The following is a 142,824-nucleotide window of genomic DNA, read 5'->3' on the forward strand; positions in this document are numbered from 1 at the left end:
TCCTGCCTCACCTGCCACTCCTCCATCACCTGCAGCTCCTACCATACCCAAAGCTCCTAGAACACCTGCAACTCCCATGTCACCTGCAGCTCCCTCCTCATCTGATGCTCTTGCCTCATCTGCAACTCCTACTTCACCTGCTTCTTCTGCCTCACCTGCAGCTCTTCTCTCATCTTCTGCTCCTCCCTCACCTACAGCTGCTGCCACTTCTTGCCCCTGAGACTGTGCAGTGAAATTGGGTCTGTCCTGTAACTCATCATCAGAGCCCTGGGGCAGGAAGACCACAGTCCAGGGTCCCCCCTTGCCTGGCATTTGTCGGGGAATCAAACTTCTGTTTAAGCTGTCAGGGAATTCGACCAAGGCTACCCTGGCCCCGAGCTCCTTCCTCAAGACCTTGCCCAGCACTCGGTACCTGCCCAGGGGCCACAGGGCAGCCTGCACGGCTTCCTGGAATTCACGTTCGTCGCAGTCATCAGGGATGCCCAGGATGAGCAGTGAGCACTGCGCGTTCACGCCCATCCACTGGCACCAGTCCTGCAGCATCGCCAGCGCCATAGCAGCAGACCTGGTCGGGGGGAGCATGATCCAACAGGGTGTGAGCTGAGGGTGGCAGTCTCTGCTGCAGCCTGTGAGGACGAGGGGAGAAAGGGATGTTGGTGCCAGACAGCCCTACCCCAGGGACAGCTGGAGACCTACCACCACCCTCCCCAGCAATAGCCTAAAGCATCTTTCCTTCCCAGTGTCGCAGCCAGAATTCCCTGTTCTGGTCCTGCAATGCAGAGACTGAGTCCCTGAGTGTAACCCTCCTGTTGTAGTGAAAACCCCTTTCACTTTGGCGGACCTCCGCTGATCCGACCTTAACAGTGGAAGCCCCTCCCATTACCATCTGCAACCCTGCAGCTAGAAGCCCTCGGCTCCTCTCTTTCCCAGCGCGGGACCTAGAGTTTCCAATCCTCGGTCCCTGACACTCGCTACCTGATGCCATCCTCTCGCGATTCCCACACCCCGAGCCAAGAGACCCCTCCCCACACACCCCCAAGCCTCTTCCTCTTTCAGTGTCTCCTGCTCCTCTGCAGTCAGCACCAGCTCCACAGCCGCAGCCGGGAGCTCTCCCTACTCAGACTCCTGCAGCCGGGAGGCTGCACCACCTCCGGTGTCTGCACGCATCATACTGTGTCCCCTTCCTTCGTCTACTGCCTACCGCGGCAATCTAGCCTCTTCCCAGGGTATTCGCGTCACTCTCGAGCCCCTTCTGAGCAAGGTCCCTGGCTGCCTGCTCACTTCGATTCTGCCGCCTTCAGGTTGCAGAGCTGTTTCTGGAGGCCGTCTCAAAGTCCTGGAGCAGGAGGTCCAAGAACTCCTCAGCCGACCTCCCAGGGCTGCGCAGTCTGCCTGTAGCGGGGAGAGGGGGAAGAGGGGGGTCTCCCAGACCCTCTGTCCTAAGGCCACGTGGGATTCTCACTTCTCCCAGAAGCCCCAGGTGGATGAGGGAGAAAGATCTCAGTGCCTCTGTGCAGGGCAAATGGCTGGACAGACTGAGATGTCAGTATTGCCAGTGGTGACAGCATCTGCAGTGGTAAGAGCTTGACGTGGCAAGGCCTGGAGCCTCCAGGATCAACAGGCATATCCATTGGCCCTCCACCAACAAGATGGCCTAATGGAAGTGCAGGGATGGGGGAGGGGTGGCTGGAAAAGAGAAAACTCATGGTGTCGGGCTGGGGCTGGAAGCTCAGAGTTAGTGGACAGCCAAGTTCTGGGGCTCCAGACTAGGTCCCCAGTGTCACTCTGCATTTACAAGTCCACCTCATTATTCTAGGCCCCTCTTCAACAGGTAGAAGCTGACTCTTCCTGACTCAAGAGCCTCATCTCAGCTCCTCATACTGCAAAGCCAGCCTTCATCACCTAGGAAGCCATTGCATTGGAGAGAGTATGGGCTTCAAGTCAGTCAAAACTGGGCTCATTTTCCTTTTTTTCTTTTTCCTTTTGGCAGTGCTGGGGATCAAACCCAGGGTCTAAGGCATGCTAGGCAAGCACTCCATCACTGAAATGTACCCCCAGCCCTGAAAGCTGGATTCACTTTGTAGCTAAATTGTGATTTTGCACAAATTACTGAAGACCTGTGCCCCTCCTCTATAAATATGCAATAATAACCCCCTTCTTGCAAGGTTGTCATAGAGCTTTACCTTCCACTGGGCATAGGAAATGACCATAGGGCACAGAAGTAGAAAGGGGTGATGAGACCAGCAATGGTGAGGATATTGAAAGCTGGTTGTTGCAGCTGCTTCTGAAGGCAGCATTTCCCTAGGGGCAACCACAACATCTGCAGAATCAAAGTGAGCAGAAAACCAGTGCTTTCAAATCTGAACTCTGAAGGAAAAAGTGATAGGAGGAGCAACACTGGAATTACTTTCCTAAGGAAACAAGGATTGGCTGAGGTGACAAAGTGTGAGTCTGTTTTGCAGACATTGTTCAAGAATGGACTTTGGGGGCATTGCTGATCTCTGTCATGTCTGGGTCTGGCTATCCATCTGGCCACTAGCCTTGAGAGTGGACCCCAGCACACCCTGAGTACCTACCTCCCATGGCCAGAAACCTGAGCAGTGGGGTAGCTGCTGCAGAGGCAGAACACATCTGATGTTCCAGGCACAGTGTAGGTGAAGAACTTGCTCTTGAATGCCTGTGTTAGATTGACTCTTTAATGTTCCTGATTCTGCACTTTCTCTGTATTAACACCCTTTATATTATGAATTCAGTGCTGCTTCCATTACAAGATAGAGTCTATTTCCCCATCTCAGGAATCTGGACTGGTCCAGAAACTGCTTTGGAAAATATAATTTCAGAAGCGATGAATTCCAATACTGTCATCATGGGTCATATTTTCCCATTACTTCACATTTTTGGATTTGTATTGTATGCCACACATTGTGTTTAAAAGAACTACATAGATTGGGGTTTTTTGTATGGGTTTTTTCCCCAGTGAGGGTATATACTTTCTATGGTCAGGCATTATCATTTACCTGAGGTATATAAATTCAATCCAATCGGGATTTGAGCAGGAGCATGACTTGAATTTGATTTAGTTAGCATCAGGTTCCAAGTGCCTTGAAGTTGGAACCTGTCCTATGTACATTATAGGCTGCTGTGTTGGGGGCTGTGCCATGTTGATCATATCGGCAGCGAGGAGGTTAATTGACATAAGCACACCCAGGTGATTTTATCGTCCACGCACACAATGTATGTGCATGTGTTCTCAAGCACTCCTAATTGTGCTTGCTCGGACATCTAGCTTCTTGCTAATCTTTGCGTAAGAGGCGTGGCCCTGCTCTCCGCATCCTGGAGGTGATATAAGCGTAAGCAGAACGAGACACGTGGAAGCAGAAAGACACGCGCGGCAGCAGCCAGAGAGAAGAAGACACACACACGCAGCAGCTAGAGGGGAAAACACACAGGAGGCATTAGCAGAAAAGCTAGCAGAACAGCAGCTAGCAGAAAACGGCGGAAGGCAGATCGTGGAGCGGAAAACTGAGACGCATCACTGGGGCACCTTGGGTGGATGCGCCCTTAGTTCACAGGATGCAGGACACACCAGTGAGAAGCAGCAGAACTTAAGTGAGGTGTAGCAAGTCTCTCTTCCTCTAAGATCTAAGCAAAGCCTGTCCTTCTCTCAAAGTCTCTCTTAAGCAAAGTCTCTTTCTCTCTGATAAGCAGTCTCTCTCTCTCTCCTCTCAAAGCAAGTAAACCTCATTTCCTCTATCCTCTATAAACAAGCAAGAAAGCAGTGCACTAAAGAGAAAGATAGAAGTGCCTCAGTTTCCACTCCACCACCCATAAGACCCGTGCAAGTTGTTGCTACAAGCGGTGACAAATATCCACGGATTTTGGAACCGCAAACAGCCAGCGACATGCTGCCTTCAGATGCTAGCATCAAGTAGGACTTGAGTTTAAACACCACAAGTCAATCAATCAATCTCTCTCGCCTCCTTTCCTCTCCCTCTCTCACCTCCCTCAGTCTCGGTCATATTCTCTGTCCCCTTGCACTCATTGACCCATTAGGAGTATGCATAGATGGGGAGAACTACTACACATTTGGAGTTCCTACAGATTCCAATCTGTCCACTCAGGTCACACAATCATTAGCAGTCCTTATCCCAGCAATTTTTCCACCTATGTCTGGGCCAATCTTTTCTTTTCCAAGCCCATTATTGCCAGGGAGGAAAATGGCCACGGGTATGTGCTTGTCTCTCTCTCTCTGGAATTTAGTTACTTTAGAATTCATTAAATATAGAACTGTCAAATGTCCTTCAAAAATATATGACATTGTTATCATCTGATTTTTTTGTAGTTGTTACAGTGGGATCAGTGGTCTGTCATGACCTACATTCTAACCAGAAGTTAAAAAAAAAAAAAAGCCTTCTCCAGATCTGCAACAGAGGGACTTCTTCCCCTTGAGACATTTTAAATGATCACTCTCTCTTTTTGCTTCTCAGTGTGTTGGGTGTTGAACCCAGGTGTCACACATGCTAATTACATGCTCTATCACTGAGATAATGAGATACAACCTCAGCCCAATGGTATCTCTTTAAATGCTAGAACTATATAATGTAGCAGGAGCTGAGCACAGTTGCGCTTGCCTGTAATCCCAGCAGTTTGGGAGGTTGAGGCAGGAGGATCATGAGTTCAAAGTCAGCCTCAGCAACTTAGTGAGGCACTAAGCAACTCAGTGAGACCCTGTCTCTAAATAAAATACAAAATAGGACTGGGGATGTTGTTCAGTGGTTAAGTGCCCCTGAGTTCAATTTCTGGGACCACCCCCCCCAAAAAGGATAATAGAGTACCAAGGGTGAGAAAAGTAGGCAGTCTAGCTAAAGATTCAATAGGGGCTAGTAAGAAAAGATAACAAGATCCCATCCAATTAGCAGGCATACACCAATAGACACAGTTGTCACAAATAAAATAGGAGTCATTAGGGGCTATCCAGGATTCATTACCATAATTGTCTTGTGAATCTTCATCTTGGAATTCATATGATCCCTTTTGGTGGAGGTGTTGTCTTATCTAGTTGGGAAGAGGAAAGATTTGGCTATCGTTTGCGGTCCCTAGTGTACCAGGTAAAATTATACCTATGACAATCTGGGTCTACTATATGCAAATAACAGGCAAGTAATATGTACTCTTGCCTCCCATGGTATGTATTTGCATTGGTGGAAAGTACATATGAATGTAAATACTTTGGTCATGAAATGACCTTTGGTAATGTTATAGTGGAAGCTTAGATTGACCTTTTGAAAATTTAATATTAAGAACATTTCCTTCCTAATATCTCATCTAAAGAAAGCTAAGCATTATTTGAAATTTGGCACTTCCATGTGACTCATATAATACAAACCCTAATTATTCTATCCTTTTTCCTAGATGAAAAAACAAATTCTTTGTGATTTTTCAGGGACTCTGTGAAAAGCCTCAAAGATGATTTGATATGAAGATGATATCATTTAAAATTTAATTTTAGGAAGGAAAAATGTCAAAAGTTGTCAGAAGGTTTGAACACTTGGTTATGTAGGATCATGCATCAGTGAAAAGCACCACTTGATCACTTATGTAACTGAAGTTACAATAAAAAGATTTTTTTAAAGAATGTAGAAGATAACACGGTTATAGAAAAACATCTTAGCTTTTTAATAGCGAGAAACTTGGTTCCCTTAAGTAATTAAGGACATGATTGTTATGGACTGCATGTTTGTTTATGTTCCCATAAAACACATATTTTAAAACTCTGACCCTCAATGGGCTAGTATTAAGAGGTGGGTTTTGGGGGAAGCAATTAGATTTAGAGATCATAAGAGTGTGGCCAGCGTGATGGAATTAGTGTTCTTATAAAAAGAGAAAAACACTAGTTCTTGCTCTCCCAGCAATGTGAGGATACAAGGAAGTTGCCATCTTCAGATGAGGAAAACAGTCCTCAAGAAATACTATGTAGGTGGCCCAGTTCCTAGTTCGGAAATCTACCAGATTTCAAAACTGTCACAAATAAATTCTTCTTTAAGCCACCCAGTCCATGGTATTTTGTTATACCAGCCTGAACTGACTAAAACAATGATAAAGTCACAATAAGCAGAAAATTATTCCAATAAAAATCTGTGTATTCTAACATAGATTACTCAATTAAAAAATTTTTACAACCGCCTATTAAAAGCATATCAATAATCCATGATTATTTTAACAGAGAAAAACAAATTCTAGTTTTTCATTTGATACTAAACTGTTTTTTCTTTTCAAAAAAACATAAACACAAACCCTTAAGATTTTACCCAGCTTTGACCATGAGTAACAAAATTCCTTTTTTATGAAATTTCTGTGACTTTCTGTGTCTAATCATCTTTTTCCTACATTTTCCTCATCTCAGTTTTGAACAACAATTCATTTTGGTTTAGGAAAAAATTATTCATTTCCTTAATAAAGTTGTTTCTTTTGCCATTATTTCTCCAAGAAGTTTTTATTTACATACACTGATTATGATTTTTAATCATTAGTAACTTTTGTTTAACAGAGAAAATTAGGGAGTAGATAATTGCAAACCATCTGCTATATTTTATGGCAGACTAGCAAGGATTATGAACATACAACTCACAATGGTTTATAGATATAAATTTTTTTACAATATAATCTCTAAGTGTGCCCAAAAAAGAACAAGTTTATTAAGAGACCTGTTGTTTTAGTCAGCTCTTTTGCTGCTGTGACAAAAAGATCTACAAGAGCAATTAGAGGATGAAAAGTTTATTTGGAGCTAATTTTGTTTCAGAGGTCTTAGTCCATAGTAGCTGGCTCAATTTCTCAGGACTTGTGGTGAGGCAGAACATGATGGTGGAAGAGTGTGGTGAAGGAAAGAGGCTCAGAACATGGCCACCAGGAAGTAGAAACAGAGAGACTCACTCACTAGGGATAAAATATATACCATATATACCCCATACACACACCCCCAATGAACCACCTCCTCCAGTCACACCCTACCTGCCTTCAGTTACCACCCTGTTAATCTCATCAGGGGATTAATTCACTGACTGGGTTAAGGCTCTCACAACCCAATCATTTCTCCTCTGAACCTTCTTGCACCGTTTAGTCACACATGAGCTTTTGGGGGACACCTCATATCCAAATCATAATACCTGTGTTAGTCAGCTTTTCATCACTTTCACCAAAATACTTAACATAAACAACTTAAAGGAGGAAATATTTATTTTGGCTCACAGTTTCATAAGATTCAGTCCAAAGTCCACTGACTTCAAGGTAGAAACATCATGGTGGCAGAGCAAAGTTGTTTACCACATGGCAAGCTGGAAGGAGAGAGAAAGAGGCTAGGGACAAGATACATCATTCCAGGACATGTCCCAAATGGCCTACTTCCTCCAACTAGTCCCCACCTACTACCACTCCAAACACCTCCCAATAATGCCATCAAATTTTAAACTCATCAGTGGATTGATCCATTGATGAGGTTAGAACCCTCCTGATCCCTACAACTCCCAAGGGCCCCATCTCTGAACATTGCTGCACTGGGGACAGAGCCTTCAAAACATGAACATTTGGTGGGATGTTCTAGACCCAAACTATAACAAGACTCAAATCTGTAAGAGACCTTCCTTGCACCATACAAAAAATAATAAGAAAAGAGTATATAAACCTAAATTTTTTGTTGGTGTTTCTCTGGCATTTTAACTCATTTATAAATAACCTATATACTTAATTAATAATCATTACTTAACCTAGCACAGCCTAAGGTTTAGTTGACCATTGGAACAATGTTGTAAGCACATTATAAACCATAACTATTATGGAAATGAAGATTGTCTGAATGACTAAGTTTGATTAAACCCAAGATTATTATTTTTGTAATCTTAAATATCTAGTAGATATAATGTTAGTTTATTTGACAAATAAACCTGTATGAACTTGAGTGGAACATATCCAGGTAAAATTAATATGTGGACTTGTATTATTCTTAATAATGATGACTCAGAAAATTAGCTGCTTTTATTAAAGGAAAAAAATTAACTATTCTTCTCTACCAAAGATCTACCTTAATTAGGTAAGTTGAATTTTTAAAACATTTGGGTTGGTTTCTAAATTCCTGTGAATTTTAGGAGTATTTAACTTATATAAGTGATTATTTACCTCTAGGTCAACTAGAATAGAGAGCTCCTTTAAAGGATTTTATGAATCAATTTGGTAATACCATCTAACACACACACACACACACGTGTACTTAAACATATGGAAAGATGCAGATAAAGATCAATAGGCTTTAAATTGAAAATTTTCAGCCATGAGTTGGCCATAAACCAAAGAATATGAAACTCACAGTGTAAGCCAGCTGGCTGTGATCCTGCCTCCCATGACTGTGAATTTGTACCAGGATTGTATTTCTGGGAGAGGAGCAAGTTGAGGTTTCCTGCTCCATATGAGGGCTACAGCATTCCACCAGCACTTGTGGAGGGGACTCTTGAGATTTTCTTTTGCCCTTATGTGCCAAGTTACAGAGGCTGTTGAGTAAATTTGGGGTGAGAGACCAGAAGAGGCACCAAGTGACATTGGGGTGTCTCCAAAGCCCGTCTTAGTGGATGCAGTACTCAAAGTGTTTCCAATGATGTTTTTCGGCCTCAGGTGGTTGCTTTTAGGGTCCCCTGCCCCTGCAGAAGCTGAAAAGGTGTCTAAAGCTCCAGTGACGATGGGCAGTTGAGGGCTGGAGTTGGAAGAGGCAGGTCTTCAGGGGTGATGGGAACAGGTGTTGGAGAAAGGCAGATGAAAGGATTCAAGGGAGGTGACAGGAAGGTCCCAGGTGGTGGAACAGAGGGAAAAGGGATATGGGGACAGGGTGATGAGAAGGGGGAAGATTAGATGAGCCAGTTTGGGGAGACCCCAGGTTCCCAAAGTGACCATCGAGTTCCAAGTGATTTGGGGGGAATTTTCCCATTTCTAGAAATATTCAACCAAATCCAAGCTTCAATCTTCAAGCTTATAAATGGTGGGAGAGAAAGGAGAGGAGGCACCTGACAGAATGAGAGTTACCTGGGGAGGTAACAGAGAGTTAAAGGACCAGGAAATAGTCACTCATTTAATTTCCTACACTTATCTAATCTGAGAGTCAAAGGAATACTGTATAATCCACCCAGAGTTCAAAGAGCCAAAAGAAACACAACTCAATTTCTGATTTGGAGTTCTGAGGGAACCCCTTTGTGCAATTTGCAGGTACAGGATATGTAGATAATGAAACTCCCATGCCATGCCCAAGGTAGGCAAGCCATGAAAAATGAAAAAGGCCTCTTTGAAGGTGCAAAGAAACTGTGTACCAGAAAGAATGCAACTCCTTACTACTGTGTTACAAAGAAGTGTCTGGTCACTGAAGATGAGGAGGTGTGGTTCACCACTGTGAATTCCAATTTGCCTCGCCAGGAAAGAACACAATGGGCATGAAAAGCTCGTATGAATAACCTAGAGAAGACCCCAATTCAAGGGGCCATCAACCCATCATTGGAGATAAGACACCATTAACTATCACATCTGAACAATCTGTTTTTTTTTTATAACCCCAGAAATGTGATTTGTTAATCTCATCATTCTATTTTTACTTTTTCGGGAATCTCCATAGTATTTTTCATGATTGGTGCAATAATTTATGTTTCCACAAATGCTGTGCAAGTGTTTCCTTTTCTCTACATCCTCTCTGTTATGTTTTGGATGTTAAATTTCCCCTGAAGGCCATGTGCTAAAGGCTATTGGTGCTGTTATGAACTAGTGGAAACATTAGGAATTAGGGCCTAGTTGGAGGAAATAGGTCACAGGGGTATGCCCTTGAAAAGTTTATTTTGTCCCTGGCTCCTACACCCATTTCCAGTCACCATGAGGCAAATACTGTGTTCCACCATATCCTACCCACCATGATGTTCTGCCTTGTCGAAGGCCCAAAGCAATGGGTCCAGTGACCATTGACTAAACCTGTGAAAATCTGATCCTCCTTTAAATCCTTCCTCCTTTAAGTTAATTTTCTTGGGTATTTTGTCACAGTGCTAAAAAGCTACAGAGAGGTGACATCATTGCTGTAACCGTACCTAACCATGTGCTTCAGAAGCCTTTGGAACTGGTTTGTGGGAGAAATTTGAAAAGGTTTTGAGATTCAGGCTAGAGGAGCCCTAGAATGTTGTAAGTGGGCCTTTTTCATGAATCTGGTGTGAGCTTAGAAAAACAGAAAACTTACAGGATTGCAGAAATAAAGACTGTGCTCTTGAGATTCCAGATGGAAATACTCTATTGGGAATTTGAGTAGAGATCATTCATGTTGCATTCTGGCAAATAACTTGTTTACATTTTATCCATGCCTGGAGACCTGTGTGTGAGGCTGAGTTCGAAGATGATTACTTAATTAATCTGGCAGCACATCATTCAGGTAGGTGACATGGATATTGCTGGCTCCTTTTAGCCGGATTTACTGTGATAATCTAGAGCAGAAATAAGAAGAAAATAATTTGGTAAACTTGTAGTTTGACCAGGATTGTGCTATGTTCAAAAATACAGCCACAGAAAGCATGGTTGCTGAAGAAATTAGTCATTAAAAATAAATCATCTGGGCTGAGGTTGTGGCTCAGTGGTAGAGCACTTGCCTAGCATGTGTGAGGCACTAGGTTCAATTATCAGCATCACATAAAAATAAATAGAATAAAGGTATTGTGTCTGTCTACAATTAAAAATATATATAAAAAATACATTTACTTTGTCCTGGATCAATATGAAATATACCTTGAGGGCACATCAGGAGTTGACCAGAATATACCACGGAATGTTCAAAGGCATAAAAGTATAAATCTGTTTGCAAGACTTTGCAATTCTTTTCATTGTGCTCGGTCATGCTGGCCTTCAGAGTCTGTTGCAGCCATGGTACTAGAATCTCCAGCTACCTCCATTGGCAACAGATATTCGCATTGTATGTGTGCTGCTAGTTTCACAGGCATGCAAAATGAAAGGATTATGGGATCACAGAAGCTTCCACTTGGATTTCAAAGGAAGGCCTGAGAGGCCAGAAAGAACATGGCAAAGTTTGAATCCCTGTGGGCAGCTTCAGAAAGGGCAATGTTTAAAATGGTGAGAGAGTGAAGCTAATGCTGCCATGGAGAACCCCAGGAAGCTACAGATGTGGAACATTTGCTGAGGAAAACTGCAGGCAACAAGCAAAGCCAGCTCAAGTGAGTGGCCATGTGGGCTGAAGCCAATAAGGCCAGAGGGGCAGGTCTGCCCAAACCCATTGGAACTCACATCATGCCACCCCAGATTCCAGACATGGTGCTACAGGATTTAATGTTTGCCCTTTTGGGTTTTGGGCTTGCTTTGGTCCAGGCTTCCTTTCTATCCCCCTACCCCTTCCTTTTGGAATGGGAATGTTTATCCTGTGCTTCTGCATCTTGGAAATATGTAATTTGATTTTTTTTAATTTTTATTTTTACAAGGACTCTTCAGTTAAGAATTTGCCCTCAGTCTCTGAGGCAACTTTGTACTTTGGTTTATGAGCAATGCTGAAAGTATTAAGAGTATGGAGACTCTTATTTTATTGATTATTTTCAGTTATACATGACAGTAGAATCCATTATGATATAATTATACAAGCATGAAATATATCTTATTCTAATTAGGACTCCATTCATGTGGATGTATATGATGATGGGATTCACTTAGATATTTTCACTTATGTACATAGGAAAATTATGTTATATTTATTCTTTTTAAATATATTTTCATTGTAAATGGACACAATACCTTTATTTTATTTATTTTTATGTGTGCTGAGAATTGAATCCAGTGCCTCATGCATGCTAGGCAAGCGCACTACCACTGTGCTACAACCCCAGCCCTACTGTTATATTTATTCTACTTTCTTTCCTATTCTTATCCTCCCTTCCTTCTCTTCATTTCCTTTTGTCTAATCTACTGAATTTCTCTTCTCCCTCCGCTTATTGTGGCTTAGCTTTTTGATCCACTTATCCTACTTTTCAGCATATACCCAAAGGGTCAGTGTCTTGCTGACCACATGTGGTTTTCCTTGGAAGCATCAGGGACGTTCCCTCTCCAATGACCCTCCTCTTAAGAGACTGTGCCCTGGTTGGCTTCGGGTTCTCTAGGGTTATCCCAGTCCCCCTGACTGGGAGGTTTCAGGGCCCTTAGAGAGGTGCCAGTATTCCCTGGATCCTGGATGATCTTACAGTTACGGGGGGAAATATTGGCTGCTTTTTCCTTGGCTCTTTTACTACCTTAACTTTGGTCTCCAAGTTTTGGTTTGAAACATCCAGCAGGTCAGTATCACCAGTCTTGAAGTTGGGGTATGGGGTTTTACCTTCATTATCTGTAATTTTATAGTTACCCTTCCAGTTAATTGGGGTCAGTATTAGTTCAACTACTCCTATCTGACCTGTAGGTGATGGTTAATTGTCTAAAATCAACTCAGGTTTTCCTATTAGAAGTAGTACTTCTGTAAAACACTAGTAGGCAAAAGTTATAAAGTTTACAAGAAAAATACAAAATGAGAGCAAAAGCTTTTGAGAGCAAAAGCATTCAGTTTGTATAATAGTTATGAACCAAAAAACATGATTTCTACAATCCCAAACCTTTAGTTATGTACTATATCCCCTGTTTATTTTGAGATCGCAGTAATCCTTTCAACAAAAAAATCTTTTGAACACAATTTTAAGTCCTTAATTTGGGGCTATTTTGGAACCATTCTAACATGAGAAGGGTGAGCAGTACAGCCTTATCTCAGGTGAGGTGGGGCTCTTGACAAACCTTAAGTAAAATGCTTTATTTCTGAAGTTGATCTGTGCCTCTTTCTTAAATATCATTTTACAAAGTTCTCACATAGTATTTCCTGAATATATCTGGATATCAGTTAACAGAATACAACATTACATCTAAAACATGTTTCAAACAGAAATGCTAAGAGAGCTCTTCACTTTAACTCTTCTTATTATTCTCCAAAAATACATTTAAATTCCCATCCCAGAGTAAACAGTGACACACACACACACACACACACACACACACACACACATATATATATATAATATCTTATTGATAAAAGGTTACCTTTGACCAATTACAGTATGTTAAATGACATAAGTAAATCCCCAATTAAATTTGCTGGTTTTATATAAATCTAAAAAAAATTAACACTACAGACAACTTCAGTTTGAAGAATGCCAGCTTGGTAAACTGCTCTCCAAAGCTTTCAGATCTCTCTAGTCAGATGTATTTAGGGTGTCTGATAAAGCTGGCTTAAATCATGTTTGAAAATTTTTTCTGGAAGAGAACAGATCCCCATTAATGCCTCTCTCATAAGGGGGTATGTTTTTTTTTCCTTCCTGGGGCAAGTTATATACTTCCTAAACAAAATCTTGGTTAAGATGACATTGACCACCTTTCTCAGGGTCCCTTTGCCCCAAAGGGTCTTACTCACTTTTAGTAGACCTCCAGCTGAGCAGGCTTTGTTTCCTTTACTTGGAAGGCACTTGCAACTGACATTGTTGCTCTTTGTGTGAGATGTCATCTGTGCTTTTTAATTTACACAACAGATTTTATTCCAGGAGAAGGATCAAACAATCTGTGTTATAGTTTGGATGTGAGTTGTTACCCAAAAGTTCATGTGTGATACAATGCAAGAAAGTTTAGAGGTGAAATGATTGAGGTATGAGATCCTTACCCCAATCAGTGAATTAATCCCCTGGTAGGAATTTACTGAGTGGTAACTGTAGGTAGGTAGAGTGTTGTGGAAGAGGTGTCATTATTGGGGATGTGCCTTTGGGGTATATATTTGGTGAGCTTAGCTTAATCTCTCTCTCTCTCTCTCTCTCTCTCTCTCTCTCTCTCTCTCTCTCTCTCTCTCTCTCTCTCTCTCCTTTCTGATCATCATGTGAGCTGCTTTCCTCTGCCACACTCTTCTGCCATGATGCCCTGCCTCACCTTGAGCCCTGAGGAATGGAGCCAACTGTCTATGTACTGAGATCTCTGAAAACATGAGCCCCCAAATAAACTTTTCCTCCCCTAAAGTTGTGCTTGTCAAGTCTTTAGTCATGGCAGTGAAAAAACTGACTAAAACTATCTGACATATACAAAAAAATTGTTTCTTAATTTTTCCTCCCCTCCCGAGGTTGCATTTAATGGGTTGAAGCACAGGATATTATTGAGCCTCACCTTTCTTCCTTATCATTATAATAATGTCATTCACTTTAAGTGAGTTCCCCATTGTTGATTGTACCCAGAGGCTCCTTTTGGGTCTTTTTCTTATAATAGGTATGTTGATATTCAATGTAGGAGGCCCTTTCCATCCTTTTCTTTAGGCTTCCTTGAAGATCCCTTTGCATAGGCTGCCAACAAAACAGATCGGCTTTTGTGTCTGTTCCTCCCAGGCATTATATACCATAAAGGCACTATCAACAAACTGGTTATGAGGGGTTTATATCAGTTTGTCACCTCTGTCCACTGGAGATGTTTATATGTCCAGAGCACTCTGCCCAATGATGGTCACATTGACCATGCAGAGACCATTAGGGACCTCTCTATACAGAAATCAGCATGGCTAAGACAAAGATGCCTGCATAGACAGGGTCTCCAGGAAGCCCTTGTATTTTAACTCTGTGGGCAACAGGCAGGACTCCTAGAAGTGTCCCCTGTCCAAATGGGGCATCCTGTCAGATCTTAAAAGTCCCCAGGTTATAATCTAACAGTGTAGTCTTTTGTGACTGGTAGTTTTTATCCCCTGAATAAGATAGGATAGTTAATTATCAGGACCTCAGGTTTATGGGCCCTAATTGAGGTTTTCTTTTTTTTTTTTCAAATGTAAAGTCCACCCCATGGGGTTAAACATTCTAGTCCACTCCTTTGTTCCAGAACACAGGGAAAATGGAAGTGGGATGGACCCAAATGGAGGCTACAGAAAAACTCAGACTCAAGGACTAATAGGGCATGGTCAGTTAGAGAGTCATGGGCCATGCCAATAACCTTGTACCCTCCCAGTGCCTGTGCAACACAGTTTCCAATCATTAATCCAACACTTTTCTTAATATCTGTTCAGTATGGACTCTGATCAATACCTTTATCCAGAAACCATAAGTCCCCAGACTAGTACTCCCAAGTAGTAAAAAAAAAAAAAAAAAAAAAAAAAAAACCTGTTAGGTTGCCCTGAACTTACAGGAGTTCCATCTGTTCTTACTCAAACAAATTTTACTCCTTTTCGATAAGAAGAAACATTTTACTCTTTTTACAGTTTAATCAAAACACAGCTGAAACTTTCTGTAAGGGAATTTCCACGAAATCACATCGGACACGGAAAATCACATAAGGGAATTTATTAAGTAAACAGTGTCTCCCTGCAGGGTAAGAGAGAAAATGAGAGGAAAAGAGAAAGGAAAGAGAAAGGGCGTGCGCTAGAGAGAGTGGAAAGCCAGGAGGATAGAGAAAGTGAGGAGGAGAGAGAGAAGGATGGGAAAGGTGGCGGGGAAGCTACAGTAAAGCAGTCGAATTCTGCCGGGCTAACGGGACCAGTATCGGAGAAGGACACTTGCACGCGGACTGATGAACCAATGGCTATTATAGCCAGGATGTTCACAGACTGACAAGCGGCTGGGAGGGGGGAAATTACTGCACCTGCAAGGGCGGGGGAGCAGCTTTATACATTACACTTTCTGTGCACATATAGAATTATACCTGTTAGAATTTTGACTCTTATTAACCTTGCTTTTAGTTTAAGATCCAGAAACAAGCCATCTTAAACCTTTTACTTTTATTTGTCAACTTATGAAAACACATTTGATAGACTCCAACATATATTACCTTATGAAATTCAAGCCAAGAGTACTTGAATTTATACTTAGCTGATGTTTTAGTATTTTAACTTTGCAAGTTAATCAGACATCTTCTGTAACAAACACTTTTATAAATGTTTATCCCATTTATGTTAAATCTAATTTACCCACTTTTGTTTACTTTGTGGGGGTACCAGGGATTGTACCTAAGGGTGCTTAACCACCCAGCCATATCCCCAGTCCTTTTCTAAAATTTTAAATTTTGAGACAGGGTCTCACCAAGTTGCTTAAGACCTCATTAAGTTACTGAGGATGACCCCAAACTTGTGATTATCCTGCCTCAGCCTACTGAGCTGCTGGGATTACAGGCCTATGCCACTGTGCCTGGCTTAATTTACCCATTTTTATCTTTGGTTACCCATGAGAACCAAAGTAGCAGATAAGTCTAATTAACATTTTAAATCAGTTATTCTTACTAAAGAAAAATCTTCAGAAGCAATGGATAGTGCACTTTAAACACTTCAAAAAAAAAAAACAAAAAACAATGCTCTGATTGTTTGGTCACCTAGAAAAACATGTGGGTTCATTTGTAACTTCAAGTGCATACTTACTCTCGCCAATTTAGACTGACTGTTTTTGTTAAAGTTTTATTTAAGTCATGCCCCACAGGTAAAGGGACCCAGACTGGGAGGGGCATCTTCTGTGAGGAACAGGATCGGGTGGAGTGAGGAAAGTCATTTGCTTAGAGAATTAGCATATCCTCAGGGGCGAGCCACTCCATACAGGGCCACTTATTCCTCAGCTGTGTGAAACAGTCTCTCATGACTGCCAGTTCCTGAGAGTCAGACCTCTGTATCCCATGGCTCAACCAAACCTGATTCTGCTAAAATGGATGGCTTCCCACAGATATCAACCTTGTTAGGGTCCTATCCCTTCATTAACAATCCATTTTTGATTTTAGGCCCATTGTCAGCCTCAGGGATTGCAGGTTTTCTACCCCACTCCAAGGTCACTGCAACAAGGCAGTGGCACATGTCTCCTCTATGGAGGGAGTCTCCACAACCCCTTGGCAATGTATGGAGCCCTGTATCTGTTACCAAAATTGTTAGAAATACTGGGGTGCTTCAAGGAATCAAACACAACTCAGAAGGAAATCTGCAAGGCAAACTTTACTTCTGCAGAAGGGTGGGCTACCAAAGAAAATCCAGGAAGCAAGCACACTTGGAAGAACAGTCAGCCATTTTTATCTCTAACCCAGCAGCTGCCCCTTACTCTGACAGGAAGAGCTCAGGGTTACAATCTATGTGATTGGCTAATTTTGAAATAGGGGTTGGCAAAGGGAAGGGATATAGTTAAAATGGCTATGATTGGATCTTACATCCCAATTAAAGTTAAGTGCTATATTCTGAAAATGGACCATCAAACTTTCTATTTCTCACAGAAGGGTGGGGAGGAAGGATGTTTTAATAGGCAGAACATGAGGACTATGAGATAGATCTACAAGCAGCCCAAGGCTTAGGCAAGAAAGTGTTTTTTTCAAATGGAAGGTATAAACATGCCTAAAAAGAACTTGGTGTGAAGATATGAGATGAGCAGAAGTAGATGAAAAAATGTTTTACTTATAGTCAGCCTCTTCTTAGAGGGGACCAGACCCAGTGTCTGTGCATAACTCCAGTGATGCCCAGGCCCAGCTTGTGGTCTAGTGCCCACACTGTAGCTGACCATCTACCAGCAGGTGGGGTTGACACTGTTGACACTGCCCGCTATCATGGATTATTCCCGACCTGGAGGTCACCATCCCTAGTGAGGCAGCTCCCTTCTTGGGACACTGCATTATCAAGTTCCTCTCAGGCATCAGGCTACTGAAGCCTAAGAGGTTTGAACAGTATAGTATAATTTCATTGTAGGATTTTTTAATTAGTAGTATTATTACCATTATTCCTACCTTTATTTTTAAAATTATTTTTCTCACTCTATTTTCCTCTTACTTTCTGTTTCCTTGGAGACTGATTCTCCCTTTTCTCATGCTAAAAACCAATTTCTTTTAATTCCACTTTCACTATTCCTATGACCTAGAACCACTATAGACTCACTTATTATCTCATTAACATTATATCCTACACCCCTCCCCATCCTCTTTGTCCACCATTAGAAATTGTGGTCATTATTACAAACCTATTGTTTATGCTGGAGATAATAATTGAACTCATCATCTCTGTTTACAAAGAAAATATTGTTAATACCTTAATAGGGAATATCTGGGTTAAGGATGCATATTGTTTGTATTGTATGCTACTAATATTGATCTCCCACTTTAAGGTGAGGTATTGGAAACCTGCAGGGATATTATAAGTTTATAGGCAGAAAACTGCAATACCTTGGATTCGCATGGTTAGAGGGGAAGATACATGAACAACATGAAAAACAAGGGAAGAATGTGTCCCAAACAAACCTAGTGCTATGTCAATAGAATCCAATGACAGCATGGTAGATGAAATGTCAGAAAGGGAGTATAGAGTGTACATAATTAAAGTGATCAGAGAGCAAAGGATGAGATAAGAGAGCAATTACAGGCAATGAATGATCACACTAATAAACAGTTAAAAGAGCAAATGCAGGATGTAAGAGATCATTTCAATAAAGAGAGATTCTGTAAAAACAAACAGAAATCCTTGAAATGAAGGAAACAATAAACCAAATTAAAAACTCAATACAAAGCATCACCAACAGACTAGATCACTTGGAAGACAGAACCTCAGACAATGAAGACAAAATATTTAATCTTGAAAACAATGTTGAGCAAACAGAAAAGATGGTAAGATATCATGATCAGAACTTCCAAGAAGTATGGGATATCATGAAAAGACCAAATTTAAGAATTATTGGGATTGAGGAAGGCCAAGAGATATAAACCAAAAGAATGAACAATCTATTCAATGAAATAATATCAGAAAATTCCCCAAATCTGAAGAATAGATTGGAAAATCAAGTTACAACAGGATTGTGGGACACGAAATGTACAAAATTACAACAGATCCATACCAAGTCACATTATAATGAAAATACCTAACATACAAAATAAAGATAGAATTTTAAAGGTTGCGAGAGAAAAGCATCAGATTTACATATAGGGGGAAACCAATACGAATATAAGAAGGTTTCTCAACCCATACCCTAAAAGCTGGAAGGGCCTGGAACAACATATTTCAAGCTCTGAAAAAAAAAATGGTTGCCAACCAAGAATCCTATACCCAGCAAAACTTATCTTCGGGTTTGAAGACAAAATAAAATCTTTCCATGATAAAAGTTAAAAGAATTTACAAATTGAAAACCTGCACTACAGAACATTCTCAGCAAAATATTCCATGAGGAGGAAATGAAAAACAATGATGCAAATCAGCAATGGGAGGAACTACCCTACAGGAAAAGCCAATTAAAGGTGAAACCAAGTCAAGTTAAAAACTAAAAATAAGCAGGAATTCCAGGAAATCAACCAAAAATAAGCAGGAATTCAGGAAATGACCAAGAATACAAGTTACATCTCAAATATAACTCTGAATGTTAGACTGACAGATTGGATTAAAAAAAGACCCAATAATATGCTGCCTTCAAGACACTCATCTCATAGAAAATGACACCTGCAGACTAAAGGTAAAAGGATGGGAAAAAACCTACCACGCACATGGACTCAGTAAAGAAGTGGGGATTTCCATCCTCATATCAGATAAAGCGGACTTCAAGCCAAAGTTAGTCAGAAAGGATAAAGAAGGACATTTCATACTGCTTAAGGGAAACATAAATCAGCAACACATAACAATCATAAATATTTATGCCCCAAACAATGGCTCATCCATGTACGTCAAACAAATCCTTCTCAATTCCAGGAACCAAACAGACCACAACACAATAATACTAGGTGACACTAATACACCTCTCTCACCATTGGACAGATCTTCCAAACAGAAACTGAACAAAGAAACCACAGAACTCAATAACACAATCAATAATTTAGACTTAACAGGCATATATAGAATATTCCATCCATCAACAAGCAAATACACTTTCTTCTCAGCAGCACATGGATCCTTCTCTAAAACAGACCATATGTTATGCCACAAAGCTACTCTTAGCAAATACAAAAAGATATACTATTACCTTGTATTCTGTCAGATCATAATGGAATGAAATTAGAAATCAATGATAAAATAAAAAACAGAAACTACTCCAACACCTGGAACTAAATAATATGTTATTGAATGATGCATGGATAGCAGAAGACATCATGGAGGAAATAAAAAATTCTTAAAGGTTAACGAGAACAATGATACAACATATCAAAATCTCTGGGATGCTATGAAAGCAGTACTAAGAGAAAATTCATTGCATAGAGTGCATTCAATAAAAGAAGAAAAGTCAACAAATAAATGGCTTAACATTACAGCTCAAAGCCCTAGAAAAAGAACAGATCAACAACAAAAGTAGTAGAAGACAGGAAATAATTAAAATCAGAGCTGAAATCAATGAAATTGAAATGATAGAAACAATTCAAAAAATTGACAAAACAAAAAGTTGGTTCTTTGAAAAAATAAACAAAATTGATAAAACCTTAGCCACACTAACAAAGAGGAGAGACAAAACTCAAATTACTAATTACTATAAATTCATGATGAAAAAGGAAATATCATGACAAACACTATTGAAACACAAAACATAATTAGAAGCTATTTTGAAAAATCTATACTCCAACAAAATAGAAAATCTCGAAGACATTGACAGGTTTCTAGAGATGTATGATCCACTCAAACTGAATCAGGAGGACATACGCAATTTAAATTGATCAACTTCAAGCAATGAAATTGAAGAAGTTATCAAAAGCCTACCAACAAAGAAAAGTCTAGGACCAGATGGATTCTCAGCCAAATTCTACAAGACCTTCAAAGAAGAACTCATTCCAATACTCCTCAAAGTATTCCATAAAATTGAAGAGGGGGGAACCCTTCCAAACTCATTCTATGAAGCTAATATCACCATGATACCAAAACCAGACAGAGAAACATCAAAGAAAGAAAACTTCAGACCAATATCCATAATGAACATAGATGCAAAAATTCTTAACAAAATTTTAGCAAATCACTTACAAAAACATATTTAAAAAGATAGTGCACCATGATCAAGTGGATTTCATCCCAGGGATGCAAGGTTGCTTCAATATCTGGAAATCAATAAATGTAATTCACCACATCAACAGACTTAAAGTTAAGAATCATATGATTATTTCAATAGATGCAGAACAAACATTTGATAAAACACAGCATCCCTTCATGCTCAAAACACTAGAAAAGATAGGGACAGTAGGAACATACCTCAACATTGTAAAGGCCATCTATGCTAAGCCCATGGCCAATATCATTCTAAATGCAGAGAAACTGAAAGCATTCCCCCTAAAAACTGGAACAAGACAAGAATGCCCTCTTTCACCCCTTCTATTCAACTTAAAACTCTAGCCAGAGCAATCAGACAGACCAAAGAAATTAAAGGGATATGAATAGGAAAGGAAGATGTCAAACTATCACTCTTTGCTGAGTGTTATGGTTCGGATGTGAGATGTCCCCCAAAAACTTGTGAGTGAGACAATGCAAGAAGGTTCAGAGGAGAAATGCTTGAGTTGTGAGAGCCTTAACCCAGTCAGTGAATTGATCCCCTGATGGGACTGACTGCGTGGTAACTGAAGGCAGGTAGGGTGTGGCTGGAGGAGGTGGGCATTGCAGATGAGCCTTTAAGGTATATATTTTGTACCTGATGAATGCATTCTCCCTCTGCTTACTGATCATCATGTGAGCTGCTCCACTCTCTCTCTCTTCATATATAGATAGATAGAGATATAATATGTGTGTAACACATATATTTATTTATTTATTTATTTTTACAATGCCTTTATTTTATTTATTTATTTGTTTGTTTGTTTGTTTTTATGTGATACTTAGGCTCAAACCCAATGCCTCACACAGAAGCAAATGCTCTACCCCTGAGCGACAACCCCAGCCCTCTGCCACACTCTTCCACCATGATGTTCTGTCTCAACCTTGAGCCCCAAGCAAGGGAGCTGACTGTCCATGGACTGAGACCTCTGAAACTGTGAGTCCCCAAATAAACTTTCCACCTCTAAAATTGTTCTAGTTGGGTCTTTTTGTAGCAGCAGTGAAAAAGCTCACTAATACACTGAGTATTCCAGAGGTGAGTGTGAGCTCTTTGAGTGGAATTGTGAAGGGTATTTATTTAATGAACTCTCCATGGTCTCTCTTCTTGAGCAGGGAATATTGTTCAGTGATCTTTGACTTAAAATTTTATCAAAAAATTCTAGAAAAGCCTGTTTTTTATTTTTATTCATGCGTTACAATTAAACCTAATCGTGGAATTCATTGAAGCCTTTTCTTTTTCTCCCAAATATAGCAGAACAAATTCATTTTTTTTTTCACCAAAATCCCACAACTTTTGACCCTGAAATGTAATCCCAGGCTTCAGAGCCTCTTAAAAACGTGTGGGAAGAGACCCACAGCATGGAGTTCCTGAGCTTTGGAAGACTCAGCTCAGTTCCAGACCTCCTGATTCAGAACCTGTATTTTTAGAGGGATTCGGGTTCAAGTTGCACTGTGTTACCTGTGTCCCATCCACAGCATTTTCCAGAACAGGTTTTGGACCCCTGAACAAATATCTGTCTTTCGTCTGCAAAAGAAATCCGTTTCGGAAACGGGCAGGAAGCAGTTTGTGTACGAGGCGGGTAATACTTGAACAATAATTGGTTGTGCAATCTTTTGACAGCTTTCTCTCGGGGCACCTTGAAAATTTCCATGCCCTTGTGAAATGCAGGAAGCAGCTGTATTTTTTTTTTTTTTTTTTTTTTTTTTTTTTTTTTTTTACCTCTTCCCTAGAACACAACCCAAATAAAAACTAAGCAGGGGACATGGCTTTTAATCAATAAGCATCCACTGGGCCAGTTCTTTGTGCCCAACCTGTCCTGTGCACTCAGCCTTGTATTTTGCACTCGACCCTATACTTTGCACATAGCCGTATACATTGCACCCGGCCCTGTACTTTGCACTCGGCCCTGTGGTGGCAGTTTGAATATAGAAATGAGAGTGACTGGTGGCTGTGATGCTACAGCTCCTGTCCAATGAGGGAGTGACATGTGCAGCAGTAGCCGCAATGGCTTCTGGGCCTGATGCGGCACGTGGCCGGCTGGGCAGTCTCTGTTAAGCCAATACGACAACTGGACCTGGACTTATTGCACAATGTAAGCGGTTCCCTGCTCATTTCGAATTTCCCGTCAACCCCAAGTACAGAATAGAAAGGGACGGGGGAGCAAAGTGAGAATCCTGCTTTGGGGGGATGGGGAGAAGTGAGGGTGACACTGCCAGGGCGCAGGTGCGAGAGGGCCGTGTGCAGCTCGGGGAGTGGGGGGTTGTCACCCTATATATGTTCTTGCCGCCGCACTCTCGTGCTCCATTCTGTACGGAGGCGGACACAGTGGCAGAGCTGTGGTGGCTACATCCAAGGGAACTCTCGTCTTCAGGTATGGTGCTGGGCCCAGGGTACAGACAGAAACCCAGATCACAGCGAATTCTCCCCAGTGACCCTTAGTGTTTTCCACAGTATCCCAGGTGCCAGTGGTCAGAAGTTTTTTCTGGAAGTTAGATCCCAGTATATCAGACCCAGAACTCCAAGGGTCTTCTAAAATTTCTAGCAATGCAACAAACCTAGAAAATAAAGGGGGACCTGTTGGACTTGGCTCCTTCCCCTCCTGACCTCTGTGCCCATTATCAGTGACTAGATGTATTCCTAATCTGGAATGGGGGATATGTGAGGTGGTGGGGGATTTATTTAAACGGTATGGATCATATGGGCGTTTTTTGTTATTTTGAGATGGGAATCTCTCACTATGTCGTCGCCTGGGTTCCAGTACTCCTCCTGCCTCAGCCTCGGCAATAGCTGGGATTCTCGGCAGGCGGCTACTGTGACTGGCTTTTTACCGGCTTTTAGATAATTGGGGGATGGGGAGCTGAAAAAGTCGGGGTGGGGATATTACAGGGACATTCTTAGAGGTGGGGCTTTGGAGGGGCGGGGCTTCGAAGGGGAGGGGCTCGTGAGGCGAGGTTTGGGAGGGGTGGGGCTTGGAGGGGAGGGACTTGGAATGGGCGGGGCTTACAGAAGGGTGGGGCTTTGGAGGGGAGGGGCTTGAAAGGGGGGGTTTGGTGTGGAGCAGGGCTTGATGAGTGGGGTTTGTAGTGAGGATAGGGAAGCCGCCTGCTAGGATCCCTTCGGCCCCAACAGAAGCTCAAACAGTTGAGCAGTTTCTCCTATCACTGCACAAGGGGCCTTGTGGACACTCGTGCAGCTCAGAATTAGCACACACTGTGCAGGGGCTTTCAGGACAGAAGCCTAGTAAAAATACCTCTACCTTGCCTTGACAGATCCATTGGAGCAGGATCCACCACCCGTGGCCTGGGAACTTCTAGCTCTGAGTGGACAGAGCTAGAAGGCTGACTGTCTAGTGCCAACCGTATCAGGCACCTGCACTCCAGTGGGGCGCTAGGCAGCAGGGTGAGCAGCTGCGAGGTGGGGTATGTTGGGAAGAACCTCTGTAACTCTGGCAAAGAGTGGGATAGTCTGCCTGCCAGGATTCACAGACTCTGCAGCATAGGTGAGAGTTGTCTTTCCTGTAGTGTAGCAGTAGAGGCACTTTCTGGGTTCCTTTTCTGCCTCTGATTCCAGCTTCCACACAATTTGAAACTATAAGCTTTGCTTTTTTTTCAGTGCTCACTCCTCGCTCCCTGCTCACCTCACACCCCATCTCCCTGTTCCTCTTTCACCCTCCATTGCTAGGAGGCTTCATTGGCTGGAGGTGAATGACATCACCTATTGCTCCTCAAGGGCTCTAACCTTTCCACACAACACTCCCTATGATAGAAACCCATGGTCCACGCTGTTCTGGGTATCCATGACAACACTGCAGCTTGTCACACACTCTCCACACCCACCACTCTCATTACCTTGTGCATAGCTCCCACCATCTTTCTCATATGTCACACATTTCCTGAGATAGGGGGAGCTCTGTATCCCTGCTTCCACCCTTCACCTCAGTGAGAAGGGTGTTCTCGTGACCAGGACCTGCACAATTCCAAGCAGGTAGCAGGACATTCCTGCCCTCTACTGCCAAAGAGGGCTGCTGCAGTGTCTCTAGACATCAGGCCCTACCTCCTGACGTTGGCGTTTTCACCACAGGCCCCTGAATCCCACGAAGCAGAGTCCCTGGACTTCCAAGGAGAAACCCACAGCAGGAAGGGGTGAGGTAGGTAGCTTTGTGTGGGGAGATCCTCTACAAAATGATTGCAGGACTCTGGGGAAGCAGGGACTAAGTGTCTGAGGGGAGATGGGGATAGAGAAGGAACTCTTGGTGGGGGTGGGGAGCAAGCATTAACAATGTTCTCACCCCATTTGAATTACAGGTTGTGGAAACCTGGGACACTTCTACCTTCCTACTTAGTATTGGCTCAAAATTCTTTGAGCACTTCTAGAACTGAGTGATTACTGCCCTCGTGTTAGATCAGTCCATAGAAAGAGGGAGCAATGGCTGTGACACTATTAGAAGATTGGTGCAAGGGGATGGACCTGGACCCCAGGAAAGCCCTGCTGATTGTGGGCATCCCTGTGGAGTGTAGTGAGGTTGAAATTAAGGAGACCTTGAAGGCAGGCTTACATCCCCTGTGTACATACAGGATGCTAGGCAGAATATTCAGGAGGGAAGACAATGCTAAGGCAGTCTTTGTTGAACTGGCTGACACTGTCAACTATGCTTCTATACCCAGTGAGATACCAGGAAAAGGGGGTGCCTGGGAAGTAGTGGTAAAACCTCGGAATCCAGATGATGAATTTATCAATAGGCTGAGTTACTTCCTGAAAGATGAAGGCCGGAGAATGGTAGATGTGGCCAAAACTCTGGGGTATAGCAGCCTTCCCATTGAGGGCATGGAGCCAGAGGACTTGGACCAAGTCAAACCACCAGTTTTACAGCCTCTGAGAGAAAGCATGTGGTACCGAAAGCTGAAAGTGTTTTCAGGGGGTGCTTTACCAGGCTCAGGTGAAGAGAGCTTTGAAGCTTGGCTAGAGCAGGTCACCGAGATGATGCAAATGTGGCAGGTGTCAGAGGTAGAGAAGAGGCGGCGCCTGCTAGAGAGCTTACGTGGCCCTGCATTGTCAATCATGCGGGTGCTCAGGGCCAATAATGACTCCATGACTGTGGAGCAGTGCCTGGATGCCCTAAGGCAGATCTTTGGGAATAAAGAGGACTGTAGAACCTCGCAGTTCAGGTTTCTTCAGACTTGTCAGAAGTCTGCAGAGAAGATCTCTGCTTTTTTGCTGCGCTTAGAGCCCCTGCTGCATAAAGCAGTGCAGCAGAGCCCGTTGTCAGTGCAAAGCACAGACATGATTCGCCTCAAACATATTCTAGCTCGGGCCTGCATGACCACTGCCCTGCGGGGCAAACTTGAGCTCTTAGATCAGCGAGGGTGCCCACCCACTTTTCTGGAATTAATGAAGCTCATTCGAGATGAAGAGGAGTGGGAGACCACTGTGGCAGTGATGAAAGAGAAGCAGAGGCAAGTAGGACGGGGCCGCAGACCCTCTGGCAGACAGGCAGTAGCAGAAGCAGGTGTCTCTGCAGTTCAGGTCACGGTGCACGCAGGGTCTTTCAGTGAAAACAGCACCCAGACTGCACAGGAAGGTGCATCCCCGTCACTGAAGCGCAGACGACTGCCCTGTGAACACTGCACCGGAGGCAAAGGCCATAGCCAGGCAGCATGTCCCAAGGCTGAGAACCAATCTCCCGCTAAGCAGAGGCCAACAATTGCTGCAGAAGGGTTGGGAAACGAGGAAGGGGCTGGGGGCGTGAGCCACCCCAAGCCCTAGGAAGCATAGGCTCAGGAGATCCCAGCACTCCTTTCCCTCGTAAGCAGCAGACAGATCTTAAAAAGGGGAAGGAACAGCCAAGGCAAAGAGCGAGAGATCCATGTGGGGCAGGACCCAGTTGGCAGGCTGAGGTCCAGCCTCCTGACCCTCTACCAGTGGGAAGGGGCTTCATCAAACAGGAGAAAAGCACATGCTGCTCAGGGAAGGCCCAGGGCACAGTCCCCAGGAAGTGCCAGAATACCAAGCAGGGAGCTGCCCCACCCTGCACATGGGAGTCCCAAGTCTCCTGCAGAGACCCCAGCGACGCAGAGTGTGAAGATGGTGAGACCGGGCACTCTGGCCTGGCTGTCTGCACTGCCATCTGGCCACCTCTAAGTTCCCACACTATGGACTCAGAGCTCACCATGCCCAGCAGACACCAGGACATACGGAGCATGGAGGAGCCTGCCCCAGGGCCATCCCTGTCAGAAGGAGCAGGAGCCCCTGAGCAAGAGCTGCAAGAGAGAGAAATAATGCTCCGCAGGGGAGGCCGCACAGTCCAGCCTGTCTTCAGGATCATCTACACTGCCCTAGGGGAGCCCCAGGAAGGCAGTACCCTTGAACCCCTGCGCCCCTAAAGGCCGGGTCTCTGGACCCAAGAGCCCTGGGTGCCCAGCACCAGCCCAGAGGCAGTTTCCTCCCCTGCAGCCTGACGGGGCTGTGTGGGCAAGGACACTAAAAACTGAGAAGACCCCCTCATGGGGACATTGGCACCCAGTAGGTCAGTGCCCCAGAGCTGTCTTGGGAGTGAGTGGGTGTGGAAGGCAGCTTTTGTTCCAAAGAGGAGCAGGTAGAGAGGAGTGGGAGGAGATGAGGGAGGACTTGGAGGGGGGCAGTTTGTTCTGTTTCGTTTGTGCAGGACCACTGGAGAACTGGAGAAAGCAAGCAGAGAGAACTGGGGCCTGGCATGGCAAATCGCTACTCAAGACCTGTCAACACCAGGGTCAAACCAAACCCTGCCAGACTAGGACTGCAGGCCCAGAGGCACCCCTGAGTGGCCCGGCCCAGCCTAGATGGGGGGCCTGAAGATGCCTGCCACCTGCACTGGACTGGGAGACATTGGGGGAAAGAGTTCATCTCAAGGGTGCCAGCTGCCTGGCTCCCCCAACAGGCGACACCCCACCCTGATTCACCGTCCCCAGGACAGGCAGCTCCCTGTCCCGGGAAGCCCACCCTTATCCGTAGGCCCCATAGTGACCCACGTGTCCAATGCCTGCCCCCACACTAGCCATCGTTCCTGTGCAAAGCCGTGAGGTGTGTGTGAAGCCCGGGCGGAGGTCCCTGCCCTCGCCGCCGGCCACCTCCAGGCCCGGGCTCGTGCCGTGAGCTTCTGGGCGAGCCAAGGCCCTGCTCGCTCCTGTCCAGTGTCGTGAGCTCAACCTCTGCTTTCTCGGTGTAGATCTAGGCCAGCTGCCTGCCGCTTGTTCTCGTGGAGATGTGTGTGTGTGTTCTTATCTGAGCAGTTCCTCCCAGGAGGCCCTGAGCCCAGTCCCCAGGAGACGGAGACCCGGCCGGCGGGAAGGATGGACGGCGAGGGCGTGGCTGACGCCCACGGCGTGGTGGTGACTGCGGCCTCGCCTCGGGCAGGAAGCACCGGACCTTGGATGGAGGGGGAGGGCCCGGGCCTGCGCGTGGACGTTCCAGCCCTGTTGTCGCTTGTGACTCAGTTTCCTCGGCTTTGGGGGTGTTCCCTGTCGTGCTTTGCAGTGTGCCGTGACTGTCCTGTGCCAGCCGTGTAGGGCAGGGGCCGCCCCACAGCAAGTCAGCCAGCCCCTCAGGGGGTTCCCGGTTGGAAGTGAGTGCTCATTGCCAGAGGCCATGGTCCTGGCGAGAGGCAGACCTGGGGCCCTCAGGAAGGGAGAAGGTGGCCGGAGGGCCCCAGCGTGGCGGCCAGCGAGGAGACACCTGTCTGCAGCCCCAGGAGGAGGGGGGCCCGGGACCTGTGGCCTCGAGTGGTCGTGAGGAGTCCCTTTAGGTGTTGTCATCCCCTTCTCTTCAATGGTTTCTGTACATGTTTCTCTTCAATAAATCTCATGGATGTTCCAGCTGAGTCTTGTGCTTCCATTAGGGATGGGATGGGGCGAGCGGAGGGGACACAGTGGCAGGGTTAAAATGTTGGGGTTCATGTGGGCAAGGTCCATCAAGTGCTATCGGGTTCCCTCGGTGGCCGGTGCCTGCTGAGTGCATGCAGGTGGGTGCAGGTGGGCATTACTTATTCCAGTGGAGTAATGTCAGAAGAGGTCAGCAAAACACAAGATTTACATCAGATCCAGTATTTCATAATATTCATTACAGAAGCAGCACAGGTTTCACGTAAATGTCATGGATCAAAATGCACACAGTTAAGATTTCAAAGTGAATCTTTCTGGTTAAACAGACACCAGGGCCGCATCTATAGTTCAGTGGCAGAGTGGTTGCCTAACACATGTGAGGCACTGGGTTCAATTCTCCCTAGCACCACTAATAAATAAATAAAAGTATTCTGACCATTGGCACTGTCTGCCTGGCTCCCCTGGTCCCTTGGGAATGAGTGGGTGAGGCATTGAAGTGAGGGTGCAGGACCGCAGGATCCCTGGCAGTGCACTGGAGGTGGGGGGGAATGGGGCATCCAGCCAGGTCAGAGAGGCCACATGTGAGCTGCCCAGCTAGCAGACCAGGTCAGGGAAGGGCCTGTGAGTGTGAGGGCATGTGTGTGATCATTTGTGTTAGTAAGAATTTCTGAGTGACTATGAATGTATGCATGAGACATTATATGTCACTGAATTGGTGTGCATCATTGATGTATGAATGATAGCATGAGTATAATTATGTGTGAGAGTAAGTGCTCTGATATCATGTGTCCCTGTGTGTGAGGGTGTCATTGAATTTGAACATGTGGATCATTTTGTGTGAATGTGTGGTGTCACTGGGTGTGTATTGCATGCAATGGCAGTGTTCAGTGAGAACTTGTAAGTATACTGTGATGTGACTGCATCATTGACTGAGTGTTAGTGAATGGGTGTGAGCAGGTATGTTGGATGCTTGGTGGGTTTTACTTCCTTAAAGGATCAAATGAGAGAGTTGGGAAGAAGGTACTTTGAGGTAAAGCTTCTTCCCCACCAACCCTGAACAGTGTGACCCCCAAGGGCCTCCAGCCCACCAGCCCTACAGAAGCCTCTTGTCTCCTTCATCCCTGTCTGGCCTTGGCACGTGCCCACTGGCAGAGCTCTCTACAGCATGTTAAGGTGCAAACTGCTCACAAGGTGTTCTTTGTGGGTTATATGTTTTCTGGAGATACAAACATCCACCCAAGTGCTTACATGTGTGGATCAACCACCTTGTAATTGTATGTTTGTCAAGTCACAGATGAATATCAAGGACAAAGAAAATCTAGAAGCCAAGCTGGGACTTCCTGTGTCTTCTCCCATGAGCCCTCTCCCCTGCAGTGGCCTATCTATGCCTCTAGCCATCTGTTCCTAAACTTAGGATTGCCTGCTCTTGGAGCATGTGTGGCAGTCACTTTTCCAGCCTCCATGGCAGGGGTAACAGGATAAAGGTCACACCCTGGGCAGCCTGGCTTCCCATGGGTCCTGGAAATCAGCAGGTGCAGGGCCATCCCATTCTCAGCCCTCAGTCGTCTATCACAGAGCAGGATATATTGGAATGAGATGAGTGAGCTTGTCTCTCTCCACTTGTCCTTGCCCCATCCATGCAAGACCCCACCCAGACCCCTGGCTCCTGTACTTTTGAATGGGTTATACAAGGGTCAAAGCCCAGGTACCTGATGATTGCTTCCTGGGCTTGGAGGTCCCTGGGGCTAGGGGGCCCTGAGTCATGTGCCCCCAGGTTCTCCCTGGCCAGGTTGGATCTGCACCTGGGTGAAAACTCATCTGAGCTTTTCTCCACCTGAATTACCCATCATTTGATACATGGCCTGTCCAAAGGGCACCATCTTTCTCCAGACCCTACTCCCTCCTCTTGGAGCTTGGAGTGTGGCCTGCTTCCTCAGCCTCCTACACATAGCAGCCCTGCAAGTGCTCTGACTGCCAGCACCTCCAGCTGCCCTGCACCATGCCCCAGCTCCCTGCCTGGGCTCAAATTCAGGGCTCAAATTCTTATAGCAGAAAGCCACAGGTCCTTATATCCCCAGGTCCTCACTGCAAGTCACAGTCTCCACAGCAAAGAGGGGAGAACAGTCTGCAGGAAGATCATTTTCATGACCTGGTGATGGGGGTGGGCGGGTGGATTGCTCTGGCAGCAGCTAGACTGAGTAAGCCCAAGGGTTATCCCATTTCTGGATCAATGGCACAGAGGACCAGCAGGCTGCAGAAACTTGAGGCAGGAAGGAACCCCTCCCCAATCCCATCCAAAGTCTCACAGCCGTCACTGTAACTGAATCTTCCAAAAAGGATCCACAGTTCTATCAAGTCAGTTGCTTCAGGATTGTGGAGAACATTATAATACCAGTGAATTCCATGAGCAGAACCCCCTGCCACACTATTTTCACTATGAAAGGGTTCCTTGACCAGAAGCAATGTTGTGCAGAATACCATGATGATGGATATAGCATTGTATAAGCCCACATATGGTAGTGTCGGCAGAAACACGGCATTTGGAGAGGTAAATCTCATGGTCAAGAGTTCAGATTCTGGGGCTGGGGTTGTGGCTCAGTCGTAGAGCATCTGCCTAGCACATGTAAGGCACTGTGTTCAATCCCCAGCACCACATAAACCTAAATAAACAAAGGTCCATCTGCGAATAAAATTTTAAAAAGAGTTCAATTTCTACTAAGGCCCACTAGTAGGCAAAGCTTATCTCTGAAAAGAAGGGTAGATAATGATGATGATAAAGTATCGCTCGAAAACCCTTAAAAGCCTGTGTCAACTCACCTATGGGGACTGCCTACCAAAGGCTTCAAAGTACAGCCCTATCTGCTACTGACATTTTAAGCACCACTAGGTATGCAGGATCCTATAGAACAAGAGGCAAAGCAGCCTAAACAGCAGCCTGGATCTGTTGCAGAACCTCCTCTCTCTTGGATGTAGGAGGAGCGAGAAGCAGCAATTTATTCTTTGCCTTAGAGGACCTATCTCAACATGCCACACACTGTTGGGTCCCTGCAAATTTCACTGAGATAGGAGGCCCCTGAATTTTATTCAGATTTATTTCCCACTCCATTACATGCAAATGTCTTAACAGTAAGTCTAGTACATGTATGATTACACAAATGGTGTGAATCTATATCGTGTACAACCATAGAAATGTAAAAGTTGTACTCCATTTGTGTACAATGAATCAAAATGCAGTCTGTACAAATAAAAATAAATAAATTTTTTTAGAAAGTAGGTCAAAAAAAGTAGTTGCAACTTCACACTCAGGCCATCTAATTAACATAATGTCATTAATGTAACAGCCAGTGTGATACCTCATGGAAGGGAAAGGTGATTAGGATTCCTGGAAGTAAATTCTGACACAGGCCTGGAGAGTTCATATACCTCTAGAATGTGACAGTGAGGGTGTATTCCTGGCTTTGACAGATGAAAGCAACCTGCCTTGGTTGGGGCTTGTGACAGTATTATAAAAAAAGCATTTGCCAGACCCACAGATGCATACCAGGTATAAGAAGATATGTTAATTTGTTTGAGCACTGAAGCCACATCTGTCACAGCAGCTGCAGTTGGAGTCACCACCTAGTTAAGCTTGTGATTGTCCACTGTCTTCTGCACAGGCCAAGTTGGAAAGGTGCACAGGGGTGTGGTGGGGATCCCCAACCATGCATCTTCCAAGTCCTGATGGTAGCACAGATCTCTGCAATCCCTATGGACGTGTTGCATTGTATTGATTTGCTATTTTCCTAGGTACAAGTAGCTCTAACAGTTTCCATTTGGCCTTTTCCACCATAATAGTCCCCACTCCACATAAGGGAACTAATTGGGGATTCTTCCAGCTGCTAAGCATGTCTACTCCAATTATGCATTTTGGAATTGAGGAATACCACAAGGTGGGTCAAGGGACTCCCTATGAGTCAGATCTGAGTCAAAACTCCATTGACCACCTGATTTCCATAAACCCCAACTCTGACTGGTAGGTCACAGTGACATTTTGGTTCTCCTAAAATTGGCATCAATTCATAGTCCCTCTGTGAAAGGTCTGAGTTTTTCTTTTCCCCAATGCACAGTTTCCCTGGTAAAAGGCTGTAGGTCACTTTGCAGAAAGCCAGAAGAAAGATTAACAATACAATTGTTAGTATGGTACTGAGGGCCTTCCTCAACCAGATGTGGGGTTTTACGTCTATGTTAAACTGCCTCAAGTCTGTGAACTGATTGAGTGCTATAACTCTATTTTTGTCATTTAAGTTAGATTTTGTTTCCTTGACCTCGAACTTTGCTGCTTATATAGATCAAGTAAGAATTTAGTAGGTTTCCTATCTACTTCATGCCCATGAAAACTATGATCAGCTTTCCTAATATGTAGGTCTGAGCAAGTCAGACTATCCTGTTTGCTACTTCGCTTCTGCTGTTGCACTCAGGATTCCCAGCTGAGTAGCTGTGGTTCCTAGGATAAGGTCCGGACTACAGAGAAGAGTGATCATAGAACTCTTTAATGATTCCAGGGCTCCACTGACAAACTTGTTTCTAAAAGTACTGGTGGCACCCGTGGCCACTCTCTTGAGCTGGTTTTACATGGTGCCTAAAGCTTCTCCTGGCAAAAATTCCATGTTCCTTGTATCTCTAACTTTCAGGGGTCTCCACTGCAGCTTTGGCTCCACTATCGCTGTGTAATACATCATTGTTTCAGGGTCTAGTTTAGGGTTTGGCCTACAGTGGGTGCTCAGGAAATATTTAAATTATTATACGAACAAATAAGAAACTTCAATTCAGAGGTCCCCTCCCCCAGGACACCACCCTTGACTCCAAAATCCAGGTTACACACCTTTTCTCCATGCTCCTCTAGTAGTTACTACCAAAATGGGATTTTTGCCTTGCCTTTCCCTCCATGAAATCACCATTCTGTGAGTTAACAGTCTGCGCCTGTTTTGATCCCTGATGTATCCCTGTGCCCCACGCAAGACCTGGCAGGATGCGGAAAGAATCAACCACCTTGGGGATGGACATGAATATAGAACACCATAAAAAAAGGAGCTGGAAGATACCCTTCTTGTATTTAGCAAACTCCTATTTAAGTTATATATCATCTTCTTGGGAAAAGCTGGCCATCAAGCCCAGAATAGTTCACTATATTAAAGCATTTTTCCTACCCTGTATGTTTTCCTTAGAGCACTTATCACAATGGTATGCTATAAGCATCACCAAAGTCTAAACTGGGTCTGCTTTACTGGAAGGGGATATCCATATCTAGCACATTGGTAGAAAATAGCAAGTAAATGCTTGTTTAGAGATTAAGTGACAAAGTGGCACACCAAGGTGTTGGTCCAAAAGAAAGCACTAATGGACAGACAAGGAGTTGACTGGCAGCAGCATGTCATATCAAACCAACATACACTGGATGGCTGGTACAGCAGAAGCTGGTCTGAGATGATTTACTAAGAGCCTTTGTGAAGAGCACAGTGTACAGTGAACTTCGTAGGTGATGAGCAAGGTGGAGCAGGCAGAGAGAGAGGCAATTTTGAAGGAGAATGCATCATACAGACAGGCTGCAAACAGCAAATGGCAGGGTGGACAGTGACCATGGCAGAGACCCAAAGCAGCTGCTCAAGAAGAACCCAATGAAGTATGTATTCAAAGCAAAGCATGGTGCCAGAAAACAAGCCTTCATAAATTCAAAGGAACTGAAGTCATGCAAAATATGTTCCTCAACCACCACATAATGAAGTTAAAAATCAGTAACAGAAAGTAAGTTTGGAAATTCACATTAAACAACAATCCTAAAAAAACAGTGGGTCAAAGAAGTCACAGTGAAATTAGAAAATCTGTTGAGATGAATGAAAACATAACATGCAGCTAATGCAGTAATAAGAGAAAAATTTATAGCTATGAATGCATATACTAAAAATGATCTCAAGTCAAAAACTCAATTTTACTCCTTAAGGAACTAGAAAAAGAGCAAACTATCACCTTCAAGCAGACTGAGGAGAGTAGAAGCAAAAAAGAGAAAAAAAAAAAAAAAAGACAAGCAAACTAAATCCAAAGTAAGTAGAAGGAAGTAATAAACAAGTAGATATTAATGAAACAGTAGAAAATGACAGAAAATCAATGACAAAAGAGTAAATGTTTTCATTTGAAAGGAATAAAATAAACACCCATTTAACAAGACCAATTAAGTAAAGCATGCCTTGGTAAAGACACTCATGGGAAGAAGGCAGATGAGCCTCACTGGCAGAGTCCTTGGTAGGGTCAAAACTCACCAACACGGCTCAGAGAATGGGGTGAGTGTTTGAAAGTAGAGGGCCCTGGTAAGGGGCCTGGAGCAGAAGGCATTCAGAGGCATAAAACCATGGGAAGAACAAATTTGGAGGTAGGTTTGGGATATTCCCAGTGAGAGGAGACTGCAGAGAAACTTCACCAGAGGAATGTGTCCTGTGGAGGAAATATATAGTCCAAAGATATTCATAAGAAAAGAGCAGGCCTCAGAAGACTATAAATGGGGATGAATGGGTAAGGGGCCCTCATGGGTATAGATTCAGGGTGGGGAACAGGAAATAGGAGTAGGGATACTGGAGGACCAATACTGGGACCAGTTTGCTTGGTGGGAAATTGGTCTGTTAGTTAATTTTCACAGTGACATTACCGTGCTTTTCTTTGTGTCACACGCTATCATCAACTGAGACAGAAATACCTAGTTAGAAGCTAGCACTATAATCCTTTTCTCTTGAATTAGTAAAAGCTCTTTCTCTTTTCCTAATTGCATCCATTTTAGCCAAAAGGGGGTTGAGGGTGGGGTGAGAGACACTAGTACAATAGCCCCCAGGACCCTGCTCAGTGGTGGGAAGATTTCACTAGTGTCTCATGTGTTCCATCTTTGGACTTCCTGTCCCTGAGTTGGATCAAGACTTGGATGGCATATAAGCTGCATTTTCTGATGATGTGAAACTTGGAGGTATGGCTGGTTTGATAGGCAGAATGACAATTCACTAGGATCCTGACAGTCTGGAGCACTGGCTTTAAGGAGCAAGATGAAGCAGTCTTGCCTTTTGGTACACAGCTGGAGTAATAAGATCCAGTGCGCATTGCGTGGCAGCTTTAAAGAGTGCCTTTAAGACATGTATTCAGAATCAGTGTCAAGAAGATCTGAAGGAACCAGGAGTGTTTAAATGGAAGGAGGTGACTGAAAGAAACCCTGAAAAGTATCTTCAATCTAGTTTAGGGGCTGGCATTTAGGAGAGGGATTACAGACCACCAGTGGGTGACCAATTAAAGGGAAACATGATTTAACTCAGTTGAAGAATGCATTTTCTAAAGCTGAGGCTCTCCACAGGACAGTGTGGGCTTGGAGAGGAAGGAGTTCTTGGTCGTTGGAAATGTTTAATAAGAACGTTTATTCATCATGGGTCATCTGTCTGTGAAGGATATGAAGGGAAGAATATATCCAAAGTAATATTATTTCCTATACTGATTTGCTGAACCTAGATCTCCACATTTCCTGTACTTTCAGTTTCTAGATCTTGCTGTAAGTACTTAGTTGCTTTTGTAGAGAAAGGCTTCAGATAAATCACACAGCCAGGTATACCAAGTTACTAAACTCAAAAAAAGGAAACCTCAAACTGACATGTATATTTTAACATTTATTATAATTGTGTACACTATTGTAGATTAAGCAAGCACAACTAGAAACACTAAGAAATTTTTTTAAAGTAACAATGTAATACAACCATTCATCTTCCTTATGTCTGCAGAATTCTGTGTCTTTTAAGACATGAAAGAGGCTACTTTGGATCAAGTTCAATACTGACATTACAAGCTATCTCTCAATATCTCACAGGTTGGTTCTAAAACTACCTTAAAGGAAGAGTATATCTTTAGGGTGGGGAAAGCAGCCTATCTTGGGCTTCTTTACCTTACATTCCATCTGGGAGGCCTGTACTGAGACTCTGCAATGGCACCTCTCACCAAAGGAGTGACTTCCTTCTCATTCACTCAACACCTATATGTTAGTGCTCACCATGTACCAAGTCCCATGCTGGGAGCTAGACTTCAAGACTAGCTCACATTTAGTCTGGGTACATGACATACTCACTCTTCTCCTTCAGAGTAAATCCAAAGCAAAGCTATGCAAATTAATGGAATGTTCTCTGATCATTTGACAGGAATAACAAGTCCACAAGCCAATATGCATAGGGCTCAGAAACTAAAGATAGAGGCTACTGAAGGGTGTGTATTCAGAGTAACTGGCTGATTGGAGCTTTCCCTGGGTTGACGAGATTCACTTTGGGAAGTCTGTGAGTCAAATCTGCTCCAAGCTGAAAACACCTTGGTTTGGAGGAGAGGGAAGGAGGGCAATTTGGCCCTTGTAGTGCTTCACCAGGGGTCCAGGATGCCCAGAGGAGGACTGAGATTTCACATCCTGCCCCTTTATAAGAGTATGTCTTGGTGGAGGCCAAAGGGATAGTGTTACATGGTAGGAATCAGGTACCTCTGCACAGTGCTGAGCATATACTAAACACTAAATCAATGTTCACTGTTGTGGTTACTGCTCCTGGAAAGAGCATGGGTCCTGGAGAGGGACAGCAGTGGTTATGCATAGGGTTCTTTAGAAGGCAATGACCACCCTCTCTGAGCCTCACTATCCTCATTTGCAAAATGGAGACAAGAATATTCTCTTCTCAGGATTATTACATCAATTAATACCAAAGATACCTGGTATGTGGTGAGGCCTCAAAAGATGTTACTTTTTTCTCCTCTTAATCTTACTTGGCTCTATGGACCTTGAAGTTGAGAGGATTTCTGTGTACGGCCCAGTAAGCAGGAATTAAGGGCAAACACATTAATCAGTTATCAAGATTCAAACATACACAGATATCCCTTTGGTCAGTAGCCTCCTAAAATCATATCATATTGAATTTAAACCTAACTGCATAAACACCACACGCCTTCAGGGAAAAAGTCAAATATAGCAAAAGGTGCATGGGAGGAGGTAATTAAAATCTCCTACATAACTCAATCAAAACCAACTAACTACTTTGAAGAATGTATGGAAACTTTAAAAAATATATATGGGAAACAGACAAGCTAAACATTAGCCTATGCCAATCCCTAGCATTCAATGCTTGCAATTTACCCACAAGGGATCGTCAACAGTCTTTAACTTGGCCCCTCAGAAGCCTCAAGGGAGTCAGCACAAAATGAACTCCATCCTTCTGCCCATTCCTAACATACTAGGCCACCTATACTCATCAGAAAGTCAGTATGTCTTAGGAAAGCAAAGATGGAATTCTTGTTCAAGCCTTTGACGGAGCCTGACATGAGACAATAGATGTAAAGTGCCTCCTAAGCTATAAAAAGCCACACACATAAGTAATTATCATAGCATCAGTAAGATACAATACTGGATGTAAGCATGTTCAATCTAAGAAGGGCAGAAGCATGAGGAAATCAGAGGAAGGAAGTGAAAGAGAGGATCCAAGAACTGGGGACAGCCAAACTTGTCCGGGGGTCATCAGCTTCTGACCATCCTGGGGGAGCTAAAAGAAAACAGGAGCAGCCATGAGACTGGAAATATGCGTTCAATCCAATGATCAGTCAGAGGCCTTGATGTGGGTCCCTGTTCCAGTGATCAGGAGCTAGAGTCCAGTTGAAATGCATCACCTGTTGAGAAGGCAACCTGCATGTAGCTGGGGAACTGTATGGTTGCTACCCATTCCGATTGCCTTCAAGGTAAATATTCTGTTCCATGCTCAGACACTGGGAACAACTCCACTGTCTGTTAACTTAGAAGCTTGTTTTACTGATTACCTTGGCTACTGAGTCCTGATCTTAAGCTAAGCAATGGTGGAGGTGGTCCAAAGCATTTGGCACAGCGCAGGCCTAGAATCTGAAGACCTGGGGTGAGGTCCTGATACTACCATAAATCAATTAGGTGTTTCCTCACACCCCTTTCCTTGCAAAGTTTTTATTTCCTTGCTACAAATTGATGCTAATAGAGTTCCAGTAGCACTCCAGGGCAGCTAGAGGGCTCAGCTGGGGTGCTGGATGTAAGGTGCTTCTTGAGAGGAAGAGACTATGACTCTGACAACTTGGAAGTCCTCAGGGAGGACTTTGTTCATGTCACTTAAGGCTTCAAAGTATAATAGGACACAGGGACACAAAGACTGGGCTTCATGGACAAAAAGGCTGAAGGGATAGCAGGGTCCTGGGCTAAGACACAGGGAGAGATCAGGGAAGATTTCTTCCCCCAATGGATCTCTTGGCTTCTGGTTCCTTGGACTGCCAGCACCCACCTAGAAGAGCTTCTCATAGCATTTCCCACAGTGGATGGTGTCTTGGTGAATGAAGATCTGATCCAGGAGATCACCCATTGGTTTACTGCAAATTCCACACTGAAAGAGAAAGCAAGGTGGAGATCAACACACAAAGTGAAGCAACATGAAGAGTGGAATGCAAGGGGATGCCTGAGCAAGGAGGGTGGCAGATGCTGTGAGTTGATGCTGCATCCTGGACTTCAAAGCAGACAACAAAAAATGGCAAAAAACAGAACCAAAACTGAAACTCAAAATAAAGCAAAAAACACACAAAAACCAGCTGGCAGGATGACGACAAGTGGTTAGGAGCCCAGGTTTCAGAATCCAGTGTGCATTTAAAACCTTGACTGTACAAATTATTTGCTGTGTGAGCTTGGGCAAGTCACTGACATTCTCCCAGCTTCCTCCTCATCTATGAAGGAGTTCACCTGCACGATGCACTTCTCAAGGTCATGAGGAACATTCAGAGGCATAGGCCACACAGAGCACATAGCCTAGGGTCAGGAATAAGGAAAGTGCTCAGGAAATGTCAGCAGTCACTGCCTTTGTAGGAGGGGCTGGGGACATTAGGGGTGAGAAAGGTGACATGAGAGTCCCACGAAAGGGAAGGATCTTTTAGCAGCCCAGTCCCTCCAACTTCATGACTCACAAACCTGCCTCCCCACGCATGCCAGTGGTGGACCCTCCTGGCACTGGTTGTCGAGGCAGTGTGGCCTGTAGACAGTCTCAAATAAGAAGAGCCAAAGAGTCCACGCATGTCTTGGTCTCCAGCCCTTTCCAGGTCCCAGACTGAGCCTTCGGGTTTCAATCTTTCCGAGGGTGCTGGGAAGGGCAGAGAACAATTTCGAGGCTACTCCAAGTGCCTTTGTTCATTCTTGTCAAGCACCCTTCTGATGGTAATCTGACTGGCTACTTCTACTTTTCAATTAATTTCCTCCTCCTGGAAATTTTAATTCTCACTGTAAATCAATTAACCCTTTACTACATATATTACATCTCTATAATTTTAGTTTTTGTGAACAAGGACTTGAACCTGAACTTGGCTGACTGAGAGTACCAATCTATTTAGTGGATTGCCTCTGGGCACAAAGAAAACATATTGAAAGTGCTTCATGCTGTAGAGAATGGGGATCCTGAAGAACTGCTAGATGCTGCAGCCATGAGTGGTCTATCTTTCTGAATTAAAATTAAAACAACTTCTGACAAGTGCTTTACTGCATCCCAAATTTCAGAAAACTGAAAATCTACTCCCTAGCCCAGTGGACCAAGAAAGAGAGTGACATGTTCTCTGGCTAGCAGAGACTTGCTATATATATATATATATATATATATATATAAATATATCATTATATATATATAAATATATCATTATATATATAAATATATCATTATATATATGTGTGTGTGTGTGTGTGTATATATATATATATATATATATATATATCATCTGCCTTTTGTTTCTATAAATTATAACCACTCCTACAGAACTGGCAAAGAAGCAATCTAGCTGCTTCTTCCCAGTTTAATCAAATTGCAAAAAAAATTCATTTTTACTTCATCCATTTCTTCCTAAATGTAAAAACCCAAACTCATATTTCAAAGGGTAAGAAAAGCCTTCAGTTAAGGTCACTGAAGAAACAGTTTATATGAATGACCCTGAGTAATGTGGTGGCTTTCTGAGGGGGTGCGCAGCAGAATGCAGCTGGGATACCACTGGCTTTGATATCACAATCTGGGATCGAGACCCTTGGTTCTAAGGAGTTCTCTGTGACCTCTCTAACCCTGTGCTAACTGCACATGGGGTGACTCAGGCACTCTGCCTGCTCTGCAGAAATCCCACAACCACATCAGGCCCCACTTTTCTGCCACAACTCCACAACTTCCACATACCTCATGTGAGCCCCGACCAGGACAGTTTAAAATCCCTGCCCAGCACTCAGTCTCATTCTGGCTTCATCAGCCTCACCTAGCAAAATCTCAACCCTGTCCATACAAGCCACTTGCTAGGGAACCCACACACCCTGCTGACTGTTCTAGGTAGGAGCTCATGAGCATTCACTGCAAGTGGGTACCACACGGCCTCTGTTTCTCTCTGGTCCATCTACCCTCCCATTCTCTGAGGTGATATTTCATCCCTTCTCTTCTTTCCTTACACTCCAGCACACTTCCCCACTTCTCTCACTCGCAGATGAACATGCTCTGTACCAACCAAGAACATAGAAACAACTGCTAAAGAGAATTTATTCTTCCACCACCCAATCTGGGAACCTCCCTGCATATGAGCCACACAGGCAGCCTTTGCTAAGCACACTGTGTCAAGCAGGTACCCATCCTTCTCTTCTACAGGAGCATGTCTTGCTGCTGCACCACCTGTGTTTGCTGTCTGCTGGGTCACGCCTGTCAGTGTCAATACACATGATGGTCTCCTCCCCACTGCCTGACTGCTCTCTGAAGCAAGTCAGCCAGAGCTCTCCATTTGCACATGTTCATTCTCTCTGGAGTCCACTCCAGTCAGGATTTGGTCCTCATCACTGCACCAAAAGTGTTCTTAGAGAGGCCATCTATGAGGGTCAGTTTTCACTCTTACTCCCATTTGATCTCACAGCAACTACTGACAGGGTGACCACTACAACTTTCTTGAGAAACTGTGACACTGGCTTCCTGGGGATCCATATTCTTCATTACTTCCCAGCCTCTTCTACAGGCCCCCTCCCCTTCCCCACCTCTCAATACTAGAAATCCACAGGACTCAGTCCTCAGTCTTCCCCCACGTTTATTCATACCCTAGGGGAGCTCATCTGGTCCCGTGGCTTGGGGAAAACACACGCAGAGGACTCTAGCAGTGGCCTGTTCTTAGAAGTCAAACTTAAGCATGCAACGGCCTATGGCACTTGCCTGCTTGGCTTTAGCCAAGGCACCTTCATTTCCGCCTATCTCCTCCTTCACTCTTGAGTACATGTCCAAACCCACTCCTCTTCAGTCCTTCTCATCACAGTAGATAGCACCACCATTCTTTCACTGAGTGACTTAGGCCTCAAACCTTGGAATCTTCTCTGGCTCCTCTTCTTCTCCTATACTCACAACCTGTCAACTCTATTTTCAAATAGTACTCCCAATCAAGCCATCATCTTGCCATCACCACTGCCAGCTTCCTAGTCAAATCACCATTTTCTCTTGCTTGAATTGATTTGACAGCCTCCTTCCCAGCCACATTTTCCCATTCTTGCCCGCCCTCCTACAGTCTCTATTTCACCTAGCAGCCAGAGATCCTTTAAAAGCCTTGAATCAAATCTGGACCAAAATCCTCTAGCAGTTTCCAACTGAATTTAGAATAAGGTACAAAGTGTGTGTCCTCCAAGGCCTATAAAATGCAGGCCCCAGCTATCTCTGTGACTTTATCACCTTCTTCTTGTCTTCCTAGCTAGAATTATGCCCCAGGGTCTCTGTACTTGTTGCCCTTCCACTAGAAAATACTCTTTCCCCAAAAGTCTCTCCTATGGTACTTAGCACATGGAATGCCCATACTCTTCTACTTCCTCAGATTGGGAGTTCATCAAGCTCCCAGGCCTGCAAAGTCTCTGAGATCATGCACAAATGTATACAGGGATCATTCTTCATATTCGTTGAACCCATGAGACTCCAGTGCTCTACATGATGTTCTCAGCAGCACCACCTATCTTTCTTACCTTAAAGCAATATTCATGGCAACAGATGCCAAGATGTTCTAGGGTAATCTTTGGACAGTCTTGGATCTCTTGGCTGCAGTAAGTACAGTTCCCTCCAGTTGTTCTGTGAGATGAAAGACAAGAACCCAGTAGTCAGACTGGCATAAAGACTTCTGATCTGATCCACCTGGGCCCCAGTTTACTGTCAGAATTCCCAGCTTGACATCTTTTTCTGGGAGCAATCACAGGCTAGACTGGTTCTCAGCTTGTTGTAGGCTCTTGCGCTATTCCCCAAAACCAATCCTGATGTCCCTTCTCTTTTATACCTGGGACCACTGAGCCCTGGTCCCCATCCCCAATACTCTTGGACTCACACTTCTCTTATTCTGCCTGGAGTGTCTGCTTGGAGCTTCTGCTAAACTTCTATATACTAGCTTCAGGGTCACTTATCTCCCATATTTCAGGATCTTTGCTTTTGTTCCATAAGAGTCACCTCTGCTTCTTCTCCTTAGGACATATTGAAAGTTCCTGTTTGCTCTCATCCTATATGCTAAACTTAGGAGTGCTTGCTTCCAGAGATTTAGGCCTGCTTCTGACAGTGGCTGGGGTGGTGCTAGCAATCTGGGGCCATTTTAGTTCCCTTCCAAGGCCTGGAATTACCATAAGCATTCTGAGCTCAGCCCTACCATCCTGCTGCTGGTCCAGAGCTTACTCTCTGGACAGAAGTGTTTCTATAGCTTCCTGCCCTCAGTGCAGCCCTGTTCCTTTGTATAATACCACCACCTTCAGCTTGCAGTTTTTCTTTATGCATGTGTATGTGTATGTGTGCATGCACAAAGTATGCAAGTGATTGGGGTGGTCCTTGGAGAATCCCCTTTCTCCCTCTAAGCCCAGCAATTAAATTGTAATGTCTGACTCTAGATTTAGTAGTTGTGCAGTGGGAAGGGGCTCCCTAGAGTATCTGGTCTGCTATACTACTAAAGTGGATGCCTCATTTCATTTACTCCCATGGAACTGGCTAATTCTAAGGTTTCTAATCAACCTGCTTCATGTGGTTTGTTTATGGTTTGAGTGTGTTCCTCAAGGGTTCGTATGATGAAAGTTTAGTCCTCAGTGTGGCAATGTAGCAGTGGTGGAACCTTTTAACATTTGGGGCACAGTGGGAGGAGATTAGGTTGTGGTGGGGCACTAACCTCAAAAGAGATTAATGTAGTGCTTGCAGGATCAGATTAGTTCCATAAGAATGTTTTTTTATAAGAGAACCCGGCACCTTCCCCAAATCCCTTTTCTGAGCATGCCACTTGCCACTCTTAAACATGTTCCTGTCTTTGTGATGTCACCTCCATGAGGCCCCTCACCACAGCCAAACACATATTAATGCCATACCCCTGGACCTCCTAAACTGTAAGCTAAATAAATCTTTTTTATTCATAAAGTATCTGGCCTCAGGTATTTTGTTATAGTAACATATAACAGACTGGTACACTGCCTTTCTTGCTAAACTTTATCTGGTGATGTGACTTATTAAGTGTTCTGGGGTTGTCTAGGATCCAGACAATAAATGAGAATAATAAATAATAAATGCTCAATAAATGAGAAGGCAGATAGCAAAGTACAAAAATCCCTAACCTGGGATTTAGTCCTGGCTCTGCCCCTAACTCCCTGTGTGAATTAAGGGTGTGTTACTTCCTAACCAGACACTTTCTTTCACTGTAACCTGAGCAGATTCAATCTCAAAGACTCTTTAAGACTCTATTCCAATAATTTTAAAATAGGATTTTTAATTAACAAGATCCTGTGACTATGCTGTCATCTAATGATGACTTTTGCAACTGCTGAATGAGCTGCCCTTCATTCAATTCAATGACTCCACATCACTTTGCAGTTTTTAGTTCTCCTTGATAATAGCAGCCCATTTAAAAATTTTTTTTCCACTCACCACTCTTTTATAGTTGTTTTTTTCTTTTGACTTCTGGTCAGATGTGTGAGTTAATTAAGTTCTACTCTGAGGAAACTCTCCTGCTGACCTGAGTGCCCTGGGCTCTCAGACACCACTTCCTTTACTAGTAACGTTTTATGTCTACCCTTTGCTCTTACTTGGGTTCAAAGGCTTTAGTTGTCCCAAGCGTGGCATCCTGATAAGGGAGGTACCACCCTACAGTGTCCTGCACTATTGTAACAAACCTGTCAACAGGGTGGAAGCTGCAAAGCACCAAAAACAAACACATATGGCATGGAGCTCCCCAGTATGGAAGCAGACATACCTCTCAGAGTGTGGTGTGCTGTCACATGGAAGTTTCTTCTCCATGTCAAATGAGTCCTCAATGTTGCTGACACTGCACAGAGTATGATAGAGAAAAGGAGGAAAGAAGGTGGAAGCCGGATCACTATCACCACCATGCATAGTGGACAGTTTTCCAATTAATTCTCTGGCCACAAGCCAGATGTGATTACTTTGACAGCCATCAACTGTGAAGTGGCTGGCATTCTGGAGGCTGTGTTGTACCAAGAGGAATTTCAGGTCCACTGACCAAAAGAAACAGAGGTGAACTTTTCTCTCCATGTATATGACTATATTACAATGTGATAGTCAGCAGAAGCCCACTCAGCATCAGACACTTGGGATGGGGAAAAATGAAGTAAACATTTAATACAATACCTGTCTCTGGGTTATAGGGTGGGATTAGGGGTAAGATGGTTTTTTTCAACTTTTGTATTTTCATTTTCAATAATATTGCAATTTATAATGAAAACGGATGGTTAAAAAATATTGTCAGGGAAGGGCGACTAACCAGCTACAAGCCATGAGATACTTCTTAATGAAGCTGCCATTCCCCTGGGAGCCATGTGGTGATCCTATGAGGTAGTTAGGAAAAAGCTGCTCAGAGGCTAGGTGGAGTGCCTAAGGTCATAGTCAAAATAAAGGGTGAGCTACATTTTTGGCCCAAGTCCTGAATTCTCACTGCCCACTAAAGAAAAGTCTACAGGTTTGTTTTAAGACAATATTTTAACTAAAGGTCAAAATCAATTTTAAAATTGATTTAGTTGTCAGAGTCTAAGAATTAAATTTAGCAGACTGGTGGGACTAGGAGAACAAAAACCAGAAGGACACGGTTCAGTTAAGTGACTCTCAGAGAGGCAAATACCAGCTCCCATGGCTGTGCTGCAGGCTTCATGAGCATTATTGCTAATCTCAAAACCTCCCTGTTCTAAACAAGGTTATAGAGACATAAAACAGGCGTGTGGTTGGCAGGGGATGATGGGGGGCTGCTAATGGGCCTGTGGTTTCTTTCTGGGATGATGAAAATGTTCTAACCTTGGATAGTGGTGATGGTTGCATGTTTCCATGAATATACTAAAGCCCACTGGATTTATAAACTTTAAAAAGGGTATATTATTACTTGATAAAGCTGTCACAAAAAAAACATTCTAAGAAAATACAAATGAGGAAACAGTCTCAGAGAGATTGAGCATCTTGCTCAGAATGAACCAATCAGTGAGGGCTGAGCTACAGCTGTGCTCATCAATCCACAGCCCCAGTGAAAGCCAGTCTACAAGTCCCAGAGGCCCAATCCTGTCCTCACCCCTGCAGTGACATGATATGTCACTCAGAAAAAAACCAACATTTCCCAAAGGTACCCCTTGTCAGTGTGGGTAGGTGTGTGGTACCTAGATGACATAGAAATACCCTTCCTTTCCATATGTCATCAGAAAGCAAGCACATAAAAAGATATCAGTGAAAAGTTACATGTGTGTTCAAATGAGGCAGCCTGCATGAAAGGGCATGGAAGCCAAAGAAAGGGGCCTCGTGATCTTGGACAGAATGGAATTACCTAGATGATGTCCCTAAGGGCCCCATCAGCTCTGTAAAAAGGGATGTAGTTGGGGTTTCACAAATGAAAGCAACAAGGACAGGCAGAAAGGGATGGCCCTGGAAATAGGATATAGGATAAATTAAGTGTAAAGGGAGAACTCAAAAATCATGTAGTCAAAGCTGGGGTCATAGCTCAGTGGTAGAGTGCTTGCTTAGCACATGTGAGGCACTGGGTTCGATCCTCAGCACCACATATAAATACATAAATAAAATAAAGGCATTGTTTCCATCTACAACTAAAAAATATTTTTTAAAAAATCAACTAGTCAGACAGAACACCTGAAAATGCATAAATAACATCAGAGGAAAATTATAGTACTCACCCGTTCAACAAGTGATCCCCCAGAAGGCACCCTGACTCAAGCCCTGAATGAGGTACAGGATGCAAGAAGGAGGAAATACAGGAAAAGGCCATGACAAGCAAGGATCTGAGACTTGCTCTTACCTGCCATAGGATGAAGAAGATGCTGGCTTCCTGGAAGACACTTCACTAGCATTCATGTACTCCTTCACGAAAAGAATCCCTCTGCTGCAGAAGGAATAGAGCAGAACAGAAAGAGGTCTACCAAAAGATACCAGGGGACTGAGCCTGGCCTGCAGGTGGGGTCAGTCCAGCCAGCCTGGTTTGAAGGAACTGCAGAAGCTCATGGAAAGGCCTAGGATGGAGGTGCTGGTAGGTCCCCCATATACCAGATTTCCAAGGTAGCAGCAAATGGAGCTGCTAGGCTGCTGACACTCTTGTGAACTTGAGCTAAAATGTCTCATCTCAGCTTGTGTTTGAACCAAAAGCTCTAGAAAGAGGCTCCCTGCAACAAATGGTGACAGAACTTTCTCTATGCAGATCTCAAGGCCCTACCCTCTCCCCAGATTTCTGCACTTCAGTCCAACAGGCTTTCAACCCTTTCACTGGGACTCTGCCTTCTCTCTTCTCTACCACATCCAGGACAACCTCCAAGCCTTAAACACAAAGTGTTAGTTCTTTCCATCCAGTGCTCTCCCTGGAAGCACTCAGGTACTACAAAATCTCCACATCGAATCTAACCTTTTCCTTCTTACTTGTGGAGTACCAGATGCCAAGAAGTCACCTTATCTTGGAAGGTTTCTGGAAGCACTGGAAACAAGACCTGCTTCATGCTGAGCTCGGCATGGCCCCAAATTTGGCCCTCATTTTCATGCTGCACTTTTCAGATTGCTGACCTGATGTCAGCAGAGAACAATTTGGTCCGCTGTCAACACACATGGACCTCACTCAATAGCTTCCCTGCAATGTCATCTATTCCTGCAGATAAGAGGCAGCCAGGAGTGCAGGTAAGGCAGAGGGCAAATGAGAGAAACAGACATAGGCCTGCCATTCATGGACCTTCAGTGGCCTCCCCAGGCCAATTGCATAGACATGCTAGCAAGGTCCTCTGGAAAGAAACATTCTGCTGGCTGCAACCACTAATCCTTAGGAAGTGCCACCTCAGTTTCTTACTGGGTTAGGGAGAAGAGGGTGTGGGTGTGATGTAACCATGTCCAGGCTGCAAACAGGAGTTTATATGGCTTACATGGAGTGCTGGGAGTTGGGGGAGGCTTATCAGGGGAAGCAACACTGAACAAAAGCTGAGTCTTTTACCTCTAAAGAAGAAATAGGGAAACCCCTGTGCTCAGAAAGCATCTAGGTATCCCTTTCTTACGTGGTTGAGTTGGAGTCCAATTCAACTGGAGGAGATGGAATATAAACATGAGGTTGCTCAGAAGCAGCAGTAACACTAACAGTGACCATGCAGTTTGAAGGACTTCTCACCCTGAAAGATATGGAGGGAGGGGAGAACATATCAACACAGAAACGTGACATTTTCCTGGGCCAAATATGATTATATGGTCTAATCTCAAACTCCCACTTCAAAGGGTTTTAATGAGTGCTGGTGTTTTTGAAACAATGTCTGCAAATCACTCATCACTTGCATTTTTGTTTTGTTTTGTTTTTGTTACTGGGGATTGAAACCAGGGGTGCTTTACCACTGAATTACATCTCCATACCTTTTTTGGTTTTTATTTAGAGACAGGGCCTCACTGAGTTGCTCAGAGCCTTGTTAAGTTGCTGAGACTGGCTTTGAACTTGTGATCCTCCTGTCTCGGCCTCTGGGCCACTGGGATTACAGGTGTGCACCACCATGCCTGGTTCATCATTGGTTTTTGAAGGCTTCTGAGAGATCATAGAATGGAACTTCTCATTTTGCAGATGACAAACCCCAGGCAAGGTAGGTGGAGACATGGCCCAGGTCACATTGTGAATCAGTGGCAAGATCCTTATCTTCCAATATCCACTTTTTTTTTTAAGCAAAGCATTTTATTAGTTAGTTTGAGGAAGAAAATACAAATGCAGGTACAGGTCCCATATTTTAAACCACACCATTATCCACTGTCTTTCTCCGATGTTAGTGGGAGGAAATGGAGGTAGCGAGGGCATAAAAAATGGGAAGAGTAATGAACAAAATATGATTGGTGATTTTTTTTCTATCTAATTTCTAAAGAAATTAAGTATTTTCATGGACCCTTAGCACTGTGCATAGATTTATTGATTGATTGAGGATTCTAGTGACCCAGGCTCTTCATATCTTGTTTTATTATTTCTGGTTGTGGTTTGATGCCTCATGACCTCAAGATTACCACAGGTCGAGGCCTCACACCCAATATCAATATGGAAAGAAATTGGTGGGCATAGTTGTACCTGTTCCCTGAAAGCCTCATTAATCTGAACTGGGTTACATGGTCACTTGTACTGCAAAGGGATGTTTGGAAAATTTAGTATCTGACAAAGGAGAACAGGAATATCCAGATTAGATTTAATCTGTCAGTGTTCTGCAGGTGGCAAAAAGTCACCTCTGTATATAATATAGTATGGAAATCTGGGGAGTTTCGAGAAATCTCACACTATGGTGGCCACCTCATCCATCAGGACTGGCTCTTCTGGGGACCCTGTTAATGAGAATGGGCATCTTGCATTGTCTAGATTCCTAGTGGGAGCCAACGTAGGGAAATTTCAAAATGGTAGATGGTGAGTGGTGACCGTAGTGACAGGTTTATGAGTCTCCTCCCAGGTATTGGAGCAAGGTGTTTTTACAATTAGGATGGAGATGCTGTGTGAGGTGATGGAGGAAAGAATAGCAATATTAGGCTAATGATGAGATTGTGAATATGCCAAGTTTCCAAGACCTGGTGACATCTGGGTCATGGTGAGTAGGAGCCCAGAGTCCACTTTGAATTCCTGACTACAACCAAGGACTTTCACCTTTGTGATTCACTTATGGAGCTGCTGGGGATGCAACAATCAGGAGGAAGCAGAAGGGGAAGACAAAACCCAGCTCACAGGCTAAGCCTAGCTCACCTCCTAACTGGATGGGACAGCCATTTTTTAGGATCAACCCCCCTGCCCCCATCCTTCAGAGAACTCTCAGGAGAATATGAAATCAAGGGGCAGAGGGCCAAATGAATTTAGATGTTGAGGAAGAAAGTCAGGTGCATCTCATTCTGTCATTAGAAGAGGCAGGAAACTGACAGAACTTAGGGATTTTCTGACCTTCATACCTTCATAGCTGCAACACCAGTTTTGGTCCTAGAATCTCACCTCCTAGGCAGCTACAAGGCCCTTCTCTGGACGGGCCCCTATTTACTGTCCCTCTGTTTGCCCTCAGACCACAAGTCCCATACTCAAAGTCAGCACAAATGCCCACTGCAATTCAAGGCATTCTCTCAGGCCCCATCAGTGCCTGCCTGTTTGTTTCTTCCAGCTCACCTGCAGCAGCCTCTGGTCACTACTAGGGGTACACACTGTCCTGGGTTGATTTGAGCTTCTCTGCAACATGCTGCAGCTCATATTGTGCTACAGATAAGGCTGCCACCACCTGTCCCAGAATCTGAGTGTCCCAGTATAAGAGTGAGTAGGATAAGAACAATCATGACTTAGTACCTACCTAGCTCTTTTGCCTTACAGAATCAAAATATGTCATGTGCAACTGAAGCTCCATCCATACAGAAGGGCCTGAAGTTTCCTAGAGTACCAAGCTAATCATGGTTTTACAGATAACACCTGAAGGCCTACTCTCCCACCATGGACATTGTGAGACATCCTGTCTCAACATATGCAACCACCCTGCCCTATTCCTACAGCACGGGTGATGAACCACAGAGACGAGAGGAAGTGGACTTGATGGGAAAGGAGGCCCCATGGGAACTTGGAAAGATAATTAGGGATAAAATGCAGAGCGAAAGAGTGATAAAGGAATTACTCACAAGAATAAGGAAATAAGATCCTACACTAAACATTTAGTAAGTTTTGAGCATGTTGTCATCCATGTCTGAGGAATAGCTGAGGAGACAACAGAACTGAAGGGTCAAAGCCAAAAAAAAAAACCTCCATGGAGATTCCTCCAGGACTACACTGTTAGCAGCATGTGACTTCCAATGCTCCTAGAAAACATCCCACCTCCCTCCCATAGCCTCTTCTCCCTAGCCTACAAGACCCAACAAACCCCATCTCCTGCCCCTACTAACCTAACTTCCTACCCACCATCCAGGTGGGCCAACTTTTAGGCCCTCTTCCCTCTCTTCTTTGCCCATGTTGCTTTCTCACAGGATCTTTGTAAACTCCTTCAGGTCTTAGTTGAATTGCTCCCACAACAGGAGAGCCTTCTCTGACCATCATGGATCATGTATTTTGCCTGGACCCCTCCCTGTTACTGTACTGGATTTTCCTTTTCTGGGCTTATCATGAATAGAGAGGAAGTATGCACATCATGGTGATTAACAGTGCAGGCTTTGGGCTCTGAGAAACATCGAGGGGTCAGAGGAGGAAGTAGGTCAAAATCAGGTAAGGGGACAGGAAAAAAGACACAATGCATAAGAAATGAATCCTGAAAATAAGGCAAGTCTTGTCTTGGGTCAGAAACCTCTACTACACATTAGGCTGGATCAGGAGCTAATGGTGGATTCCTAGGAATGAAAGCTGAATGTTTGGGCCAGAAAATTCTATCAGAGATGTAGATAACGTTTACCTAGCAGGAATGGGGAGAATGTCATCAAATTATGACATTCTCTCTTACTTTTTATGTCTTCCTAATGTTGATCTGACAGCTGTGTAGCCCTTTCAGAGACCACTCTTGTCTGATCCAGTAACTCCAAGTTTCCTTGGATTTTTATAAATGAGAATGGACAGAATATCAGGATGGTAGGCAGTCTTTCTTTTTTTTTTAAGTTACTGGGAATTCAACCCAGGGGCACTTAACCACTGAGCCATATTCTCAGTCCCTTTTTATATTTTATTTTGAGACAGAGTCTTGCTAGGTGGCTTAGAGCCTTGCTACATTGCTGAGATTGACTTTGAACATGCAATCCTTCTGCCTCAGCCTCCCAAGCTGCTGGGATTACAGGTATGTGCCATTGTGCCCAGTTGGTAGGCAATGATATAGTAGATTGCTTACAAAAACATAGTTTAAAAACTCAGAGCTAATTTTCCTATGTGAAAAGATAATATATAAGTTATGTAGGTTTTCAAAGTTCAAATATTGTGATTTGGTGTAGCCAGGCACTGTTCTACTGGGGCCAAAAGCCAGAAAATTACCACTTTGGGAAACGAGAGCTACTCACAGGAGAGCATAGCAAGGGGGTAGTATTGTCTGATCCCTGGTGTCCTGATCCTCATTGGTCCTACATGCCTGTCAGAAAATTCATAAACTCTGTTTCCTTGGGTTACGGTTACTAGCCTTTTGCAACCACTGTACAACCCTAGGTCACCACTATGGAGGTGAGTTATTGTCTTATGCGTGGCCATCTTGATGATGGTGGTGGTGAAAGATCTCATCAAACTGGTAGGCTTTACTTCTGTCAGTGAGTTCCATACACAGCAGGGCATATGTTCCTGAGATATTCTAACTCCCTGAATGGCAAAAGTATCCTGAAACCTGAACGCAAAACAGGTTTTCAGACTCTAATTGGACATGGGATAACATGGTTTTTTGTGCTGGCTTTGGTCCAATAAATTTGCTGTTAGTGTTCCAAGTTGAAATCTGTAGAGATGTATCCCTGGGATGCTTGTGTCTGGTATGCTTCACTGTGGCTCCTAGCTACTCACACCTGTAGTGAGCAATAGGCCTGTCTAGTGTGTGTGTTTGTCCTGTCGTGTGGCCCCTATAAAACCCAGGCTCCAGGCAGCAGGAGCTCAGTGCAGTTCAGACCTCACCTGCTGGCACAGCTCTCCAGTTCGACAAGCTGCTCGGGTCCACCAGGGCTGCTCTGCCACTCTGGGGTGCTGAGATCTGCAGGTTGTGGAGTGGGGGCAGCGGGATCTCCCTGGCCAACCCCCAGGGCTTCAGGCCTGTCCAGCCAAGCCTCGCAGACCTTGGTGGCCACATTCTTCTCTTCATAAGCAGCTGGGATGCTGAGGAAGAATGAACACACTATGAAGGGAGCGCTCACCCTCTGCACACTGGCTACCACCCCTGCTGAGCATGGAGGGGCTCATGTCCTGGAGAGTGCAACACAGAGGAGCTGGGAAAAAGTCCCATCTTCAGGGACCAGGCAGCTTCCTCCTCCAAAGGACCTCAGCACCCCTGCTTCCTTGTCACTAAAAAAGGCAGCCTCCAATGTGTAATAATAAAAAAAAAAATCCTGCAAGGGGGGATTGTCTTCACCAGATGTTCCAGGCAGCAAATTTTGGGGGGCAGGTTAAAAAAGTGGAAAAGAGAGCAGAGGCTCCACTTGCACACTACTTCCATCACCATTCCTGCCCTAAGGTGTAAGGTACTGCTTCCAGGAACTACTCAGCCAGGGGCAGACAGTATTCTCTGACAGCATGAGCTCAGCATACCAGCATTCAGCATCACCTGAATCCTGGGTCACCCTAAACATGACTTCCCAGTATCATTAGTCTGCTTCCAAAACCTGCTGGGGGAAAACTCAAGGACACACTACTAACTTAAACCATCCTTGGGACTCTTTATTTATGGAAATTAATTCTGCAAAATCAGGCTCCCTAAGTTCCAGCTAGAATAAGGGGAGTGGTAGATAAGCTTTTCAGAGAGTATAGCCTGAAAGTAATGCAATTTTTAAAACTCAGGTGGGGAGAAACTAAAATTTCCCAATAGTGACAAGAAACCAATTTCCACCTCCAGCTGCACTAGGCAGAGTGCAGTCCTCTGTAGAAGTATGGTGATAGAGACTGTCCTCACCACATTGGTGGATAGAGTAAAGATTCTCCACAAAGAACAATTTGAGTTCCACTGCAACACAGGGACAAATGGAAGAATAAGTCTTCATCCTAGTCCTTGGTGACAGGGCCTCTATAATTTTAGCAGGTGTAACCTATGTAGGTCGTGAAATGGAAACCTTGGTCAACCTCTCACAGGAACCGTTGCTGAGCAATGTAACATCCTAGATCCATTTGCCTAATACAGCAACCACCAATTCCTTAAACAACCAGTCTTTATATAAAAGAGAATGTCCCCTTCTGTCCTTGTAAGGCCTCCCCTAGATTCCTCCACTGGTTGACAAGTTGTCAGCAGTGAGTAAATGTGACTAAAATTCATCTGCTCCTCCTAGAGGAAGAACATAAATTTGAGAAGCTCACACAGTATAACATACAAGAAAATAGGTGTTTTAGGTGTAAAGTCTGATAACAAAAGTTCAGTAGGAAGGAGATGAGATACAATGTCTTGTCCAATTAAATGAGGCCAATAAAGTTGCTAAAGTGAAAAAGAGAACAGCTTTCCCAGGATCCTTGAAGGGTTGTGGCTGAAGGAGCTATCCTCTGAAGCTACTTCATTTAGCTTGAAGGCTAACCACCATCAGACATTTGTCCAGTACTTAATGCCAAGAAATGTGACACCTATAAAGTACTTTGTGTCAAGAAATCTTACATGCACAAACCCATTTAACCTTCAAAACCACCCTATATGGTAAGAGTTATTACTACTTCTATTCTGCACTTAAGAAAACGGAGGTCCAGAGATGATAAGCCCAAGGCCACAGAGCTAGTGACAGCTGTGATTTCAACTCAAGCACCAGAGAACATGCCCTCAACCCCCTATACTATACTGATTCTCCCTATATATGCAATGGAGCAGAACCAAGTTGGGATAGGGCAAAGTCCCTAAACTTTGGGGAAGTTGAAGTAACTCTGAAACGGAAGAAAAAGCAGGTGCCACTGTTCTGCAAGATCTCAGCACTCCCATTGTGCGCCCTCATCAAACTCACAGAAAACTAACCCTTAACCACTGGGCCGCACAGCACAGCACAGCACAGCGCAGCCCAGGGCCCCCGGTGGCTGGAGGGACGCGCTGCCCCTTGCTGCCCTGCCATCCCCGCAGCCCGCGCCCGATCCCCGCCGCAGCCCACTGTCCGGTGTCCCGCAGCGACGGTCCCCCGAGCCCGCGGACCAGGCGCTCGCGGCCTCCCCGAGGCCAGCCGGCTGAGGCCACCGCTACCCACCGCGCCGGCAGGTGGGGGAAGGGCGGACACAGCCCGTGCCGGGCGGCCGGGCCCATCCGCGATCCTCGCGCGCCACCTCGCGGCCGGCAAGGGCGCGGCCTCGGGACCAGCCCCGCCGAGGATCGCCTCGCCCCTGGCGGCCATTTCGCCGGCCCGACGGGCGCGCTTCCCGGCGGCCCCCGCGGCCTCCGGCTGGCGGCTCGCGGCTGCGGGAAATGGCGGCGCGCGCAGGCGCACTCGCCGGGATCCCACGCCGGCCCGAGCGCGAGCGCCGACGGCCCGGGCGCACGCACGCGCATTGCGGCCTCACGCTCCACGGGGCGCGCGCGCAGGAGGCCGGTTGGTACCCACGCAGGCGCCCCGCTCTGCTGCGTCCTAAGCCTCTCTTCCCAAAGACGTCATGAGCGCACCAGAGCAGGGTTGCCAACCCCCGCAGTATTAAGGTGTTGGGCCGGATAATTCTGTTCTGCGCGTTGCGGGCCTGGGCGCTGTGCTGTGCACTCTAGGATGCTCAGCGGCGCACCTGGTCTGCCCTGCCCTTTAAAGCCAGTAGTCCACCCATCCTCAATTGTGGCAGCCGGACATGAGTCGGGGGGTCTGAGACATGCCCCTACTTCTGAACCACTACCCCCGGACCAAGGCTTCTTCACCTAGACTGAGGAAGAGAGAAAACGGGGAGCCTTTACAAAGACAGCCATTGCTTCTTGGGAAGTAGCTCACTGGTAGGACGCTTTCCTAGCATGCATGAGGTCCTGGGTTCCATCCCCAGTGCCACACACGCACCCAAACGAAAACAAACCAAAAAACCCGCATAATGGTGGAGGCTTACCACCAGAAAAGTCAGATCCAGAAGTCCAGGTGGGGCTCAGGAAAACCTTTGTTTTTAAATTCTTCCCAGGTAATTCTCAAATGCAGCCACAGTTGTGAAACACTCATCAAGAAACTTTGTCTTGACTTTGCACACTTACACATCAAAGGAAAGTACTTCTGATTCTCCCTTCTACACTTGGCCATCTCTTGACCAGCTCTGCTCCTTATAGGAGTGTATCCCTTGGTTTCCTTCTCTGTCAAGTTGCATAATCAAAAATCTGATGTTTCCCAGGGTTTGGGAATGATTTAATGAAAACACACAGTGTGCTTTACACATAAACCAATTGGAAGTTACTAATTCTGGGTCATGAGTATATATTCCAGACATAATTCATAAACTAACTTTCTGTAGTTTCTCCTGAGGTTTTTCTTTGAGCCTCTTCTTTGGGACCCAGTTCTGCCACTTGTGAGGCCTTAGATAAGTCACTTAACCTTTCTCTGTTTGTTTCCCCATCTTATCCATCTCGTACAATTGTGAGACTAAGCACAGCACACCAACTGTCAGCTACGGTTTTCACCCTCATTGTCAATTGTCAGTGGAATTTTAAACAGCAAAATGGCACATAAGGCTTCATACCTTAGAGATCCGCCCCCCCCCCACCTTCTTGTTTTAAGTTAAAAAGCAACTGCAATGTGATTTTAAAATGTACACATGCATTCATTGTTAAACCCCTAGATCACACATGGTTCCTCTTTGGCTACGCACACTCCCACAACCATAGTATTAGGTTTGCAGTTCCCCATCTGCAGCTCCTGTCTCCCGTCTCTAGAATTGGTTCCCTTGTTTTTGTGTACCTGACTCTCCCCCCTCCATCCACCTAAGTACTAACTCTCCTGCCATCTCTCTGTATCTCAGCACCCTGGCTGTTTTTTTCAGAGCACTGACCTTCCCGGAGGCATGGAGACCTAGGTTCTGAGTCTTTGCTCTTCATTCTAAACCTTGAGGGACTAGGGAGTGCTGTATGAAACACTGAATGGATGGCTGTACACAGAGTAGGTGTCCCAAACTTAAGTTGCTGTTGCATGGAACAAAAGGCCAATTACCCTACCTACTTAGACAAGCTTCCTCTTTCACCACTTCCCTGTACAGGGTCTCATCATTGTCCACATTTAGCTCTGTGCAGTGCCCAGAAACATCAGGTTCTTTGGAGCACGTTGTATGTTTTATTCCCCCAGCTTGAGGACTCCTACTCACCTTTCAAGATACAACTCAGAAACCACCTCCTCATGAAGCTGTGCCAACTCCCACTTTTCCCTGCTCTAGCATGATGTATTCGTCCAATGTGAGCCAGATTTTGTCCACCAACCTTGAGCCTATGAGTCCTTGAAAGGCAGAGACATTTCTGATTTATCTGGGTGTTCCAACCTGCATCCCAGTGGCTGGTGACTTAAAGAGAGTGAGCCTTCCTGAGTATAGAGTACCTCTAGTACCAGGCTAGAAGAAACAGGGTTTGGCAAAAAGCACTCTGGCCTCAAAGGCAGAGGCTAGAGGGTTCCAGCTGGGATTTCTGTCCTTGCCATGTGCCTTGGGCCAGCTCACAGGCCTGGCTGGCTTCAGCTTCTTAACCAAAGGCTACCTGGGCTACCTTTCTCTACCCCAGAAACTCAGCACTCTCTGCTAATGCCTTACCCCTTATGGTCTGCCTTTGTGTCTTGCAGGTCTGCTGTGCTGTCACTCTTCCTATCATCCAGGACAGCAGAGGCCAAAGTGGTACTGGAGCTGAGGGAAGGAAGCACATAGGCCTGCTGAAGCTCAGATCAAAGCAAGCTGGGGACCCAGATCTTCCCCTTTCCCAGATGCCTTCTAACAGGAAAAGGGGACTGTCTACCAGTAAAGGCTGGCCTCTCAGTTATGTCCCTGGAGCCACTTGTCCTTCCCAACCACATGCTATGTGCTCCCTGGGACTAAGCCCTCTAGTGCTGGCTGATTGTCCCTGAGATTCTTCTCCCTGATTCCTGCTTTCTGGATCAGTTGGCAGTCCCTATAGGAGAGGTTCACTGATTCCTCTTAGTAGGATTTGTTTCCAAGCTTAGCTTTTTGATGCCCTCCATTCTGTCACTGGTCCCCCCACCTCAGGTAGGGCCCATGTACTTTGCGACTGAAATATCTAGGCCAACAGACTTATCCCATTCCTCTTCTCCCAATGTTGACAGTGAGTGTGTACAGCTTCAAGTTGTGCCTCTCTTGTGACACCCTGTCCTGTGACACCTGATATAAGGTGACATGGCACTGAGAAATTTGAGGGGATCTTGGGGCACTGGAACTTAGGGCTGAGCCCTGAGTACTGTGTCTGGCAATAGGACTAGTGACTGGGGCAGTCGCCACACCCTTACCTGATGGCCACTGGTCCAGGCTTGCAGGAATGAGAGTTAGCACCATGCACATCTTGGTCGTCCATCAAAGGGGTGAAGCTAGCAGCAGAGCCCAGCCTGTGGAAGGAGGCCATGCCCGGTCCAAGTTCAGGACCCCAAAAGATGACAGGGAATGAGGAACTACTCAAATTCATGCTTGGGTCTCAATACTGGCTTATATCCCAAGTCAGCCAGACAGGTGTGACAATTACCTGACTTCTTTGGGCCTCAGTTTTATCATTGGTGAACTAGAGATAATAATCATGTCTGCCTCCTAAGTGTTCTTAGGAGAGTAAATCAATTCATAGCCACATAATAATACCTGGGCCATAATACATGCTAGCACATTTCTGTTCTCACTGGGTCTTGGGGCTGCTTGTATAAAGCAGTCTATCTGTATGTACCCAGTTGATACAGATTTAGTGGGCCTCCCTTACCCAGGTTTCCCAGTGTTAGGCAACATTCTCTGTCTCTGTAAAATGGGAAAAAAAGATATTCACAGGGTACCCTATCACCCACACAAGCCCAAACCCTCCACTTGGGTAACATACTCATAATGAGTCCCTCATGTTTGTTGCCAAGTCAGTTTATGCCAATTGCACTTGCAACCAAAATCACCAAATTCAGTTGTTGAGTAAATTCATGAAAATGAATAGAAAAGGAGGGTGGTTCCAGGAGAAGCAACATGTACTTTGGAAAGTTACTATGGAGTTTCCTAAAAATTGTCAAACCAAGTACAAGTAAGCAACTGTAAAAGACTGGCTAAATTTCCTAAAAATCTAGGAGATTCTTCAGACTATCTTGTAAATTGGGTTTGCAATTGAGGTTTGGCTTTATTTTTTATTTTTATTTTTTTGATACTGGGGATTGAACCCAGGAGTGCTTTGCCACTGAGCTACATCCCAGCCCTTTTTATTTTTTATCTTGAGACAGGATCTCGCTAAGTTTCCCAGACTGGCCTCCAATTTGTGATCCTCCTGCCTCAGCTTCTTGAGTTGCTAGTATTTTTAGGCTTGTGCCACTACACCTTGCTGAGATTTGGCTTACTTTAAAGAAACAGGAAAGCAAAGACCTACTTTTATGAAGCTACATAAGCAGGAAGGATAATACAGATGAATATTCAAAGATAAAGCAATCCAGAACCAGACTTGGTTGCACTGGAGCAGAAATCTCCTATGGTAGCCAACGACAGTTCAAATCAGTCTGTACCATTGCAGGAGAGGGCAGGAAGCAAGGCTGGATGGGAGCCAAAAGTTCTGCTGCCATTTAGGTCCCTGTGGACCAGGGAAAGGGGTTTGGATTTTATTCCAAGGGAAGTGGGTAGCCACTAGGAGGTTGAAGCAAGGGAAAAATGTGACCTGATTTATTTTTTTAGAAGATCCTTCTGGTGCCTCTGAAGATAGCAAAAAGATGCAGGCTGGTTGGGCAGGGCTGTCGCAGGTTTTCCCATTAGTGGCAACTCAAAGAACTGAGTCCCCAGCACAGTGGCCTTTCTGGGACCTGCTCAGAGACAGTGGTTTCAGAGGTGGGGCTTACCGTGGTATTCCCATGTTGGCTTGTGCTCCTAGCTCTGGCTCCAATAATCTGTTGTAACTAGTAAAGTTAGGGAAAGTGGGCTTGTGGAAGTAGGGGCAGCTGGGAGGGGTTTGGGGAAGGCAGACTTAGGGGCTCCTTCCTGAGACCCCTCTTGGCCAAACTGCAGGGAGGCACATGTTTTGGTGGGTGGGCCTGGCATCTTGCAGTTGCAGCTGTCTATCATCAGTTCTAACCCATAAGGACTCTAACACAGTTTGGAGTTGAACTACTTGTGCCAACATCTAAATACCTAGCCTTTGCCCCAAGGATGACTCATGCTTGGTTTGGAACCACCTGGGGACAGGTGGAACCTTGCCACTCCCCAAATCATCTGAGAAAGTAACTCCTGACTCCACCCAGGTCCAGGAACCCAGAGCCAACCTGGACAACTTTTTCTCCTAGCTTGCCTCACCTGGGCTGCTGCTTTTCCTCTCACTGACCCTCAGAGCAGAGCTGGCAAGGAAAGTGGGGTGAGGAAAACAAAGGAAGCTTTGGGGCTTCTTCCTCTTTGGGGAAGGGAGAAGGCAGGGTCCAGGGCCTCCTAGTTGCTCCTCTCAGCTCAGCCAAGAAGTTATAAGGTAGGGATTCACCCATCATTTGGCTACTCATTCATTAGTTTGTCCCTTCTGTATTCCCCACATGTTCATTCCACCTGCCTAGGGCCAGTGTCTGGTGATGGCCCAACCTCCAGATGTAAGTGAGGCCTCGTGCCTGTTCTGGAGGAACTTTCAAACCAGTGAAAGGAGAAGGCAGGGGAAGAAACAAAGCAGAAGCATAGGTAAGTGTGAGGACATATGGAAAACATGAGGGCAAGGGATGTGGTGAATGGAGGGAGCATGGGAAAAGCAGCTTATAGACAAGAGCTCCAGGAAGTGATCAGTACCTCACCCCAGGCAACCCAACTAGTCTGGCAGCTTGAGTGTGGCCTGTCACCAGGGACACAAGTCTCCCACAAGCACCTCACCCTCCTCTTTCTGAGCTGATGTCTGCTCCAGCCAAGCCTTCTGGTGCAGATCCCATGGCTCCTGATCTCACGTTGCCATCATTCAATTGTGCACTTGATCTATGATGGAAAGAGAAGTGTTTGCTAACTAATTGGGCTTTAATCTTATCAAACTTAATGTCCTGAGAGTGGGTCTCAAGGACTAGAAACAGGACCTTGGTTATCTCCCTACATTGCTCTGATCACAACCAACACAAGCCCAAACATACTCTAACAGCAAGTATTTTTGCATTTCTTCCAAACTTGATGAGTAACAGTGGGGCCAAGAAATAGCAAAGACTCAGGAGAGCAAAGGAGAGATTCAGAAGGGAGGCATGTTGGGGACTGATGGTGAGCAAACAAGGGACAAGGCATTCTGGGCTGCTAATAAGCCAAAGAGTGCAGAGATATGACTATCCCAGCCACCCAGGGCACCTTTCCCTCATTCCCATGGCTCAGAGTCCTAATGAGGAGCTCCAGAGGTCCATAATGAGAAGGCAGATCTGGGTTCAAATCTGTTCTGGCTACCAGATTCTGGCTTTCAAATGCCCAATTTATAGCCACTGCTCACCAGATTCATTCTTTCTTTGTCTGGCTTGAAGGACTGGTCTGTGGGATGGTTGTAGGATGACTACTATCTCCTCTGGATTCACCATTCCCCATCGTGGCTCTGATTTCCCATCCTTGACACAACCCCCCCCACCAAATGTCTCCCTTTGTGCAACTTGGTGGCCTTGATTTGAATGGATCATTTACAAGGCTACTTTTTCCTGGAATAAAAGCATACTGATTATGGTGGCTTCAGGTGAACTGAAGGAAACCAGTGAAGGCCATGTGCTGGGCTAGGGGTGGCCTCTCCTGGAGTTTGGTCCTCCTTTGCAAGTGGTGACCTGAGGGATCTTGGCAGGGCCTGCCCCTCTCCAGGCCTCATTCATTCATCCTTGATAATAACTGAAGATAATCATTGAAGACCTGTACTAGCCCAGGGGACAGCAAGGATAGGCTAGTCCTACTGCCAGCAACATCTACCAACCTTCAGCTGGGTACATGTTCTTGGGATAAAGAGTCTACTCCTTGCCATGAGTTACCTTTCAGAATCTGTGTTGGGGTCCTTGAAGGTTTCACCAGCCAAGTCTCTCTTGAGCTCTGTGGGGCAGGGGGACTCCTTGTCTTTGTGGTCTTGGAAAGACCTATGGAGAGAATAAATATATTACCACTAGTTAGTCACCCCCAATCTGGTTGGGACAGTTATCTCATCCCTTGGACAATGTTGACTTCCATGCCCACTTTCTAGATGAGCAACCTGAGCCACAGAAAGCCCAAGAACTTGCTCCAAATTCCATAGTAGTTGAAGAGCTGGGATTTGAACTCAGGCAATCTGATTTGAGAGTTTTGGATGGTATTTCTTCACACTGTAAGCCTGGTCCTAACCTCCTACCCTCACTATGTTCTCTTTGAGCTCATCAAGGAGCCCCATGTTGTCCAATCCAGTAGTTAGTCCCATTATTACCTCAGGTCACCATCAGTATTACTGACTCAGTGGGCCACTCTCTCCTACTTGCTGCCTCTCTTCCCGTGGCCCTGTGACACCTTCTGCTTTGCCTTTATCTCCTATTTTGTACTTAAATGTTGGTGTTCCTAGCATTCCTCCCTGCTTGATATTCCATCACCTACTGGGTTACCCACCCTCTTCCTATGGCATCAACTATCACTCTGAGATAATGTCCTCCAAATGTCACCCAAGCAGATCCGTGGAGAACAGTCTGGGGATGGGACAGTAGAACATGGTGGGAAACAACCGGGCCAACAGTGGGCCCAGGGGAGGATAGTAGAAATGAAAATACCTCCATAATGAAATGGACAGGGGAGTATATGGGGTTAGAAAGAGAGGAGCCCAGAAGGAAAATAAAGGGATGCAGAATTCCCCCTGGATTCATTTTGGATGTCACTTCCTCAAGGAAACTTTCCTGAGCCCCTGCTGCTCTGTGGATTAAGGGATTACCTCTTGTGTACATTGCCACCTCTCTCCTCAGACCCTGGGCTTCACAAAAGATGGGGCCCAGTCTTACTGCTTAGATCTCTCCTACCCTCTACTTCAGCTTCCCTTGGGCCCAGTTCCCAGTGTCCCCTACTTCCTCCAGGGCAGGGGTCTGCTCCTTCCCCATCTGAATCATATATGTGATACTTCCTGTTACCTGACTGTCTGACCCCAGCTTCCCTCAGGGTAGGAGCTAGACCCGTTGTGTTCCCAGCTGGTTGTGGTCCCCTTGTATATCCTCCTCCCCAGCACAGGACACTGGCATCATGAGCTATGGAGGCTGACACAAGGACCCCAACCCATTCCGTGCCCCCTTCACACAGGCAGGTCAACTACCTCAGTGGCTTTAGGGGGTTATGCAGACCCAGTATCCCCCGCCCAGCACAGTTGGCCAGTCCTGGGGATTCATGACATACAGTGCAATCAGCCACCTTACTCATGTCTGCATCTGCCTCCCGCATCAGGCAGAAAGTCAGCAACTCTAGCCCAGGGGGTCCCAGTCACTACTGGATCCCAGGGCCAGGTCTATTGCCTTACAAGTACCAAGTGCTCATTCCAGAACAATTGTTGATTGAAAGAATGAGACAGGAGCAGAAAACTCAGGTTGGTCATATCTTCTACCAACCTGTCAGCCCCACAGTGGCAGAATCAGTCCCCATGCCTCATCATTTGCATCCTGGCCCTCTGCCCCATCTTTAGAATGGTATGGAGGGACACAGGACGGCAGCAGGGCCCATGTACCTCATGCCTTCCAGGTCTGGAGCCACCAGGCAGAGTCCAGCCCTGGGTGTCATGATCTGCAGGCGGACAATCTCCTCACCTCTTGAGCTGTGGGACAAAGGAGAGACCTGAGAGGTGCCACAAGGGAAAGACTCCTTCCCCGTCCATGTTAATGTCCAAGGATGTTGTGCCTCAGGTCCAAGTGTAACAACTAGACCCATCACCCTCCCCTTTTTGTTTTTGCTTTCATCTGCTCTTTAGCTTTGAACCTTCTTGGTGCCTCTACACCAGAGCTCAGGTCACTGACCTGCAGGGTCCAGAGGAAGGGGAGCAAAGAAGCCTTTCCCCAGTCTCCCACCCCCATCTGAGCCCAGCCCTCCCTCAGGCATAGCAAAAGACCTTCTGGGTGGAAATGAGATCAGATCTGGTCTGGCAAAGGGACGCCATGGGTTGACAGCTTGAAGTATAGCATGGGAGTTTACATGGTCACACTGACACTGTAGAACAGCCATCAGGGGTACCAGGAGAAAGAGGGATCAGAGGGACCAGGATGAAGTCAGGAAAACAGATAGTCCCTCAGTTTATGCAAGCCTGGATCTCAGCCAGTCTTGGAGATGGTCCTGGTTTCTGGCACCAACCTAAACCAGAAACCCATGGAGGGTTTGCCCCTCTGCCTCTGTCCTGAGCAGGGCCTGGAGCATTGGAGATGACCAGAGGGAAATAGAAAACAAAGGACTTCAAGTGGCAGGGGCTTTCCCCACCATAGAAACCAGAAGGGGGACCAATATGCATAGACATCATTATCAGTGATGATGTCATTTACGGTTATGGCATACAGGACCTAGAACCTTCATTTGAATCAATTGAATTCCTGTGCCAGGGAACAGGAACACAACAGACTTGAGGATGTCACAGGCAAGTGAAACATATTATCTCACTGGCATTTGTGGTTGTGTGAGAGAAGAAAAAGGAATGAAGTGCCTTGCAAGCACAAGGCCCTGGGTTCAATTCCCCAGCACTGCAAAAAAAATATTAAAAATACTTTTGGGGGCTGGGGGATATAGCTCAGTTGGTAGAGTGCTTGCCTCATAAGCACAAGGCTCTGGGTTCAAATCCCCAGCACCACCAAAAAAAAAAAAAAAAAAAAAAAAAAGAAATAGGAATGAAGGGTCACCCCAGACTGCAACCTCTGTTCCATGTTCCTTTACCTCTTGCCCGGGCTGGCACCACTCCCTCAACACTTTCTTTCTCCTGTGTGACTTCTTAAAGTTCAGCTCCAATGGCACCTCTTCCAGATGGGCTATTATGGGTTGAACTGTGTCTCCCCAGAAGTTATATTGAACTCATAACCCATGTTATCTGTGAAGGTACCCTTATTTGGAGATAGGGTCTTTGCAGATGTAATCAAGATAAAGTGAGATCATAGTGGACTAGGGTGGGCCTTAAGCCAATGCCTGGTGTCCTTATAAGATGAAGGAAATTTGGAGCCAGACAGACACACAGAAGGATGTGAAGATGCAGACAGAGATGGGAGGGATACAGCTGCCAGCCAAGGGTTGCTGGCGACCACCAGAAGCTCAGAGAGGTGAGAGGAGCTTCAGAACTGGGAGAAAATACATGGGTACGGTTTTCACACCATCCCCGGCCCCCATTTGTGGTACTTCGTTCTGACAGCCCCAGGAAACCCTCTCGGAGGTGGGATGGTCAGGGACCGCGGGGACGTTCCTGAGTGAGAGTGAGAGTGAGAAAGCCCATTGGCTGTTCCCACCAGGAGGCGGCCACACTCGGTGGGACCCGGGGCTGAGTCCTGGGCCTCAGGGAGAGACCACTCGCTTGCTCCCTGCTCCACCTCATGGCTGCACTCACCAAAGTCCGACCTTGCTTGGCTCTGCTCGACAAGGAAAACTGTCCAGAGTTTGAAACAAGTTGTGGTTGGCTTCTGAGCAGCCAGTTGGTGCTCCAGGCTGGCCTGGTCTCACTGGGGCTCTGCACTTCCCCCAGCTTCTCCAGGTACCTGGTGATGGCGGCCATTCTCCAACCCTTCCCTTCCTTCTCCCCCACAGCAGGAGTGATACAGCCACAAGCCCCAAACTGCCAAGGATCATTGTCATCAGAAGCTAAGAGAAAGGCCTGAAACAGATCCCCCCCCAGAGCCTCCAGAGGGAACATAACCCTGCTGACACATTTGATCTTTGACTTCTGGTCTCCAGAATTGTGAGAAACAGTATCTGGTATCGTGTTCCGGTGGATGCAGCAAACGAACATAGGGATCTTCCAGCCTCTCTCCACCCTGCATCCCCATACCAGACCCACCACCTCCATAGACCCTTGGCCACATTTTGCTTCAATTTGAAGTTTTCAGCAGGGCTGAAGCTCAAGACCCAAACAGATCAGTGAACATCCACTGTGGCCCCAGCCACCTGTGGGAATATGAAGGAAAAATGACCTGTCAGAAGAGAGGGGACTCCTGTGCTCCTGCATGTATTGGGTGGGGGTCGGGGGAAGGGTCTTCCTTTTCATTGCCCTTTGTTACATGTCCCCCAGATGCCAGCAGGTGGCAATATTAGTCTCTTCCTGTGTTGCAAGAAGGGTTCCATGTACTAGCAAACCGACAATCAGGAGCACACAATGATACTGGCAACCCAGGCACCTGTATTTTATATGCATTATTCCATTTACTATTTGGTATGGCCTTGGGAAGCACATATTACTGTTCTCCCTCTTTTACACACAAGGGAACTGAGGCCCAGAGAAGTTAAGGGAACTGCTTAAGGTCATACTGCCAATCTGTGGCAAAACCAGGGTTATGTCTTATGCTAGAAGCTATGCTCTTACACACAGTTCCCCAGCTACACTGCTGGAAAGCATGTTTATGGCACAGCAAAGGACCAGGACCCAGGGGGCCCTGCCCTGGTGTGATGAGGCACAGAGCCAAGGAAGCATGACCAGTGTAGTGATGTGGAAAGCAGTCAGGCCTGGGAGGATGGGAAAGTGGTGGCTCATGCAGGGCCAGTGTGGACCAGAGAGGGTAGCTAAGTGAGCTCAGTTCACAGAGAGACAGGAGGCACAAGGAACTGACCTATAGATTGTAGCCAAGGCACACAGGGAAAGACCAGGCCTAGGGAGGCTGTGGCTGGGGATAAAGCTATAATAACCTCCTCACCTACTTTGCCATAAGCCAGTCTTTTCTGGGGTGTTTCAGGACCTAGAGTTTGGTTGAGTCACTGCTTCCCTATGGTGGGCTTCTTAGATAAGCACACAGGAACTGAGTATGGGGGAACTGATGGTGGTTGCCTGGCCCAGTGTACTGCCTGATGGTGTGGGGTCAGAGAATAAGGCTCCTTGGGTTCAAGAGAAGCCAGAAGCTCCCCTGGAAGCAGCTGGAAGGCATCTCAAATATTTTTTGATTGCAGAATCTGAGGGTAGAACTATCTGAAGCATCACACAAAGCCTCTTATTAGGAGCTTGGACCTTTCTTGAACCCTACTGCACACTTCTGGATGAGAGGTCCCCCTCCTTCCTGGTGGAGGCTGCCCCCTTGTGATACAACTCAAGTGTCTAGAATATTCCATGATCTGGTTCATTTCCTGGGGCCGTACCCTCTCCCCATAACAATTCTTCAGAGACATAAAGATGTGTGGCCATGGCTGCCTGAGTTTGTTCCTTTCCAGGCTGAGCACTGTAGGCCTTTCATGTATCTCCCCAACCCCAAACTTTGGAGTGATTTTCTAATTCAATTGTGATACTTTTTTTTTTTTTTTTTTTTTTTTTTTTTGGCAGTCCTAGCAAATAAGACAGCCGTCTTTCTATGTCAGCCAGATGATGGGTATTAAACACTCAAAGGAATCTCATGGAATAAATGTTAAAATGCTTCTCAGATCCATAATACAGAGCAATCTAATTCTCTACCCATATTATCTCTTAAAAAGCATCTGAAACCATTTATTACTTTTTGTCCCTGAAAATTCCTGTGTTGAGTTCCTAACCCCCACTGCCTCAGAATGTGACTGTATTCAGAGTCAGGGTTTTTAAAGAGGTCACTAGGGTGGGCCTTAATCCAGTAATTGGTGTCCCTCATAAGAACAGGAGATTAAAACATAGACACATGGGGAGAAAATGAATGTCTACAAACCAAGGAGAGAGGCCTCAGGAGAAACCACACTCCTTACCTACACCTTGATCTTGGACTTCCAGTCTCTAGAACAACTCTGGTGTTTAAGCCATCCAGTTTGTGGTACTTTGCTGTGGTATCCCTACCCCACCCCCACATCCTACCAATCACCAAGTCCCCTAGACCCCTAGATACTGCCTCATAAAGAACTCTGAAATCTTCCTTTCCAAATCCTCCAAGGTTCTGATGGATGGATGTTTTCATGGGCACAGTTAAACAACAGAGAGGGTCAAGAGGATGGTGGTTACATGTCTACAAATTATTATGGAGCTTAAGTTGGGGGACTGCAATGGCATTAGTAGAGCTGGAATGGACTGTAGGTGCCCAGTGACCTGTGGAGACAGATGCTCTCCCTTTCTGGCTTCAGGGTTCTTATAAGGTGGCATAGAGGTGCATCTCTTAGCAGACCTGAGTTTGGGCAAAGCTGTCAGTCCAGGCAGGTGCTTTTAATAGTGGCAACAACAGAGTAGTGGCGCTGTCTGTGGGACTCAGCACCATTCAGTAACAAGTACAAGGAGGTATTGATTGCTCGTCCCCCTGCAGACAAGAGAGCACCATTATCTGCCTGGACACTTGGGACTCAGAAATCAGGGCAATCACAGCCCAAGCTGGAGTGAGATCAGCAGCACTCAGCCTGCACCTGCCCTGCCACACCATTGGCTGGACCCTCCCTGGCTGGCAGGCCCGGCTGGCCAGGCTACTGAGAAACCATCTGACCAGCTCACAGCTCTTGGCACCCACCTGGGTTCCTGGCTCCTGGAGGGGCTAGGTACACTTGGCATGTGCTTGATCCAAATCTCCCAAATACTTTGGTCCTGCCTCCATCCACACTGGCAAAGAAGGCAGCTGTGAGTAGCCCTGGGGACTGCAGAGCCTCCTTCCTAGGCAGTTTGAACGTGGCCAACTTATAGGAGTGCCATGAGCAAGCTTTATAATGGCACAGCTGTAGCTGGCCCTTTCAAACCCTAAAGATGGTACTTTTTCTCAGGACATTTGCCACCACCAGTCACAGCAGTGCAAGAGTTAAGGTGACACAGATAAATGCTAAACAGACAAGAGCCAAGCTCACTCTCCCTGGAGGCCAAGCTGTTTTACTCTTTTTAGTCCTGGGACATCCAACCAGATGAGTCCTCACCAATTTCTGTACCCCATCCTTCCACTAGGCACAGGGGAACAGTGACCCTGGAGGTCAGATGGAAGTGGCCTGTCAGAGATTCTCCAGTTACTGAGAGGTATGTAGGCCCAACAGTGATCATCCCCAGGCAAAGACTAGAAATTGATTACCTGCTCAAGCCAGGAGTGGATCTTGCCAGAGCACGTGGCTCCCGGCTCCTCTCAGAAGGCCCATCCTCATCCACCACCTCAACCCTGTGGGCAAGAGGAAAAGTTGTCCTTATGGTTTTCTTGACTGTCCTAGAGCTTGCTGGCCTTTGAAGGACATGCTGTTAGAGATGTCCAACTGAGATGATGATGAGGTGGTTCAGGTTCAGGGTCTCAATCATTCCAACTCAGGATAAGGATAGCATACCAGGTTGAAGAGCGACCTCCCCAAATTCATCTACCCCTGGAATTTGTGACTATCATCTTATTTGGGAAAAGGGTCATTGGAGATGTAATCAAGGTAAGATGAGTTCATGTTGAGTTAGGGTGGGTCCCAAATCCAATGACTTGTTCTTCTAAGACAAGGAAAATCTGGACCCAGACAGAAAAGAAGGTCACATGGAGACAGGCACAGACTTGAGGAAGCAGGTACAATCTAAGGCATGCAGATTGCCAGCAGCCACTAGATGCTTTTCTTTCAGCAGTTTCAGAAGGAACCAATCCTGCCTATAATTTGATGTCAGAGTCTGATCTCTAGAACTATGAAAGAAGCTATTTTGGCATTTTAAGACGCCCAGTTTGTGGTACTTTGTTACAGCAGCCACAGGAACCTAATACAGTCGGCAAGAACACACCATTCTGTCATGTCCTTAGTGCTGCCACCACTCCCTGTTGATTGTATTCCAGTCAGCCTTTCTGGTCATTCAACACAGTGAGCAGAGGGTGGGACCAGCTTTGCCCTTGGCATGCTGGCTCTTCCTTGTTTGTCAGTTCTCAGCTTGTCATGCAACTTTATCTTGAATGGCTTCCGTATTCACCCAACCAAAGATCCCTCAAATTCTACTTTCATAAGTTTCTTCACTACCCTCCCTCCAATACTTTTTCTCCCTAAGAGAGTTCCCTATCTCAACTAATGATACCCCTCCCTCATGCAGTTTGACATCCTGACCATTCTGTTTTCCCTTTAGGACCCATCTCCAACGTCCTAGTCACCTCCCAGGGAATTTCTCTTGGTGGATCTGATCCTGAGTGAGAGCAAAGAACCCTTGCTGGGGTCAGCTGATGGAGGGAGCCAGGACACCTCCAAAGGCTGGCAGTCACAAAACTCTGGACCTGTCTGTCCCTGGTGGGGTGGAAAGGAGGTAGAGGGAACAGCTCCTTTGTAATCTTTAGCTAGTTTGACTTCGAATACCCAAAGGGCCTTTCAAACACTACAGCTCCATCTTAGGTTAGGGTCACAGCCTAATTAGCTATTGTCAAACGGAAGAACTCACCATAAGCCAGGCTGCTGCCTGCACACAACTGGCTACTAGGGTCACATGTGCCTCCACAGTCACCCTGGTGCTTGCCTGGCCTCCAGACAGAAGCCTGATGCCTCTCACACCTCTCTGCTTGGGAACAGCAGTCCCCCATCTTTCCTCCCCTCTCCCTACACTCCTGCTGACAGGAGGCCTTCTCTGTGGTCAGCAACAGGCTTCCAAGTCTTCCTTGGATGAAACGTACCTTTTTGCAATAAATGGGGCCTGAGTCTCCTGGGTAGGACTTCTGGAAAGAAATCAGAAGGTGACATATTGTGAAGAGCCCGTGGACAGATGACAACTCAACCCCTCTACCCTAGAGGGTCTTTAGCCTCTCTCCTATTCCCAGCACCTCACCTGCCCCTCATTTCTTTACAAAATGCATCTGAGAATCTGAGAAGGTCTAGCTAGGAGAGTCCTTGGGAATATGCTTTCAACCCACCCTTTCACCAGGCTGAGGTACCCTGAGAAGAGGGGACCTATTCCAGAACATGGAGCTAGTTGGTGGCCATGCCACGCTCAGAGACCAGGCCTCCTATCCTGCTGGGCTTCCCTGCTGTGCAACTCACCCAGTGCTCTTCTTGACTGCTGACAGGACATAGGAATGCTCCCTGGGGGCTGTCTTCCTCACCACACTGCTTGCAGCCTCTGATCTGGGGCAACAAGGGGTGCAGGACAACTGATGGGTATCAAGGTGGACATACTCTGCCAGCCTAACCAGAGATGTTCTCAAGATGACTCAGAACCACCCCAGAGAGGTGAGGAGGAGAAGCCAATGTTGCATGTGCTACAAGGACTATTCAAAGGAAACACAGAAACTGAGGGAAGGGCAGCCATGTTTACTGAGCACATAGTATGTGCCCAGTCCTGCCCTGGATGCTGACATCACCGTATTTGCTCATTAATCTTCCTAACCCAGGGAAGAAGGTGCTAATATCCTGCATGATTTACAGATAAGGAAAGTGAGGCTAGGGAGCTCTAGTGACTTGCCCAGGAGTATACATCTAGCAGGTAGAAGAGCAGGCATTTAATACCAGACAGCTCCAGAACTCCTTGTTCTTTGACCTGTACTACCCAGGCCTGAGGACCCATGACAATGTGGTCTCTTCCCTTATGACTGACAATCTTTTAAAACCTTCAGCAAAAGGACTTTGTTATACTTCCTGAGCTACAAACGGGTTGGCAAATGATGGCCCATGACTGGGCCTGTTTGTTTGTGGGCAAGGGACATTTGAAATTATGGAGCCCAACCCCTGCCTTCCAAGTGTGCATGGTCTACTGGGACTCTGTACACACAGCTCACACATAGAGGGAACTGTGCAGGTGGCCCCTTCCAGGACTCCTACCCTACAAATTTTTGTCCAATTTTCTGAGTACCTATTCTAACAAACTGGTTTGAAGTCCTGAAGAACTTGGCCCTGGGCCTGCATTACCTAGGTTCTGCCCATAGCAAGTTCCTTAGAAGGCCTGCTGAGGTGGTAGTTCTCAGCTGGCCCAGCGCTGAGCAAGTAATTCTCAGACTCATGGAATGACAGCTATACCCACACCCCACAAACCACCAAAGATGGCCTAAGTGTGGTATGTTTAGTGAAGACTCAGGACCCTGCCCTGCCTCCAGGGGCACCATTACCTCCGTTTCTGCTCATCTGAAGAGACAGGCACCTCCTCCTCTTCCACATCCCCTGATGTGGAGCTGCGCCTAATGTTGTAGGGTGCCCTGAAGGAAGGGGAGAAGCGGTTACAGCTCTTCTACCTACCTGCCCACCCCCCACACTCTCCCTGTTATAATCCTCTTCAGTTCAGGTCTCATCACTTCCCCAGATTTTCCAGCTGCTCCATGACACTGGTAGATGGGGACAAAGGACAAACAATATAAAGATGTGGGGCTCCTGGGGAATCTATGTCCAGAGCCCCCTTCCCTGGGCATGCAGGGTAAGAGCCTTTGAAAGGGACAGACCTCAGAGAGAGCTATAGTGTGGATGCCAAAGAATTAGGCCAAAGAAATAACTCAGCTTTAGGCACAAAATGCCCTTAGGGCCTAAGGAGCATGGAGCTCCCAGCCCAGGATAACCAGACTGAGTCCAAGGCCCAGAGGGATATAGGGGCATGCCCAGAAAACACAGACAGCCAGCAGCAGCCCCACAGCTATAATCCATAGTTCTTTCTCCAGACCCATGTACTCCTTCTAGAAGCTTCCTACAGCCTGTGCTTTGCCTCAGATCAGAAATGTATTATGCATAGCCATCCAATTTTCTGGGGCTTTGTCACCCCCTAGTGGGTTCTAGGCCACAGCCACAAATGTCAGGGGGTGTCAGGCCAGCCAGACTGGCTCTCCCTAGGCTGTGCTTAGAGGCGAGTGGCCAGCTGTCCTCAGCAGGCCCTATGTTTGGGTGGGAAATTGCATACTCACAGCTTCTTGTAATCCTCAGTGGTCATCTTGTAGCCAGAGGAGGTGGGGCGGGGAGGGCCAGTGGTAGCTGCCTTCACCAGACCAGCAGCACTGCAAAGGCAAGGAGTTTCCGTGTGCCCACCCACAGCTCCCTTCCTGCCCCCAGATTTGCCTACACAGCCCAACAAACATGAGATGGGTAGCTCAGGGCGGTCACTGGGAGCTTTCTTTTTGCTTTCAGCCCTTCCTGCCATAGGCATACCCCAGTGAGCCTCAAAGAAACAACCCATTGGGTTCTCACCTGTGTCTTCTTCCTGCCCCTGGTCCCTTTGGCCTTTCCTTTCCAATGGAGCCCCAGTTCTGCCTGATGCCCGGTTGCTTAGTTAATATGCCACCTGAGCCTACTAGGAAGACTAAAGCACACAGTCTGATGTTGTCAGCAAGTATTGGGTACCAGCTGCCAAGCCAGGGGGACTCTGGGCCCAGCCTTCCCAGTCTTTTCCTGTGCCTTTCTGCCCCAGAGACCACAGCCAGTCAGGACAGGGCTGCCCCTTGCTGACAGGCAGAGCCCTGTCCCTGCATGAATCTGGAGCAGGCCCTCATACCTTCCCATGGTCCAGCTGACCAGTACTTGATAAACATACCTTTTTGGAGCTCCGTTGGCCTTGGGGAAGTGCTGCTGGGCCTGGGATGAGCTGTCTATGGGTTTGGTGAACACACCACTACAAGAGAACCCAGAAGATGCTGAGAAGTCAAGGAGTAGCACGGGTGGTATGGGGATGCAGGCAGGGTCCTGCTGTCACTTACCGGATAATATAGCCAGTGGGAGCCCTTGTGCTTGGAGCCCTGCCGAGGGAAAAAGAGGTATGAAGTGAAGCAGGGCCTTGCTAGAGCTTTCAAGCTCCCTTCTTCATTCTGTCTCCACGTACAGCAAAGTGGGCTGACTGGCTGGTATCCCAGTGCAGCAGAAATGAGCAGACTCAACCACACCCATTTCCCTGGCCAAGGTGCTTACTCTGTTCCCCCAGGAAGAATGCCTATGGCTGACTCCTCCATGGCCAAACCCAGCATGGCCCTGACTCAGCAGGGGCACATGTTCTATGGCTGGCATTTACTGCAGAGATGTCCCCTCCAAAGTCCAGTTTCTCCCTGGCCTGCTGGATCCCAGCACTCCTGAGGTAGGGTCATTCTTGGTTCGCTTACTGACAGCCCTCCTGCCCTCCTCTCAGTGCTGATCTGGCTCAGGCTGAAGGTTTCCAGGTCAGAGTCCCAGGATTCCTCCACAACCCTGACCTGACCTCTAACACAACCTCCTCCAGAAAGGTTCAGGACAGGATCCAGCCAGCCAAAGTCAGCTAGCCCTCCCTTCATACTCATCTTGGGCCTTCCCACTCTGGCCCCTTGAACACCTGTATCAGTCTTGATGGAAGACATTTGAGACCACAGGGCATGCCCAGGGCTTGGTCAGTGGCTGGAAAACCATAGGTCCTGGGTGCTGGAGCATTCTGCTTAGCAACAATCAAAGGGGATCAGAAAACTCAGGGGAAACCAGGGGGAGCAGGCAAGGAGCTGATAGCCAGGGATGGTCAAGACTGTAAGTTCTGGGCTCAGGGGCAGGAGACAAGGGCACCTCATAGGAGCTTTCCTTATAGTTGGGCAAGTAGACAAGGACTCAAGGCAGACCTTACCCCTGTCCAGCAATAGAGGGGCTTCAGGTTGGAGCAATGGGGTCAGGTTTAAAGGTAATGCAGAGTCCCAGAATTTTCCATCCCACAGACTCTCTTTGAGAGGGACAGCCTTCTGGAAGTGGCCAAGTTGCAGGAACAAAGGATGAGACCCATTCTAGCCACACGAGCATTTCTGACTGGGGCCCTTTGGCAGGCTTCATGTAGACTTCAAGGCAGTCCCATTCTGGTCCCTGATTCACAACACCCTAGTGCTTTCCAAATGCACCCAAAACCAAAGCCCAGGGTGAGAACTGCACCTTCCAAAGTCAAAAAGCTCTACAAGGACTTGACTATCTTTTGATGGTCCTCGAACTCATCAACCTCATCCACCACATTTGTCCCAATTTACAATTCTCTCTTTTGCATTCATCTCTTAAGTTGTGCCTGTGTCCCTTGCAGGGATGTCGGTTCCCCTCAGGAAAGGGCCTGGGTCTTGACAACTCCTGTAGCCTCTGTGCCCAGTACAGGACCTGGCAGTTTGTGGGCATTATAACCAGAGGCTTCCCCATGCACCAGTTGCTGCCACTGCCTGTCACCACCTGAGAAGCCCCCACTCTGCACCTGCTGTCAACTGCTAGAAGCTTGGGGCAAGGACCAAGCCAGTATTTATTTCATGGTCCCCTTTTCTCTCAGGAGCAGTTCCTCCAGATGCCAGCAGGATGAGCTCACACTTCAGAGCCCCCTGGACATTGTTATAGAAAAGTCCTAAAAATAGGCCAGTTCCACTCAGCCAGCTGGAATTCTGTCCTTGGGGGACAGCTGAGGCAAACATATAAGACCCTCCTGCAGAAGTAAGTCACATGTGACTCTCAAAGCTGCCTGAGCACCTCAGAGATGTCATCTCATTCCCTGAAGGAGGAGATAGAATAACAGTATTCTTTTGAATGACAGCTGGAGCAATGGAGGCTTGAAGGAGTGTCAGTAGCCCCATGGCCCCACAGCAAGAGACTCCTACCCTTCCTTACCCAAAAGGAAAGCACAGCAGAAGAGAGCATCCTTCCTGTGGATCTTAAATGACACACTAAAGGTCTTTTGTGTCCCTTTCAGCTTGGGCTCCCTTCCTATCCACTATTGTCCTGCTACAGGGCCAGCTGCATGCTGCAGGCCGAGTCCCTGGGGCCCACCTATGAGCCACCTTGGCTCCACCTCTTACCTGGCCTTTGAGACCTCCGCAGCCGATGAAAAGGATGTGGCCCGATTCCGGCCTGCAGGCAGCTCTCTGGGGAAAGAGGGATCCTGAAAGAGTGACTCCCAACCTCCTTGTCCCCTGCCACCCTGCAACCTCCATCATAAAGGATGCCTGCAGTGTCCCACCATTCTCGCCTCTCCTTCTACCCCAGCCTACCTCCACAGGTGGGTGTGCACACACGTGCCCTAGCACCCGGGAGCTTTCCCATCCTTGGACTTTGCTCAGATCTTACCTTTAGCTGCTTTGACTTTCACATGCTTTGTCCTCCCTGGCTATTTTATGGCCATGTGGCCTGACTGGGCTTTAAATGCTGGAAGCCTCTCAGCATCCCCAGGTCTGGTCAGGCCCCATGAATTCAACCTGCCCCCACCTGCCCCAGTTGCTGCCATTCCTCCTGGCTTCCTGGACTTACATGGTGCGGCCCTCGGATTCATCCTGCTTGGTGATCCAGCTCTTGTCCCCCTTCAGTGTGGTTCGTACTTTCATCTGCTTGAGGACATTATTGCGCTCCTCCTCACCTGGTGGCAAAGACTTCCCTGGCAGGGCCAAGGCCAAGCAGCCTCAAAAGGGGATCCCAGGCCCAGGACCCCGAGGCCTCCTTTCTGCCCTCCCATATGTTGCTCTCCCTTTGCTGTCCAGGCTGCGCTCATGGCCCCCCTGGGGAATGCACAGAATAAGGCAGGGACACATGGGGCCCAGGCCTCACCTTTGGTGCTGCCTCCCAGAGCAGAGATACTCATGGTGCTGCCTCTGCAGGTCCCCTCTCAATTGAGTCAACAGGGCTCCTGGGAAAAAGGCAAGCACGTTTGTCACTTCATGCATGTAATGGTCTGTGGGTCACACTATGGTTTTGAAGGGGTTTGTCCCCCAAGGGTTCATGTGTTGAAAGCTGGGCCACCAGAGTGGCAATATTAAGAGGTAGTGAGACCTTTAAGAGGTGACACTTAGTGGAAGGTGATTAAGTTATTAGGGGTGTTGCCCTAGGAAGGCATTGACACAGTTCTCCTGGGACTCTGGCTATTTCTGGTGAGAGGGTTCTTAACAAAGAGCAAGCCTGGCCCAGGCCTGATCTCACTCTGGCTTCCTGTGTCACCATGTGAGCTCTTCCTCTCACATGCTCTCCTGCCACTGTGATTCCAATACCCACGAGGTCCTCAGCAGAGCCATGCTGATACCAGCACCATGCCCTTGAACCTCCAGAACTGTGAGTTGAATAAATTTCTTTATAAAGTACCCAGCCTGAGGTATTTCATTATAGTAATGAAAATGGACTATTCCAGTAACCATGTTGTCCCTAGAACACCAAGATCACTCAGACTTTCCTTCAGACACTGGGAGTGACAACAGTTGGTACAGTCCTGAATGAAGGACAGTGGCCAAGGAGCAGGTACTCGCCAGACCTACCACTGCCAAGTGGCGCACCCACCTGTCTGCCTAGGACTGCTCACCTGGATAACATGGGGCTGGTGGGCTGACAGGGACCTTCTGTTCAACTCATTCACCCTTCTAGAGTGCTAATGGCCAGACTCTGGCCCTGGGGAGTTTGGGAAGGAGCCAGCAGCAGGGGAGCCTCCACAGTGTCACAGAGACCAGTTCAGGGTCAGTCAGCACTGTTGAGTTCAGAAGGTAGAACTGGAGCACATCTCAGGCAGAACTCCTTCAGGGCAGGCAGGCAGCCTAGGGGAGAACAAGGGCTTGGGGGACAGTTGTTGGACTCTCTTCATCACCCCTGGAAAGGTCAGCTAATCTCTCTAAGTTGCCTCAATTTCCTCATTTGTAAAACTGAAGGAAAAACATCTACCTTTCAGGATTACTATGAGAACAGGAAAGATCACGAACATCCCCGGGCATTTGGACAGAAGCCAAGTAACGTGAACTGTCACCCTGTGTCTGCTGGAAAAGGGACAGTCATCAGTCTCCAATCAGGACAAGTATGTGCAAACCTCCAGTGAGGAAAGCCTAGGGCCCCACTGCTAACTCCTAGTGGCCCTTGGGACCAGATGAGTGTGAGGATACGGCCAGGGCATCCACTGCCCCCCTGGCCCACACCTGCCTTGTGATCTGCTCTCCCTCCTTGCATCCTCTCTGGTCTGTAGGTAGGGCCAGTGAAGAATGGGTTGTGGTGGTTGCTGAGGCCTTCACAGTGCCATGAGGGTTGTTTACCTGGTGGAGGGGCTAGAGTAAGAAGGACAGCTCTCCAGCCTGGGGGTAAGCCAGCGCTGTCGGGGGTCAAAATGTCCAGGCTGTGAGTCTGGCTCTTGCTCTTAGGGGCCACCATTAACCCCATGCGCTTCAAGGGAGGGTTTGGGGTGTGCAGGCACAGTGTCAGGACACAAAGCAGGGGCTGATTGTGCTGACATAGTTCTGAGGCAGAACAGCCTTCCTCTCTAGGGTCTGCCACCTTCTGGACTCCTCTGGGGCTAGGCTCTGACCAGCTCAGCACTGCTGCCAGCTGGCAGGACCTGGCCATGTTTCCGTGGAAGTTAGGGGCACACTAAAAGGGACAGGGCAGGGGGCCAAGACCAAACCAAATTCACCACGTCAGCAAGAGCTGGCTCTCCCACAACGAATGAGCAGTCCAGGCAGCCTGAGCCTGCTGCATGCCAGGATCAGCACCTCATCATGGCAAATGGGAGCCCCACGTGCCCAGCCCTGTGCCGAGGCTGCCACATCAGAGTTCTGTTGAGTGCAGCTCATTCCATAGGAGATCCTATGACTGCAGAGGTCCAGTTGTTCCCATCCCAGCAGCCTATGAATGCAGGCCCACACAGTCTGAGGTCTTGATTCTTCCATCTCCCAGTGCTACTGACTCTGAAACCTTTGGAGAGTCCCTCACCTTCCCTGGACCTCCTCCAAATGAGGTGAAGGTCATCCACAGTGTTTGGAGCCATCCCAGCCACAGTACTAGGCCCAGAAACTCGTCAGTTTCCCCTCATTGCCTAGAAGTTTCCTGCCAAATCAGAACCAAATAAGCCACTTCTCCAATAGAGACAGAGTCACACATGTGCAGAATGACAGAAACACAGGGGCCATTGGCAACTCCCCAGCAAAAGGGGCAGGACATCTGCCAAAGAGCAGGGCTGATGCTTCTGCATTGGCTCCTTTCCCTCAGACCTGGCTGCATCTCAGAAGTCAGATTTCTTTTATGATGGGTTAATCAATCTGAAAGTCAGAAAGCTCACTGCCAACGTAGACTAAAGAGTTGGGCAGCTCTTTGGGTAAGGAGCCTTTAAACTGATGAGTCTTACCAGGTGGATTGACAAATGGGGTTTGCCACTATGTCCCAGCCAGAGAACTGGCTACTCCTTCTACAGTTTCTCCCCTCCCCAGCTTTGGTTCAGGCCAGGATCACCTCCGGCCTCCTCCCAGCTTCTCCTGCCTTCCTCTGCACCTCCTTCCAGCAACACTCATTTGTCCCTAATCTCAATTGGTCATTTCAGTCCTTGTTTCTCACTCGCCTTCTGATGGTTCTCCGCTGTTTCTAAGACTGGAGGCAAATTCATCAGTCCCCTGATCTGGCCTCTTTACTCACAGCCCTCCTCAATGTCAATATCACGCTTCAAAAAGACCAGACACATAAGAGTCCCTGGATGGTGTCTCTACTAAAACAATTCATTTATCTTTGCTTATGCTGGTTCCCCCAACATGGAGGGCCTCCCATTTCCTCCTGCCTCTCCCAAAGGGCTCAGCCCATCCAGTCAATCCTGCTCCTACTGGGTGCTCCTATCCTGCATCCCAAAGTCATGCACACTTGAGCACCTTGGAGCTGTTGACCCAAATCTTTCCAGGTAAGAACTGCCTCTCCAGCAGCCTCATAAAGGACAGAGTCCAGGCACCCCTCACAGTCAGCCATCACAGACCAGGACCCAGCTGCTGGGGAGTGGTGCCCTGATGGAAGCTGGTTAAATCCCTTTCTGTAGCTGTAAGCAGCTTTGGCAGACAGGTGGCTTACCACTCTGGGGGTGGGGGGCTCATACACCACCTGTACATACTATTGATGGAAAAGTGAACTGGGGCACCTTTTGGAGGACAAGTCTGTCAGTATCAAAAGCCTGAAAGGTAAGCCTATTGATCTTGCAGTTCCCCAACCGCAATGAAGCCTAAGGAAGAAACTGCATAAGTCAAATCAAGAGGCACATATGAGGGGGGCCATCCCAGTATTGAGCATGATGGTGAAAACTTTCAAGCAAACACTAGGAAGCTATTACAACTTATACAGAGTATTTAACATGCCTTCATAAGCACTCAGTCTTTCATATCCATAGGTTCCACATCTGTGGATTCAACTTCCTTCAGATCAAAAATACTAAAAAAAAAAAAATGCATCTGTACTGAACATGTACAGACTTCTTTTCTTGTCATTTTTACCCCCCAAACAGTATAGTATAACAACTGTTTACACGATGACATTATATAATAAAAAATCTAGAGATGATTTAAAGTATATGGGAGAATGTAGATAGGGTACACAAATATTATGCAATTTTCTACAAGGGACTTGAGCATCTGAAGACCTTGATGAGGGCGTGCTTGGCATTTGATTTGTCCAGTGGTTGCAGCAGTAACAGTGGCAGCAGAGGCACCCCTCAGAGGAAGAAGGCGGATTTTTCACTAAAATGTGCAAGCAGGCTCACTGGGACATATGGTGATAGAGTGGACATGAGGCCCATGAAGGCTCCTCTCCCTGCTGACCAGGTTGGGAAGATCCCCACCCCCGTGGTCATTAGCACATTTATAGTCAACTCAGTCATCCTTTGGACTTTTTCAGTACCATATACCATATTTCTACTTTGAATGGGAGAAGACTCTGGTCCTCTGAGAGCTGGCATATCACTGCTCAGGGCCTGGCCTGGATTACCAAAGGAACAGGGAACTGACTCCTTCCATACCAGCTGTCCCTCATGACACACTCCTGGATCCCCAGTAGATATGGGCCTACTACACAGTGCCCCTTCCTGTACCAATTCTGAGCAAAGACCTACAATGCAGACATCTCTTGAGGCAGGTAGGCTGAGAGGTGGCCAAAGGATTGATTAGGGAAAGTGTCCTTGGCAGGGCTGGGTGAGGGAGATGGGAACAAGCCCTCCCTGAATTCAAATGGCCTTAGTGCCCACAGGCATGCTTTTTCTCCACCTTCCTCCCTGCTGCTGTGGCTCCTCTAGGGAAGGGGCCCCTGCCCTGACTGGATAGGTAGAAATGAGGAGCCAATGAAGGGGCTGCAAGCCTGGTGTCAACATATGCTGTCAGAGTGGAGTCAGAATGAGAGCTAACACACACAGATAACAGCACACTGGAGGTAGTCATGGGTATCTACAATGACGCAAATGCTTGGCTGGCACATTAGGATGCAGACATGGAGATAGAAGCAGAAGGGGGCACCCTGTCACCTCACGAGGATATGCTCTGCCTCCAAAATTAATTCAGAGAAAGTTCCGTAGAATTCCTCCTGCCATTCGGTTCCCCATGGGGGAGGGGCAACTCCCAGAGGCCCTCTTATGTCCCACAGCTCCCTGGCTCAGGGACACAGGTGAGTCCCACTCTTGATCATACTACACTAAACATAGAAGGAAGAGGAAACCACAGAGAGAAGGGAGGTGTGTCTAGGGAGAGAGATCAAGTGGTCTGATTGAAGGGCCAACCTCCAGACCAAGCCCAGGCCTCCTCCTACTGGCGGCTGGGCAGGACCCCAGGGATAGTATGTATGTTCATAGAGGAACATCTGCCCTGGTGGCCTTCTCAGTGGAGCCCTCACTCTGGTTCTGCTGCTGCCCCAATGCCATCACACCCAGGATGTAGAGTCCCTTACTTCCTGAACATCCCCTGCCACAGCTGGAATGGGCTGGCCTCTTGCAAAGAACTGCAGTGAACACAGAGGGAGGGGCAAGGAAGCTGAGCCTGCCCAACTGATAGTGAGCCCTCAATCCCACCAGGCCCATGGCAGCCCCTAGGTCTTAAGACCCTGGCATGGGCTCTGTGGCAAGGACTCAGGTGAGAGGAGATGGCAGACTGAATAACTGTCTTCTCCCAGCCTGGGTGGCAGGGAAATGGATGGGCCCCAGATTGTAGAGCGGGGATGCTATACGCCAGGCAGGGAGGGGCATTCTACGTAAGGTGGGAGGGAGGAGGAGCAAAACAGGTTCAGCACTGCTCTCCAGGAGAACCAAAGAGTACTGTTATGAGAATGAGAGGCTGATGGGGGCATAGGTGTTGGGGCTTGTCTGAGTGCATGTGTTCTGGGTGCTGGCCTCTGTGTAAGCAAGAGGTGTGCCCAGGGCAGAGGTGCAAGGCCAATAACTTCTTTCCTAAAGGCCAATTATGCAGCCCCCAGGAGCTGAGGAAGCCCACCTCCACCTCCCCATGTGTGCCAGCCTCCTGCAGGGTCCTCAGAGGGGCCAGGCAGGTTCTCACACACAGGTCTGTGTCCTAGAACCAGCGTATACAGCTCAACACTGGGTAGAGTCCTTAGGTTTGGATCAAGAATTGGCATAAAGAAGTGGTGGGACAGGACAAGAGCATGCAGCCCAGTGGCCAAATACAGATGTAGCAGATGACATCTGGATGAAGTCATCAAGACCTGAGTCGCCCAGTTAAAGGGTCAATTGCTGGGCAGGTATCAGGCCAGTTTTAGGGGAATTGTGTTTGCAAGCATTTGCATGGGGCTCTGGGGTAAAGGCTTTATCTGTCCTGACAGAGGCAGAGGCTCAGAATATGGCTGGGGACAAGCTCTTAGGCCTTCCCCTGCCATTTAGCAGAAATATACACGCTCCCATGTGGTCCTGAGGGCAGTGGTAAAGTGACACTAAGTCCCTGCCTCCCAGGAATTTGTTCATAGAGATAGATACACTCAGTGCCAATCCATCAGAGAAGATGGCTGGCCTATGGCAAAGAAACTGCATTCGTATCCCAGCTTTGCCACCCTGGGAAAATCCTTTCTCCCCACCATGGGGCCTTGGTTTCTCACCTTCGGATAGGGTACAGGGATAAACAATGGAAAAAGAGAAAAGCTGCGAGGGAGATTCTGGTTGCTATACATATCAGCCTGGCCCTCTTACAAAAGCCTGAGTCTCCAGGCTGCCTGGGCCCCTACAGGTCAGCCAGACCAGGTGGCTAGCTCCCTCACTGAGGTTCCTCAACTCCCCGGCTTCTTACTCAACCTATGCCAGCTGGAGGAGGGGTTGGCGTTAGAGAAGCAGTTTCCAAAATGCTCCCTGGTCTTGTGGGGAAGGTGTAGGCTTCAGAGCAGCCCCTCGGCTTATCTGGCAGTGTTGCTTTGGGTGGGTAGGGGGCAAAGGCCCAGCTTAACAAGGAAAGCCTGGGCAGTGCTGCAGACTCCCCCCAGAGGCTATAGCGGGAAGCGCAAGGACCAGTTGGCATGATCCACATGCTGGAATGGGTGGGAAAGGCACTGGCGCTCTGGTGTAGGTCAAAGCCTGCAGTGCGAGGAGTCTGAGGAATGCTAAAAAAGACAAAGAGCACAACCCCTAACCTCTACTTGAACGCCCTCATCCAGTTCTTTCTCCAGGTACACATTTGGCCCGCTAAGTTTGGACCCAGGCTGAACTAAGCCAGACTGACTCTCTGGGCCAAAAGGTCAGGAGTGATGAAATGTCCCTTTTATGAAGGAGCCTCCTCAGGCCAGGTCTTGTGAATCAGGGCACTCTGATTCCCAGTCTCCTGCACTAGAGTCTCAGTAGCAGTTGGCAAGCAGGTTGCTTTGCTCCTGGAAGGGGATAAAAGCAGCACCGCCACTGCTGCTACTGCTCCAGGGGACCCGGAGATCCTGAGGGCCTTAACAGCAATGCAAGAGGTAAGATTCAGAGCCTTCAGGTAGGACTGGGCCCTCCAGAGCAATGGCTGAGCAGCTGAATCATGCCTCAGTCTCCCAGGAGCCACAGGCTGGACCCCCTCTTGCTGGACGGCATGAACTGCCTGTGATGCTCCAGTCCCTGGGGCTCCTGCCTAGAGGCCAAGGAGGCAGCAGCAGGAAGGAGAAGCGCAAGTGGAAAAAGAGCTGGAAGAGACTTGGGTTGCAGGGGGAAAAAATGTAATATGGAAAAAGAATGCATGGGGGGGCGGTATTTGTAAATGTGCTTTACAGGTAAATGACTTCTACATGAAAGTCTGGAATTTCACCTCCCCCTTACCCACACCCAACACCCCAGAATCTAGACTTCTTGGCGTCTGTGCTGGAGGGACCCTGAGAGGAAGATGTCTAAGGCAGGCCAGCTCCCTCCCAAGGTGGTTGTGAGCTGAAGTCTCAAGGGGCAAAAGGCAGCCACAGCCACTTGCTACTCCTGGGGCCTTGGAACTCATCCTGGCTCTCAGAGAGCTGGATACAAGCAACTTCTCAGAGATGGCTAGGACTCAAGGGCCAGTGAGAGCTTCTGGGTGGAGTCCTCTGAGGTGTCCCTGTGGAGGAGTACAGAAGAGCCAACATGCAGGGGAGAGCAGGGTCCATGCACCCTCACTCCCAACAGGACTGCTGACCCAAGCTATTCCATTGCTACGAGGACATACCTGCCTAGCTGTACCATGAACCCGACCTCAGGGGCCCTCCCGCAGGGCCCTGCTATCTCTGCCCTCAACACATTTCCGGTTGTCTCTGCAGCCTGGGAACCGAAGTCTCAAGCTAATCCTAGTCATGCAGAAATGCTATCCCCCTCCGCAGACAAGGCAGCGAATGGGGGTTCAGGAATCAAGGAGCCCACCCCACCCAAAATCACCCTCTCCCCCTAGCCCCAGGAATGCCCCACATTCTCACCACTGTACCCGTTCAGCCTTTGCCAGAACAGGTCTGGTGACAGGAAGGCACCCTGACTAACACTGGCCAAAGCTAACTAATTTTGTCCTAGTTGCAGGTGATCATCAGGCAGTATCAAAAGGAAAGGAACTGCCCAGCTGCCCCTCTCCCGCCCAGACAAACTGTATCCCCCAGCCCCAAGGCAGGGTCACAGCCTCCTTCCTGCCAGGCTCCTTTGCCTCTCACCTCCAGTCCAGCCCAGATCCAGAGTCCCCTTGATTCCACCTTTCCCCCTATCACAGCTCCCATTTTTGGATAAGAATATGGAAGCCCAGAGAGGAGAAAGCATTTTCCCAAGGTCACATTTTCCTTTCTGCAACAAGCATTTACAGAAAGCTATGGGCCACACTGGGTGCTGGGGAGACATACAGGAGCCAGAAGAGGGGAGACCAGCCCTGTGGGCCCTGCCAGAGCACTGCATTTCTCAAGGATGTGCCTGCCCTTGGCTCTGGTCCTAAAGTATTAAAGAATGAGTAGCAGCTCGTGCGGGTAGAAGTGGCAAAGCAAGTCCTGCTTTTCGGTTTTTGTTGTGGTTCTTTTTTTTTTTTTTTTTTCCCAGTCTAAACCAGGCAGTGCCTGATGTAAGCATTTTCAGCTGGGATCCCCTGGTTCCTGCGATTGGAATCCTTGTGCCTGCTCTCTCCATAGCAACCCTCTGCCACATCAAGCTCTCTGGGAAAATGACCTAGTCATCAGAAAGTGGTGTGCTGAGCCAAGGATCACAGGGACCAGACGAAGGGGGCTGGAACTAGCCCCAGAGGTGTGCCCACAGATGGGGCCAAGGCTGGGGACCACCAGCAGCCACCACCAGTGACTGGGAAACTATCCACCACTGACCCCAGAGGCCATGTCTTCTCTGGACCCAGGGTGTGGCTCCAGAGCTTCAGAGCCATCTCAGGTCACTGACAGTAACCCCAAGGACAGCTCTGCAGTAAGAGGAACAACTTAACTGGCCTTGTGGGTGAAGAACTACTCAGTTCCTGCTCTAGGTGGGACCTTCCCCAGTTCCCAACTCCCTCATTAGATTCAAAGTAAGCACACTCCTCACAGGAAAAGCCGAGTGTTTCTGAAAGTGGCCTCTGGGTCCCTCCAGTAGCCAAATCCCCTGGGACATGTGCTTAAGTTGCAGATTCCTTCCTGCCTCCCCACCTCCTAGTCTGAGTCTGCACATTAGCCCTGGAGAAGGACACCCATAGGGCCTCTTGCTCTTTCATTCTCCAGTTTCTTCTCCACCCATACCTGCTCCTCCCACCTCCCTGCCAAAGCTCTCTCAATTCTCCATCATCCCTGTGCCCCAGTACCCAATGGGGAAAGCAAGCAGAACATGTTTGCCAAATGCTTGTGTATCCATGAGAGAAGTTAGCAAGACTCTGCTCCTAATCCTCAAATGAAAACTTGAGCAAGTCTCTCTCCTTGCCTCAATTTCCCTTTGGAAGAACAAACCGATGCCAACCATGCCTACCTCCTGAGCCCTCCACAACCACAGCAGCATCAGGAAGGTTTTGAGAGTTCTATGCACTATTTCTACATCTTTTCTGTTAGTTTTACTTTTTGTTTCTTTCTTTCTCTCTCTCTTTCTCTTTCTTGGGATTGAACCCAGGAGTGCTTAACCACTGAGCCACATCCCCAGCCCTTTTCTGTATTTTATTTAGAGACAGGGTCTCACTGAGTTTTTTAGAGCCTCACTAAGTTCCTGAGGCTGGCTTTGAACTATCACTCCTCCTGCTTCAGCCTCCGAAGCTACTGCAATTATAGGCATGCCCTCAACCATGGCATGCACCACCGTGCTTGGCTGTGAGTTTTAAATTAATCCAACATAAGAAAATTCAAGACAAAATGTAAAAACGAAAAAGAAAGCAAATCGGACTTAAGTAGGCATAGGAAATCAGCCTAAGAATTCAGCATTTGGTAGCAGTTCATTAACTGGGCAGATACCACATGCATCACCAGCCTGGACTAGCAGTGATTTAGAAACTGTTCCTCCTCAGGTGGGGGCCCACATCCCAATTAGTTTCTTCCTCCCAACCTAGCCCCTATCTCACTCCTTGCCCCGACAGCCCTGGAGGAAGGCACTGTGGTTCTGGCTCAGCAGGTCTCCCTGAGAGAGCGCCCCCTCTGTGCCAGGTGCCCAGCTGCTTGCAACATCAGTTGCACTTTCACATAAATGAGAAAACCAAGGTCTCAAGAGGTCACATGGCACTGTCAGCCTCACACAGTTGGTGTGGTGGCTAATCTGGGGTCTGAACCCAGTAGACCTCTAGGTCATTCTTTTATCCAAGAGGCTGTAAAGATGCTGCCCTCACTGACCACACACCCTACTAGGTGCCAGATTCTGGACACTGCATCCCACTGCTCCACTGCCAGTTCTCCCAGGGCACCTCCCTTGTCCTGGCATCAGCTAGTTCTCTGTAGGGAAATGCAGAGACACAGATCTGCTCTAATCTGTGGGGTCCATGGAGGGCTGGAGTTCTAGAAAGCTGCTTTCCTCTTCCTCACCTCTAGTCTTGCCCCATGCCACCAGGAGCCTGACAATGAAGGTGGCCTCAGAGTTCAGCAAGTAGAAGGCAAGTTTGTGGTACATGTGACCTGGCACCTTATGGGCTGTGGCTTGAATCAAGATCCAGACCAAATGGATCAGTTACTTGTGGAGGTTTGAGTAGGAAAGTAGGAAGAAGGCTCTGGCTTTCAGAATGCAGTGACCCAGAGTTGGGTTATTTTTTTGGCATACAACTGAAGACAGTTCAGGTAACAGGTGCAGATGTTTACCTCTGCCAGGTCCCTGGCCCAATGCTGTGGGTTCAGAGTTCCTGGGCCTCCAGGCCTCGGAAGGCTATGAGGGAACCAAACAGAAAGGCAGGAGCACAAATCACACCGAAGGAGGGTGAGGGAAGGCTTTGGCGGCCCCGGAGACCACTGCCCTCAAGTCAAGACACAGGGCTGATCTCCCTTCTGTCCCCCACCACCTGGCTCTAGGTGGAACATACTTTGGTCTTTCAGGAATAAAAGGAAGGCTAAACTCAAGCAATCCCCAAAGCTGCACAGGTCTTCACCTGTGGCTGCTGAGTTCCTCCTCCTGCTTCTAAGTCCCCTTCCTCCAAGAAACCTACACTGACCTTCCCAGTCATGGTTGCTTCCCTGCTCCAGGTATGAGGAGCCCCTCAGAGCTACAGAACCCTATGTGGTCATGGGCCACCTCTGTCGCTGAATCATGAGTGTCCAGATGAAAATGAACAGATCTTGAGCACCTGCCGTGTGCCCGGACCTGTCAGCTCCACCCCGCTGAGCAGAGTCCCAGCCAGGAACTGAGAATTGAGGAGCAGGGTCGGTGGGATGGCTCTGCTCCTTTCCATCCTGGACGGAGTGGCCTGGGGTCCTCCAGAAAACTGCCCCTGGTCTGAATATCCAGGCAGGCCCTGTGTTTTCAGATGAGGCAGTGGAAATCCTGGGAAGGTGGGAACTCCCACCTCCTTCTACAGCTCTTTGTGAGCTAGGGACAAAGCAGTGGGTATAGAGCTGGGCTGCTCTAACCGTGAGCCCCTCCCCACTGTTCAGGCCTATCATGTTGTGAGACCCGGCTTCCTGTGCCCATTCAGGTGCCATGACCAGAAATCTGAAGGGATATGAGAGCAAGGCAAGGCTAAGACCAGTTTCATAAGCCTGGGCCACTGCCAGCTGCTGCAGGAGAAGCTCTCTCTCAGGGTTCCCAGAGTGTAGACAGAGCTCCCCACCCTGCCAGCTTCAGGTCCTGAAATGCTCCTGTACCACCTTCCACATTGTCAGGGGTACATGCAAACAGGTCACAGAGAGCCCAGCTCGTACAGCACCTCAGAGGTTCCAAAGCCCAGGCAGACACCCAGCACCTACCTTATCTGAGCCCCCAGCAACTCTGGGTGAGAGGTGGTGTACCTTGTTACTCTTTTTGGGCCAATGCAGCTGCCCAGGTGCCTGCAGCTTGGAAGCAGTTGAACAGACAGGAGGACATGAGCTTTGGGCTTTTCTCTGAGGCAAGGTATCATTCTGCCTTTCTAAAGAGGACAAGCCTCTTGCCCCCCCCCTCCCCCTGCTCCCACCAAAACAATCCAACCACAGAGCTGGTCTACTGCAGATCCGGCTGATAACACCTCAGTGACACTTGATTCGGCGCCTTCTGTCTGAGCAAGAGCAGCTCCCTTCCCCACAGCCCTCCCTGAGATCGCCCTATGCCCAGCCCATGCCCAGCACAAGCCACCGGAGAGCTTCCTCCCTAATATCCAGGCTGGTGAGGGGATCTTCAGGGTGCCCCAGTCTCTGAGTTTCAGTTTTCTCATCTATATAATAGACACAGGTACCAAGGGAGCTGAGATTTCCTGCTTCTAGCAGCGACCACCTCTTGAATTACCCTGCCCCCCTGCCAAGCGCTAACCATCAAATCGTCTCATCCAGAAAGGGTGAGGATAGAGGGACTAGGCCAGGAAGGGGGTCACTTGCCCTAGTCAGCACGCTGGCCTTCTCTGCTTGATAGTCTCTTCCCTCACAGTGGAAAAGAGAAAACAGAGCGAACTGCCTTCCTGAGGGATCTCCAGGAGGGATGCTTGGAGAGGGAAAGGTTTATGGTTGGGGAAACTGAGGCCCTGACTTGTCTCCAGCTGGGAGGGGGCCCTTGCCCCTCTCTGCCTTCCTGCAGGGCCGCATCCGACGGCGACTCGACAGCCCTACCTGGCACAGGTGCCCGGCTCGTGGGGCGGGCGGAGCGTCGGGTGGGCGTGGGGCGCGGGCTCCCTCGGGTGGGCAGCGCCCGGCTGGACAGTGCGGGGCAGCAGGCGTGGGGCGCTGGGCGCAGCGGGGAGCGCGCAGGGAGGCGAGGAGGCGCGGACTGGGCTCCGCCCGCCCAACAAACAGGTTTTCTCCGGCGCCCGGAGCCTCGCCCCTCGCCCCTCCCCTCGGCCGGCCCCCTTCCTCTGCCCTCTCCTGGGGTAGGTAGATGCGCCTGGCACATTCCGCACATTCTCCCGCCAGTGTCCTCCGTCCGCCCGCCCCTTCCCGGCCCCGCCCCGCGGGGCTGCTGGAGAAATCAAGGCTGGGCTCCCCTCGCCCAGCACACACGATCTCCGAAAGGCCTGGCCGCGGTGGAAAACTTCCAGGCAAATTCCTTTGGGCTCTCATCCCCCACCGCCCGGGCCGGGAGGCCTCCGCCACGTGAAGGGCCCCCGCTGCCTAGTTGCGCCCCTGCCCGCGCCCGACGAGATCTGGCCCAGGCTCTGGGCCAACGACTTCCACAGATGCTGCTGGGTTAATTCTGTCGAGAACTACTGTTCCTAGATCCATTTTACAGATGGAGATCCCAGACAGGGGCGGGGAGGGGGGAGGGGGGCTGGCGGCTGAGATCATCCAGGAAGTCTCCGAGGCAGGGAAGGAGGAGAAGGCCAGGGAGCTGCTCCCGTCGGCGCCGGCGCCGGGATAGCTCTCACCCTGGAAGGCCATCCCGGGGGCACCTGAGGCTCCCAAAGCTCTGCAAATGGAGCCACCTCGCAGACTGGGCTAGGAGACACATCTGGGCCCCTAGAGCCAATGAAGTCTCACAAACGTCATTCTTGCATGCTGTTGGCTCCTAACTATGTGCGAGGCATTGAGCTAGGGGCTAGGATAGAGGGAGTAGACAAAGGAAGCTTCTGACTCCACATGTGAGGCGAGGTAAGGCTCCCAGAGGAGGGGGCAGTTCAATCAGCCTAAGCAGGGGCATAGAGTGGACCAGGATGGAAAGAATGGACCAAAAACTCCTCCTTCCTCTGACAGTTCTGTACCTTAGTGGCCTTCAAATTCACCCACTTCTCTCCAAGTCCACAGGATGAACCTGCTTACGGTTTTCTGTCTCGGGTCTCCTTCCCATTTGGTCTCTTCTCTACCTGAAAGTCAGTTTAGTAACTTACATATGTGAATGAGAACAAATTGCTCCTCTGTTTCCAACCCTTCTGTGACTCTCCCTTGCTTTTGGGAACAAAGGCAAATTCCTTAAAATGATCTGAGGGTGTTCAATTGCTGTCAGCCTCTCTCACTCTGGGCGCAGCTGCTCTGTTCACTACTGGCACTCATACCAGCCTTCCTCTGTCTTCTGAATATATAATGTGTCCTGTCACCTTGGGGTACGTGTTTGTTCCTGGTACTCACACTCCCTGCAGTGACTTCCCTGTAGCTCATATCTGGCTAATGCTTTAAGACTTCACTCAAGTGTCCCTAACTCTTCTATGCACTCCCCTAGTTCCATCTGACAACAGTGACTATCACCATTTATTATTCTAGATGGTGAGCTCTGGGAAGGCAGGGTCTGTCTGATTCATCACTGGGTCATAAAGACCAGCCCAGCAGAGCCAAGTCACTTGCAGAAGGAAGGGATGGAGGGGTGACAGATTCTGGAAGCTGTCCTTCTTCTTCCCTTCATGGGGTTTATCAGATAGAGAGGAGGTACCCTATGTGCCAAGTGCTGGAGGTTTATATAAAGTCACTTTTGCTCATCTCTATCTCTTGCCAACCAGTGTTTTTCTGCTTCCAATGTGGTATACCCCAGTCTGGTGGCCAACATCTAAAGCCTACCTGTCTCTCACTGTGATTTCTGGTGGCCATGGGTTCACCTTGGCATCCTAGCTCCTAAACATACTCACTATGTGACCTAGGGTGTGTCACACTCCTCTGACCCCTATTCCTCTCAAGAGCCTAAAAAGGTGAAATGTAGAGCACATTGATGGGTAGGAGGTAGGAATGAGGAAGATGTACCTCTTCTATCCCAAGGCTACCAGTGGGAGATTCAGGGTGGGCCAGCTGAAGAACATGATCAAGCGTGATGTCCAAGGGCATAGCTGGCCAGTGAGAACTGCCCCAGGCTGGGCTGCCCTGGGGCCTTGAGCTCTTCCCATGTCCCAAGTGACTTAATTCCTACCCTGACCAGATTGGTCACAACAGCTCCAGTCAAAGAAACCAGCCTTTCTTCAGCTCCTCCCTCGCAGCCAGGCTGCCAGGCCCTGCAGCGGATCTTGCCTGCAAACGGGTTTGACTCGAAGGGTAACTGCCTTGCCCTGCCCTGCCCTGCCCACCTGTTTACTGCCCAAACAAAATCTTCCAATGATGTTTTCCACCCCCACCCCCTGCCTGGGCCATCTCCAGTCACCTCAGCCAGGCTTCCAGACCCCTACCAACTTCTTCAGCCTCCTTGGGCACCACACATGCCCAAGTGACATAGATGCACATACACCAAGCGCTTTCATACCACTAGGCCCCTATACAAGATATCCCCATTGTTTGGAATGACATTTCTTCTCTTGAGACAGCAGGTGACTTCCCACTCACTCTCAGCTGCCATGGTGTCTTCTTCATGAACTTTCCCTTGGACCCCCTTCAAGTTTTAGTCCAAGGTTCTGGTGGCTGCTGGCTGCCTTTCGACTAGGTTCTACCCCATGCCTTGCTTGACCTTGGTCCTGTCTCTCCTTGCTTTCTTATTTTCTTGTGTCTTAGTCCCTAGCTCCAGCTTCAGGACTGGTCAGCTCTCCCCTCCATCTCCCCACTCTGTCAGAGTTCTCCTGAAGCCCCCAGCTTGGGTAGCAGTCTTCCATGGGACCAGGCAGCCCTCCCACTAAGCAGGCCCTCAGAAAGGCCCTGCTCTTAGGGCACAGGTGCTGTAAGAGGTGTAGGCTCGAAGGGGCAGGCTGGGCTACCAGGGGAGGCAAGAGGCTTAGAAGGTGGAGATAGAGAGTAGCAGATGGTGACCCTGTGCTGAGGGGGCCACAGCTCAGGAGCAGTCAACTGAGATGGATTCTCAAGAAGGCCAGATTGAAGCCAGCAGCTGGGGAAGAGGACAGGTGGTTGTCTGAGAGAATAGGCTAGCAGCCCTCCTAAGCTCCAAGAGAAGCCTGTTCCCATCTGTGGAGCTGAGAGCAGGGCTCCATCCAGCTAGTCTAGCTAAAGAGTTCCCAGGCTCAGGGTGGGAGATGGTGGGATCCTAAAAGCTCTTAGGCTCCAAAGCTGACCCAGGCAATGTCCCTACACCAGAGGGAACTGAAGACGAACAGCCTTAACACTGAAGTTGTACAAATGGGGAAATGGAGGGCTGGAGTGGGACAGGGTCGAACCAACATTACACAACTAGTCCAAGGGGCCTAAAATCTGGAGCTGCAGTTGCTCTGGATGGAGTGTTTGCCCAGCTGGAGAGAAGTTGGGGTGCTCAGGTTCATGTGTAGAGAGGGCTGGACTCCTCTACCCTGCCTTCCAGGGCAGGAGCCTGCCCTGCTGCCTCATCCTCTTAAGCTCTTCTACCAGTTTCCACTTGCTGGGTGACTCTGCTGACAACCAGCAGGGTGGGTCCCTGGGGGAGGGGTCCCAAGTCCGGGGAGGGGGGGCTCACCCAGGATGGCCCCTAGGGAGTCTGTGTATGTGGGGTGGGTCCCCACACATCAGATCTTGCCTTTGAGCTGCCTGCCACACCCCCAGCTTGCACTCCCAACTGTGAGGTCATGGCTCCACTCTTTGGCATGCATGCACACTCTCACTTCCCAAATGCCTCACCCAACACACTGCTACCCGCACCCTGCCTGGAGACCAGTCAGACCCAGTCTGGAACAGGAGCAGCTCTTAGTCTGGGGAGGAGGCAGAGCATACCTACTCCAAGGAGCAGCATCAATGCCTAGGGATCAATTGTTCTGTGGACTGTGGCCCCCAGTGGGACCAATGACTTTACCTTATAGCAAGGGGACTAGGAGGTGGTGCACCTCCTCACAGGGGCCACATTCTAACATCTGTTGCACCTGGACTCTGGCTGCCCTTCAAATCCACTGCTTCAAATAAGTCCAGGAAGCACTCCACCATCAGTCTTAATCTGCGTGACCTGATGCCCCAGAACACAGACTCTGCCTTTTGTCTCTGGCTCTGAAGCATCCCCAGGCCAGGCCTCCAGAGCACGAGTGCACAAGCCGAGCCAAGGCCTCGCTGGCAGATAATCCCCACATGCCCTGAAGAATGGCTTTTTCCTGCTTTAAGAATCATCCACAGATCGGAAAAAGAATGTTCTAATTGGAAAACCTCCCCGCCATGGTTTTCCGGAGTTTTAGTACAGTTGGCCGGCAAGGAGGCTCCTGGGATGAGGAGGAAGGGAAGTCATGAGGAGGAGACAGTGGGCTCTTTGCCCAGCGCCCCCTCATTCCCTGAGCTCAGCTTAGCCACTGCCGGCCAGAGGGGGGGACATGCTGATGGCCTGTCCTAAGCCTGGAGGCTGTCCGGCCCCAGCTGGGAGCTCCTCCTGGGAACCTGGCCCAAATGTGCCCCCACCCCAGAGGCCCTGCTGCTGCCTCAGAAGCAGCCCAGGTTCCTGGGACCCTCTGGCTGTCATGAACCAGAGCTCTGAAGAGAAAAGGTGTAGAAGCTGGTGCCTACTTAGAAATGGGAAAGCCGTGGTTGGTATTGGGGTCCATGAGGCCCCAGGTCTGACTGGGGCACTGGTCTGGGAGGCCTGGCAGAGAGCTTCAGGCTGCACAGGAACACTAACTTCTGAAAAGTTACATGTATCCTGTGAGGGAGGTGGCTTTGAGTCCAGGGATCCTGCTAAGCCACAGCCACCTGAGAGGCTGCGCAGTGTCAAGATCTGCAGATTCGCTTCTTTTTGTTGAGCACTGCCCTTGTGCTTGGGAAATGCCACCTGGGAAGAGGAAATGCACTCCTTTTCACACAGAAGAGGGCAGGTTACTGTGACTCACCTGCCGGCTTTATTAGTCTTTTCCAGAAGTCTCTGTGTGTGCTTAGCTGCCTTGATTTCCTCAAGGGAGCAGCCTTTGAGAGGCCAGAACAGAGAAGTTCAGGGTTTACACCCTTGTCCAGTTGAGCTGATCAAAGTTAGATCTTCAGCTTTCCTCCTCCCCTTTCCACCCAGTTGCTGCTGGCCAAAACCCTTGCTGATGGAAACTTGAATCTTCTCAACACAAGGAAAGGCAGCCCCTGGTTTTCTTCACAGAGGATAGGACCAGTCTGACTGGGGGATGCACTTGGCCCCTGTTTGTGGCACATAGCCCTAGTAACCTATACCTGGGGCCCATAAATTCAACCACATGGCTCCAGACTTCCTGGTATCATTCCTTCTACTACTCCCTCTCTTCCTTCCTCACCTGTCCCAACCCAGACATCGGGGACTGTAGCTCTGTAATCTGTATGTGTCTAGTGCATGTGACTAGAGCTCTATTGGTCATGGACAGGTGCCACTGACCACATGTGGCTACTTAAATTTAAAGGATTTACAGTGAAATATTATTGGAAATTCAGTTTCTCAGTCACACTGGCCACATTCCAGTGCTTGATTGCCCCATGTGGCCAGTAGCTACTGTGTTGGACAGCACAGACAGAGGACATGTCCACATCACAGGACGTTCTATAGGACAGCACGGCTTTATGTGCTTCACTTCAAGAGAGGGCTCTCAACTGCCTCCTTAACTGAAGCCGGGCTCCCTCTGCCAATTGAGTTCTCCCTGAATGAAGTCTTCTGCAGGGAAGATTCTTCCTCTCCCATGCCCATCTACTTCGGGAGAGGCTAATGTGTCCTTTGATGAAAACCCTACCTATATGAAGCTCTGATCAACTGTCCTTTGAACTGTGTATGTGAAAGCAACTGGAAGGAGGGTTGATGACAGTGAGTCAAGCTAGTGAGGACATTACGTTGGCACCCATGCCTGTGGCCAGCCATCCCAAACTGCAGGCTTCCCAGTTTTCCCACCCTCAAGTCTCCAAAGACCCTATCAACTCCAGCACAGTCACCTCTCCTAGGTGCTGTCTGCATGTTGTCACCACCTCTCTTTCAGGCTCTCAAGGACCTTCAGGCTCTGTGCCTCCACTTTCTTTCCATTCATTAGCCTTTTCCTTTCTTCATCTCCCTCCCTATCCAGGTAAGTGTCAATGACCCATCACTTCAATGCTCTCTCAACAACGTCCTAATCTTCCTTGCCCCACTGTCCTTCTGTCACCTCTGCCTTATGTAGCATCAATTCGGAAAAAAACAAAACAAAAAAAAAAAAAAAAAAACAAAACCTAAATATCTCCATCTTCTAGACACCTGCCCCAAGTTGGTGAACCAGATTGGCAAAGTCCACACAAATGTGGAATGGTGCCAATATAAACTTCTGGATCCTACTCCATCCTGAGACCTTTGCAAAGAATTCCATCTTCATAATCTTTCCCTCTTCTTCTCATGAAAATATCTGTCTTCAGGGGGCATAGCTCAGCTGTAGAGCACTTGCCTTGCATGCACAAATACCTGGGTTGAGTCCCCAGAACAATCCCCCCACACACACACACACACACACACACACACACACACACACACACACACACAGAAGTCCATCTCATTTGGATAATTTCCATTAACACTTAAAAAATTTTTGTTGGACCCCCACTGCCACCTCCAGTTACTTCTCCATTTCTCTACTTCAGTATTGGTCAAAATAGAGTTCTCTACACTCACCATCTCTACTACTCCCATTCTTTCATAAACTCATCCTCATCAGGATTTCAACCCTACCACTCCCCTAAACTTGCTCTTGTCACCAGTAATCTCAATGTTGCCAAACCCAGGGTTCACATCCCTTCCCTCACTTACCTCTTAGTTACAGTTGATCATTCTTTCCTTCTGGAAAAACTTGCTTTTCTTGACATCCCACTTTTCTGAAGGCATGAAAGTTAGGTGCACAGACTCTGGGAACATATTGTCTAGGTATAAATCCCAGGAGTGCCAACTAACAACTCTGTGACCTTGGGTAAGTTACTTTCCCTCTCTGCGTTTCAATTTCCCCATTATGGGCCTCCAAACATCTCTTCTCAGCATGTCTTGATTATCATTGATGGCACCTCCCACACCCAACTAATCAGTAATCCCCCACTCTAAACTCTACCTCCAAAACATATCCAGAACCTGATTATGCCTGCCACTTCCATGGCCACCATCATGCCAGTTCATGCTGGCATCATGGTTTACCTCCTCCCTGCTCTTATGGCTTCTGCTCTTGCACCACTGCATCTACTTTCTGCAAGCAGTCTTCTCCTAAGCTCTCTGCCCAAGCTGAAAATGGGGCACCCTCTGAGATCCCTCCTTCCCTTTTCCCCTCAAGGTTTCGTTCCAGATATGGCTCTAGCTTCTTCAAACTCCAACCGCCTGGCATTTTGAGTTCATACTGGGCTTCCTGCTACTTCCTGTCTAAGCTTCATCCTCTCTCCAGACCTTAGCATTGAACTAGCTTCCAGGTTAATCACCTGCCCTGGTTAATCACCATATTCATGTCTCTGTTCAAGGTTATTGTCTAGAGCAGGAAGATGTTCTTAGCCACTAAGAACCACTGGGTGTCTTTTCACCTCCTTCTGCTCCAGTTCTCATTACCTGGCAGGATAACTTTCTCCTACCTCCCTTCTCCTTTCCTGCTGGGCATAGGATACACAGTTTACACTCACCATCCCCTGAGCCTCTGCTATGGTGCCTGAGGGGCACACAGGAAATATTTGCCAAATGCATGAAGAAAGGGATAAAAGTTCATTTCAAAAGCAGTTTATGATCAAGGTGGCCTTTCAAATCAGTGGATTAAAAGTGTATCATTCAATAAATGATGTTGGAACAACTGGCTATTTGGAAAAACAAGCTGGATTTCCTACCTCACACTCCACACTGAAATAAACTCCAGATGGCTCAGAAATTTAATGTAAAAAAAATGAAACCATAAAAGTACTAGAAGGAATCCTGGGGTGGGGACAGCCTTTCTAAGTATGTCATGAAAACCAGAAACCATAAAAGAAAAGATGGAGAAATTAAAAACTTCTGTATGGCAAAACCCTCCATAACTGTCATTAGACAAATGACAAATGGGTAAGAGATATTATACATTGGATATGACTTTGAAAGTCTTAATGTTCCTAAAATAAATCCAATAGAAAAATAGGCCAACAAAGGAAGGGACTTGTGAGTCACCAATTAACATATGCAAATGAAAGCATCAGTTTTCACTCCTGCCTCAGGTATGTGGAACTGAAAATGAATGCATATAAACATCTACCCACAGCCAGCACCTTTATCTAGGCATTCTGCCTTCTGTTCCAGTACTTAGGTATGACCTATACTGTCTGAGATGAAAGGCCAATTTCTCTTCTTGTGCCCTAGATCTCATCTCCTGTCTCCTACTCAAGGACATCTACTAACATTTTCCCCTTTCTCCTGGGTCAACAATTACTTCCTCTTGACTGGATCATTCTGATCAGTGTTTAAAACATGCTGTAATTCTACCTACTATAAACCCCCCTTTCTTTCACCCCACATTCCCTTCCAGGTATTCTCCATTTATACACCTTCCTGTTACAGTACCAATCCTTGATGGATTATGTGTGCTCACTGTTTCTGCTTCCTCTTCTTTTATCTCTCTTTAATTCCTATCATTATACAGAATTGGTTCTCGAGAAGGTGACCAATGCTCTCTGTATCACCAAATCCAGTGGGCAATTTTCAGTTCCCATTTTACTGCAAACATCGGCAGCATTTGAAACTTATATCTTTTTCTCTGTCTCCTGTGGGCCCCTTCTCATTTCCCACGTTCTCTCCCAGTAAACTTTGAAGGGATCCAGGAGTCAGAGCAGAACTCTGCTCTATTATACTCATTTCTATGGTGATTTTAATTTCGAATCCATCTTGTAGCTTTAAATACCACCTGGGGGGCTAATGACTTCAAAATGTACTTCTCTAACTCAGGCCCTTTCCCTGGATTCCAGATTCTTATATCCCATGGCCTACTTAGAATCTCCACCTACATGTCTACCAGGTGTCAACCTGAGGAAAAAGCAATCAGAAAGAAATTTTCCAAAGAATACTGATATTTATTTAGGAATAGGAGAGCATTGCAATGAGAATTCACGTGCCCTAGTAAACTATGGGCATACTCAAGAAGTATGAAATTGACGATGATTTTGTAACAATCATCCTTGGCCAGAGTGATTAATATTAAGGTTGTCATTAGTCTGAGGTTGAACAGACAGTTGGTGGGCAGATGTCCTTGTAGAAGTACTTTTTTGTTGTTGTTATTGTTGTTACCAGGGATTAAAGTCAGGGACACTCATCCACTGAGATACATCCCCAGTCTGTATATTTTTATTTCTATTTTGAGACAGGGTCTTGCTAAGTTGCTGAGGCTGGCTTTGAACTTGCCATTCTCCTGCCTCAACCTCCTGAGCGGCAGGGATTACAGCAGGTGTGTGCCACTATGCCCGATTTAGAAGTACTTTTTCAGTAGGGTTGCAGTGGCCTCTGTGCAAGCTTGTGGTCCTGGCAAAGTCTATTGAGATAGTTACCATCAGGTAGTCTGTGTAAGAATCCTTCATGACCTCCAGGATTTACTTTTGGGGGATATAGGATGGTCATAATCAACTCCATTTTGATTCTGACGACTTTGAAATTTCTTTTAAATAGGCATCATATTCCATATTCCAAGCTTTTGCAAACCTGTTCCTTCTCTTGCTGACCCCACCCAGATAATGGCCATAACACTTTCTAGTAGCTCAGGCCGAAGACCTTGGTATCACCCTTGGCTCTTCATTTTTCTCCCTCCCCACACCCAATCCATCACCAAATCCTTCTTTAACCTTCCCGATAAATCCAGAATCTAAACATTTCTCTGTATCTCCACTGTTTGGCCAGGGAATGGATTTGTCTAGTTCTTTTGCTGTTACGAACAACACTGTTCTGAAAAAAAATGTTGTACACATATCTTGACCACATAAATAAGAGATTGTCTACACCAACAATTCTCAAACTTGGGTGGGCATCAGAACCCCCAGAAGGCTTATTAAAACACAGAATGCTGAACCTCACCTTCAGAGATCCCCATTTGGTGAATGTGAGTAGGACCCAGAGTGTTTAACCTGAGAGTAGAACACCGATTTTCCTTCCCAAGAGTCCCAAATGCTCCACATGCTAGTTCATTGTGATTTTGAGTTGTACATAGGCACCTATCCTCAGATTGTAACTGCACCTGGGAGGAAAAATTAAGTACCAGAATGCTTATTACAACATTGTTTATGATATTGAAATAAACTGCTTTCAAACTGATTTTCCATCAATAAGTTTATCCAAGATTTGTAAGAGCATAGTTAGGTATGGTGGTGCATGCCTGTCATCCCAGCAACTATGGAGGCAAGTAAGAGGATCACCATTTCCAGGCCAGGATCAGCAACTTAGTGAGGCCCTGTCTGAAAATAAAGTTAAAAAAATAAAAAAGGACTGGGGGTATAACTCAGCGATAGAGAATCCCTGGGTTTAATCCCTAGTACGGCCACAAAATTTGTAACAGGGTAATACAATGACTGATCAAATTGATGATTTCATAGTTTTAAATCTCTAGTTATGGACATGGAAAATATCTGTTATATTGGTGAGTGAAAGAGGAAAAATCATTTTGCATAAAGGCAAGACACATGATGGCATCAATATTGTAGTTTCATTTCTGCAAAATTGTGCAAATGCATTGAGAAATAACTCAGAAAATCCTATCATCTAGGAGACGGACTTTGAAAATTTATTCTTTGTTTTGGGTTTTTAGGTTTTTTGGTTTTGTATTTCCTCTAATGTTTTTGACTTTTGACATGTGCATATGCCTTCTTTTTTTCTTAAGAAAACAGTGTTCAAAATGCATTTTTGTATCTGTCACAATTGCATACATGTAGAAAGTACCTGGAAGGTTTCACATGAAACTGATCATAGTGGCTGCCTCTAGGAAATAGGTTTGTGTGGGCTGAGTGGGAAGCTACTTTGAGTTTTCTCTTTATTCCTTTCTGTACTCTTTGAATTTTTATGACAGTGTATTATTTTAGTAATAAAAAAACACTAATAAAAACAAAAAAGAGAGCTATTCTTAACACCCAGGAAAGCCCTGCCAACCCCTGCCATTCTAGGCCTAGCCCAACCAGCCATGCTGAGGCCCCCTGAATACTTCACAAGGAGCCCACTCAAGTCATGCCAGAGCCCCTCTGGCTGGGGCGCTTTCAAGCTGCAAAGTCAGTGCCAGTCATTGCTTCTGGATGTTTCCTTGAGCCAAGAGTAATGTGTCACCCCCATAAAGTGAGTGACTGCGGGCTCCTTCAGCCTCTGTGCTGGAAGGAGAGGCCTGAGGAGGAATGATTAGCACAACCAAGGAGCCAACAGTTTGTCAGAGGCCAGAAAATGCCACTAGCAAACCAGTCTGTTGTTCCAACCAAGCACTTTTGTATCTGTAAAGGTGACAACTAGGAAGAAATGATGTCTACAGAACCAGAAAAGTGTAGAGATAGTAAATGGGAAATTATCTACCCTAAATTTTTGTGGATCACCTTGAAATGAGAAAGAATTAACTTGAGCTAAAATGAACAAAGATTTCACTTGGTGGGTACTGAATATATAGTTTAATAGTATAGAGTTTGTAGTTTCTCAAAGACCACCAGAAGGAGATGCTTTGTTCTCATATGCTTTGCCTGCTGAGCTTTTTTTTTGGGGGGGTGGTTTCTGGGGATTGAACCCTGGGGCACTCAACCACTGAGCCACATCCCCAGCCCGGCAGAAGGCAGCTGACATTCCTCTGAGTCTACAGTAACAGCTATGGGAACTGGCATTCTCCAACTCAGTGTTGAGGGGGAAGGGAACAGGGTCATTTCCAGAAAAGAAAGAAAAAAAGATACCATTTTACAAATGTCCACGTTACTGAACTAAAGGTAGATGTCACATATGGATGTCTCCCAACATCATTGTCTAATAAGTGATGGCCCATTTCTGGAGGCCACATGCAGAACTTGGTTTATGTTGCCTATCTCCAAATTATGGAGGTGGCAAAGCCTGTGAAATCCAGTGGTAGCACTTCACAGGCTGCCTTCTGATGAACACCTGGTAGAACCGAACTTTAACTGTCCTTGAATGATTGCATTTGTCCATTCTTAATGTTTGTGTGAGGATATATATTCACAAGGAGAAGCCCAATAAATATTTGGCATATTTTAAAAACAGGTTAAATGGAATTTTTAAATGACATTTTAAAAAAGTCATAGAACCTTGATTTAAAATGTCAAAATTGTATGGAATTGTATGAAGTCACTGCTGAAGGTATTTCCTGGAGTCCCACTCCCTGTTCCTCTTCCTACAAAACATGTCCTGAGCCCTGCATTGATTTAGGTTCAGATTCCAGAAGGCTCTGTCTGGTAGGGGAGACAAAAGTATCTAAGAGATTCAACAATTCCTCCCATACTGAGGCAAAAGGTAGCAGAGAGGAAGAAGTTGCTGAATGGGGTGGGAATAAGCAGGACAGGGGATGCAGAGGTATGTTGGGAGAAAAATAGAAAGGCTCAGTGATCCAAAGAACAGACTTAAAGAGGAGCCTGGATCCAGCACAGATCATAGCCACTTATAAAGGGTTTCCAAGATCCTCTGAGTCTCCATCTTCCTCTACAGCTTGGATCCTGATATGGTGAAATGATGTCTTCTTTGGGTGGCTGAGAGCTCTTTCAGATCACAGGTATTAGCTCCTGGCTATGCCCACAGGGTACACAAGTGATGCTCCCTCTGGGGATGAACAGTCCTGCCCATGAAATCACCAACACATCAAGTTTCCTCATAGTTTATTCCCAATATGGAAAAGCTGGACTCACAGCTGGTCTTCTTTTCCCTCCAGATAGACCAGTCTTTATTCCTTTATTATCTTTCTTCAGGGAAAAGAGGTGGGGAAGGGAGAGAGGGTTACTGTGTACTTCAAATTGTAGAAGGAAGAGGTAAGGATCCCAAAGGTTGTAAAGTCAATCCTATATGGGCCACTGAGATCCAAGGGGGCTCCCGTGCCATCAGCTTTGGAAGGAGAGTCAGGGAGCAGGAAAATGGTACAGGCATGCTCTTCCCTTCCTATAAAGTCCAGATTCCACATAAATCACAATAAATGTGGAGTCACACTCGTCCATTAGCTCATCTTGTGGCCACTTTGATGTAGGTTTCTTGCACCAGCAGAAATATCCCTGTGTGGCTGAGATATACTTTCATCTTCCCTTTCCCTGGCCCTCACTCCCAGCTTCAATCAGGGAGGCCTCCACCAGTCTTCTCTTGAAGACTGGGGTTTGACTGTTCATCGTACCTTCCCACAGAAGGACGGGTGTTTGGCATGTATTACATGGAGGAATGGGCTTTGCTTCCAGGGAGTTTGGGCTGGGAAGGAAAGAGAGGGTTACTGCAGGCATCACTAACTTGTACAAAAACTTTATTCAGGAATTAGAGCCACCATGTGAAATAATTGAGGGAAGGGATCCAGTCTTCAGGACTGCTCTTCTGAGGGGTGGGTGATGGAGTTGGTTTGGTAGACATTAGGCCTGAGGGGCCTGTGTGACAACCAAAGGGAGAAGTTGAACTGCCACCAGGATATGACAGGGCTGGGGCTCTGAAGAGTCATCTAGGGGAAAGTCCAAGAGTATGGGGCCAGAGGCAGCTGGTGGTGTTGAGACCACAGCGGGGAGGGGATGGCATGACATCACGTAGGCAGCATGGAAAGGGTTGAGTGCATGCAGAATGATCAGAGAAGGCCAAGGAGGAACCCAAGCATCTCCATCACAGGGAATCCACGAGGAAGGAACCTGAGAAAAGGCATCGGTAGTCATGTTTGTCAATACTCATCTGCATGCAGAAATCTACTAATGCCCCAAAGAGCCCTTGAAAGCACTCACACCACCCACATGAGATAGCAAGTGACCTTTTATTTTTCTGAAGAGGATGGGGCAGATGGAGGAACTCAGAGCAGCTTAAATTGAGTCTGTGATTTACATTTTGACCTGGTCTGAGTTTTAAAAACCACAGGAGACCAGAAACTTCTGAAACCTATTCAAGATGCTGTCAATACCTAGGAAAAGCCAACTTGACAAAGATTGATTTAGTGATTAGAGGGTCCATAGTTAGCTGATGCTTATTTTTTTTAAATATATATTTTTAGTTGCAGATGGACATAACATCTTTATTTTATTTATTTTCATGTGGTGCTGAGGATCGAACCCAGTACCTCACAGGTACGAGGCAAGTGCTCTACCACTGAGCCACAACCCCAGCCCCTGATGTTTATTTAATAATCTATTTTGTGTGTCAGGCACTGTGCCAAGCACTTTACAGAAATTATCTCATTCTATCCTTAGAATCTTTATGAGGTCAATATCACTATTATTCCCATTTTACAGCTGAGGACACTGGAAGGTAAATATGGAGCCCAAGATTGAACAGCTACTGAGTAACTGGACTGGGATTTGAACATAGGCTGTTTCACTTCAGAGCCTGTACTTCTAACTTCCATGTTATTATCCCACTAGGCTCACACTGTCCAAAAGACTCTTTTCTTGTGGACTCAGAGGTCATTTGTGGGGGATGGATTAATGATAATAATGATGCTTATATTCGTTGAGAGTTTACTATGTGCTAGAAATGGTGTCAAGTGCCTCTGTTAGTGGGTATCCTGACAAACTCATCCTTGGGGCCTTCTGCACTTATATGGAGGTTTTTTCCTTTGGTCCAATTAACTTATCGGAATTCAGTACACCTTAGAAACACAAGAGGTTCATGCAACCTGTTGCTTATGCCAGAGTTTAAACATCTCTGCAAAATGCCACATTTGACAGAAAGCATGTGATTGGTTTGAGTAGGATATTTCTAGAAAGATCAGGAGGTGACTTGCACTTGGTAGTCCCACCTTGAATACTTGGCTGCTTGCAATGAGAGTAAGGACTCCACCTCACCAGCCCCAGCAGGAAATGCCCCATGGCTGTCTTTCACAGGACAGGCAAGGGGGGACAGGGCAGAACTCAACTAGCTGCTGCTGTTGCCCCTGCTGAGACCCCTGGCAGAAATAAGATTCCTGGAGCTGAGCAAGGCAGAGCTGGTCCTCCTGAATCAGACTGCCTATCAGCTGCTGCCATCAGCATCTGTGGCACCCTTCCTGATGGGCAAATGAGCAATAACTCTTTCCTGCCCTTTGGAACAGGGATACCTTTGTAGTCCTCAGGAGGACAATGAGGCTGAGAATGGTGAGGCCATTTGCCCAAGATCACATAGCTGGGAAGTGGCTGAGCCTGGTCAGCAATCCATGGAAGGTGGTACACTTCAGAAAAGTAGAATGCTGGGTCAACTAACGTGCCCCAGGAGACAATTTGTATTTTTAACAAGTGTCCCTGAAGACTCAGGTGTGCTCCAAAGATTGAGGAGGGCAGGAGAGTGGTGCAGGGGTGGAACTGAAGTATTTGAAGACCAGGAAGCTTCCTTAACCTGGTTTCTCAGCTTTGGGTCCTGGGGCATGAAGGTGTCGGGCACAATAATGATACAAAGTAATTGAAGCATATGGTCATTGATGTAAAGTGCATTTCAGGGTTGGGGCCATGGCTCAGTGGTAGAACACTTGCCTAACATGTGTGAGGCACTGGGTTCGATCCCCAGCACCGTATACAAACAAAATAAAGGTCAATTGACAACTAAAAAATGTTAAAAAAATAAAGAGCATTTCATTAAAAATGTTCCACATCACTAGCAAGTAGATGAATGCAAATTAAAACTACACAGAGATTTCATCTCATTCTAATCAGAATGGCAATTATCAAGAATACAAATAACAATAAATGTTGCTGAGGATGTGGGGAAAAAGGTACACTCATTCACTGCTGGTGGAGCTGCAAATTGGTGCAATCACTCTGGAAAACAGTATGGAGATTCCTCAGAAAACTTGGAATAGAACCGTCATTTGACCCAGCTATCCCACTCCTTGGTTTATACCCAAAGGACTTAACATCAGCATACTATAGTGACACAGCCACATCGTTGTTTATAGCAGCTTAATTCACAATAGCTAAGTCATGGAACCAACCTAGGTGCACTTCAACAGATGGATAGATAAAGAAAATGTGGTACATATATGCAATGGAATATTACTTAGCTTTAAAGAAGAATGAAATTATGGCATTTGCTGGTAAATGGAGAACTGGAGAATTATCATGCTAAGTGAAATAAGCCAGTCCCAAAAAACCAAAAGTCAAATGTTCTCTCTGATATGTGGATGCTAACACACAATGGGGGGGTCAGGTAGGGAGTGGAGGTTCACCGAATTAGACATGGGGAAATAGGGGGAAGGGAGGGAGGACAGGAACGGAAAATACAGTGGAATGAATTGGACATAACTTTCCTATGAATACACAACTGGTGTAACTACACATCGTGTACAACTACAAGAATGGGATGTTATACTCCATGTATGTATGATATATCTAAAAACACTCTGCTGTCATGTATATCTAAAAAGAACAAAGCAAAAAGAAAAAAAGAAAGTGCATTTAATTAAAAAGTTTGATGGTTGGCCTGCCACTGTTTTCAATTGAATTCCATCCTGCTGTACATTAATAAGTTGCCTGGCAATTGCACCACTGCACCACCAACTTGGTCATGATGCAAGATACTTTGACATGTGCCAGTATTTTGTTGAGGCTTTTATTTTTTGCATCTATGTTCATCAGTGGAATCAGACTGTCATTTTCCTCTTCCATTCTGTTCTCATTAAGGAGTTTTCCCCTCTTTTCCTAGTTCTGGTAAATAGCTGATAGACTTCACTACTGAAACCCACTGGGGTCATAGACTTTGGGGCCAAAGTGTGCATCAGTGAGGGTTTCAGTAGAGAATCAGTAGGAGACATAGATTAAGAGATCTATTGCAAGGAACTGGCTTATGTGGTGGTGGGAGTAGGCTAGGAGGTTGAGATCCATAGGGAAGGGCATCAGGAAGAGCAGCTTGAAACTCTTGGACATGGGCTGAAGCTGCAGTCTATGGACACAAGTTCTTCCTCAGAAAACTCTCACCTCTAGCTGGGCACAGTGACGCATGCCTGTAATCCCAGCAGCTTGGAAGGCTGAGACATGAGGATTGCGAGTTCAAAGCCAGCCTCAGCAATTTAGCAATGGACCTAAGCAAATCAGTGAGACCCTCTCTCTAAATAATATACAAAAAAGGACTAGGGATGTTGTTCAGTGGTTAAGCACTCCTGATTTCAATCACCAATAACAACAACAAAAAATCCTCACCTTTGCTCTTAAATCCTTCCAGCTGATTGGTTGAGGCCCACACAGATGCTTTATAGACAATCTTCTTACTTAGAGTCAACTAATGATAGACTTTAATCACATCTGTGCAAATCTCTTCTTGGTGATACCTATATTAAGGCTTGATTGAAAAACTGGGGTCTGAACACTTTTCCTGTTTTTTTTTTCTTTTTGCCCTGGGGATTGAACCCAGGGGCACATTACCACTGAGCTACATCCCCAGCCAATTCCATTTTTTATTTTGAGACAGGGTGTCACTGAGTTGCCCAGGCTTGGCTGGAGCTTGTGATCCTCCTGAGTTGCTGGGGTTACAGGCGTGTGCCACCACACCTAGCCTTGGAACTATTTCGACTCACACTTCTGACCCTAAATGCGTAGGTGTTTTCCTCCACCCACAGCTGATTCTCCAATTCTCCAGATACCAATGTAGTTCTAACACTAGCTAGCCAGAGGTAGCACAGGACCTGCAGGACCACCTCCACTTCAGATGTCAGTTGTGAGTCCCTGGTTGTCACCTGTACTTTTGGCAGACTGGTTCCCAATACCCCCTCCTCAGGTTCAATAATATGCTAGAATGGCTCACAGAACCCTGGAAAACACTTTACTTATTTTCATTGTTTCTTATAAAGGATACAAAACTCAGGAATGGACAAAAGAAAGAGACACACAGGGCAAGGTATAGGGGAGGGATGCCGAGCTTCCATGCCCTTCATGGGCATGCTACAGTTTGGATCTTGAGTGTGCTCCCAAGGCCCACATGTTGGGGGCTTAGTCCCCAGGGTGGCACTGTTGAGAGGTAGTGGAAACTTTACAAGGTGGGACCTAATAGGAGGTCTCTGGGTAATTGGGGCATACTCTGGAAGGGGATTATGGGACCCTGGACTCTTCTCTCTTTCACGTCACAACAGCTGTGCTCTATCACACATTTCCAGCATAATGTGCTGCCCCACCACAGGCCTAAAGCATTGGAGGTGCTTTTACAGAACTATGTTCTCTTTGGGAGCAGCCATTGATCTGAAAGGTTATATATGATATGCATGATATATACATATTATATATGATATGATATGCTTCAGTAGAAAGTCAAAAAAACAGGAGAGCACCAAACTCTGAGGTTTTGGGTTTTTTTTCTTTCATAATCTGAAAGATTGAAAAAGAATTGGGGGTGGCTTTCCTTTCTTTGATTTGAATAAAGATGTTTTGGGCTTAGATGCAGCTCAGTGGCAAAGCATCTGCCTCACATTAGCAAAGCCCTGGGTTCGACCTCCAGTTCCAAAAAAAAAAAAAAGACAAAAAAGCTGTTTTTTGTATTGCTGATGATGTTCAAGCCTATTTATCTGCTGGGATACACAGGTGAGGTTTTAGTAAGGCGGTGCCAAGAACAAATCTGCCTGTTTGACAGTGCTGACTCTGTGTGCCACAACATGTCCACTGACTGTCCACTGAAGACCCCAGCATGGTAAAGACAGCCCCAGCCCTGCCCTCCTTACCCTGCCCTGAGTCTGGCCTGAGTCTCTCCCTGTTCTGACTTCTGGCCCGGGCTTCCTCTGACTTCCGGCAGGCTGCTGCCTCCTGGTTTTGCAAGCAGCTACTTGCCCAGTGCAAGAAATGCTTGCCTGCTGGGGTCCTGAACATAATGAGCAGAGGGATTATTTTCCTTTTTTCTACAAGGTACAGGCTACAAAGGCCTCTGAGGTCAAAGCAACTAATTCTGAGGAATATTTGAAAGTACATGGGTTCTTGTGGACATTTGTTTAGAATAGGCAGGAAGACCATTTTGGTTGTGTATGGATAGTGCTAAGTATGTGACAGAGGCTCAATCACAGAAGCCATTTGTGTTGTGCATGCTTGACTGGCCAAGTGAGCCCACAGCTGGCCATTTTCTGAAGCTTGTGGAGCTGAAGTGAGTAGAGGGCCCCCGTTGGCCATGGTCCATGGGATGGCTGGGAAAGGCACAACATGTTACCACAAGACAAGGCTCATAGACCAGCAGTCACCAGACTTTACTTGTGGCTAGATCTGGGCACAGAATGGAGATGATGTCACTAGACCTTCAGGTTATTTCATCCAATTAACTGAGAGTTAATTAGTATTTCCAAAGTACTTTGAAGATGAGGAACACTGTTTATTCACAGTTGGGGTGGTGGTGGCAAGCTCTAGAGGCAATGCAAGGAGCCTTGGTATTCGAATGAGAAGACAGGCAAAAGGCAATGCTTCCAACCAACTTGTGAGGTTGTTGGCAGACATGTGTGAAAGGATTTGGATTAGATTTTTAGGGTTTCTGGGACAAAGTACCATAATCTGGGTGTCTTGAAACAGTAGAAATGGATTCTGCTCCAGTCTTGGAGGCCAGAAGTCTGAAATCAAGGTTTTCAGAGGGCCATGCTCCTTTAAAAGCCTCTGGGGATGAACCTTCCTTACCTCTTCCACATGCTGGTAGCCCCAGGTATTCCTTGGCTGGTGGCCACATTGCTTCAATCTCTGCTTCCATCTGTGTCTCCATTTCCTCTTCTTATGAGAACACCATCATACTGGATTAAGGCCAACCCTAATCTTAACTTGATTATATCTACACAGACCCTATTTTCTAATACATTCACATTCATTGGTACTAGGGGTTAGAACATCAACAGATTTTTTGGGGGGATGCAATGCAATGCATAGTAGTGCCCATGTGATCTCCAGTGACCAATGAACGTGTCATTCCTGGGAGTTTCCCTTCCTCTGTTCTTCTTTCCTCACCTGAACATCTTGTAGTTTCCTTCGGGCCTTAGGTCTTGCCTCTGCCTCTTTTCACAGTGCCCAGTCTCCACAGGCTTGGTCTTTGTTCCACGTAGATTCATGTTGGAAGCCTCTTTGGTTGGGCTATGGATATGTGGCCCAGGGCTGGGAGGCATTAGCTCAGCTTCTGAGCTTCCCCCCCCTAAATGCTAATCACAGCCCCAAACAGGGCACTGAGTTCCACCCTTACTAGAATCTGAGGCTTAGACCCAATATCAGAGGTTCTAATGTTGAGCCTGGAGGCAGTACTGGCAAAAGCACTTGCTCACCTGGGCCACTGGATTCTCTGGTGGATCCACCCATACTTTTCAGCACAATCCTATTGGTGACCTCTCTACAGGTTTTGCAATCATTGATTGGGTGCCAAGATGGTCCAGTGAATGGTCTGTAGTTTTTATAGACAAGGCTGAAGGGATCTAACACCTTTTTCTTGAGGTCCTTGGCCTGTTGGAAGCCAGGGTGGGCCCTGTGTGGCAGGTCAGGGCATTGGTTAGGCAGTCCTTCAGCACTTTACCCAAGGGCCTGCCTCTCCATGCTAGCTTGTCTGGCTGCCCCACCCTGGATTTGTGGCAATTCAACCTGTTAGAACTTGCCTGTCCTTTGACCTCTCTTCTAGCTGGAGCCAGCCTCATAATCAGGCCTCAGTATCTTCTATGCCTCAGCAGCCTGCTCAGCACCTCCTCTGTCTGTCTCCCCACAGTGACTGGGCTTCAGACTCAACTCTATCTGGCTCCACTGTAAGAGCTTATTCTGCTATACTACCTTGTGCTGAGCTTCAGATAGAACCTGATGCTTGACTGGCTTTGCCAGACGTTAGTTAAGAGGATCAGTACGTCCCTGTCCCACTGTCCTGCCAGACAAAGAAGCCCTTTTCAAGATCTCAGGTACCTCACTAGTCATTATTGTAGGTTAAATAATGGCCTCTGAAAGATAGCCATGTCACTGTTACCTTATATGACAAAAAGTGATTAAGTTAATGATCTTGAAATGAGAAGATTATCCTGTCATCTGGGTGGACTCTGAGTATAATCACAAGTGTCCTCATAAGCGAGTCAGAGGGAAATTATACTACTAAAGGAAATGTGGCTGTGGAGGCAGAGATTGGAGTGATGTACTTTGAAGATGGAGGAAGCAGCCATAAGCCAAGGAAAACAGGTGGCCACTAGAAGTTCAAAAAAGCAAGAAAATTGATTCTCCTCTTGGAGACTCCAGAAGCAGTCATCCCCGATAGCACATTGACTTTAGCCCAGTGAAACTGATTTTGAACTTACGATCCCCAGAACTGTAAGAGAATAATTTGTATTGCTTTGAACCAGTGAAATTGGAGGTACTTTGATATAGCAATCATAGGAAACGAAAACATCCAATGTTCCATCCAGTGCAGAACCAAGGGTTAAGGATAATCCTGAGAGACAAGAAGGCTATCAGGCCAAAGGATGTTGGGTCAGGGGGCACCCAATATAAGGAGGTCCTGCCTGTCATCCTCCTGTGCTCCTGTGACTTCAAGTAGCAGCAATTGGTCAAGATCCCTCAATGATCTATCTCTTAACTTCTAGATACTTCCAACTGGGGCTGAGGCCCAGTTCTGCCCCTAACTGTGTGTCTTAGAAAGTCCTTTTCCATCTCTGAGGTTTGGGCTTTCCTATACAAAGTGGGGATAATAATAATAATAGACCTTGCTGAACCCAAAAGGCTTGTTGTGAGGATCAAAAGATAGAGTCCATGGTCATGTGTCCATCAGTAATATTTGGGAATGAGCTGGCTAGCTGAGGAGGGGCCCTTCTCCCTACAACCCTACTTCTATCATTTTGTTCAGTATTCATCTTTGTCTTTTCCTCCAGGTCTCTCCCATTAAAACCACTCAACAAACCTGGAGTGTTCATGGCATACATAGCAATTTCTGTCCTGGGACCGGAAGGGGCCCTCAAAAGGTCTAAGGAAATATGCCCTCAAGAAAACCACCAAAGAAGAAAATGGAGGAAAGGAGGAAGGAAGCATATAAATTCTGTGAGCAGGACATGGTATGTCTTGGGCAAAAGTCATCAGCCCACTGGGATGGTGCCACCTCATGTTCTAGCCTATGGCTGCTCAGCCCAATTGTAATCCATTGTTATTACCACATTGCTCCCAGCCCCAGCACAAGGCCAGTTAAAAGTAGGTACTCAGTATCCATTAATCTTTGTTCACTACCTGGGCATCTATTACTCTTCTTCAGCCTCCTCAACTTCTCTCCACCACCTGACACTGCTGATCACCTTCTTGTTCTTGATCCTTTTCTCTCTAGCTTTCCTTGACACCCCAGTTTTTGGTTCACCTCTTAATTCTTGTTTTTTTTTTTTTTTTAATCTCGTAATTCTTAAGGTTCTGTCTTTCATCCTTCTACACTCCTTTGGCTTCAAGTAGCAGCAATTGGTCACAACCCTTCAACCATCTCCTGACTTCTAGACACTTCCTTCTGGAAACCCCAAGGTTCAGCAAACTCACCATGGCCAGAATGGAATTCAAGCTCTACCTTGCTGCTGCCCAAATCTTACCCTCTTTTAGGCCCTTAGCACCAGCAAAGGTATCACTAGCCACTGATTCCTCTAAGCTTGAACTTCCTACTTATCCTTAGCCCCTCCTCCTTCCTTAGCTCCACTTCCAATTAACTATCCAGAATCATTTCTTCACTATGTGTTCTCTTTACCCTCATTACCAGAGGTCAGATGCACTCTTTTTTTTTTTTTTTCCAGGGGTAGGGGGTACTGGAAATTCAACCCAGGGGCACTGGACTACTGAGCCACATCCTCAGGCCTCTTTTGTATTTCATTTAGAGACAGGATCTCACTGAGTTGCTCCGTGCCTCGCTTTTGCTAAGGCTAGTTTTGAACTTGCGATCCTCCTGCCTCAGCCTCCTGAGCTGCTGGGATTACAGTCATATGCCACCATTCCTGGCACAGATACACTGTTATCATCTCTTACCTAGACTAAGGAAGTTCAACCCTACTAGTTCCCTGCCTATAGTGCCTCTTCTTGTATTTTGCCCACCATCCAAAACACAAATTTCATCATATCACTCTTAAGGGGGTGCTCAAGTCTAAGCTCCTTGATAGGCAGCCTCATCTCCTAAGGTGATTTCCTTAGCTTGGAAGTTGGAATGTCATTCCTCTTCTCAAGATAGCAAAATTGTTTTCACTCTTCCATGGCTTGCTCAGGGGTCACCCTATCAAACACCTTTTTTGTTTTGATCCCTCTTTCCTCTGTGCACTCACAGGCCTTTATTAATCACTATTTTCAGAGACATTTTTAGTTCAGTAAAACACATGTAACATAGTTATCATCTTAGCTGTTTTTAAATGTACAGTTTAGGGCTGGGGATATAGCTCAGTGGTGGAGTGATTGCCTAGCATGTGCAAGGCCCTGGGTTCCAACCCCAGATCCACAAAAAAAGTATAATTTATGACATTAAACACATTCATTGTTGTACAATCACCACCTGCCATCCATCCACAAAAGTTTTTCATCTTCTCACAATTGAAACTAAATCCCCATTGAAAACTAACTCCTTCCTCCAGCCTCTGGCATGACCATTCTACCTACTGTATCTATGGATTTGACTACACTAGGTTCCTCATAGAATTGGGGTCATATAGCATTTGTCAGTATCATCCATGTTGTAACATGTCTCAAAGCCCCCTTCCTTTTTGTGTTTGTGTGTGGTGCTGGGGATTGAACCCAATCCCTGTGCATGCAAGGCAAGCACTCTACCAACTGAGTTTTATCTGCAGACCCCTCCTTCCCTTTTAAGGCTGGATAATATTCCACTGTATATATAGACCATCTTTGCTCTATTGTGAGAATTGCTGCTAAGAACACTGGTATACAAATATCTCTTTTAGACCTTGCTTTCAGTTCACTTGGGTATGTACTCAGGAATGGAATTGCTGGATCACATCATGATTCTATGTTTAATTCTTGGGAGGCCACATCATTTTCCATAGCAGCTGTACCATTTTACATTCCCATCAGCAGTGTACAAAGGTTTAACATCCTCAACAACACTTAAAAATACTATACTGAAGTGTGTGAGCTGATGTTTATTTTCACTTCTTTAATGACTCATGATGTTGAGCACCTTTCCAGTCTATAGTTGTTCTTAAGTGGGAGTTGGCAAACTTTCTGTGAAGGGTAAGACAATAAATATTTTAGGCTTTGTGGACCAGATTAAATTCTGCCATTGTAGCAAAAAGGTAGCCAGAGCTAGCACATAAGTGAATGGATGTGGCTGTGTACTAAGAAAATTGTATAAAGCAAATGGCAAGCAATATTTGAGTCCAGGCTCATAGTTTGTCCAACCCAGCTCTTAAGGCAGGAAGCACTTGGGTTATTAATGTTGGCATTTTATTTCTTCTGTGGGATTATGAAGTCTCTGAGGGTACGGGCTCTATCTTGGTCACTTCTGCAACCCTTTGAATATAACAGGTGCCCAGTTTACTTGTATTTATACATATGCACACACACACACACACACACATACACACAGAAGTCTGTGAGCTGATGTTTATAAATTTATATATATATATACATAAACTTGGAAACTGTTACATTCAATACATATATATATATATATATAAACATACATAAACACACACACACATCTGCATATATATATTTGGCACCAGGGATTAAACCCAAGGGTACTAATGGGCTATATCCCCAACCCTTTTTATTTTGAGACAGGGTCTTGCTAAGTTGTTGAGGGCCTTGCTAAGTTGCTGAGGCTGGCATTGAACTTGTGATCCTCCTGTCTCAGCCTCTCAAGCTGATGGGATTACAGGTGTGTGCCAACACACCTGGCTCAGTTAATATTTGCCCCCTATCCAGGACAGTCTAGAACATTCTCTGGCAAATTCTTACAGACAAAGGAGCTGATGTGAAAAATCCTCCTGGGGCTGAGTGGGTAGGAGATAGCTCTAGTAAGGGGAAAGCTCCAATTTGGGTCTCCCATCATTTGGAGCCTTTCATGTTCAATGGCTAAGTAGTGCTGATAAAAAGAGGTGCATACTGGAATGGAAAATTTTAGTGTCTTCCGCTATGCCTCTTTTCTTTTTCACAGTTCTTAACCATCTATTGGTCGTTACAGTTCCCATCATGTTAGAGCACCTTGGATTGGAGCCTGGATCTGACTGCTTTCCTCTCCACAAAGTCACCTTTACTACATTAGGCTGTTTGAACCTCAACGGGCTCCCCCAGCTGGCCAATGTGGGAGTTGGTGGTTTTCTTTAAATGCTCTTCCAGTTTCAGCATACTTACAGGGCATCTTCCCTGGAGCAGGTAATGAATTCAAAGGCCCTGGCTATTGAGGAGCATGTAAGGATTTTAGGGGTATGGGCAGCAAGGCTGATGGCTACTGTATGATTGTGGAAGTACTTTGATGGAGATGCAGGAAGCCAGAGGAGAGAGACTGGTGGGGAAGGGCTTGGGAGAGCTGCAAGGAGCTAATGAGGCTGGAATGGAGCTTGAAAGGGTGGTCAGATGCCCCACTGAGGGTTGAGTCACACAGAAAGCCAAGAATCTCTGAGGGGCAGGAAGCCTAGAGTCCCTTGTTGGTAGATAGAAATGTGCACCAAAGCTGGAGGGCTGTGACCAGCAGCCGCCACCATTTGTCTTGTGTGCTGAGCCTACCTCTGTGTAGGCAAGCCAGTTCTTCCCCACAGTGGAATAGCTAGTTCAGGAACACACACAGGGGCACCCATGCTTCCCCTTGGCTTTTCTCTCTTGGACCTTCCCTCCAAAATAGGCTTCCCCACAGCTGCTAGCCCTGACCCCACTAGTTCTATTTTCCATTAGGCTGGTCCTCTTTGACAAACTGGTGAAAGCTATGTGCCCTCTCCCGCCAAAAGACACAAACTCAGAGGTGGTGTCCAATTTATGGAGTTCACAGAGCTCCCAAATCCTTGCACAAATGCTGGGTCTGGGACTTGTGCTCCAATTCACTCTGGCTGGCTGTTCCCTTCCCCATTCCTTGGGTTGTTTCCTCTTCTGCTGTTACTCTAGGATTCCAAGCCAGGGAGATTATTATGTGCATTTCCTGAGCACCCACTCTGCTGTGGGGACTCTGATTGGTTCTGCCCTCAAGGAGTACTGGCCCAGTGGGGTTGGGAGGAAGAACAAACAGGGAACACACAAAATGAGGGAAAGGTCAAGAGTCCCAGGCTGGGAATCCAGAGAGAAGAGACAGATTAGGCTCTACTTTTAGGGGAAAGGGAGAAGAAGACATTGCCAGTAGCCAGGGCAATCTGAGTAAAGGTATATGACAGGGCATGAGCAGGAAATGGGCTCCAAAAAGTTTGGTTGAAACACAGTAGGTGTGAAGAAGCCCAGCGGAAACTGGAAAGATGGGGTGGGAGAACACTGGGACCTACATTTTCAGTGGAGAAGCAGAATCCAGGTCTGGTTTAGGTTGGATTTCCTGGATGTGCATAGAGACTGAATCAGAGGAAGGACCAGGGAGGAGGCCCACAGGTAGGTTTTACATTACACCTGATCTAGGGGCCAGGCACTGAACTAGGTCAGTATCAGTGGGGAAAGAGGAGGGACTGAAACAAATCACCCCAGTGGACATGCAGAAGTTGATATTGAGAGTTTACCTGTCCCCAAGTTCGGGGAGAACTGCCTTCTCTTGGCTCTGATTATCCAGATACCAAGCACCATGTGGGAGAAGTCCAGGCTTGGCTAAGTGCTCTAGAAACCATTTTAGGGTATTAGTCATCAGAATGGAACTGAAGGGGATGGCCTCTATGATCTGAGTCTGTCAGCAGGGCAAATTGTTTTGAAGTGGTCAAGGTGAGACCCTAGCTGGGCTCAATGACCTGGGGGAAGCTATTTAAGTGGTCTGAAATCATTCATAGGGCTTGTGGACACACAGTGCCAGATTTACCTCGAGTCTTAGTTCAGTAGATCTGCAATGGGGCCCAATAGTTTCTATTTCTAAAGAGCTCTCAGGGGGGACTGAAGCTGAAGTTTCCTGGTAGGTGGGCTTTTTCCAAATGGATTGTGGGGGTGAATGGGCCTGGGTGAGGACTGTGAATGAATACAGGGAGTGGCCAAAATACTCCCTGGGTGGAGAAGGTTGTTGGCTTGGCCAACTGGGAGTTCAGGGTCTATCTGGAGGGCTCCCCCAGCCTCTTCCTAATTAACCTGCCCTCATCTTTCAGATCTAAGTAGACACTGCTTTCATGATTATTCTGCCCCAATTTCCAGCTGGGTCAGGTTCACTTGTAGACCTATATCCGGTCCATGGCAAGCTTGACTTTTCCTTATTGGCAGTTGGAACATCTTCCTGTTATGTATAAGTTTGTGTGGCCCCACTTAATGTCCATTCCAGGCAGGCAGAAGCTGCTGTCTTCTTTAATTATTGAAGCTCATGGTAGCATCCAACGAATATATGTGGACTGAAACATATATGCAATGTTGTAATTTGGATTTGAAATGTCCCCTAAAGGCCAATGTGCTGAATGTTCAGTTCCCAAAGTGGTGCTATTGGGAGGTGCTAGAAACTAGCAGAAGGAAGTTAGGTCATTGGGATTGTACCCTGGAAGGGGATACTGGGAGCCCAGGCCCTCCTTTGTCTCTTTGCTTCCAGTTGCCATGAAATAAACAGCTTAACTCCACCACATGGTCCTGTCATGATGTTCTACCTTGCCAAGGCCCAAAAGCAATGGAATCAACCATGCACTGGGACCTCTGAAACTGTAAGCCCAAATAAACCTTTTCTCCTTATAAGTTGTTTATCTCAGGTGTTTTATCACAGTGATGGAAAGTTGACAGAAGACAGGAATGGTTTGGATGATCCAGAATTTGGCAAGGGCCATTTTTGGTTGACATAGTTATGAGCATTTTTCTAAAGAAGCTGTATGGACAAAGCCAAGGGAGGTTTGGTCCTTAGTGCTCATCAGTAAGTTCTGTGAGCTTCTCATCTAGCTGAGATTCTCCCTCATCACTTCTAAGAGTAGCTCCAAAGCTTTGTCTTAGTCTAAGCTCCTTCCCTGCCTCTCTCTTTTGCCTGATTCTCCTCCACTGCTCCCCCGACCCCAAACCAGCCTATTTGTTTCTTTCATTGAATCTATGTCACACCATGCTGGTAATTAAAACTAGAACAAGCTGTTGATGGTGAGACTGACTGCTTTAGCCTGAAATGCCAAACAGAGATCCGTACCTACTGAATGTCTACTTTCCTAGGTGCAACTGTATGTATTACCTGCCCTGTGGATGCCACATCACCTCCCTCTGAACTTATACCACTTCACTTGAAGTTTGTGTATCATTTCATGCCTGGTACCACAGTGGCTTGCGAACTCATTTTAGCTTCAATATTCTAAATGCCTCAGGGGCAAAGGTGGTTTCTTATTTATGTTTATATCCCACTGCCCCATCCATCCAGCATGGTCTATCCCCAGTCGGAGACAATAGTCCAATAACACAAACGGCAGGGCTTGCATACCTTCACTTTATTCTAGTCTCCCATGTACCCCCTGCCCCTGGACAAAGGGAAAAAAGAAAATGGAATTCCTTAAATTACATTTCAGTTAGTGGGAGAAGAAATCACGTTCTATAAACAAAACATCACCAGAAGATAGAAAAGCCTGGATTATTATATGTGTTATGCACCTTTGAAGTTGGCCTGATGGATTTTATGAGTGTGATGTACAGGGATGTACACCTCTCTGCATCATCTCTGGAGTTTCTGCCCGAAATCCAAGGAGTTTAAGGAGGCTCCCTTTTCTTTGGTTCACTGTCAACCAGCCTGATGTCCCATGTTAGAGAAGAGCTCAACAGTTGACATGGCATGTCACTGAGCCAGACCACTGCTGTCACTAAAAGTGACAACAGGGCTGTTGATAAAAGAAAATGCTTTATGAAACAACATTGCAGGTGGGCTGGAAGAGTCCCTGAAAGACAACATGGAAGGAGGTAAACCACCAGCAGGGCCCCCGCCACCCCTGCAAGGATGGCAGGGATTATAGTCATTTATGCCCCCCCTCTTTTGCTCCAAACCGTGTGGATGTGAAATGTATGTTTGAAGTCTCATTCATGTGTTTACAAATTCTGCTTTTTTTCTAGGATACTGCTCCTTGAACAGAGTCTAGTGGCTTCCACTCTAGTACTGGTTTGCATGATAAATATTTTGCTTTCCCATCCTCAATTAGCAAATGGATTGTTTCTTACAGCTTCCTTGATTATATACTAGGATACCAGAATGAAATGGATGATTTCAGGGTGGTCTTTGGATAAGGAGCCTCGGCTGGGGATTGTGGGGGGGTAGAGAAAGATATGGAGACACAGAAGGAGAACAAAACAATATAATATGAAGGTGTTTTAAAAATTCAAATCCAATGCCATGAAGGGAGGAATGTCTTGTCACTCTCATAGTCATGGAGGGAGCAGGGCATGCTCTCATCTAACTAGCAAGAAGAGTCTTAAGCTCAGAAGAAACTCATTCAAAGGATATTAGTTCATCATTGCACAGGGGAGAAAGTTATGGGCCAGGGCACGCACTGAGATGGCCCAGTCTCCAGGGTGCCTCACTTGACCTTCCGCAGGTGGTGAAAGCTCTGTATGGTCTTCTCCACGGCGTCATCCATGGTGACCAGTGGCTGGTAGCCCATGACCTTTTTGGCTTTCTCACAGCTGTAGTAGTGGAAGGTGCCAGCCAGTGCAACCCGCATTGGTGTGAAAGTGGGCTGCAGCTGGATGATGGGACTGATCACCATCACCAGCAGAGACAGCAGAAGGGCCAGGTAGTAGGCTACCCAGTAGGGGATGTGGTATTTGGGGGCCTCATAATTAAGGCCTGTCAGGATGCGGGACAGGAACGTCCAGAAAGGGATGGGTTCATCGTTGGTGATGTGAAATGCCTGGTAAGGGAACAAGAAGTTAGGAACCTCTGCTAAGCTGCAGGCATGAGCAGGCAGTCTGGAACCCAGAGTCCAACCACAGCCGCAGGCTCATCCCACAACTCATTGTGGGAAACCAGAGGCTGCTCCATGTCTGCTCGCCTGGCCAGTTCTTCTGCAGGGCAGCTAAATAGTGAGGTGTATATTTGGCTTCCTCATGTGCCTGGCTGCTCCAGTATTTCACACGGTCTGTCCTCAATTCTGCAAATTGGTAGCATTCAGAGGTAGAGAGGGAAGGCAATGCAAATTTTATCTATGGGCCAGGATTTTAAATGGAACTTAGATTGCCCTCAGGAAGGTACATTTGTTAATTTAATAACTGTTAATCATGGTAAAACTCATCTTCTTATCTTCAGATTTAATGAATGGGTGATTAATTTCTCGAACATGCTATGTTTGTTCTAAACGAAAAGCCACTCCCACTCTACTCCTAACCACCTGAAAGGTTATGAGTGGAAAACTGGCAGAGGTTCAGGACAAAAGAGGACCAAGCAGCGAGGAAAGATTGTAAATCTAGGAGTGAGAACTGAAGATGACACGGGGTCCTAGAGTGGGAGATAGGGTAGGGGGACTAATCAGGCTCCTGATTTTTGCTTAAGAGCTGCTGTTCCCTGCCAGACCCACCTTACTTCAGAGAAGGCCACCAACCCAGCTCTGATCTGCCCACTGGGCACCAAATGCTAGTAGATTCAGCTATATTACCCTGCTGGAGGGGTGAGAGGCCTGGGTGATGTGAGCATGTGTGAGCCACGGGGGAAATGGAAACTTGATGAGCAGTGGGAGAAAGGGTGAGGAGCCAGCACACTGACAGATGGTCACACTCCAGCGAAGTTAGGGTTTGCATATGGACTGCTCCCCCAAGGTTCAGGCATTGAAAGTTTGCTCTTTAGCTTGTGGTACTATTGGGAGGTGGTGAAAACTTTAGGAGGGTGGGGCCTAGTTGATGGAAGTAGGTCACTAGGGGCATGTCCTCGAAGGTATACCTTATTCCTGGTCACTCGTTTATTTTCTCTCTCCTTACAACATTCTAAGACTTCTCTAGCTTCCATCTGAAAATTTTCTAAACTCCTCCCACAAACCAGTTCCAAAAGCTTCTGAACCATATGGTCAGGTACAGTCACGGTCACGACCAACAATTTTAGTGTATGTGCTACTAATAAGCCTGTAGGGACTCTTTTAGATGAAATGAACGTATTTTACATTGTGAGATGGGCATGGACCTTTGGGGACCTGGGGTAGAATGTTATAGTTTGGAGCTGAAATGTCCCCCAAAAGTTCATGTGTTGAAGGCTTGGTCTCTGGAGTGGTAATATTGGGAGGTGACAGAAGCTATAGCCAGTGGGGCCTACTTGGATGAAGTGGGTCACTGGAGGCATGTCCTTGAAGGGTGTATTTTCTCCCTGGGCCTTTCCCCCTTCTCTCTCTTTGCTTCCTGGCTGCCATAATGCTCTGCCTCACTACAGGCCCCAAAACAATGGAGCAAAAAAAAACCCTTTGAAATCATGAGCCAAAATAAATCTTTCCTCCTTTAAGTTATTTTTCTCAAACATTGTACCACTGAATGGAAAGCTTACTAACATAATGGGGAACAGTGTTCTGAATCTCTGTTCAATCCTAGCTAATTAGCTCATAGATTTTGTGATGCTCAATGACACAGCCCTCCCCACTAGAGGGACTCAACCTTGGTCCAGGGGGTTCCTAATGCAGATTTGTCATGATACAGGATCACAGAACAAGCAGTCAGCAAACCCAATGGCACGGAGAAGAAATCGGCAGGAAGGCAAACATGCAGGGGCAGGAAGTTGTGAGCCAAGCTGGAAGAAGTGGGTGCCTTACCTTCCCACCCAGGGCTGCGTCTTTGGAGAGGTGCTCTGCAGCCAGGATGTGTCCATGGACTACATTCTCCACGAAGGTGAAGTCTACCAAGTTCTTCCCATTTCTGCAGGTGCACACGGAATGGTTCAGCTGTGCTGGGAGTACTAAGCTGTGAGCCTCATGGAGCCCCTTCAGCATGACTGCCACCTGCCTTGGCAGTACCCACCCCCAGCATACCTGGATGTCTGTAACAGGTAAGGAAGTGGAGAGGGCCAGAACTCCTGAAGCTATCAGGTTAGTGGAATATTTGAGGACCAAGCAATGAATGTGAAAGTGGGGTGCCCCGCCCACACCATCCCAGCACAGTCAGCACTGCTACTGTCTGCTCAGGCTTCAATTTGGGCAGCATCTCTTCAACTACTTTCTAGGATACACTGGACCAATGCAAGGCTCTTTGTAATTCCTCAAAATGATAAGTGAGGGTGGCAATTAGGCTTAGCAAGATGCAGGGATAAGAGGGGAAATTAAGGGGAGGGGTTATGGAGGTAGGAAGGGTAGTAGAAGGAATTGGACATTAATACCCTATGTGCATATAGGACTACATGACCAGTGTGATCCTACATCATGTACAACCAGAAGAATGAGGAGTTAAGACTCCATTTATGTATAATGTGTCAGAATGCATTCTACTTTCATGTATAACTAATTAGAACAAATAAAAAAAGACAAAAAAGAAGGGGAAATGAAAGAAGAAAAGGCGCATTTGGGAGATAGCCATACTTTCTGTCACCTGTGGGAGGCCCTTCACCTGTACTTTCCTTGAGAAGGGATATGTAACACCTACATCTGCCTTCTAGATAGAAAGATTTGAGACTTTGGTCCTTCACTCTGGGCCAATTGCTTCTGCTCTGAGCCTTAGTTTCTATAATTTCCAAACAGGGAAAGAAATATTTTCCCAGCCTTTCTGAGAAGGCACACCAAGTTAAATAGTGGCCTCCAAAAACTCATGTCCTTCTGGATCTTTTGAATATGATTTTATATAGAAATGGGGTCTTTGGCAACCACCAGATTCACCCTCCCCATCAGCAAAAGGAATAAACCTATTGACATCTCGATTTTGGACTTTCGGATTCCATATCTGTGAGAGAATCAATTTCTGTTGTTTTAAGCATTAAGTTTCCGGTAATTTGTTATGGGAGCCCCAGGAAAGGTCACTGCTATGTTCGGAATGTTTGTGTGCTCCCAATACTCATATGCTGGAACCTAATCCCCAATGTGACACTGTTAAGAGGTGGGGAGTTTGGGAGTTGATTAGGCTACAAGAGCTCCATGCTCATAAATGGAACTAATTTCCTTATAAAAGAGGACTGAGGGAGCCTGTATGTTCCTTATGCTTTGTGAGGACAAATAACAGGTGCCATCTATGAAGAACTGGCTCTTATCAGATAAAAAAATTGCTCATGCCTAGATCTCAGACTTTTCAGACTCCAGAACTGTGAGTAATATATTTCTGTTGTGTGTTAAGTTACTATTATGGTATAGATGTGAGGTGTCCTGAAAAAGCTCATGTGTGAGACAAGGCAAGAAAGTTTACAGGTGAGAGGATTGGATTATACAAGGTCTGATCTAATCTGCGAATTCATCCCCCTACAGGGATTAACTGGCTGGTAACTGAAGGCAGGTAGGGTGTGACTAGAGGAGGTCTGTCACTGGGTGCTTACTTTTATCTCTAGTGAGGAACTCTCTCTCTCTCTCTCTGCTTCCTGGTGTCCTGTCCTGAACCATGTCCCTCTACCACACCCTTCTGCCATGGTGTTCTGCCTCACCTTGAGCCCTGAGGAATGGACTAATGGAACTGGCTGTCTATGGATTGTGACCTCTGAAACCTTGAATCCCAAATAAACTTTACCTCCTCTAATTGTTCTTGTCAGGTCTTTTAGTCACACTGGCAAAAAAGCCATCTAAAATAGTTACCCAGTCTAAGGTATTTTGTTGCAGCAGCCTGAACAAACTAAGACTGGCACATGAAGCTGCTTGGGTGTCAACAAAAGCTTCTCTGCATGTGCACTACATGGATTAGGGAGAGGTGAAGAGCAATGGGGGCCAACTCACCCAATCATGAACTTCATCTTGCCCTTCTTGGCTGCCTCAATGAGGATGGGGACCAACTGGGGATCCCGTGGGCCGAAAATGCCATGAGGGCGGATGGCTGTGGTTAAGAAATTCCTCTCAGGATCATTGGCGTCCAGAACTGCCTTAAGGAGAAAAGGAGGAGCATGTCCATTGCAAACTCTCAGCTCAAGCTAAGATGGCTCCTCACTGGCTGGTAGCATTTCCCATAGGGCACTGACAGATGATATGTCCTGCTGGTATACAGGCTACTGGGCAGTATTCTGCTTTGGGATGACAACCCATAACAGTTACCAGTACCTCTCTATTCCATCCGTCCTGCAAATTCTGACATGCAGGAGAAAGCTGGGTAAAAACCAGTGAGATCAAAGTGAAAAGGCACGGTTTGAGTTCAAAGGCTAAGACGCATACATGTGTATCTTGGTAGCAGTTTGTGGAAAAGGTCTAAGGGTTCCAGTTATTGAGTCAGCAGTGAGCCTCCAGTGAGTCTGCTGCCACAAAAAGGGCTTGTGACTTAATGACATGTGCCAGCTACATGTTTCCCCCACACCTGGGCTGTTTGCTCAGTGCTGAGCGTACCACCTCATAGGAAAGGACTCGGATAAACCCAACTGGGCCCAGGAGGAGGGTCAGAGTGGGTGAAGGGTATGAGGGCCTGGCCTGGGAGAAATAGGGCAGCAGTGAAAGACATAAGCGGTCAGTGTCCAGAAGAGGCAGCCACTCTTCCGGTTACCACCTCAGGAACAGAGGTGTCTCCTGTGGAGCTATGTGAACACACTAAAGTCCAAGGGCTTCAAGTACAGTCATGTGCCAAATAATAATGCTTTGGTCAACAACAGACCACATAAGTAACAGTGGACCCATAATTTCTAGCCAATTTCGTTCATATACGCACACTTTATGATGTTTCTACAATTCCAAAATCACCTAACAATGCGGTCCCCAGTTAACCTGTAGAGAGGAAACAGGTTTTGCCTCAAAAGTAACTAAAAAAATCTCAAAGGAGTTGCTACATTGTTGGTAAAACAGGGATGATCAAGGTGCCCATACTGATAAGACTTGGAGCGTGTCACCTAGGAGTTCTAGTTCATGGTGGCAAAAAGATTGTACAAGTTTCAGTTCCATCAACTATACGTTATTTGTTGATTAAATTTATAACAATGGAGAAGTTGCCTCTTTCAACAGATTTCCAGAGTTACCCTGCCTCTTGCTGTCAGGCCTGTGGACCCCTTGACAATGAAGGAAATAACTATGACTTCAAACAGTGTCTACCATGGCTCATCTTGATTACTAAAGGGATGTGAGCTGAAGGGGTCCTACACTGACATCAAGTTTGGTTTTCTATTAGTAAGGAGATTCAAAACCCATGCAGGTGTTTATCTTGGCAGAAACCAAAGCTCCAGGTAGGTTACTGCTAGTATCACCTTAAGGCTTCAGTATTCCTTGGGCCTAGACTGAGCACTGCTTGGATACAGAAATTCAGCTTGTTAAGGCCAAGCCTGTACACCCTGGTTTGGGGAGGTCTTTGAATCTCTCTACACCCAGTTCTGATGGGACTTTCTGAGCTGAAGTAATAGAAAACAGCTGGGAGGGACCTGGCTGGCTGAGCTCAGAGGACTCAGTGCCAGTTGGGTGGAAAGATCCAGTTCATTGAGGGAAAACCTCTGAGGGTGTGATGTGCTACAAATGCCTGGGAAACATAAAGTCAGAGCTGTCCAGCTAAGACAAGCTTCCGGGGCTCAGGGGCACCATGGCACCCACAGCTTAGGACTGCCTCAAGGTGATGGTAATGGCTCATCCAGGCCACCTGCAACCTGAAAGCTCAGTGGCTATCACTCAGTGGAGTGGCTGCTTAATCTAGCCAGGTGAAAATTAGGTGCCCCTTGATGAAGGTTCTGGATCCCTCTCTGCATCAATAATATGGTGATGATAACACTGCCCACCTTATGGAATCATTGTGAAGTTTAAAGGAGGCAGGTACCAGAAAATACTCAGAATAGGACCCCATCACACTAAGCATACTGTTCTTATTTTAAAATTTAATTTCACCCACACATTTTACTTTCCAAGTTTGATACTCAGGCCTCAAAATACTAACTTTCTATGTTCACACATTTTCCTTAGGAATGTAAACCCTTCGATGTCCACTCACTCAAGTAGGTCTAAGTTACATACTCTTTCCTGTAAGATCTTAGTCTCCGTGTAGTAGTCTATGGGCTTCATGGCATAAGGAAGGTCTTCGGTTCCATTTTTGATGTCACTGCCCTCAAAGATGACACTGGCACTGCTGGTCAAAATGAGTTTCTAGCAGAGGAAAATTTAAAGGGAAATACGAGTCAGAAATCATTGCTATTCCAACAGTCAGAGAGTTGTGTATGTATAAGAATAAAATGGCACCTCTTCCCTAGACTCACATGGGAGTCTCTGCACTAGTTATTAGCTGCAATGGCTTTTCTTTTTAGTTCTTCTTAAGATAATCACCACCTTCTGCAGCTATGTGGATTCCAGACACATCATGGTATTACAATTTAAAACAATTTAAAACACTGGACCTCCCACTTTTTCTATCTTGTCACACCCGAGGAATGGAACAGACTCCAATTATTCATGGTATCTCACTATCAGACAGATTCTTCATGGGGGAAAACAGCCCACAAACTTCCCTCCCAGCACAGGCACAGACAGAGGCCAGCACAGCAGAGGAGGGAGTGTGGGAATAGGTCCAGTTTGGACACAAACACTGAAGGCATGGCTTGTTACATGCTGCAGGTGGCGCTGAACAATGAAGAAAGAATTAAGCAAGACTGGGCTGAACTGGTCATCTGTGTGGAGGAAAAGATTTGAACTTGACCTCACCATATATAAACATAAATAGACTCCTGCTCGATTGAAGGACTTCAATGTGGGAAGCACTGCTTTAAATCGTTGAGATAAAATATGTTAAATAATCTTTTGATCTTGGTGCTGGAAATATTTTCTTAAATACAACACAGAAAGCCATTTCCTACAGCCCTACTCACTAAGCTATTCTGCCCCTTCAGTGAATGAACTATAGTCCGTATTCCAAGATGCATAGAGCTCCAAAAGCATAATTCTAGAAAAGAGCAGCAAGTTGCATGTTCAATGTAATACCATTTTTATAAGGTTCTGTAACATGCAAAAGAATACCTTATATTGACTGCATATGGAGCAAACAGAAATGATTGATCTAAATTCAGAACAGTGTTACATGTGGGTAAAGAAGGGGATACAGTGTGCTTAATCTCTGCCACTAATGTAATAAAGGCTATGATGAATACATGGGTGCTGTACTATTCTGGCAATTTAACCATAGCAGTAGCAAACTTTGCAGAGCTGCAGTTCCATAAGACAGAGTGGAAAGTCTGGAACTTGGCAAGAGAGAATCTACTTGAAATCCCACCTGTTCCATTTACTGGTGGTCTTCAATTAGCCCCTGGCTACCTAACAAGGAGAAAAATAGGGGGGAACGGCAGCAGGGCAGGGTGTCTTTTCAAGTGCAAGGTATAGGGGTTGCTAGTCGCTATTTTAACCCACTAATGGGAACCCACAAAATTCCTTCACCGCCTGTTCTTACTGGGCCAGCCAATGACACCAGAAGGATCTGAGAGCACCCAGAAGGATCACTGGGAGTATAATTCCCAGCTCTCTGCAGGCTTTTGTCCTAGTTATACAGTATCTGTGGCAGGTGTCATCATGAAGGAGCTATTGTACCCACTGGCTGGAGATCCATCAAGGCCATTCTGAGGACCAAGATTTGTAAAAACAGTGCATGCAGTTTCCACATAGCAGAAATTCATGTTCTCTCAGGTCCAGCAATCTTACTTCTGGGTGCAGATGCCGAAGAAATGAAAGTAGGGCCTGGGACAGATATTTGTACAACCACGTTCACAGCAGCATTATTCACATCAATCAGCCCAAACGTGATAGTAACACAAATGTCCACTGGTGGATGAACAAAATGTGGTCCATCCATAACATGCAGTATACTCAGCTTAAAAAGGTGGGAAATCCCAATACACACCACAACAGGAACAAACCTCAAAGATGTTAGATTAAGTGAAATGAGCCAGTCACAGAGGGATATTGTATGAGGTCCCTACAGTAGTCAGATTTCATAGAGACAGACAGTAGAATGGTGGATGCCAGGAAGGGGAATCGTTGTTCAATGGGGACAGAGTTTCTGTGGGGAAGAAGAAAGTCTTGAAGAAGGATGGTGGTGATGGCTGTACAACAATGGGAACAGACGTAATGCCAGTGCATATATGCCTAAAATGGTGAAGATGTTACAGGTATTTTCTCACAATAAAAACAAAAGCAATTATCTCAATTTTGTAGCTTTTTAGTCAAAGACTAATAGGCTTTAGAGGCCTCAGATGGACCACGGATGTAAGGTTAGAACATCCTAACTCTAACAGGCCTCGGCAAGGGGCCCTTCATGATACCCAGTGATGCCCAGGGTTTAAATGCTAAGATCTTCAGATTTAAGAAACAAGAGGCTGTGGCTAAGCCCAGGAAGACTGGATGGGGTAATATGTTCCTGACAGCACTTTCCACACTTCCCCTTACCTGAACCCCAGCCTTTTTGCAAGTTTCAATGACATTCTTGGTGCCAATGAAATTCACTCTATAAAAGAGCTCCTTGTTGTTACTGGATGGTGGGGGTGACGCACAGTGGAAAACTGTGCTTACACCTTTCAGAGCCGGGTACAGGTCCTGGAAAAGCAAACAAAGACAAAAGAATCGTTCATGCTCTGGCAGGTCAACAGCCTTCTCATATTCTGATTCTCCAACATGTACCTAGTAGGCGGCTTGCCTTTTTATAATTGCTCAATCAATATGGAAACACATTCTTATAAAAGATCCAAATAATACAGAAGTGCATGGAAAAGAAAGCAAGTTGTCCCTTCAACAGCCCCCTTTCCAGGAACCAGTCCCCAGTAAACAGAGTTTGGGGGCATGAGAAGACTATGGGTTCTGGAGACAATACCCTGTTACATGTTCAGGGAATCTGTGTGGGGAGGGTAGAACTCCCACCTGGACAAGGTGAGTTCATATACAAAAATTATAAATCATATGAAATAGTCCCATACCATTAACAGAGACCAGACACAATGCACAACCTGACTGTGACTTTGAAATATTGAATTTACTGCTTAATCAAATCTCCTGACAGAAATGGCTGGTTGCAGATTTGGGTCAGGAAATACACAAGTTGAACCAGGAATACCCTGTCATTATCAGAAAGAAAGAAAGCTTGCCAAGAAGACTACTGGGGACATGTAGAAGGTACTCAAGAGCCAACACGAAGAAGCCTTAAGTGGTCAGATGAGATAATTTGATCATGAGTAAGATCTCTCTGAAAACAGCAAATAAAAGGGGAAGAACCAATGATTTAGTATGTACAAAGGTCCAAGCGACTAAGGGAAGAGAAAATAAGGGCATGTCACCATTTTGCCAAATCTTGATGAAATAATGGGATCTAGGTATGATCCTGTCTGGAAATAATTGGAGAGTCAGGTATAGACTGCATGAACCTTGCCTCTGAAATCTTTGCCCACAGCTCTTAAGAACAAAATGTTCTCTTGAATAATCCTAAAATGGTGATCACAAGGCAAATTCCAACAGATTGGTTACTCCTATCTAACAATGACTCTATATTCAAGTTTCCCTAAGTGTGCTGATGATGTCCTTTCTAGCTGTTTTTATTCCAAGGTCTAGAACTCCCTGTTTTTTCTTTATCTTTTGTAACACTGCCATTTTTCAGGAGGTCAAGTTGGTTATTTTACTGACTGTCCCTCAATTTGCATCTGTTTGTGTCCTCAGGATTATACTGACGGTCAATAGTTTTGGCAAAGGTCCCTCATAGGTGCAGGTGTGTCTGTCCCAGGGTGGGCATACCTTGTGAGGCACATGTTGGTCCCACTGATTATGATGCTCAGTTGGATCATTCACTGAAGTTGACTGCCTGATTCTGGCCATCCCAAGGTAACTTTACCCCTGTGTGACCAGTAAATCATCTTTGAGGTGATCATCCCATGACTGATTTCGGTATTGATTTGATCGCCATTTCCTGGAACACTTATCAATGTACTGGTTGCAAAATGGTGACATTCTTTTTCTAAGCATGCCTTTTAAACTTATTAGCTGGAATTCCTCTGTAAAGTAGAGCTTCCTTTCCCCCCAGTCCTAATTTTTCTTCTTCGTATTTCTACGGTCACACAGGTTCTTTTTAATTCAATATCTTTTAATTCACTACTATTATCATTTTTGAGGTTCAAAATGTTCCGAAGTTGGCCAGTTCTGGCCCTTCTTGTTGGCTCCTCTGTCCTTCAGTCTTGTCCTCTGTAATTCAGTTCTAAGGAAAGCACTTACTGTTATTGGGGTTCTGATGATATTGAGGAAAAACTGCCTCCAACTCATTGGTTCCTACTCTGACAAAGCAGATCACTTCTGACGCTCAGTGTGTAGGAAAACCCCTAAGGGTTTCCCTTTAACACTGGATTTAAACAAAGTTGGAAATAATATACCAATAACCACAGCACAGCAGTTGGGGGAATGTTTTGGAAAGAATTTAAAAATTGGCTAAGGATATTTGTCTCTTTAGAGGGGATGCACCAGTGATCAAAAAATGTCAAAATATCTGTCTTCATGGAGCTGATGCTCTCTGGTGGAAGGGATAAATAAGGACATAAACATAAAAAGTAAATACAGAGTACATCAACTCTTGCCAAATGTTATGCAGAAACATAACGTAGAGTGAGGGGATCAGAAGGGGCAGGCTGCTTAGCATTCAGTGCCCAGAGACCTATAGGAAGTGAGGAAGCAGGCTCTGCAGTTCACAGAAAATTCCTGGCAGAAAGGACAGCAAGTACAAAGGTCCTGAAGCAGAAACTTGGTTGGTGAGTTCGAGAAGCAGTAAGAGACACAGTGTGCCTGCAGCACAGCAATGAGGGGAAATGTGGGCAGGAGGAGGCCAGAGAGGGGGCAGGGGTATACTGTGCAGGTGGTGATTATACAGATCTTTGTTTGTTCTAAACGGAACTGGATGCCATTGGAGTTTTCAGGACAGAGGAGCGATGGGATCTAAGTTCTGCACTAAAAGGGTCCCTGTAACATCTAGGTGGAAGATGATGGTGGCTTTGACCAGGGTAGTAGCAATGAAAAGGGTGCAAAGTCGCTGGATTTAGAGTGCAGTCAACAAGGTTTTCTGCTGGATGGGATGAGACAGAAAGGAATCAAAGATGAATCTAAGGTTTTTGGCCAGTGTAACTGGAAAGACAGAGTAGGCTACTTTGGGAACTTGAGAAGATTTCAGAAGGAGCAAGTTTGCTGTGGTAGGGAAGGAGCCTGTGGCAGGGAATGGGGACCTCAAGTCTGGATATGGCAAGTGTGACTGTCCAACAGGTAAATGGCCACGTGTAAAGCTGGACATATCTAGTTGGAGACTTAGCAGCTTCTAGAGTACATTAAATCCCTGAGGTGGGATGGATTCACCAGGACACTGTATGTACTTAGAAAAGAGACTCATAGAAAGCCCTGGAGCCTGCAAAAGTTTAGAAATGATAGCAATAAGGAGACTGAGAAGGGGCAATCACCAAGGGAGGAGAAGGAGCGAGTGTGGCATCTCAGAAGGCAAGCGAAAAAAGCACCAGATGCCGATGAAGGGCCAAGTCTTATGAGGATGAGACTCAACCAGCAGATATAGTCACCTCAAGGTCTTTTCAGAAGGACTGCAGAGACAATGAACACAAATGGTTCTTGAGCTCTGCTATCAAGGGCAGCAGCTGGCCTGGCGCATGGTTTTAAGATGGGCAACACAAGAATCTCTGTATCAGAGGTGGATTTAATGCAGGAGAGAGTGGGAGAATCCCTAGTGCACTCGTTGAATAGGGAAGGGGAGGTGCCTTGCAGTTGGTACTGGATGGGAGCTTTCCCTAGGATGAGGATTCCTCTGGCAGGGCAGGGGTGGCAGGATGCAGATGCAGGGCTGGGCAGCACTGGGAGCCACCTGAGGGCCATGGCCAGAGAGAAAGCCAAGAAGCAGCCAGCACATCATCTTCTCTCCAGCCCAGGTCAGCTGCCCAGATGCACAGGAAAGAGAGAGAACTGGATTTCACCAGGGCTGGGATGACAATGAGACGTACCACGTGACATGGACTTTTATGTGTCTGGTCCCATCATCTCATCTAGCACTAGACTAGGGTTAACACCCACAATCAGCTGATCTTAACTAAAGGACGCTATCCTGGATAATCTGACTGGGCTGCACTCAATCACACAAAGGCATTGAGAGCAAAACTGTGGGTTTAGTAAGAAATTCTAACTTGGGGTTGCCACATCAACTTCTGTCTGACATTCCTGTCGGTCCTGCGAATTTCAGACATGCTCAGCCAGCCCCCACAATCGCGTAGACCAGTTCCTTGAATTATATCTCAACCTCTCCTTCTTCCTCAACACAACCCTACCTTATTGATTGCTTCTCTGGAGAACCCTGACAGTCAAAACCACTGAAGCACACACTTTAAAATATGAAACTTACAGTATGTGAATTCTACCTCAATTAGAAGGAACATGTACCTTGAGGTCCTGCATCTTGTAGTCAGCAGATTACAATCCATGACATCTTTGGTAAAACTTTTGGGTAAAGTTTTATTGATACACAGACACATCTGATCATAGAAGCAGAGAGTGTTACTGCTTTTGCTTCCATGATGGAGTTGAGTTGCTGAGACGTAGATGCTAGTTATTCATTATGAGTAATAGCAATGTATGTATTAAGTTCTTTCCTATAACTTTCAATAAAATAATTTCCTTCAATTTGGTTGGCCTCTAAGCACAGGAAGTGAAACAGTTTCCCCTGGGAGTGCTGTGGGAGATTGGCAAGGGTGCAGAGTTCATACCTGTTGGCTGCAGAGGTCACCCAGAAAGAACTGCACCCGGGGATTATCAAATCCTTGCTGGATATCAAATACATTGACGGTGTAGCCTTTTGCCAGCAACTGCTCCACCATGTGCTGCCCCAGGAATCCAGAGCCTCCGATCACTGTACACTTCTTTGCCTACAGAAAGAGAAGGATGGCAGAAGAACCAGCATGATGATAACCAGAAGCTAGAAAGTGGCCAGGTTTACATGTTGTGAGCCACTGCAATGGCAGGTATGTTTGTTTGCAACTCTAAGCCCAGGTAGATGCTTTATATAATTCAGGTATTCTATCACCAGTGCCACCTTCTCTCCTGGAACCAGCAAGAAGGAAAGACAGAGCAAATAATACTCGATAGATCTTGGTGGATTTGATGACAATACTCATGTTTTGTATTTAGTGAAGGGAAATTAAACCACTATGATGAAACTTGGATGGTCTATTTGTTTTTCTTCCTCAGTACTGGGAATGGAACTCAGGGCTTTGTGCTTGCCAGGCAAGCACTTTCTATCACTGAGCTACATTCCCAGTCCCAACCTGGACAGTCTGAAAGAAAAAAAAAATTAAAAGAAAGCAAAGGTGACATCTTCTTGCTCCTGACATCTGATTTCTGGGCATTTCTCTATAAAAACAACAAACAAATAGCCAGTCATTTAAGAGTTTGCACTTAAAACATCAGAAAGGAGCAGTCTCCATACACACAGGACAACGTGACTTCTTGACCACAAAGAGGCTTGGGCTCATCACCCAATCCCTTCCTGCCTCAGTTTAACCAATGAAGACTGTCCCACGGAGATCTCCTGGTATGGCTGAAAGACAGCTGCTTGTCTCTCAGGCCTATGGCTTTGCTTCCCTTCTCTAAACTCTGAAGAGTCGACAAATCGAGAGTAAGCTGTGATGCTTACATTTCAGCCTCCCAAGTGTGCCCAGATTCTTGGCTAAATTGCAACTTGGGAATTGGGGATGATGGAAGGACAGAATACCCCACGTGCAGGCAATTGCGCACTTGAACTCCATGCTGTCAACGCAAAACTGTTGCTGTCACCTGCTGAATAAGTTGGCTATAAGTGTCCCCAAAGATGACTTGTGATATTCTTCCTCCCTAGGATAACTACAAAACTATACGTGGGTTTTCTCAAGATAACAAACCCCCGTTTTCCTTGGTTCATATAGAATATATCAAAGTTGAATATGTAGAACTAAAATTTTTAAGGAATTTGTGTTTTGATTAAAAACCAACCAACCTCCCTACTTATTCCTTAAACATTGACACAACTGAGCTGTGTGAGACTCAAGGGATGCCAGGGCCAGCCACCTTCTACATATCTGCCTCTCTCCCAATCTGGGTGTTCTGCCTGAAATGGTGCTTTTACCATTTTTTTCCACCAGGCCCACCTAGAGATAGCACCATAACTTTACCATCATTTGTTCTTGCATAATCTACTGACATAACTGGCCTCACCATTCAAAACTCAACAAGTGGGGCTGGGTGTGGTGGTGCATGCCTGTAATCCCAGCAGCTCAGGAGGCTGAAGTGGGAGGATCAAGGCCAGCCTCAGCAACTTAGTGAGGTGCTAAGCAACGGAGTGAGACCCTGTCTCTAAATAAAATACAAGAAAGGGCTGGGGATGTGGCTCAGTGGTCTAGTGCCCCTGAGTTCCATCCCCAGTACAAAAACAAACAAAAAACCCCAAAAGCAACTTTTCTATCTACTCTTTTCTATGCTATTCTACCAAGAAGCCCCATCTAGCCTACCATAGGCCATATGAAGGCAAAGTGAGCTGCCAACAACCAACAGTTACTGCCAAATAAGTGCATCAGGCGGGCTGGGAACATACCCCTCGGGGGTCTGCTGGGCACCTGCCACTGCACAAGTGAGCCAGGGCAAGACCAGCCAACAATCCCTGAGCTGCACTCAGCTCAAACCACAGAGTTGAGAAAAAAGGAACTGTTGTTCTTTCAAGTCACTGCATTCCGATAATGGTTGACTCAAAGCAATAAGTAACAGATATATCTTCAGTAAAAATATTTTTCTTGTAAAAAAAAATACCTAGAATTGGTTGATTTAATAAAAGTAATAAACGTATTTTTCAGCCTATAGGTAAACATCAGTGGCTTGCTGGTAAGTTAAGTACTCAACATTTTCCCTACCTGATTTTGGTTAACCTTTTTATGGCTGTACTCACCTTGGAAATGTCCTCTATCACACTGGTGACCTGGTCTCTCATTGGCTCAACAACTGCTTGTTCCATTATGGATGAAAATATGGTCTTGTTTACAATCAACTTTTCTTCTTACTAAAGACATATTTAGAGATAGACACTAATGTTATATATAAAGCACGCCATCCCCACTCTGCTGTTTTTACAAACAGCTGAACTGGAACTACAGCTGTTGGCTGAAGCACTCGGCTCATGTCCCTGTGATGCAGGTTGCACTTGCAGGGCATGACTGGGTTCATAACATCATATACTTGGAACAGGGGCATAATGGGAAGTCAGTTAAATGATCTCACTTACCAGTTAGGAAAACAAGAACATTGTGTTGTAGCTTTTGCCACTGCACTTACGTGCTTACATGCTTCAATAATTTTTGCTTTCTCTTGGGGTACTTGTTAGGTGGTGGCAGGGCACAGGCCTAGGGAGTCCTGGGTTCTGGCCCTGTCATGAAGTGCATAAACCCAGTTATTTCTCTTTGCTGTGACTCTATTTGCCCGTCAATAAAATGGATTTGTGTGCTCATACCTATGATGTCCAGGCATGGGATACTGGGGCAGGTGGTGGACAGAGTGTAATAAGAGAACTCTTGCTGTTAAGTCAAAGACATCTTTATTTTGTGTGAAAGAACTCAAGAGTGTCTGAAACCCTCAGGAAGTAGTCAGAGCATGGCAGGGACCAGCCAGTTTTAAAACCAGGAGAGAGTAGTGACAAAGTCCAATCATGTTACCAAACAAGTACAGCTTGTAGGGTGTGCTTCCCTCTTCCTTTACCCACAACATGGAACTGCCAACACAATTCATTTATGGAGTGTTTGGTCCTGCATCTCGTTTTTCTTTTCATCTGCCTGTGACACCTTAGGCTCAGAGAATACAATTTGAGTGAGGAGGTGGCAGACAGGTGGCCATCATGCCCAACCAATGGGCTAACATGTGTGCCCTTAGGGGCTGATTATGTGAGTGTATGGATTTTGTGAGCATATGGAAGGATGAAACGACCTTGAAATTGATGTTAGGACTCTCAGTATCTGATGCGATCATGTGGGGGAGCAGTTTTCTGAACTCATAATGGAAGTTATTAGAAAAATGTATCTCAAAGTTTGACTATGCCTGGGCCTTAATACAATGCATCCAATGAAAAAGCAAAGCCATCCTGCAGTTCTGTGCCTTCTCTGAACCCCCCTTTATCCCGCAGTCCCCTGCATACTGGCTGGGCCCCTGTCACCTGTTTACTCCAAATGCATGTGGCTGAAATTTGACTCATTTAGCTCAATGTATAATAGGACCAAAGTAGTTGGACACTGGATTTTGGCAACCTGCACCAAAACACCTCAGAGTCTGGGTTGTCTTGGTTGGTGCTATATCACAGGCATGCAGCACAGTGCCCAATACAGAGTGGGCACCTGTGTGTCTGCCAGACTCATGGTATGTCATTGTATGTATGAACCCTCACAGAGGCTCTGCTGCTTGCCACCACGTACAAGGACTCTCATGGAAGCTCCCATCTAGGAGCTCTGCTGGGCATGTGGTTTTGTTCTTTGTTGGTGCTACAATCACAAATGCCCACTGATTTCCTGGGAAACACAAGCAAATGGGAAGGCATATGGCATCCATGGGGCAAGGAGATTTCTACCCCCTATCCAGCTTCTAACCCTGCCAAGGTCATTATTGACCTTTGGTAGGAAGAGGTCTGAGAAAAGCATGCCTGGGGCCATGACGGTCTGCTCAGTAGCTTGCAGGATCCCGAGACAGGGCTAACCAGGCTGTGTTGGCCCAAGCCTGGAGGCCTCAGATCCTGGAAGTCTCTGCTCTCTTTTGCTGCCTGTGAAAAGCACAAATTACCCCACTCTTCAATGCAGCTGGCAATATATTATTGAATCCAGAGCTTCATGAGTTCAAGTCCCAGCTCTAGTTCTTACTGGCAGGATACCCTGTGCGCTGTTATCATTATGAGAATTGAATGAGAAAATACATGCAACACCCCCTCAACACAGTGCCAAGTACTGTGACCACCCCATTAAATACCATTGTTATTGTCATCAGAAATGTTACTTCCTCAGCAGCAGTCTCCCTTACCCCACCTCCTTATTGGTCATTGCTTTCTGCCTCTACTGTTTACCTGCCCTCATGTGGTATAAGCTCAGAAGCACCCACCCTGGAAGTGGCCTCAGGCCTCAGTAAGCTCATGCTGCCTAATGGGTATACTTTGTAAAGTACTTACCTCAAATGTGAAAAAGGAATAAGACAGGGTGGGCTTTAGTTCAGTGGTAGATCATGTGCTTAACATGCTCAAGGGTTCCATCTCTAGCATACATGTGTATACACATGTGTACACACACACATGCAAAGAAGGAATGAGACTTATAAACACATTTGGGTAGAAAGAGATCTGGCTCCCTTCCTTCCACTTCATTCAAAGAAGAGCATGAGTGACCTCAATGTGCTTCACTCAGTTCTTAATTAAAGACAAAGACTACATTTAATCATCCCTGCAGCTTTCAGCTTTGCATGAGAATAGAAAAGAAGTAGACCAAAAGAAGGCCTGCCAGGGTGGCTAAGGATGATAAAAATCCCACCTGGAGAGTCCTTGTGAATGGAGAGGAGCGTAAACAGTGTCTTTTTCACTTAAGACCTCTGCGACAGGGTAGGGATGCTTTTGGCACCTGGGGGCCTGTGCAGCTAGGACAGGTTTGTAGGTTAACACATAGCACCACACCACTTGCTTTTAAAGGATCTGATGAGAAGAGTCAACTCTGGGGGTTGGATCATTCCACACAGAGTCGGCTCTCAGGGGAGGGGACCAAGCAATGAAAGGACAAGGAGAGCACCAGGCCAGGCTTCACCTTGCCATTGCCATGTGAAAACACTGCTGGACTATTACAGAGGGGTGAGTGGTGACCCCTCTAAAGACCTGTCTCCATTCTAATCTTTGGAACCTATGAATGTGCCCTGATGCAGAGAAAGGGTCTTTGCAGATGTAAAGATGATGGGGAGGTTATTCTGGTGGGTCTAAATCCAGTGACAAGTGTTCCTGCAAGAGACAAAGAGGAGAGACAAAGAGAGAAGAGGAGGAGGCCATGAGAAGATGAACGCAGAGACCACAGTGAGGTGGCCACAAGTGTAGGAATGCCTGGGGACATCAGAAACTCAGAGAAGCAAGGGAGGAGTCAGGTTAAAAAAATATCAGGAAAATCCCCGGTCCAACGGACATTAATCTGAAGAAGATTACTTTGCAAGATGGCTCATGAACACTTGAAACACTGTGCGACATCACTAATCATTAAGGAAGTGAAAATCAAAACCCCAATAAGAGACAGCCTCACATTCATTAGGATGGCTATTACCAAAAACCAGAAAGCGGAAAGTAGCAAGTGTTGGTGAGGATGTGGAGAAACGAACCCTTGTGTTCTGCTTGTAGAATTTTACTGTTAGGTAAAGTGGTGTAGCTGCTGTTGAAAACAGTATGGCAATTCCTCAAAGATTAAACACAGAATCACCAAATAAGCCAACATTTTTGCTGGTGGGTATACACCCTCCCAAATTGAAAGCAGGGACTTGGAACATGTACTTATACATCCACGTTCATAGCACCATTATTCACTATTAGACAAAAGGAGAAAGCAGCCCAAGTGTCTTTTGATGGATGAATGGTTAAACAAAAGTGGAATATTATTCAGTCACAAGAGGAAATGAAATTCTGATGCAGGCTACAGTATGGATGAATACTGAGAACGTCATGCTACGTGAAATAAACCAGGCACAAAAGAACAAATGCTGGCCAAGCACAGTAGCACACACCTGTAATCCCAGCACTAGGGAAGCTGAGGCAGGAGGATAGTGAGCTCAAAGCCAGCCTCAGCAATAGTGAAGTGCTAAGCAGTGAGACCCTGTCTCTAAATAAAATACAAAATAGGGCTGGGGATGTGGCTCAGTGGTCGAGTGCCCCTGAGTTCAATCCCCAGTACCCCCCTCGAAAAAAGAACAAATGCTGCCTGGTTCTAGTCATTTGGGGTATAGAGTTTCAATTTTGCAGGACCAGGAGAGTTCTAAGATGGATGGTGGAGATGACTGCACCACAATGGGTACGTATTTATTGCCACTAATGTGTATACCTAAACATGGTTAATGTGGTACATTTTCTGCTATGTCTGTCTATTTTACTACATGTATACATAGAATAGCTCTAAACTATTGAATATAGGACTCCAAAGAGCAAAGTTCTAGGGGCTTACACATCTAAAGCTTTAAGTCTGTTTCCTTTGGAATGGTGCTCTATGAATCCATTAAAAACCAAGATATGCACACACCATTTCCACTGGAACAATGTCTTAGGCTAAATACAATTTCGGAAAAGAGACCCATCTTGTCCTGGTAAAACCCAAGCTCCTTGCTCCACTTTTGGTCTGCTGACAGGATTTGATGAAGAGAGAAGCAAGATAGCCCAACTGCCTCCTTCATGGGAATGTTCCAGATCACTGACTCCTAGAGATAAAAGGAAGGGACAGTGTGTTTCAAACCAAACAAAGAGAGATAAGTGCCCCCTCCTTTTAAAGGAGTGTAATGCAGGAATCAAGAACGTGGCCACCAGGAGCTGATGGCCATAACCCATGGGCAGATGGCACCAATCTGTAGGAGGAAACAAGAACAGGACTCCAAACATAATGAGCTTCCCCAGAGGATTCAATCTGTAGAGTGTGGCCCTCCAAGGACAGCAAAGCAACATTCCTCAGACCTCTGTCTGAAATCCTGATATGGGAACTGAGCTTGGGATTATAAAGGAGGACTCCCCTGTCGTTCGCTTCATGCTTGGCATCCTGGTGAGACTGGGTTTGAGGATCTAATGGAAAGAGAGGGATTGCCCTGGTGCTGGTGCATGCTTTCGTTATGTATAAGTTTTTGAGAAAGTATTGCAAAGCAGGAGTCCTGTGAAAACCAAAGTAAGGTCTCCCCTTTCACAACACCAAGATGTGATACAGGGGAAAACACATGCAGCTTAGGACCAGTGAGGTCAACAGCTGGGTCTTTAGAGCTCTCAGGGGAGCCACTCCTGTGCTGGCACAAACTGGCTTGCCTTTGTCCTCTCCTGGACCTCAGGTGTCTGTGTGCTTCTGTCAGTGCTTCCTCTTGCTGCCTATTTGCTTTCAGAATGAAGCAAGTGCCCAGTTTTGCTGAACCCCTCAGCCTGCTTGTGGGTTTTGCTTTCCCCTCCTCTCCATGGTGAGATCCTTCAAGCTCAACTGTCCCCTCTGGAAAGCCCCCTCCCCCAGCTTGTTCAAGTTCTCATCCTGGGTTCAAGTGACAATCGAATTACCCTGTTGCTGCTGGTTAAGAGTTCTCATCTGCCTATCTCAGAGCTGCTGTGGGGTTCAAGCAAGCCCTCAAGGTTAAAAGAGGGGCTCATTCAAAAGTCACCAGATGCTAGCCACTGCCAGGCAGACACTGCATAAAACACAGTTCCAACCTTCAAGGAGCCCACCCTCTCATGTGGGAGACCGGGAGAGATGAGGAATTGCATAGTATGTCTGAGCCCCAAGGAGGATCAGACCAGAGCACCAATACAGGCTGCTGGGTCAGTTGAGGTGACCCTAAAGCTGAGTTCTAAGGCCCCTGAGAAGTGAGTCAAACAAGGTGGTGGCACAGATCCAGCACACTGATAACTGACCAGTTGTGTCATGGCAAGTATGAATGAAGTAAGACTGGGAGCAAAGTTAACATACCAGGGCTATGTGCCCCTCAGTTGTAGGCAGAGGTGAGAGTTAGGATCAGATCACTCAGGCTGCAGTGTGAAGACGAGATATGAGCCAAGCCTAAGGGCCCCAGGTGTGCCAGGTAATGGAAATGAAAACAAGTCAGAGAAAAGAACTAGGACTGCCTGGAGACCTGCTAAATGTTGGGCTCTTTTACATATGAGTACATTACTCCATTAAGATTCAAAAAGCATCCAGTCAAGTAAACAGTATTGGTTTCACTCAACAGACGAGGAACTGAGGCTCAGAATTCAAGAGACTTGTTCAGGGTCACACAGTTGGCACAGAACCCAGATAAAACTTGTGTTTGTCTCTTCTACTCTGTAAGGCTGCCACCCTGTGGACTGGGAAATACGACGTGTCAGCCAGCTTTCCACCACTCTAACAAAACGTTTGAAATAATCAGCTGAAAAAGAGGAATGGTTTATTTTGAGTCACAGTTTTGGAAGTCTGAGTCCATGGCCTATTAACCTGTTCCTTTGGCCCTGTAGTGAGGCAGTACATGATGGCAGAGCATGTGGGGAAGGAGACAGATTAGCAAAGAGAGAGGAAGGGGCAGGGGCTCCACATCCCCTTCAAGAGTACATCCAGTGACTTGACTGCCTTTCACTGGGCCCTACCTCCTAAAGGTTCCACTACTTCCCAACAGTGATACAACCTGGCAACCAAGTCTTCAACTCAAGGGCCTTTGGGGGGACACTTCTGGTGCAGACTATAGCACAGGCTGTGGAGTGAAAAGAGCAGGAGGCGTATATGGACTTTACTTCACAGTTATGGGAAGCCTCTGAAGGTTGACCCAGAGGGCACTGACCTGATCAGAGTTGTTAACTGGGAGGATTAATCTGGTGTAGCAGGGTGGACTAGATATGTGAGACATGGGAAATGGGGTTACTGATTAGTTGTTTGACAGAGGTTTGCTAAGCTCCTGTGTTCCTCCCTATTGTAGGTACTGGAGCATCAATAGTGAAAAAAACCAAGATGCCTGTCTTCTAGTGGAGAGGCAACAAAGAACAAAATAAATAAATAAAACTGAGTTGGTTAGAAAGTGATAAGTACTATGGGGGGAAAGTAGAGTAAGGTGAAGGGCTTGAGTGTACTGAGGGTGGCCTTACTGAGAAGACAGCTGGGTGACCTGGAGGAAGAAAAGACATAGGTGCAGAAGACAGAAGGGTCAGTTGGGGCAAAAATTCAGTGTAGGAGTGTCCCTGGCATTTGAGCCCCAACAACAGAACTAGTGTCTTGGGGCTGGAGGGAGCCAGGTTAGAGGAGAAAGACAGCAATTGTGGGGGTAATGGAAGGGAGCACATCATACCAGGCTTTGCAGATCATGATGGGAACTATGGCTGAGACTAGTTGGGAGGCTGATACAAAGGTTTGAGAGGCAGCAGAAGTGAAAAGAGAAAAGAAAGGGCATTTCAGGGACAGAACTGATTGAACTTGGAGGCTCAATATGGGTTGGGGACAGGAAAACAGACAAATGTGACTGCAAGGTTTGAACCTGGTTCACTGCTCAAAGGGGAGGAGGGCAAAGAGCAAATTGCCACCGATGGGGTGCGAATACACCCAGGCCTTTCTCAGTCAATAAACTTATATTCTGTCCTCAATCTGCTCAAATTATTGTTCCAACGCCTGGCGGGGGGGGGCGGGGGGGGAAGCAGTGAACTAGTTAAGGAGGGCACTGGTGCAGTTTCATCTCTGCCATACCCTTTCGCATATTCTTTTTTAATTCTCCAAGCAAGCTCCACATTCCCAACACTCCTGTGACTTTGATCATGAGGGTGTCTCGACCTGCAACGCTACACTGTCTACCATGTGAGGGTGGATGTCAAACAGGATATTCTGAAGACCTCTGAGGTCCCTCACGCTTGCGAATATCTTCTTCACTCCCGTTTACAGTCTGTTCCCAACGTCCCCGGCTCTCTATCCTGGGCTGCTTTTAGCTAGGTGAAAGCTGAAGTGAGTCTTGCGTGAAGGCTCACTTTCAAAAAAATAAAAATAAAAACCTCGGCTGAATTCAACTTCTAAGTCTCAGCGGTCCTAGGCAACAAAGCTCGGCATACCTCTTCCCCTTTCCTGGTCTCACCTGCCGGGTGAGTACAGTTCCCTCTGCAACACGTAAGGTCACATCTTTTCTGGCCACTCTGATGTTGGGTGTCCCAAATTCAGTTTTAGGCAGTCCAGAAAACAACCGACCCAGACCGCCCCACCCAGCTCCTCGCCCTCCCGCCCTGCCAAGCTGCAGACACAAGGCGACCTCCAAGGGCAAGATCATGATTCTTACCCGTCTTTCTGTAGGTGCCCTCCCAGTCTGCCTCCGCTTACCCGCGGCCTGCACCCACGGAGCTCCAGCCCGGGACCACCAACCTTTTCTCCCAGCCAGCGTGAGCCGAGAATCAGCCGAGTTTCCTCCACCAACGGGATTGGTCCGGTTCAGCAGAGGATCAGCCAATGGACGATCGCAGTGTGGTCTTGCCCAATGAGGATAAGTCTTGGTAGTCAGCGCACG

At 46.5% G+C, this 142,824-nt stretch overlaps 4 protein-coding genes across 15 annotated transcripts in view; 1 reads left to right on the forward strand and 3 right to left on the reverse strand.

The window, feature by feature from the left end:
* The window catches only part of LOC306651683 (paraneoplastic antigen Ma6E-like), a 3,427-nt gene extending 1,906 nt beyond the window's left edge, over positions 1-1,521 (reverse strand). For 2 of the 4 annotated variants that reach the window (XM_079124390.1, XM_079124387.1), the window contains exons 1-2: positions 1,282-1,521; positions 1-626 (exon numbers count right to left, since the gene is read on the reverse strand). The exon at positions 1-626 is cut by the window's left edge. In XM_079124390.1, the coding sequence (XP_078980516.1) occupies positions 1-582 (582 nt within the window). In that variant the 5' untranslated portion in view covers positions 583-626; positions 1,282-1,521. Of the gene's footprint in view, positions 627-1,033; positions 1,124-1,201 lie in introns of those variants that run through there. The other 2 variants (XM_079124388.1, XM_079124389.1) reach the window with 2 other exon arrangements.
* A 23,936-nt stretch (positions 1,522-25,457) lies between these two features.
* On the forward strand, positions 25,458-26,795 carry PNMA5 (PNMA family member 5; the record flags this gene model as incomplete). The annotated part of the gene is made up of 1 exon (XM_079123656.1): positions 25,458-26,795. The coding sequence occupies one exon, from the start codon at positions 25,458-25,460 to the stop codon at positions 26,793-26,795; it is 1,338 nt and encodes a 445-aa protein (XP_078979782.1).
* Positions 26,796-36,290: 9,495 nt separating this feature from the next.
* Positions 36,291-89,527, reverse strand: ZNF185 (zinc finger protein 185 with LIM domain). 8 transcript variants are annotated; one of them, XM_079123878.1, is made up of 24 exons: positions 89,360-89,526; positions 77,918-78,027; positions 76,571-76,649; positions 76,277-76,400; positions 75,829-75,894; positions 73,756-73,794; positions 73,593-73,670; positions 72,970-73,059; positions 72,190-72,276; positions 71,129-71,212; positions 70,765-70,806; positions 69,226-69,309; positions 63,792-63,878; positions 62,101-62,202; positions 60,995-61,093; positions 58,438-58,533; positions 57,734-57,823; positions 52,988-53,185; positions 48,444-48,554; positions 47,213-47,296; positions 45,158-45,229; positions 42,915-43,017; positions 39,208-39,306; positions 36,291-38,451 (listed from the first exon to the last, which is right to left on the reverse strand). In XM_079123878.1, the coding sequence occupies exons 3-23, from the start codon at positions 76,602-76,604 to the stop codon at positions 39,208-39,210; spliced, it is 1,869 nt and encodes a 622-aa protein (XP_078980004.1). In that variant the 5' UTR covers positions 76,605-76,649; positions 77,918-78,027; positions 89,360-89,526; the 3' UTR covers positions 36,291-38,451. The 8 variants fall into 8 exon arrangements, with proteins under 8 accessions (XP_078980004.1, XP_078980005.1, XP_078980003.1 ...); XM_079123879.1 differs by lacking the exon at positions 77,918-78,027 and having other exon boundaries at positions 70,765-70,803; positions 89,360-89,527; XM_079123877.1 differs by lacking the exon at positions 77,918-78,027.
* An 11,757-nt stretch (positions 89,528-101,284) lies between these two features.
* On the reverse strand, positions 101,285-142,734 carry NSDHL (NAD(P) dependent 3-beta-hydroxysteroid dehydrogenase NSDHL). 2 transcript variants are annotated; one of them, XM_079123890.1, is made up of 8 exons: positions 142,600-142,734; positions 134,543-134,653; positions 132,336-132,494; positions 128,002-128,148; positions 125,590-125,718; positions 123,397-123,539; positions 121,306-121,408; positions 101,285-103,270 (listed from the first exon to the last, which is right to left on the reverse strand). In XM_079123890.1, the coding sequence occupies exons 2-8, from the start codon at positions 134,606-134,608 to the stop codon at positions 103,004-103,006; spliced, it is 1,014 nt and encodes a 337-aa protein (XP_078980016.1). In that variant the 5' UTR covers positions 134,609-134,653; positions 142,600-142,734; the 3' UTR covers positions 101,285-103,003. The 2 variants fall into 2 exon arrangements, with proteins under 2 accessions (XP_078980016.1, XP_078980015.1); XM_079123889.1 differs by lacking the exon at positions 101,285-103,270 and adding an exon at positions 118,862-119,430 and having other exon boundaries at positions 142,600-142,732.
* Positions 142,735-142,824: the final 90 nt, after the last annotated feature.

Source organism: Sciurus vulgaris (genome assembly GCF_902686455.1).
Source record: "Sciurus vulgaris genome assembly, chromosome: X".
Taxonomy (NCBI): Eukaryota; Metazoa; Chordata; class Mammalia; order Rodentia; family Sciuridae; genus Sciurus; species Sciurus vulgaris.

Coding starts and splice junctions, on each gene's coding strand:
- NSDHL (XM_079123889.1), bottom strand. CDS start 134,608: ATGGAACAAGCAGTTGTTGAGCCAATGAGAGACCAGGTCACCAGTGTG. Junction 128,149..132,335: donor GTGACCTCTGCAGCCAACAG/GTATGAACTCTG, acceptor TTGCTTTTCCAG/GACCTGTACCCGGCTCTGAA. Junction 121,409..123,396: donor AAGATGAAGTTCATGATTGG/GTGAGTTGGCCC, acceptor GTGCACCTGCAG/AAATGGGAAGAACTTGGTAG.
- ZNF185 (XM_079123877.1), bottom strand. CDS start 76,604: ATGAGTATCTCTGCTCTGGGAGGCAGCACCAAAG. Junction 72,277..72,969: donor ACTGAGGATTACAAGAAGCT/GTGAGTATGCAA, acceptor CCCTTCCTTCAG/GGCACCCTACAACATTAGGC. Junction 57,824..58,437: donor CCTGGACCAGTGGCCATCAG/GTAAGGGTGTGG, acceptor TCCTTCCCTCAG/CTCCAGTACCACTTTGGCCT.